The sequence below is a fragment of the Molothrus aeneus genome, chromosome 6 (assembly GCF_037042795.1).
Source record: "Molothrus aeneus isolate 106 chromosome 6, BPBGC_Maene_1.0, whole genome shotgun sequence".
In the NCBI taxonomy this organism is placed as follows: Eukaryota; Metazoa; Chordata; class Aves; order Passeriformes; family Icteridae; genus Molothrus; species Molothrus aeneus.
This window is the reverse complement of record NC_089651.1, coordinates 18,447,823-18,591,173: the sequence shown is the minus strand read 5'-3', so window position 1 is coordinate 18,591,173 and position 143,351 is coordinate 18,447,823. Positions and strand designations below refer to the sequence as shown.

The window sequence follows — 143,351 nt, the reverse complement described above, 5'->3', positions numbered from 1 at the left end:
GCCGCGGCTCCTCGCCCGCCGCACCCGCCCGGGCTCCGCGCCCCCCGCGGACCCCCGGCACGGCCGCTCGCCGCCACCGCGTCCCTCCCGCCCGCGCTCCCTCAGGCCCGGGAGCAGTCACCGCCCGCCCGTAACTCACGACGCGGCAGGGGCCGTTGGAGGAGGCGGCCGCGGGGCGAGAGAGGCGCTGGGCCGGCGCTGGCGCAGCCCCGCAGGCAGGGAAGAGCCCCGGGAAGGGAACGGAAGAAGCGCCGGAGCCCCGCGGCCCCGCCACATGCCACGGCCGGGCCCCGCCCCGCCCGCACCCCATTGGCCCGGCTCCCCGGGCCCCGCCCCTCCCGCGCGGGCCCCGCCCCCCGGCGGTGGCCCCGGAAAGGCCCCGGGAAGGGCCCGGGGCAGGGGGCGGGCGCTGTCCGCGGAAATGACGGGACCGGCGGTGCTGCGTGTGAACCACCCGCGGCTTAACGCTGAAGGGGGGTCTGTGCCGTTCTGTCAACGCACAGCGGCGAGGAGCTGTGCTCACACCAAGCTGTTTTCCGCACCCTGCGCTCCGGCGTCGACGGCCGCCGGTGGTGGCGCAGCAGCGGGAGCGGCCCTGGCAAAGCTCCCGTTGATCCGACCCGTTTTGCGCGTTCCCGATGCCGGGCTGGACCCGGCTCTGAGCAGCCTGGTCTAGTGGGAGGTGTCCCTGCCCGTGGCAGCGGGGCTGGAGCGGGATGAGCTTTAAAGCCCCTTCCACCCCAAACCATTCTATGGTTCATTTTCACCACCCAGCAGGAAAAATAAAAATAAGTGTACTGCCTAAAAGCGTCTTGCTATCCCGGAGTATGAGAAACACACATTCCACCGCAATCCAGACATACCTATTCTCATGTAACCCCTACACTGTGCAAGGCTTTGCTTTACTGGACATGCCAGTCCCCTAGCCTCAGCATTGCTTAAACAGAGATTGCTGCTGAAATAAATAGTATATCAAAGACCAGAAGTCAGCTCTTCAACGATCGTTTTGTTGTTTTTAGTGTTGGTTTTAGTTTTGTTGTTGTTAGTTTTTATGGCAAAAGTTTGCACATCAGCAGCCCCCAGCTGCTTGGGGCAAACCCTACCAGCAACAGAGCTTTGAATCTTTTATAGACCGTGTACTGCTCATGTATATACAGACACATTCATGATATAAATATCCGAGCTGCACTCTGAAGTGTGGAGCTGGCTCCACGAGATGGCATCAGGTGCAGGACTTCAGGAAACCATAGGTGCCCATTTCTGAGCAAGCTGAATTCAGCTCCTTTGGGTTATTTCCAGATTGCCCAGAGAGGCGTTAGACACTGGAAGAAATTCTTTGCTGTGGGGGTGGTGGATCAGTTCTCCCAGAGAAGCTGTGGATGCCCCATCCCTGTCAGTGTTCAAGGCTGGGCTGGATGGAGCCCTGAGCAACTTGGTCTAGTGGAAAGTGTTCCTGTCCATGGCATGGGAGTGGGAACTGGGTGATCTCTTTAAGATCTCTTCCAACTGAAAAAGGAGCCATCAAAAAAACCATACAGAAACCAGCCTTGTGCACACACAGACACAGTCCAGACTCTGAGATGCTTCACACAGTAACTGTACCATTAGACAGGTGAGGAAGGAATCCTTGTTCCTTCAAGTCATGTGTGGATTTGTCTGCTACTGCTAATCTGGCGGTAGATGAAAGTGATGCCAGAATCATTCACACGTCCCAGTGTAATTTTAGAACACAAAAATTTGCTTTTTAAAATGAGCAGCGAGGAGGAGGAGGCGGAGGAGCTGAAACCTTGGTCCATCAGTTAATTTAAAATAGACAAAATGCAAAGCTGGCATTAAGTAGTCCATTTAAAGCATGTCTCTCTGTATACATTGTATAGATATATCATTCCATCATTCCTGTAGGATACCAGCATTTACTGAAATATTCCCTCCCCTCCTTTCCAGAGGAGGAGGAAGGGAGAAGGAAGCTGTGCAATGGAAGAGAATTAGAAGAGACAGTTGAAGGGGGGAGGGGGACTGTCTGCTGTAGAACAGATTATCTGGCAGGACCATGCACAGTGGTGGGGGAAATATTGTGAAGCTGTTGTGCAAAGCACAAGGATATGTGGCCCTTAGGGTTGGTGTAGTGGAAAACAAGCACATTTCTGGGAAAAGCAGTCCCAGGAGAAAAAAAAAATGCCCATAGAGAAGTCCAGATGTGCAATGGGAAAGTATAGGCACTGAAAAAAAGCTGTGATCATGCAGCCAAAGGGAATGGGATGTCATGAACCTGCCCTCACTCGCCTGTCTCCCTGCAATGCATGGAGAAAGTCAGCTGGGCTGTTTCCTTTGAGACAGCCAGAGAACGATCTTGAAGTGTTTAGACATCTTTGCAACTTTACATGCTCGTGTGAAAAGCCAGGGTGCTAAGACATGCTTGCAAGAGCAGGTTTTCATAGAATATAAATGAGCTTTCAGCTGGTTTGCATTTATTCCAGATTGTCAGGAGAGTAGAGATTATGGGATATAACAAAATGCTATCAAAGGGTTTTGGGCAGGAAAGGAGATTTTAGAATATTAGTTTAAACACAAATGGCTTCAGTATAGTCCAGCTATGTCCCAGACATTAACCCATTCAGGGACTTTGCACTGGCTGAGCTGGAGACCTAAAGGCAGATCTGTGTTTGAGAAATAACACTTTTCTGTTTTAAGAACAGATGGTGATTTGAATAGGGAATATTTGCTCTTCTGGACTATTCAAATAAACATAGCCAGTTAATGCAAACTGAGGAATAGTCATACATCTCCTGTTATGTCTAATAACATGTGGAACTACATTAAAACATATAAGAGATTGAAACTCCCTGCCCTGCATTGTAATGGCCCATTTTGCCCAGTGCCAAGAGAGGTTCCCAGCCTGCTTGGGAAAGCTGTCCCCCCAGGGAAGCATCATCTTTCCAGCTCTGTGTGTGGTACATACAAGCTGCTATAACAGTTTTAACTTGGTGTGGGCCAGATTCACCTCTGGTATAAACTCCAGCCTTAATTAAGCCAAGAACCTATTTAGCCTGCTATTATTTTTTCTGATAACCATCTTCTGATGGAGGACATGCCTGTGCCAACTCCCAGGCTGCGATTAGGGAAGAATCTGGCTAGAACCGTAGACAATATGTTTGCATAGTACTAAATACCATTTAATATGATCTATAAATATTTACACTCGGAGGAAGAGATTTGCTCTTTGCATAGTTTGCATGTTGGCATCTGCCAGACTGAATAAATTACTAATGAAAATCATATTGTGAAAAAAAATTTCCATGATGATTCTTTGGAGCTTTTATTTTTAAAGACAGTGGTGTGATAAGGAAATACATTCCTTGGGAATTACATTCTCTGCAAAATACCAGTGCTGGAATAGGCACTATTGCTCTGTGCAACTGAGGCAGCACAGGCTGCAGGAGCACTGGTTTCCCTAGGCTGACAGAAGAGACATTTTAGCTGAGGAAGAGAGTCCTTGTTCTCCAGCAGCCAAATGTACAATAGCTTGCTTTGGTATAACAATCTTGAAGAAACCTGGATTTCTTTCTGATGCTACATCTTTCCCAGACCTGAATTCAGTTCCACAAAATCATGAGTCTGGCCAACTCTTCTAATTTTTAAGCCTTTTCTAGAGCATTCTAGCTTCCTCAAGCAAGATACTGCATACAAATCTTGACTATCATTCTAAATTGGTTTTGGTGTATGTGAGAAAACATATGGAAATGTGAAATAAGTGCCCTTAGAAGTGATAATGTGGATAAACTTATCTAAATTTCACTGAGATTAACTCCTCATATTTGAGCTGAGGGGTTCCCATCCACTGAAAGCAGTCACTTAAAAATTTCATCATTAAATCCCAAAACTTCTTTTTAAACTTACTTTAAAGCCAAGACTCTCATGTAATTTGATTTTAACAATATACACCAAATTAAAGAATTGGTCACAAGCAGAGACCATCTAGTTGACTGGATTTGTAATTACTGTAAAGCATTAAATGCATGCAAAAAGCTACAAATTATCTTCTCTATGCACCCACAGAACATTATAACATTACTTGGGACCCATCAGGGTGCTCCTGTTTATGTTCAAACTCCTAGAGCTGTGCCACTGGCATCACATTACTGCAGCTTTGCCATGAAAAATGCATTTCCCACTCTGCCAGAAATCCTTCCTCTCGGAAGCCATGAGAATCTCTGAAGCACGAGTTAAATATACATTAGCTTCTCACAGAAGCAGCCTGAAAGATATTTCTAGCAGTGCATTGTCAGATGTGCATTGTACCTGACATCATGGGGCAATGTGTTGCAATGTCCTGCACTCATCTGTCTTTTACTTAGCTGTCTTTCTGTCTCTTCCATCTTTTAACTAAGTCTGGCTGAAAATGGAGAGAACCTGGCACCAAAGAGAGCCACAAATTGCACAAGAGGTAGAGCAGAAAGGGGGTATCAGAAAACTTAAAATTGCTTTGGGGTCATGGCACAAGGCAGAAAGCAGCTCTTGAGAAGTTTTTAACCACAGCCCCACTGTTGTTTTGCCCTGCCAGCATGCTGCAGCCAGGAAAATCTCTTGGCCAAGCACAAATGCACACTTCCTCTGTGGAAGATGCTCTGAAGTCTGGATGGGAGTCCTGTGGAAGCTCACCTCTAGGCTGCACTTGGCAGCTGTGGCCAGGTACAGACTTCTGCCATCCTATACCTATAGATCCTGTATATACCTATACATCCTGTAGGGTTATATAATAAAACAGAACTGGAGCTTGCCAGACAAATTCATTCCAATTCCCAAGTGTCCAAATCCACTTTTGTGGGATTGTTGTGGAAATTGTTGTTGGCTGTCCTAGCGTTTGGATTTCTCCTGATGCAGAGATTCCAACATCACCACAAGGGGGAGAATGTGGTGTTTTCTGCTTCTGGTTTGTAATGCTCATTTGAGAGAGATGTGGGACTTGTCTCATGCTTATTGTACAGACACACGCAAGAGCTGGTCCTCACAAGCAAAACACCATTCTGAAAGGGGGCAGACCGGCTTTGCTTCACTAATGGGGGTGGAAAACACTTCCATAAGTGAATTGATGGATATTCCCTAAGGAAAAGTGAAACGTGCTGTCGCTGGTCAGTACAACCGGTCTTGTCCATACCAACATTCTATGTACACCCTTCCTGGCTTAGGTGTGACCATACAGGGAAGTAGAAGGGCTGGGAGGACAGATCAGAATGGCCACTCCAGGGATACAGCTGAATTCTCATGAGAGCTGCTGTTGACCTGGTTTCTGCTCCGCTCTGTTCAGCTCATCCATAAGGATTTCTGACTCACGCTAGAATGCTTTGCACTGGCTGCTTCCCTTTTTTGCAGAACAGCCCAAGCTGGTGGAAAGAATGTATTTGGGAACAAGAGGTAACCCCTTCAGAAAGTAATGCTGGAAAAGCAACATAAGCAAGAATCCATACAGTGGGAAAAGTGGGGGTTTGGCTGGAGTGGCAGAGAACAGGAACCACCATTATGAAAAGACAAAAAAAATTAATAATGAAAGTAGTTACCAAATCTTTGCCTAGAGCTATGCCACGGGGATTTTTAGCTTGAGGGATTAGGAGTGCATAAAAATAATAATCTGGAACTTAAGCCTATATACTTTATGCTGAAAGCAGGGGTTTTCTTGCTTGAAAAGATCATCAATAATAAGGAGTCAAGCTCAAATGCTAATTTCCCAATCGAATAGGTGGCAGACTGCACCACACCTGACTTTGAGTCCAACATATTCAAGTCAAACACAGGACTTTCTGCTTCAGTCCTCCTCCTCCTCCCTCCCTTCTCCCAACACAAACCAGGATCTTGATCTGATGCCAAGAACATCTGAAGATTATATACAGATGAATCCAGAACTGGATGAATACTCTGAAAATGTTGCTGTTGATGTTTGTTTGCTTTATTTTCAGCCTGTTTGTTTAAAAGCTGTGGATATGCCAATGAATTTTCCATCATTTTCTCTCTACTTGCCACCTTAACAGCAGCCTCCACTGAGCCACCTTAGACAGGCACAGAAAGAAAAGGCTGTAGCTATTTGCATAACCCAAAGAAACAAAGATCATCAAAGCAATGCCTTACAGTGCTACTGTCAGCCTTGTGTCTGGTGGCATTTCTGCAAGTCACCTTTCCATTTCTGACCACCATCTTTCCACTCCAGGGTTTATAGCTGCAATATAAAAACATGAGGTGATCAGGAGCTTGCACAAATTAACTCAGTGTGGAGCAGATGTGGTTTTGGTTTGTTGTGCTACAAAAGAAAAAAGCTGGTTATTTTAAGATAAAGCCTTTTGACTGGATTCAGACAAATTCTGAGGCATCCCTGCATAGGAAGAGGCACTGTATTACTACCAAGCTATCACAGTCTCTATCTGTAGATTTTGCTAAAAAAAGAAAAACTTAGCCCAAACAAGCCACACAACAGTCTAAATAGTGAAATACTGATGGAAGAATGGGGTAGCTGCTCTAATGATACAGCACATGCATGAACATCCACATTTTTTACACAGGGGTCCATGGAGTGTCCACAGGGGCTGGAGAACAGCAAAGCATGATGCCAGTCTCCTCCTGAGATCAGGTACAGAGAGGGCAAGAGAGGGCAGTCAACCATTAGCATACTTTCTAGTGCTTATTTTCCAAAATAATCATCTCCTTAGTGAGCTGAGACCTGACCACCAATGGTGCCATATGAAGGTGACCCTTTCTAGAGCCTGCAAAGAAGCAGAAAAGGGTTAAAGTATCTTCTGCTCACTGCTTTTTCTGCTTGATTAACCTATTGCCATCCTGTCAGACAAAATGAATGTCTTTGATAAAGGCCCACCCTCGTGCCACTTTGGTGACAGGCCATCTCCTCCTGCTGCACCAGATCTCCTGCACATCTCAACAGAGCAGCCGATAAAAAGTACTTGGAGGCTGTCCAAAGGAGCCAGTGTGGTGTGGGAGCAAGCTGGCAGGGGAGCCTTGCCCAGTGCCCCACCAACTGTTGCACATTTCTGAGGCAAGATGGGATGTGTTGTGCCTGTCTCACCACTGCTCTGCAGCATTGTTCCGAGACAATCTGAGTTTCAGATTGCAACTTGTGCTGCTTGCAAGGTTCCCCATGCTGCTGGGGACACAGAAAATGGGCCTCCATTGCTACCCACACTCCCAAAGAGCACTTCACACAAACAGTGCAGAAGAAGAGATTGTCACCAGCTACTGCTTCTGTTACCTTTCCTTCAGTTTGGAATGTCCTTCCCCTTTGCTCCATAGTGATATCTTCAGAACTAGCAAAGTGCTTTTCAATGAACTTCCAAGTGCTTGATCTTACAGCTGCCTCTCTCTCTCTCTGCCTCTCTAAAACTGACAGAAAGTGTGCACTGCCTCCATCCATACAACTAGGTCATTTAACTCTGAAACCAAGTGGTAAGCACTTAAAAATGTCAGTTATTTAAGAGGTGGCACCCATTTTCTTACCCTGAAACCACACACCTAGATAATGGTAGAAGAAGTAGAAAAGTTTCCAAAGTACATCCATGTCCCTAAATCATCAGTGGACAGATATATGTCTTCTTTGGCCTCACATCTTTTACTTCCATTAAGATGACAGACTTGATGTGAATGCAGAATGTGGTACTGCCTAACACAGCAGCCAACTACAAGTATGCGAAAATGTCTGTATTAATGGGGCAAGATATTTGCTGCCCTTTATAAGCATAAGTGTTGCTTTCTAAATGGTACTAAAATGTGTGTTCTTGTACTAAAAACACTCACATTCACTATACCAGAGATCACCATCTGTCAGCATTCATGTTCAGGTCTTCAGAGAATCACCCTGAAAACAGAAAACAACCACTTGGCAAACATTGACTCATGCCAGCCCTTAGAGATCTGCTTGTCCGCGGGGCAAATAATTGCCTCTGTCTTGTGTATATGCAGAAACTCAGTCCTCAGAGATCTTGCCCTAGTCATCTCTTTTTCATGTGGCCATCCTGTCTCTGAGGTCTTTCTGTTCATAACCAAGTGCCCTTGCAATGGCTAATCCTGTTGCTTCTTGGACATAAATGTAGAGCTAAGACCCTCCAGACAGAACAGCATGGAAGGGAGGTGGGTTATGGTAAATGTAGATCCATGGTCTCCAAACATTTTTGATCTTGCATACCACTATCAGTAAAAAAGTTTTGAATAGTTGTGTGCACCCCATGGTGTGCACACACCCCACTTTGGAGACCACTGATCTAGTCAACAGCTAAACTTTCCTGCTTCTTGCTCCTGGCTGACCCCTTTTGTGATCTCTATTTCCCAAATCAGGAGTATGGAAACTCCTTTGGTCCAGGTTTGCTCTCCAGCAATGCAAATTGGCTCAAAGGGTACTTGCTAAATGAGAGATGGAACCCACTACAAAGAGAAGGGTGTTCTATTGTGGAAGGGAAGGGAAAAAGAGAGTTTAAGCAGGAACTCTTGAATAGCTCCCTGAGAAGCAGTCTTGCACCAAACTCCACCAGGTCTCATTGCAATGGGTGCATAGTGGTACTCAGAATAAATCTGTAAGAAGAAAGAGGATAGAGAGGGAAGAAAAGGATACAAATAATAGAAATAATCACACTGTCACCATCTGACCATAATCACACCATCCGACAGCTGTGCCTAAGGGCAGTACAATGCTTCCAGGTGGTTTAATTCTGCACAACTCCTTGCAGGCTCCAGAGAAATATCTTCTACCACCAGTCATATGGCATGGGCTGGATTACTTGGCCATAGGCACATTCAGTCTGAGTACTCTTTAGTATAGTAATGCGGAAGGACAAACTCCAAGTAGGGGTTTCATCCTAAGCTGACAAGAGAGGTGATGTGGAGGACAGAAAAGTGTAAGACTGCATCTTGGATAGGGACATGGTGAAGGTGATGAAACACAAGCTGAACACAGATATACGGTGCCTTGCAAAAAACTTAGCAAAACCAGCTAATACACCTTTAGGATGAGTTAACAGGAGGTCTCTGTTGGTGCAGGGGAAAACTCTGTTTTGTTGGGTACTAAGAATTAGTTTTGGGCTGGCAAAAGCCATGCAGAATTGATCACTCTTGAGGGATCACTTCTTGAGGGAAGGGGAGACACAACACAAAGTTGACAATTTGAGGAAAAAATTAGTGCTAAGTTACTGATCTCTGTGTTTCCCCAGCTCCTTTCTCTGTGGATAATAACCCAGTTCAGCAGCTGCTAGATCCTTCGGGACAGAAACCTTAGCCAGACATTTCATGCCAAGGGAAAAAGAACAGCAGGTGAGAAGAGAGCAGGTGGCTTGGGAGCTTGTCTCAAAGATCTGTGTACCCTGGAGAGCTGTTTATAGGAGGAACACAGGAAAAGGAACCTGGAAATTATTCAGGGCTGGCAACTGGCAATCAGATGTAAAGTCATGAGTCATATCTCTGTGTTAGGCACCTCCTTGGTCTCATCAAAAGTGAGAAAGAAAAGACTCAAGATCCCTGATACTGCAAAAGCATAGGAAAAAAAGCATAATCACATCAGAAAAGAAAAGCCCTTGAGCAAACAAATATAGGCCTTTTTTTGTCCATCAGCATGAAGCAATGGCCACATGCCACTCCTCTGCTCGTTTGGTCCTCAGAAAGAACCCAACTAGAGGAAGTTTCTTCACTCCAGGAAAAATGTTCACATTTGTTGGCATAGAAAACAATGCAAACAAACCCCTGACACTGCAGAAGGTTTTTAGTTCCCCTTTATCTGAGGCTGCAGCATGCTATTTGAATTAATAAGGCAATGGGTGCAGTCCTTCTAAATCCTGAGTGGTTGCACAACTCATTGAGCAACATAACACAGTGAAAAAATCTGCCATTGCTGGCCCCTGAGCTCAGTCAGTGAGCTCTGTGGCCCTCCATTTGTTAATGGCTGCACACAGCCACTGGTTTTCCTTACATCCTAAAGCCACACCAAACCTTCAGCAGTCCAAGCAAGTTAGGCAATATTTTGGGTAGCTCACACGGTTACCCAAAAGGCCACAAAAAACTTCCCAAGTTTTTAGCAGATCACAAACCACTTTTAGTAGTTTCTAACTTACCTATAGTAACATATTAACTCTGGTTGATTAGCTTAGAGAGCAGAAGGGGAAGTGAAAACTGGAGTTCCTGCAAAAGAGGGCCAGCACCCTTGAAAGAAATAACCACATTTCAGGGATCATATTCATGGATTGCAAACATAGCTTGCAGCCTTTCCTTTGAAAGGGCTAGAGACTCTAAAAGATCCAGGGAAGACACATGCCTCCAGAAAGGAGGATGACCTGATGCAAAAAACAGGATTATTCAACATCCTTCCTGACTTCTGCTAGCTTGAGGTTGACTGCTTGCTAGGTGCCAGGAGACATTACTCATCACAAGAGAATTTGCTAATGAAAAAGGTTGTTAATTTGCCGTATTTTTTGCAGATGTGCTTTCACATTGGTTTCATTTTGCCAAGGATTTGAGTTGTCAAGCTGCTTTTTTCCTTTTGGTTCATGTTAAGTTTCATTTGAGCTGGTTGTCACTGCATGCACTGAGGGTCCTTGTCTGGGTGTGAAGGTGCATGGATGCCATCAGTCTGTCCCTCTGGACACTCTGCTAATGTTGCTTCTCCCGAATTTCCATTTTGCCTGCGTGCATTGCTGCAGGCTGCATAGCCAGCACCGACAAACACGTTCACAGCTCCTTTATTCCCAGCCCAGGATGTGCTGCAATCCTAAAGCTGGTGGTAGAGCCCAAAGGTCTTGGAATAATGGGCTCCCAGCATGGTACTGAGGAGCCAAGAGCAGCAACACTGACTGTACAGGTGTGTCAGAGGGGTGCTGAGTGGTGGCTGGTTGGACCAGATCCTGCCAGTAAGATGCAGGAAGGCAGAGCAGAGTTACACTGGTGGTGGTTCAAGGGTTTGTTCAGGACAGGAGGGAATAGGAGAATCCTAGTCTGGACCTGTGTGTGAGAAGATGGGCTGACTTTTTGAAGGGAACAGAGCAATGCTATTTTATCCACACTGAGAACCTGTATTACTGCACCACTACCTCTGCCAGCCCTGCAACACATCTGGGCAATGTGAATAGAAAACAGAGTGAGCTAATCAGGGATCATTTCATCCAATAGGATATCATAGATCTTAGTCTAAATGCTCTTGCTGTGGTAATTTATATATGTCTGCTAATCCACGCACATTGTGCACTCTGGCAAAGCAGCCACAGAACTGACCCAGAAGAGGTTTCCATTTCAATCACCTTTTTTTTAATCCTTGACTATATATTTGCTGCTCTGGCTCCCCCTTGACGTGAAGTTTAAAGTCATACTCTACAGAGTTGCTAAGGCCCATGGGACAGAACTCTTGTGTTCTCTGTTGCTGAGTTCTGATGAGCTGAGACTGTAAGGAGCCAGGATCTCATCAGTGCTGCTGCTGAGGAAGAGGAGATGCCAAGCCTATAATCTGTCATGAGGCAGAAGGGAGCCACACAAGATGCCTGTTGCTCCAGGAGTCACCAGAACCAGCCTTCCTACCTAGCTTTTTATCTGTCTCATCACAGCACCGTCAGGATAAATACACACCTCAGGAGAAAACCATTTGTTGCTTTATTGAACTGCCTCTAGGGACTGATGTTGCTTTTGCCTTCTCACACATCTCTGCATTATTAATCAAGATCACCCACATCAGAGCAGTCAGGAGCCCTTAGGAGGAGGAAATGCAGGAGAGGAACCTTTGAAAATTAACTCAGATTATCTGCAGCATTGTCAGCTGAGACTATTTTGCAGTCATGAAATAGGGCTTTCAGATGTTGTATTTCCAGTTTCATAATAGTGACTTAGATACCTGAGCTTTCACCCACTAGCAATAAGACAGATTTATAATTCTTAGGATCAGAGAAAAAAGCCTAAGAACAAGTATACCTTGTAGCCTACAGTAACCAGCAGATGCTGTATTTTTAGGAAAAAACAAACCCATAGTATTTCAAGATGCTTAATGTTGAACTAGTGCATGTTATGCTTATGGCCACTCTCTCCATCCCCCAGCTTTACTCTTCCTTGAGGAGTCTGAACCTTAAAGCCACTTCTTGAATCTCCAGCCAGATTCTCACTGAGCAGGTAAAACACCTCCTCCCAACCTATTTGTTCCATTATCACTGCCAAAGGGCAGCAGCCGTGCCTCACCACCCAGTGACAGCTGAGCTCAGCCTTTTATCATTCTGTCTATATCCAACAACTTGCAATGGTTGAGTAGAGCAGAGTGAATTGATATGCAATTAACCCCTCTTGGTTAGCCACAACTTATATTAGAAAATATTGGCACTCCTTGGCAATTCCTGAACTCACAGCGACATAACAGGGCTGAAAACCCCAAATTCAACCGGGATTTACAAATTTTACTCTGTCTTTGCAGCTTGTGTCCTGGGTGGGTGTTCCTGGGGTGTAGGTTGTGAGGTGTCATTTTGCTGAGGGGATCTAATCCTTTTCTGAAGGCTGTCAGGAGGAGTGACCATTTTACCATGGAAAGCTAGGCTGAATGGATAGCTCTCCCTCTTCCCCACAGGTTTTGCTTCTGACCCAATGGAAGGCAGTACATATTACATCAAAATCTGGTGCTTCTTTTGCAGCTGTTTCTCCCTGACTCTGGCAGTCTTCATGCACGGCCATGCATTTCAGATGTGCAGTGCAGCATGTCTGTGTGCCCTAGAGGTGCTGGCTCCTGCCAATACCATTCCATACGGGCTTATTCAAGTGTAAGAGAGTCCCAGATTTCACCCCTAGCCAATGAGCATTTTTGTTTCCAAGTGAACTTTTCAAATATTTCTTTTGATTCAGGGATGACAGATGGTCTGCTCCCATGTTCTGACTCCCCAGACATCTAAGGAAACAGTAGCAGGTAGATGAGGTTCAGAATTTACCCTTGCAAACCATCTGAGTCAGCATCAATGCAAAAAACCCACATCCCCAATCAGCTAGGAAGGTCCTCCCTCAGGGCTGCCAAAGGAAAACAGAATGGCTTGAAGGTCTCCAACAGCACTGTCAAACTTCAGGGCAAGGACACAGAGCAGTGGACATCCTGACTTCACCCCTTGCCTGCCAACCTCATCCTTCTCTGCTATTCGCAGCAGACATAGATTTAGCATCAGCTGGCAGAAAAAAAGTGTGCAGACTATACAAGGTCAGAGATTCCTGTATTTCCCATGATCTCAAACTGCAGAGTTTTCTTAGGCTTCATCATTTGCTACTGGAACCACTGCCTTCAGTACCATGTAATAGCTATTGCCACTCCTTAAGCTGGAAGTTTTCATTAATGGCAATAGCTACAACAACACGCAACTTCCTGGGCATCTTGGGTTGCAGCATTAGCTGCTCAGGTTATGAAGGACAACTGACTGCTGGAAAACTGCCTAAACAGAGAGGCACCTCACAGGGGAATCATGCAGAGTAACGTGCATGTTTTTTTCACTGCAGAGTGTTCTGTGTTCACACATGAGATCTGGGTGGAAATAAAACAACCTTGGCCTCCCGACCTGCATCATATTCTCTTTTTGTAACTACTACACTCAATGACAAAATGTCCTCTCTCCCCTTTAAATCTGATCACTTGCTAGGATCAGAAATAATTAATACTATGTCAAATGATGTTTATATAGATTAAAAATCCCCTTGCAAATTCACTTCTTACACCTGAGTTTGCAGGGCAGGGGTCCATTTGTGTCAGTCTGAGACTGATTCATTGCTGCAGGACCCCACTGCTGGAATTGCAAGCCCTGTACCAAAGGAATCAGACCTCTCCCTTTCCACTGCACACCAGTGTGGATTCGTACAGCTCCACGTACCAGGCAGCTACAAACAAAGCCCAGGGTGTGCTGCAGGTAGGAAGAGCTCAGCTGCCACCATCAGGACTGCTGGGGCAGGATAAGCGAGGGCAGGATCTGCTCAGCCCTCAATCCAAGCTAGGGGCCTGGAAATCTCTCGTCAGGAACACACAACAAAGGAAATAAATAAGTCTGCACGATAATCAAGACTGTTAGATGGAAATGAGAGGCAAGAGGGGGAAAGATGCCAAGCTGTACGTAAGAGTGGTGGCTTGCAAACTGCTGTGAAAGAAGAGGAGTCCAGGAGGATGCGCTAAGTTTTGCTTTCCCGGGGGGGTACTTTATCCCACAAAACCCTGTAAAGACAGCGAGGACTTGGCTGCTAACCGAAAAGGAAGGATAAGGCAGGAGAGGGCGCCACTGGTTTGCTGGCATCTCCCACGTCAGCTGGCAGGCTTTGCTGTTCCCTGCTGACACAGATGCAATCCAAAGCTGACTGAACTGCTTCCACCAAGTGCGGCGAACTCGAGATGAAGTGGACGGCAGAGAGACCTGAGCGAGACGTGCTGAAACTTCTTCTCTTCTGGGAGGGGCGAGCGGCGCTGTAACATCCGCCGTGGGGTGTTATCCCAAGGACATATTTCTCCTCACGCACACCCCAATCCCGAGCTGGCTTCAACCCAGAGCCATCCCATAAAACAGGCTCATGGTCGATGCAGCACGGAGCAGCTGCGGCTCTGAGGCTCTTGGGCGTGGGGGTCACGCCACACTGAGGAGCACTGTCCCCTCTGCATCCCGTGTCGCCACCTTCCTTCCTCCGGCCCATGGCTGCAGGAAGCGAGGCACAGCCTGGGCACGAAGGGAGCGAGGAGGCAGCATGGTGGGCAGATCCATACGGGCTGCGAGTCCCTTTGTGCTGCCACTTCCCACTCACAGTGCGACAGCTCGGCTCAAAGTTCCGCCAGGCTGATGCTGCTGGCAGGGAGGAGGAGGGAAGAACAGTGCGAGGGATGTGCAGTTCATCCTCCCGTCCTGCAGGACGGGTCTGTGCCCAGCAGGGCAGCCTTCCCTCCGGGCACGGGAGGAGCAGCAGGGCTGGCGCTGGGGAGGGAGGAGAGCGCTCATTTGCAAACGGGGGGTGGGACTGCAGGACTGCTTCTCCCTAAGCGGGGCGCACCAAAGAGCTCACATGCCGCACCACACACTGGCTGCACTCAGGAGCTGTTGAACAGCAGCAAACACGAACATTGGGAGCAAGAACTAGAGCGACCTGGACTGGGAGGGCACTGCCAATAGTCCCCGAGTCTCCTTGCAAAGCGTCAGGGCCGTTTGGCAGAGCCTGCGCTGGCACAGTGGCAGAGGCACCGCTGGAGGGTAGGGCTGCAAGGGTGGCGTGAGGGGAGGGAAGGAAGGAATGGAGCTTGGAGCTGCATGGTGGCTGGGGCCGAGCATGGAACAAAGCCCAGCAGACAGCCAAGCTAAAGGAGTAAAAGAGCAAATTCTCCTCGAGGGATTTTCCTGCTCACCAATGCAAGGCAGGAGGCCTCTGGATCAGGCAGAGCTCTGGAGAGGAGTGAAGGTTCCAGCTACTGCAGGAGGCTTTGAGGGAGAGAAGAGAGGGGCTTTTCTTCTATGGAACTGTGCCGCCACCTGACCACTTCTCCTCACCCACTGCAGCCTACTGGTTGTCCTCACCATCTGCAGGGCACCCAGGAGCCCTCCTCAAAGAACTGCTTCTTTGGCTCACTCTCAATACCAGCCTGACCCTTTAAGAGCAATGATGTTGTTTCCTCTGATAGTAGAAAATTATTTCAGGTGAGAAAAAGCCCAGTATGACTACAACATGAATGTTTCAGAAAGGAGAGCCAGCCCTGGTGTTTTTTCCCCTTGTAAAGAAATGCAGCAGCATCTCCCAGCTCCTCTCTGCTGTCTCCCCTCAAAACCTGCAGGTGCTGTGCTATTTTCAATCTGCATTGCTTTCCCTGCTGCTTGGTACCACCTCACCTCTTTCCCTTCCACCAACAATTCTTTCAAAGTGAGAGCATCCAGGCAGCACCTGGCTGTGTCCCAACCTGCACACACACTGCCAGATCAGCAGCACAACAGTGGGGTAGGAGATCCAGCAGTGTAGGAGTTAAGCTGTTCTGTTCTGGCTATCCGGGTCTCTCCCTCCCATCTTTTCCCATGAAATAATCAGCGGGTTTTAGCCTTGCAGGCATGCAGAGAAGATCCAGCTGCTCTTGTGCAAGCAGGAGTATCCTCTAAGCTGCTGGGGACTGGCTGTCTGAAGGAATAATATCCAGGGACACATTCAGAGTTGAAGAGTAGAAATGAAAGAATAAGCAATGGGAGAGAGAGCAGAGAGGTGCAGCTTATTCCAGTGACCTTTAACAGTGAGGCCAAGGTCTCAGTGTTTGTATATCCCAGTATTTTAGGGACAGGATGGATTGTTTTCCTGAGGCCCTGATTTTTTATTTTTTTTTTTAAAGCAAACATGTAAAGTGAGACAATAAAGAAATACTCATTTTTGTGGAGGAGATAAGAACACAGCTGAATGTCACTCCCTGTCTCAAACTAAATCTCCCTGGCTCAGGAGATGGGTGGCACACAAGAACATGGGCTGAAAAAGTGCATTTTTCAGCATCAGGTCATAGCAAGCAATGAGATGCAGTGGGACTTCTTCTGCCTAGCTGGCCTGACAACCAGCCAGGCTGGGATAAGGCAAGAGAGGCCATGGTTTCACAGTGCTGTAGCTGTCTTCTGTCTGAAAGAGTCGAGTAGTTGCAATAATAGAGAGATGCATCTGCCTGGGTACCTCCATCCCTTTCCCTCTACACCATCAAGTTACTAAAATTAATTCATTCAAAGGCAGAGAGAAGACAGCCTGCTACCTCTCCACTGCATCTTTGCTGACATGTCAGAGCACACAGAGTTTGCAGCCTTCAGCCATTCTGTGCCCACTGAAATAATGAAATCAGTAGTTCAGATGGCATGGAAGAAATTAGAAAAGAAAACTAACTTCTGCCTCCTCTCATCAAAAAGCTCAGAAAACTCAAACAAAGGCAAGAGACAACAGATTCATAATGTTCAGGGGGAATAGGAGCTTTTCCCATGATGTGTAGTGACACTACAGAACTGCCCACAGCAGAATGTGTTGGATTTTGGACAGGACAGGATGGACAGATTCAGGGCAGACAAAGGCACCATAAAATACAGAAACCATGCACTGGTGGAGGCTGTGAAAATCCTCACACTCTGGGCTTGATCTGTTCTTGGGCTCTTCATGTGTCTGCAATTGCCCACTGCCAGGAGGCTCTCACTGTACCCAAGACTCACAACTTTTACAACTGCTCATTTGGAGCACAGACACAGAATTAGCAAGGTTGGAGAAGACATCTAAGACTTTAAAGTCCAACTATTCACCCAGTACCTGCCATGTTCTCCACTAAACCATATCCCCAGTTGCCTTTTGAACACTTCCAGGGATAATGATTCCAAGTCTTCCCTTCTTTCAACACCTGACCATCCTGTCAGTAAAGAGATTTTTCCTAATACCTAATTTAAACCTCCCCTGCATGACTTGAGGCCATTTCCTCTCGTCCTGTCACTGGTTACCAGGAAGAAGAGACTGAGCAGCAGCTCCCTACAACCTCCTTTCAGGTAGCTGTAGAGTGACAGCTATAGAACTTAATTGATCCAACCAAGCCCCACACACAGCCTCTGCCCAGGAGCCCATTCACATTCATCCTTGGCCCTTCAGTCTTATCCTCATGTACATTGTGGGAGTAGGCAGAAGGCTGTAAAGCAACCAGTGAGTGTCAAACTCACACCATAAAGAGCAAAGCCAGGGTAGCTTATGAGGGTAACAGGCCCCTGAGGGGGAGGAGAGCCCTGCAGCTGAAACTACAGCAAGATTTGTCTGTCAGTCAGAAATGAGACACTATGGCAGAAGGACTGGGCACTGGGAGCCCACACTGCTTCTGTATTGGTAAGGGACACTTCACAAGGGCTGGATTGCTTTACTTAGGCAGTTTCATCCTCCTGCCTGGCTGGATAACCTTTCTCCTGTAGGGATGGTGTTTACCAGAAGCTAAAAACTGCTGTTTTGAGTTGAGGAGTCAGCTGCATCTACAGATACTGTTTTGTTAGAAGGTGCCTGCATGGTTTTAGACTGATCTCAGAGCCTCCAACCCTGCTAAAAGTACCTGCTGCACTCAAGTAGGCTGCTGGAAATGCCAAGGGGGTTGGAACTGATTGCTCTAGCTTCACTAGGGCATCCTTGAACTGACAGCCTCAGACCTCTGTCAGCTGCTACAGCCGCAGCCCCCAAATGAAATGACCAAGTGACCAAGGCACATGGAGCCCCAGGCACAGCAAGAGTGGTGGGAGATCCCCCATGGCTCTGGATGGCTTGTGACCTCTTTTCAGAGTCTGTTCTCCCAGCTCTTAGTTGAAAATACAAATTGATTAAGTGTTGACAAAAGAAAATATGGTTGTGGGTTTTTTTCTCATCAGTCCCCTTCAAATGAATCCTCTTGACATTTGTTATGTTACAGTGGTATTAACTCACCCATTTCTGCATCACTTCAGAGGAAAAGCCTGGTGGCACTTGGCTTTATTTGCAATGAAAAAAGACCAAGCTGAGGAAAAAATACTTCATTGCTCATTCCCAAAAATATAAAGGACAAGATTTCGGGCCTCTTTTTTTTTGACTGATTTAAGCCTTCCCCATCATCCAAAAGAGCACATCCCCTTTTCCCATAGGGAGCTGACCTCTCAGGAGGAGGATAGAGTTGTTCACACAGCTGTTGCCTTTTGTTACCAGTCCTGTGTGGCTCAAATACATCTGTTTAATCAGCATTTGCTCCAGAATTTGGGCCTACCAATTCCCCAGAGGCTAAAATATGGATTATCTAAGGCAGGGAAAGAAGTGAGACTTGTGGGGTTTTTTACTGGAGGACTGGGAAATTGGCTGTTTGCAAAACTCAATCATATCAGCATGACACATGAAAATTTTGTAAAAACTATTGGCCACATGACAGTTTGAACCCCATATCCTCCTTGGAGGCTGGTGACTGAGCTGGAGAGGAATCAACAAAATCAAGAGTCCATTGACTGACATCACCATTAATTCAACTGCTCTCTGAGATAAGGAAAGGGTATTGTCTTGGCCTTAGCCAGGAGAGAATTATGAATGTTTACAAATGCATCTCTCCATGGCTGTCACCACCTCTCAGCGAAAAGAATAGCAGAAATAGAAAATATCCTTCAAACAATGGCAGTGAAGTGATTTTTTAAAAAAAAAATCTTAGCAGTGCTGATTGTGGTGTCCTGCCAGCATTCCTTTGGAATTTGTTTAATAAAGGCTTTTAAAAGGCTGGGCTGGGAGCATACACAGCTCTGGGCAGATTAACCCACCCCAAAATGGAGGCTGCCTGGCTGCAAAATGCCACTTGCTGCAAGACTTCCACAGACCAGGCTCTGCTCCCTACCAACAATTCCTGGAGTCTCAGGACCTACAGAATCCTGGGTCATGGCACAGACCTTTGGTTTGCTCTGTTTTCTTAAAGGAAAAAGAAGACACTGCATAGGGGACTGAGTGAAAGGCTTGAGCATGTGGAGAAGGTGATCAGTGATCTCTTTCTCTCTGGGGTGATAAATTCCTAGCCACTTGATGGTTTCAGATTTGCTGACATCAGACTGTTAGATTATTGGTAATTTGAGAGGCTGGGAGAGGCAATTTATAATGTTTGCACCATGCACAGTAAAATCATTTATACCTCTAATTATCATCATAGTAAAAGAAAATATTAGCAATAAAACTTCACTCAGGACTTCAGCACCACAGTGAGGGGGGTTTGCATGACATTCCTTTAAAAATTTTGACTTATCACTCTCTCCTTTCCCCTTTTTTCACTCTCCAACAAAATAAAAATCTCCCTGAGAAGTTTGCAGCATGGAACATGTGACAAAGATGAGCAGTCTGAGCTCTCTGAAAAGCAATGATACAACCACACACACAGAGTTGCAGCACCTTTCTGCAACCAGTTATCATTAAGCTATGAGGAGCATCTCACATGGCAGTTTGTGAGAATTCCCTTAGAAAGTTAAATGGTGCATACTTTACTCATAATTGGATGCAAATTAAGATACCACTCATGGGAGGGCTGAAATGCTGGAAGGGCAGATTGCATGCAGTAAACCTCAGGATTTGAATAATTTTGGAATATGCCGTTCCTTTTTACAGTTTGTTTCTGTCCTTTGCCACCCCAGCAAAGTGAATAAATCAGTCTCTTCCCCCTTCCTGGAAAGTAAAAGGGAAAGAGTCAACAACTGGTGATGAAGAGCATTTGAGTCATTCACAATCTGGTGATTGGAGCTGTTCAGTCCAAAATCTGAAATGCAGGGATGGCAGCAGCTCCATAGGGCTTGGAACAGGGACAGCCTGAGACCTTGTGTCTTACAGGCAGGCAGCCTTGCCATATCCTCAGTGGCTGAAGAAAAGCTCAAGATCTGCCCTTGAACTCAGCTGGGAAGAGGGAGCCACTATTGGGAAATACCTTTCTTGTGCTTGATGTGGGGTTGGGCTCTGAGGAGAATATGCCCAACCTCCCTTGTGCCCCGAGGAACAAAATGTCTTACTTAGAAGCCATGAGTGATCAAAAGCACCTGGAAGAGATTTCCCTGGGTTTTTCCTTTTCAATAAGTGGACCACAAGAAAAGGTTTTGTGCCTTTCTTTGCCCAGCCTTGTGGATGCAGACTGGCAGATTCCTTCCTAGCTCCCCCATACACAGAAATGCTTTTAGAGGGTGAGAAAATGCAGCAGCTTTCTTTATCCTAAGGGAGCCCTGGCATAAACAAGAGATGAGATTCAGGCTTGTCCCAGCTTTCATGGAGTAGCCATTGGCCAAGGATGTGTTGCTGAGGAGAGACCTCTGAACTGCTCCAGAAGGAACAGTGGGGTTCCTTACTTGGCTCCACTCTCACAGAAAAGGTTGAATTCTGCAGGCACTTCCATAATGAAGATGGGTAATACTAAGGTGGAGGCCTCACTCAGAGCTTCTAGCTGGTCTCTAACTAGTGACCATTTCTTTTCATGCCTTTCACACCCCTCAAAGTGCTCAAATCCACAGCCATCACATCTTCCTGCCCTGATCCTGTGGCTGGGCTGTCAGCTTGCATGTGTATCCAACCCAGCATGATCAGTCCTGCCATCACTGCCACTCTGCTGTCATTCTCCAGCACATGATCACTGGATTATTTCAGAGGTGGTGGGAAAAACTGACCCCAAAACCTGGCAACCACAGTGCTACTCAGACAGAGAGGCCAGGGCAAGACCATGGTCACCTTAGCAGGACAACATGGGCTAAGACTGGTCTGGAGGGGGTTAATAAGGATATCCCATCTCTGTAGGGTAACTTCCCCTCTTATGGATGACATCCCATTGTTCTTTGGGATGGAAAACGGACTCTGGGTCAGAGGAAAGGAAGCCAGGGAAGGAGGAGGTTGGTGTAGCCATAGAGGTGCGTGGAAGAAGCTCCTCAGAGAGATGGGAGAGTCTCACAGCCTTCAATATCAGGCTTCCCTCAAGCAGAGCTATCTCTTTAGCAGTAAAAGAGAATTAGCAATAACTGGTATTTTTGCTGGAAGGCAAAACAATCCCTCTAAGCAAACAATGACAGGTCACACTGGCTTATGCAGCCTGGAAATAAATGTAAAAGAGAGGTGCAAAACTGATAGCTCTGCAAAATAAGGAAGCTCCTCCTTATTGCCTTGGATAAATACTATCTTTTGGGGAAGTTTTCTGCTGTGTTTCACTGCAACAGCTGCCTCTCTTGTGGCTTCTTTTTATTAACAGGCCCAGGGGATTATAAAGCTGGAAGGGAGCAGGGAAAATCCTCCCCACAGCACATGCACAAAGAGCTTGCAGGGAGACCAGGACCAGTTTCTGAATGCTAACCATTTGGAATCACTAGGAAGATGCTTTTCTCCTGGCCTGCTGGAAGAACCTGTTCTCCTGGGTGCCTCAGCCCCTTGGGGCATCCTCGTGGCTGGAAAAAGGTTGTAGGCAGAGGACAGTATTTCCTCCCCTGCTACCTCTTAATTTAGGGAAACTTGACTAAAAATCTAAATGTAACAAAGCAGCTCCAAGAGTAGATAAACCTTCCTTGCTTCATGAGCAGCATATAAACACACTGGTGTCACACACCAGCTCTCTGTGACTGAGGTACCTTGTTCCTCACTGCAAGGCAGAAGCTGTCCCCTCACAGGCAGAGCAATTTTTCAGAAGAGGCTTCATAAAGGGCCTCACCTCCCCCAGAAAGGCAGTGCTATCAGGACAGCACCCTCTTGGATTAGGAGTGAGAGGAGAGGCACACCTTCCACCTTCACCTTGCATGTGGAAGCTCAGCTCCTCCCTGTGCATCACCTCAGCAGGGTCTGAGAGGGTCCCTGCCACCTCAGGAAGGACAGACTGAATGGCAAAGAGCAAAACTCACTGTCTGTTTCCCAAGCTCAGGCAAGACACAGAAGCATGACTCCACTTGTATGGCCAGACACCTTGTGTTAGAGAGCCCACAGAGGGGAAATGGGGACACAGGAACCAGGGGTCAGACACATCCTGCAGGGAGCCTGCCTTGGTTTCCCTCCAGGTGTAGGGCATGCAGAGGGAGATGTGCTTGTCACATTGCTTCTCTGGAACAACTGTCTGTGCAGCTCTGAGCATTTCCAAGGGAAAGGACAGAAAATTGGTGTCTGGGTACAGACATTCAGGCACAAGCTGACAAAAGGGGTGATACCACTAACACCAAATGGCACATATTGAAGATGTTGGAGACATTTGTTCTAACTCCCTCCTCCTTTCAGTCAGCTTTCTATAACAAGTGCAGCAGCCATAGATACCTCCTTTGTAATAGCCTCCAGGGCACCACAAGCTCTCATCTTTTACCCACACTACCTTTGTAACTTGCCTTTCTTCTGCCAGTAGAAGTAATCACAGCCTTCCTTTTGACATGGAGAAGGTCTCAGAGGTAGGATAATTTTTCAAATGTATGTTTTTCCCCTTTTTCTCTCCAGATTTCCAAACATTCAGTACTGAGCCTTGGAGCCTTTACCTAGTACAGCCATCAAATCCTCACTGTAATCTGTTTTGCTAACCAAACAAGTGAATACAATTTTGCTGAGTAAATTGATTAAATTCCAGTATCTCTACAAATATATGGGGTCAGGATTACTTGTGGCCTGTCACAAAACAGACAGCTACTCATTGGCCAGATGCTATAATCCCATATTATACCATGATAAAAACAGGAGGTTATTCACTAGGTAGCATTGGTCAGATTCAGCTGATTCTTGCAGAGGAAGAATTATAAACTTTAGGCATTTCAAATTGCAATATTCTTTTAGCTTGGTTTAACCAACAAGCAGATTATTTCCCCCCCCTTTTTTAGCACAGCATATAAACCAAAACATGAGTTAATGTTAGGGTCTAGATCTGGGCCAATTGTTAACACTACTGCTAAGAAAACTTCATGCAGAAAATGATCTGCACAGCAACTACAAAAATCACAATGCAATTCAAAAAGCAGAAGCAGGTGATTTTGCTTAGGTCTGGGTTATTTCTGTAGCTTTTAACTCTTCCTTATTGCTAAAGACTGTCAATATTTAATTCAAAGTTTTTAACTGAAAGAACAAAATATAGAGGGGCTGGTAAAGACCAGGTTCTGCACAAAGTTCATAAACTTGAGAGTACAGGTGAGTACATGAAATCACACTGTGATGATGATAGAAAGAAACCCTAATTTCCTAATAATAGTCTTACTAGCATTGAAATAGCAAACTTAGAGAAAAGAAGAAAGAAATGTCTCTTGGGCATTGATTTACCTCATCTTGTTGGAAGCATCCCAGGTGAAGAAGATCAGCACAGTAGGTGGGGTCTGGCTGGAGTTTAATAAAGGCTGCTTGAGGGCCAACAGGTGTTTCCTTTTCTAAATCCCATTGAGGAGGTACCTGGCTCTCTTCTCTGAGGAGACACTGGTTATCTGAGCTGATTGACCTTTGCAGTTCAGATTCTAGGAAGCACTGCAGACAAGAAGGGGCAGAAAAAAGAAAAGCAGAAGGCATGTACTCTGCTGAATGCATTTGGGTGTTATTTTGAGAAATGCTTATTCAGCTCTGTTGGCATGGAACTGGATGGGCAGCAGGGTCTCAAGACAAGACCCCATCGGCACAACTTTAAAACCCACAACGTATTAGTGATATTCTGCCAGGATTTTTTTTGTTAGAAAACATGTATTAGTATGTATTTGTTGTTTTGATTTGCTTGATTTTCCCTAAAATAATTATTATTGTCATCATACTGGTTGAAAAACTTTGCCACAGATAGAAGTTTTGAGAAATGGTAACAAAACTGAAGTAAATTACAGTATATCTGTAATGAGCAACTGTAACTGTAGCATTTTGCAAGCAGTGATGGCTATATTATGAGAGGAACTATCATGATACTGAGTTTATATGCATTTATTTTTAAATGATTATTTGAATACCTGCCAGGTTTGTGGCCATCATTAGGTTTTGGGATGAATGGCTGCAGCAGGTGAATGAGTGGAGGCTGGGGGTGTGAGGTGGAATGTGCAGATGCCCTGGCTGTGTGCAGCAGTGTCCTGCCCGCTGCTGGAGCCAGCAGCCAGCTCAGCACAGCAAACAGCTCAGCTGCACAGCAAACAGGACGAGGTGGGAGCTGCAGATGGTCCTGTCACCCTGTGATGGGTACAGAAGGTAGGAGACATTGCTGCCCTAGGGACACTGAGTGATGAGATGTCCCTTTTCTGTCACAGTGCAGAGCTGCACTGTGCCTCACCTGGGCCAAGGAGCCCCAGGTCCAGCCAGGAACTCCCATGGTCACAACATGATCCCAGAGGATGAAGTGCCAACCAGTGCCTGTGATGGGGGAGAAGGAAGTCTGCAAGGCAATTTATAGATGAGTAAGAGCCCTGCCTATATCTTCCCATGGAGCAAAGGCAGACGAGGTTTTGTGTGAACTTGTCTCCTCTGCAGGGCCAGGAAGTCAGTAGTTCATTTTTCTCTCTCAGCTCCTTTTTTATATGTATGTATTTGTTTGAGAATTAAAAGCAGGAGAAACCACAGTGCATTTTCTGCTGCCAATGAGCCAGTGACTTACCTGTAATTAAAGAGGAGGTAAGCTCATTTATTTGTTGATTCAGGTTGGGCAGGGAGGAGTACATTGACTCTTCCTTGCCCAAAGTAGAACTGGGTAAACTTCATTCACTCCTGCGGATAGAAAAATCACTCTTATATCTTCACTTAAACTGTAAAAACACAACCAGTCCCACAAAACAGATAACATCTAGAAAAGCTCTAAGTAGATAAATTCTACTCTTTGCAGCATTAAGTCGCAATGTGTTGTTTCTCCCACCCTCAGCAGGGGGGGAAGTCTGCTCTACAAATCAAAATTCTTACAGGCTTAATCCTTAATACCACAAGGCAGTCTCCATCACGTGAATCTTTGGTCCAAGGAATATGCAGTACTGCAGATAAAGACAGAGAGATCCTATTAAAAGTTAAATCCCCTACTGTTCCCTGCTGTGCTCTGGGTAGAGGACATGCAAAGTGGCAGCAGTGTAAGTGGACAAGGCTGAGGCAGAATCTGGGGTCTTGAGGGTTCATTTAAGATAGGGTTAGCAAGCAGCCTTTGGGACTCAGAAGCTCCTTTTTTCTCTTATAAGCTGTCAGTGTAACACATCAATCCATGATTCTTCCCCCTGGAGAGCCTGACTGTAAGAGGTCCTGGAAAGTACAGTCAGGAGGCTCAGGTCACATCACTGCAAGCTACCCATTTCACTGGAAATATGTCCACTACTGGAAAAGGTTGGAGAAGGCTGGTGTTGACCAGTTCTGTTAATTTTGGTTTAGAGAGAAAAAAAAAAGCTTGTATATAAATGCTACTGCTCTATCTCTCCCATTCCTGCTCATGCTTCCAGCTTTGCATGGAGCACACCTTTCTCCTCAATCCCCACACATTCCTGTAAGGAAGGGCACACTGCAGGACCCAACCAAAGAACATGCAGCAGGTGGGTGTGACAGATGGGGGACAGCAAGGGAACAGTGAGATAATTAGGATTAGAACCATAAACAGCAGCGGTGGCAGACACTATGAGAGACACTTGAAAATTAAAATTGGATGTTTGCTTATGAAGAGTTCATTGCTTCCTGCCTGTTTTCACCAAAAAAACCAAGTTGCTTTGACATCACAGTTAGTTGCTATGGAAATGCTGATGCTACCAAAGATAGGACTGCACTGGAGGGCTATAAAAAGTCCTGGAGACCCAGCTGAGTCTGTACATATTTAGGAAAAGCCAACACAGCATTTATTTTTGGCAGTGGCACAACAGCCCATTCATGTGACAGAATGTGACACCAGAAGTGGATAAGGGGACATAACAATACAACAGAGTGCCATGATGCTGAGGTGAGGAGGGAGGGGTCAGAGTTAGGCCTATGGGAAAAGTAGAGTACTTAAATCAGTACCACCCTGGCAGTAAAGAATAAAGCTTCCCCAAAAAATACAAAGTAAATTTTAGAAAGAGGAACTGCTAGAAATGGAACTTCTCTGTTCCCACAAAGTTGTCATAGGCTTTAACAACCTTGTGAGAGATATCTCCCAGTAATTTTAAATCTCAGTAAACACAGAATCATAGAATCATGTAGGTTGGAAAAGACTCTTGAGATCATTAAGTTCAAAACTAATGCTGCCAAACCCACCACTAAACCATGTCCCTAAGTGCCACAAGTACATGTCTTTTAAATACCACCAGGAATGATGACTCCACAACTTCCCTTGGCAACCTATTCCAGTGCTTGATAACCCTTCCAGTGAAGTATTTTTTCCTAATATCCAATCTAAACCACTCCTGGTGCAGCTTGAGGCTGGTTTTACATTGTGTTATCACTTGTTACCAGGGGGAAGAGATTGGCCCCTACCCAGATACACTCTCCTTTCAGGCAGTTTTAGAGAGTGATGAGCTCCCCCCCTCAGCCTCCTTTTCTTCAGGCTAAAGAACTTCAGCTCCCTCAGCTGCTCCTTATAAGATTTGACTTTGCTAACAAATACTATAACTGTTGTTTACAGCTGGGATGTCAGGAGGTCATCATCATCATCTTCATGAATACTTTTAGACCTGGTTAAAAAAATATTTCCCTTTTCAACCCTCCTTTTTCTAACTCAACTTTTTTTTTTTTTAAACAATAGCTGAGCTTTTCTGCCTCTCAGTTGTTGAAAAAGGAGGAATGATATCCTGAGCAAAATTTATCTGACATTGTTGTCATCTTTCTGGAGGAGATGGATACAGAAGCATTTACCCTATGAGAGAAGGACTTCACCACAAACCAGCTGCTCACCAAGTTTGCTAGGACACTGAGTTACATCACAAGCAGAATGGACAGGTCCACGAGAGACATTACTGTGCCCAGGAGTCTCTCCCTGTCTGCCACACTGCTGAGGTCTGTCTGTGGATGACAGCTGGGAGCATGCAGGAAGTCTCTGGGGCACTGCTCTGGCAGGGCAGGTGGGCTGTAGAGTAGATCAGCTGTACAGCTGATCTGTACAGCTGATCTATCTGTACAATGTCATAATTGTGGCTTTCAGGGTAAAACATTTTTCAGAAGAGCTTTGACTCCTGGGCAAATGCTCCTTTAACCACATGGAAGCTTCATTTGGCTCCTATCTGTATTCCTGTTCCAGAAACCAAATGGAAGATTTGCCTCCACAAAGCCTAATGCCAGCAGCATTTTCATCCTCCATTAAATACCCCCAGGCTATGGATATCAGCCAGTAGTAGCCAGTGCTCCTTCCCCTCCCAGCACAGCTCTAACACTTCAGCAGCCACAGAGTCTTTACTCATGTTGTGCTGTTCAAAAAGCAGGACAGCACTTCCTTCAGACACCACTCTGTCCAGCACTGAATGAAAAGGGGCATAAGAACAGAAAACACTCCTTGGGCTTGCAAGGACTGTTCCCCAGTTTCACAGGCAAATCCATCACACCCATCCATACTCCTTTTAGGCTTCCTTAATCTAGGCAAAACCAGGGAGAAATGCTATGCTCACAAATGATGTTTCTGTAGTCCATAAATCCACATTGTCTGATATGAGTGAATAGTTATGATAGGGATGCTGCAGAAAGGCTCCTCTGGTCTTCCCTCTGCTTTGTTTGATGCCACAGCAATTTAGCAAGGGCAGAAATTACTCTCCGCCCCTGCAAGCACAAGAGAGACCTGAACACTTGTATAGAAATGGAGAGTCTGGGCGAGGGGGGGGGGGGGGAGAGAGGCAAGAAAAAAACAAGCTAGATTAAAACCCAGTTTCTTCATTTAAGAAATTGTTGCATCAGTCTAAGATGAAACCTTGTAGAAACAGAAGTCAGAGAACACAAATTGCTCCAGTGCATGTCTTTGCTGGAAATGTTTTAGGACATGTGCTCTCACTTCTCAGGGAAAGACAAATACTGCCTTTGTTGTAGACTCTGGAAAGAAAAGCAAAGGCTTTTATTCTAAAGCTGCCCAGCAGCTGAGACATCCCTGAAACAGCTAAAAGCCTTCTAACTTCTTGCCTAAATTTAGACATACTCCTATATATCCCAAATAAATGTGTTAGATTTTGTGCCAAGACGTGTCATTATTTTCTCTCTTCTCCATTAATGCATACATAGATGCAGGATTTACAGACAGGAATCATCTCTCCTCCTCCATTCCTGATTACCTGGCTGAACAGCCAGAGCCTTTCTGATTTATTCATGTAAGATAGGATCTTCACTCCTTGATCATCTCAGTAACCTTTTCTTGTGCATACTCATTACAGCCTGAATTAATCCTTCTTAGAAGGGATAGTGGAGTGGGGGGGGGGAGCTGTGCCTCCACAGAACTCTGTATCTTTCTTTGCTTCCTGCACCCTTAGAAATAACTGCCCAGTGATCAAGAATCACTCTCCTCACCCTATTCTAAGGACTGGAATGTTTCCAAGCCAGTCACGCCACTTCCTACTGAGGCAGGTAAAGATTCCTGGTTGGGCAAAAGGCAAATGCTGCTGGCAATCATTAGCCACAGATGTGCTGTCATGATGATTTGGGTGGCATGGATAGACCTTACTTTATTGTTTCTGTTTCAGAATTGCAGTAGATCATTCAGAATGAAAAATGGGAGGGTCCTGATTTAAGCAGGAACCTGTATCACTGAAGCAGAGAGAGAAATAGGTCTGAAATGAAGCTGTGAGTTGCTGTGGTTTTTTTCTCCTCCACCTTCTTTCCTTCCCCTGTCCTGTTGACCTATGAATTACAGAATCACAGTATATGCAGAGTTGGAAGGGACCCACAAGGATCACCAAGTCCAGCTCCTGTCCCTGCACAGCACCACCCCCAGGAGTCACAGCATGTGCCCAAGAGCATTGTCCAAAAGTTTCTTGAGCTCTGTCAGGTGCTGTGACTGCTTCCCTGGGGAGCATGTTCCAGTGCCCAAACACCCACTGGGTGAAGAACCTTTTTCTAATATCTAAACCAAACCTCCCCTGACACTTCAGGCCATTCCCTTTGGTCCTGCCACTGTCACCACATAAAGTCACACCATACAAGTCCATTTTTTCCTTGGTCCCATTTGCTGTCAAGCCTGCTTGCCTTTTAGGTGATGCATAAGTCAGGTAACAGCATTGCAATTTCTAAAGTATGCTTGTTTAAACAGGAGCAGTAGGAACTGTCAGCTCAAGAGCAGCTCAGCCAAGTGTGTAGCACCTAATCTACCCTTGATCTGGCTGGCCATAGTCTCCTCATCACCAGGCCAGGCCCAGAGGCTCCAGGGAAAGCTGCAGGACCCCCTGCCTGCTGTTAGCAGACAATTCATCTTCCTAACACTGTCCTGAGCAACTCCGCCCATCCTGGCAGAACCAAACCACATGCTCGTGTTTGCTTAGTCCACACAAAGAAATCCCTAAAACACCCAGCAAAGAAAACATGGGCTCCCCTTTGGGGGAAAACTCCCTGCAGAAGCAGCACACAGGGGACTGCTCTCTCCTGCAGTGGCAGCCCTTTCGTGTCCCCACGCTCCTGGGCACGGAGGGCAGGAGGAAGGGTGTGTTGGAGATACAACCAGATGCTGTTTCCAGCAGAGGAAGGGCTTGCAACTCCACCCATGCCTCTCTCGTGCCAGAGTTTTTTCTGCAACAAAGCACTAAACAAGATGCTTCTTGTGTCCAGTGTGGATTCCTACTCTCCAAATCTCTCTCAACTCCGCCTTGTAGCTCCTTCTGCCTTTAGATGGAGAAGTGACCCACACCTGGTGCTGCTAGTTGAAAGGATCTCCAAGCTTTGGCCAAAAAGAAGCAGACCTTTTTGTCTCAGAGGCATACAGAGATACACAGAGCAGGCAGGGGAAGACACTGTTCAGCAGGCTTAAGGCTCACTGATCTGAGATAGGCCTAAAGGATCCTAATTTAGGGATGTACAATAATTTTCTTCCACCAATCTTCACAGAAATCCAAACACACACACACACACACACACCATTTACATGATCAAATATTTATCTTTTAATATTTACTACTGGTACCTCATAATTAAGTTTTACCAGCAGTAGGGAAGTGTGCCTCACACCCTGGCTCCCCTGAGAACCAGAAAGCTTGTTAACTTCATCCTGTTAACTTCCACTCTGCTGTTCACAAGGTATAAAGATATAACCAAAAATAATTCAGCTTCACAAGTTCAAGAACCTTTAATTCAGCTCCTTGGATGTGAAGCTTTCTTTTTCTGCAGCTTGGTGTGTCACAGCATAACAACATAAAGCTTTAGAAAGGTAAAGTCCTAGACAGGAAATATGACATCATGCAACTGCTCAGCAGCCCAGTGTGCCAAGCAGAGCACATAAAAATGCAGAGAATTTCACCAGAAAGAGCCAAGTGAGTCCTGACAGGCTCTTTTAAAGTCATTAGCACTGTATTTCATGGTGCACAGACCCCAGTACTGTGATGTTGAAATGTCACAAGTGATGTTTGCTTAACAGACAAAACTGATCTCAGATGAACCTTTAACTAAAAGTAGAAATCACATACAAAATAAACTAACAAAAACTTCCACCAATTTTGTACTTAAAACTTGAAATGTGTTCTGTACCTCCCCAGTCTTCCCTTGCCAGCAACCAGGTTTTACCAGATTTTCAATCCCACGCTGTCCTGTCAGCATGCAAAACTTCTCCCCTCAAATCAGATTCCCCACCCACCCCTTAAGTGTATAATACAATACTTGAGGTTCTTGGGACAAGCACTTGCCATTGTGCTCATGTGTCATTGGTTTTTGTCATTGTGCCAGGTCATATGAGAACAAAGCAATTTTAAGTACAGTGGGTGCAATTGTTACAAAAATAGTTGAATGGGCTATTATAGGCACAGTGCTTTCTTTTAAAATACATGCATTCTTGAGATATATTGTAGGATGTTTCTAAATTTGAGGTGATTTTCCCAGTCTGAATACGTGGGAATATGTTGCGTGGGTTTTAAAGAAAATAAACTGATAATGCTTTGCAGCCTACCTCCTGATGTCTCATAGACAACAGATTAAAAACTACTGTTCTATATCAAACCATACCACTTTTTAGAACCCATTTGAAATTTCCTTTCTTACTTAAAAACCTGTAAAGATAGCAACCTGTAAAAGACAAAATATCATAAGCCGTCAGGTTGCTCAAAAATCATGGTAAGTATGGCACTTTCTGGAATTTCAGTCAATCTTACTAATCTGCTGTTATGTAACTTTTTTTAGATAAATCCATACTAGCAACAGATTGTTCAGCTTTGGAGCTAACAAGGAAATAATTCAGTGAATAATTTCCAACCTCTGAATCTGATCTTAATTTCCTTGTCCTGGGCATGCATTCACATTGTGTAGAGTTCATTTTTTCACCTTTTTTTATGACTCTGAGCAAGATGCAAGGGGCCACATGAGCAAGCTGATATCCATATGTCTGTTGACAGTATCTGTCATTCCCAATAGTGGATGTGACTGCCAGGGATAGGCTGGGCACATATGTTGTCTCAGGAAGATAGGCTTTTACACACCCACTCCTGGCTGACCTGCTGATATCTGTCTCAACATCTTCTACATCTCCTCCATCAGTCAAGTGTCGTCCACCCCAGTCCCATCCCATGGTCTCTCACAAGGTACAACCACAGGGGTTGTCACACCCTCACAAAATTCTGTCTTTCTCCCTGAAATTGAAAGTCGTTCACTGAGCAATCTCAGTCCTTTCTCCTAACAATCTCTGCTCTTCTGGCCTGGTCCATGCTTGACACTTGTCTTGCATTTGTGTTGTGCCTTCATTGATCCATGTACAAAACAGAACTTCTCTGCCTCTTTCTTTTGGATATAGTAATTGCCCTTCTGCTGTTCAGTCCAGTAATTTCTCATCACATGACCAGAGCAATCAGGGCTATCACAGGATATTTTGGCTGCCAGTTTAGTGTTGTGCTCTTCCCTGACAATTCAGCACAGGAACAATCTCTGAACATAAATGGGGAAAGCAGGGTCAGTGCTCCTTGGCCTTCCTTGAGGGTTTGTGCATCTGCCTAGGGGTGAAGCTTTGTCTCCTGTAGCACACCTGAAGCCTTTTTTTTCTACCTGTTTCACACTGGAGACCCCTATGGCCAGGGGAACAGAGATACAGTGGCCTTATCATGGGTGTGAAATGTCTGATGCAGATAATGTGATTGTGTATTGACAGATGGAGCATGAACTGTCACATATAGTTAGGTGACTCACATCACCACACTAGATGACTTGCATCTTAATTTTCTAACCTTTTCCCTTTCTCAGGGCATGCTCTGCCAGCTTAGGCACAGTTCTTCCCAACAGCAGTTCATTGCAGCTTTCTTTGTAACCTTTCCATTTTGACATACACCTCACACTGACCATGACATTGCCAGTAATGGCATGTTTGAGACTTCTAATTGAAAAATCTTTTTTCAGTTTGATGCACTGTGTTACAATCCAAAGAATATCTTTCATGATGTAGGAATCTCTTTCCTTGCTCGCTATGCACAGTTTTCCTGTGTTTTGTAAATGTTTTAACAGTGACCTGGGTCTGTTACAAGTTCTACATATTTCTTGCATCATTTGCACTGATTGCCACACCACTGATATTGTTTTCTGCTTCTCATATTTCTGCCCTCCATCAAGTTTCATTCTGTTAACTTTTTCCTAATGCAGACAGTTATGAGCAGCAAGTGATCTTTTCAGCACCTTTATCTTTAGGAAAGACAGAGCATCCAGCATCTATTCAGTCAGTAAACTTTTTAATATCCCTTAATGATAGAAATAACCTCTTAGTCCTGAACAACTCACTGTATTGTTTTCCCTTTGCTGTCACCTTGAGTCCTTCCACGGTAAATGACTTTTTTTTTTCTTTTGGCAAGAATACTTTAGCACTTCCAGACTTTTCACAAAATGTCCTGCCTTGCTCCCACACTCCATCACACAGTGTGACAGTCTCATGTCACACATCTGGGTCTGCAGTGTTGAGCAGTCTTTCCTGCTCCTCCAGATCATTGTCCCAGAAACATTTAATTTCCATTTTCCACAACCACACATCATTTGTGTGTCCCATGATTCTCAAGGCTGCTCAAGCTTGAGAGTATCTTTCAATATTACCTGTCTTTCCAGGTCTCTCTCATTTTGTACTGCTGTTTTCTTGATGAGCAAGACAGGTTTCACGATAGATCCTTCATGACAAATGAAACAATGAATAGAATAAGATTTTTTTTTAAATATCTGCTCTTTCCTCAATGTATACTGTCACCACACTCTGTCCCTGTGCTCTTTTGTTTGACATTTAGCAGCCTGGTGTGCTGAAAGACACACTTGAAGCCTACCCATATGCCACAGCTGGATCTCTGCAGAACTTGTCATCAAACATGTACATCTCATTAAGTTTCAGGTTTCAGTGCAAACACACTGTTTCACTGGATTATCTGAAATCTGCTCGCTTTCAGAAGCTTTTGGCTTGATTGGATTGGTAACTTCAGGTGGAAGTAATGAAAAATTTGAAAGTTTTGCTTGGATTCGCCCCAATTTGACCCCAAAAAGCTCAATTCTAAGATGAATCTTAAAGAATTTAGGATAAAGCACAGTCATCTGGACTCATGTGACATTAGAGATTTCCAGTAATGGAATAATACTTGAGGCTTCATCATGTATATGGCACTGTAATTCTGCTCTCCTCATGTAGCTGCAGATTGCTTTACAACCAAATATAAACATATACATTTTCCAGCAGTACTCGATAATGAAATTCTGAACTGATAGCTCACACTTGAAGAAACTGTTATTATCAAATGACTGCAATTCTACCTTTTCAGATTGACTATTGGGACTGGCCCTTGCAATATTGTGCTCAGCCAGTTCATCTTGTTGATATAAATCTGATTTCACTCAGTGATGCATCTATTGACTCTGCACCCCTAATACACAAGAGAGAAGAAAAAAAATCTTCCAGCTTTGCGACTTTTCCCTACCTTTGCTGTATCAAAAAAGTCTGTGTGTCAGAGTGTTCCATGAATAAACCTTCACTCAGTGCCATCCTGTATCTGTTTAAAGTCAATATCTACATGCTCATGGCTAAGGGTTCCAGGAAGAGGTGCTGCCATTCTGAACACAGTTTGCAACATCAAAAGATTTCTGCATGGTTGAAAATTTTCTCTGCTCCAGGAATTTCATTGTAACACAAGTGTGGATCTGTCAAACCAGCTCTGCCTCTCCTTTAGCATATCAGTGTCCAAACACCAATCTTGGTAAAACACAAGCCAGTCTCAACAAAGCTCAGAGCTGAAGAACTAGCCTTCCTCCCCACATCCTGGCCTGCAGCCATGCTAGTGCTGCCTGTGTTCTGGTAACACACAATTCTGTGTCCTCAGGAGGGGCAGCAGGGGTGCTTACTCACACAAAACTCAACTGCTGGGGGGCCACAGGGGTTTTGTGGAAACAGGGGTTTTTAGGCTCAGCCTATGTTTCCATTCCCTGTGAAATTCACTCTCCGTGTAATTTCCATTTCACTCTACAATACCAACGACACCAAGTTAAACAATAATGAGGGCAATCTTTTAGTCATGCTGAACTGGATGAACTGTGGAGTTACTAGAGATCTCATGCCACCCTTACCAATGGAGAGGATTGTCCTTGGGCTATGATCAGTCCCCCCACAGATGTTGACTTCTGTTTCCTATGGTCTCTCCTGCTCTGGTATCTTCATTTCCCCATTTACAAATCTGTGTGTAACACTGAGGGTCCAAGGAACACCAGTGCCAGGGCATTAGTAAATCTGTGAGTAGGAGGAAGGGGGGGCAGAGCACTTCCAATTTCCAGAGTGCTTCCAGATCAGTCTGTGGCAAGTAAGATGTACGTTTAACACTGCTTATATATGCACACATATGTATGTGGGCAATCCTGGATGCACAGACAGGCTGGGAATGAGAGACTGCAAAGCAGCACTCTGGAAAGGGCCCTGGGGGGGTCCTGGTCTGTGGGAAGTTGGATCTGAGCCAGCAGGGCCCTGGCAGCCAGGAGGGCCAGGCCTGTCCTGGGGGCATCAGGCACAGCATCCCCAGCCAGAAAGGGAGGGGATTGTCCCCTCTGCTCTGCACTGGGGCAGCCTCACCTCGAGTGCTGGGGGCAGTTTTGGGTGCCACAATATAAAAATGACATGAAGCTGTTAGAGAGGGTCCAAAGGAGGGCCTTGAGGATGGTGAAGGGCCTTGAGGGGAAGCTGTGTGAGGAGCAGCTGAGGTCACTTGGTCTGTCCAGCATGGAGGAGACTGAGGGGAAATTTCATTGCAGTTACAGCTTCTTCCTGAGAGGAAGAGGAGGGGCAGACACTGATCTCTTCTCTCTGGTAACAGTGACAGGACTCAAGGAAATGACCTGAAGTTGCATCAGGGGATGTTTAGGTTGGATATTTGGAAAAGGTTTTTCACCTGGAAGTGGCTGGGCACTGGAACAGGCTCTCCAGGGAAGTGGCCACAGCACCAAACCTGACAGAGCTCATGAAGTGTCTGGACAATGCTCTCAAGGCCCATGATGGGATTCTTTGGGTGTCCCATGCAGGGCCAGGAGCTGGACTTGATGATCCTTGGGGTCCCTTCCAACTTGATATATTCTGTGATTCTGTGATGTATATGCACATACATGAGTGCAAGGTCCATATCCTCTCATTTATGTAGCTACTCTCATCTTCAGACTATCTCACAGTAATAAAAACATCCTTCTGAGTTAGGATAAAGGGGCATCTTCCCTTTCTAATATGCTACATAACATAGAGATATGAACTTTATCTACAAGAATAAGTCTCCCCAGCCTAATTTGTAAGTACTGAATGAAACTGAACAATTAAAACCACTGTAGAAATTTTATAGAGGCAAATTTATGGACTCAGGTGAGCAAAATTGATTAATTCTTCCTGGGGCAGCCTACTATACCACCATGCTTAGGTTTCTGCTAGCCCTGCTGCAGCAGGAGCACACCTTGCAGCACAGTTAGCAGAATGGGAGAAGTTGCCAGGTGCTGCAGTTCATGGACTCGTGTCTCAGTTCAAAGTCCCCTTTACCCATAGCTAAAGCTGAAATGTTTGTCTGTGAACAAGGGTCAGATATACACTCCCTTGCCTGCATTTTGGACAGTCCCATCCAGCAGCCACACATTCAGAGTTAATGCTCTCTGAATGCTGTGTGGGCAAACATGGGTCAGGGCCTCATGTGGGATATCCATGATGATTAGATTCTGGAGCTATGCTAGAAGCAGGGTGTTTCTGGACACCAGATTGGACTGTGATCCATGAGGACCCCCCATGGCTATCCTTCAGGGCAGGGGATTTTCACCAGGCAGCATTATGAAGGTCTCTGGCTTCAGAAAACTAGACAGCTGGACTTCTGCACTGACCAGCTCTGTAAAGTTATATTGCACTCCACTGCCATGGTTTCCTTACCTCTAAAGGTAAGTGCCTCTCATGATATGTGCTGCCAGGCAGACAAATACACAAATACACTCCTCATTCACAGCTCAATGCAAAAAGCCAGCAGCATTCTGGTTGTTGCATCCACATGAAGACATTAACAAAAGCAACAGAGCAGCAGCCCCACCTTCCTCCTCTCCCTTCCTCCCATCTAACTGTGCTCAGTAATAAAATTTACAGCCTTAGTATTTGGAAAGGCCCCAAATGCCTTTCCCTTGGATATCACGTGCAAACTGAATTAGGTCTTAGTTTAAGAATGTTGTTAAAAAATTTAACAGCTCTGCAGAAACAAGTGCAAATCACTCAGTTTTCTACGTTCTTTCCCCAGTCATTGGGACAGCCATAAAAGTGCAATGAAGAACCAAATCTGCTGTAGTCCCTCTGGATGGAATTCAAATTTTGGAGACAACATTTCAAAAATGTAAAGGCTTCATTACCAAGGAAGACTCAACAAGCAGGGATGAGCAACAACAAGATCCCCATAGCTAATGATAAGGTTTGTGTTACTGGTGGAAATCATTGGTGTAAAATGGAGCCCAAAGCCCACATTAATTTTTGCACAGCCTGCACCTGACAGCAATAAGGGATCAAACTATGGCAATCTGCTTTTTCACCTTGGCTTCCTACTTGTCTGCTAGAAATTCTCTGTGGCCAACAAGAGCTATGATTCAGGTTGTCCCCTGTTCCCTGAGAACGTTTTTTTGGAAGCATTTTGGGCTAGGGAAAATGAGTCCGTGATTCTTCTGTCACCCTGTTAATGATGAGAAGTGACAGAGCCAATCCATGGATTCAGATTCTAAGGTTTTCAAGGCAAGGTTTTAAGGCTTGAGTGGAAATCTGAGCATGCCTTAAAGTGCCATGGAAACTCAACAATTTGTCAGCTGAGGAAGGATCACTGCTACTGTGTGGAGGCTGAGCTCATGCCTGATGACATTTATGCTGCCTGTCCATGGGTAGCTCACTTCCCAGAGACCCAGCCCTCTACAAATGCTTGAAGGTACAGGGATGGGCTGAGTTTCAATGAGTGCTGAAGTAAGCACACACTTCCCAGCCCACCCCAAGGGTCACTGAACTTTCTGAGGTTTGGCACAAACCGTCACATTCCCGCAGGTAAGGGGAATTTACATTATCAACTTCATCTTATCAACTTCTTAATGAGGAAAAGCTCTTTGCAAAGGGTGTTATAATATGAGATTAATATTTCTGTCTGAGGGCCCTGAAAAAGGGAGTGAGTCACACATCCTTTTTCTATCATGCTTTGCAAGATGATGCAATATGACTTCAAGCATCACAAAATAATACTCTTCTTTCTCCTCTTAAAGAAAAATGTTTATTTTTCTTTCATAAAGAAGACTGAAGCTTTGGGTCATGGCAAGTTGAGCTCCTTGTGAAAAGCAAGAGGCCAGCATGGCTGTTTTTCAAAGGATAAAACTAAACCCAGTGTTAAATAAAGTTTATTGCTAGTCTTAAAATTAAAACCATGTTAGTCAATGCTCTGATCTTGTCAATTAATAGACTATTTTCCTACAATGGTTCTCCAGGTTAGATTGATTCTGTAATTGAAAATAAAATGATGCAGAGAAAAGTCAATAACTCATCTACAAGGTCTGGTACTATCACCACCCTGTGTCAGCCAACACCCTTTTGGTTTCACAGTTCAGTTAAAACTGGGATCCTATTGGCAGAGCTTGTGTTGTCTAGGAGTGTTCTAGGAACAGGGCTGTGTGGTTATAGTTCTGATACTGTGCAAGGGAAGAAGAAGGCTGGAATATGCCCCTGGGCCAAATTCACTTCAGTCATTTTCCCCACAGGCACAGCAGATTTCCCTCGTGCCAAGTGAGACCCCACTGTACACATGCTAGTACTTGGGAAGATTTTGAACTTGTGCACACCTGTGAAATAAACTCCAAAGGACTACAATACAATCAAGATATGTCATAAAAATCCTAAGTAGAGTTTAGAATTGCTGATGTTCAGAGATTCTTAAAAGAATAATGCTTTTCCAATTTAAATATTAAAATAAAAACTCAGACCTTGTTACCCACACAGGGCCAAGTGGTGAGGAGGTGACTTTGTTACATGAAAAGCACAGTGCAGGGTGCTGTGTGCACCCACAGTCATACTGCAAAATAGGGGGTTCCAGGTGCAGCATGTGCTAGATGTGAAAATGGACAAAAACACCCTACCTGCACCTTTAAAGGGAGTGAGGGGTTATTGCTTAGGTCAGATATTGTGGGTAAGTCTGCACAAAAATGATACCTCATAATGTGTACACTGGCATGATGGACTTCAGCAACTTCCAAATGTTTATACTGAGATCTTTATGCAGTACCATTCCTGTTTCTTGTCAGGAAATAGCTCATGTCAAAATCCAAAAGTATTATGATTAATACCCTATCTACAATTTTGCAAGGAAAATGTTATATCATTTGCCTTTGAAGTGTTAATTACTTTAGCACCTAAGAAAATATGATTCTAGGGAAAACACACTGCTGATCTGATCCAGAATTTGCTCTGCTATCCTCTCTTGGTGGAGACAGGTATCTAGGCAATTCTATTCTTCAGCCAAAAGTTAAAAGATCCAACTCAAGACTTCCAGCAAAAAGCTTTGTGTCCTCTATTAGATGGGAAAGGTGGAGCTAGGCAATAACAGTGATCCTTTCTGATTTAAGTTTGTAACTGTGCCTTTCTGCAGTAGCCCCATGGGAACAATCACACAGATCTCTGAAAGCAGCAGAGCTTATAAAAGAAGTAGTGGGAAGGCAGGATGATCCTCATGGCAGAGCTGACAGTGGTGGCGGCTGTTGCTTAGGAATGCACAGAAGCAGCAGAATTACAGAGTCTGGGAGTGCTTTCAAGAAAGCAATGGCTGAGGCCCTGCCACAGAGACTTAAAAAGCTGAATCCTTAGGGAAGAGGAAAGCAAACTGCTAGCATACCCTAAATAAACCCTTTTATAAGTGGTTTTGGTTTTGAGGGGGTTTTTTGTTTTGGTTTTTTTTTGTTGTTTGTTTGGGGTTTTTTTGGTTTTTTGTTTTTGGGGGGTTTGTTTGTTTGTTTGTTTTGTTTGTTTTGGTCTTTGCTTTTGTTTTTGGGGGTGTTTTGGTTTTGTTTGCTCTCTTTTTTTTGGGGGGGGGGTTGGGGTTTTGGGGTTTTTTTTGTCATTTAAAAAGTAAATCGCCTGAGTTTTGAGTTTTGGAGCAGGTGTTGTTCGTGCAATCAGGGAGCTGCTCCATCGGCAGCTCAGCCCGAGCACTACAGTGCAGCAACAACAGAGGAGTTGAGGAGAAAATAGCGGGGAGGAGGCACAGTCTGATTGCACAGAGATTAACTCCTTCCCTCCACTTCCAATCTCTCCGCAAAATTCTGCCGGAGGGAGAAGAGAAAACTCCATTTCTGTCGCTTCCCCTCTTGTAAATGGCCAGAAGCACGCTGTGCTGTGACTGATATAGGACCTTCTGCGGAGGGACCTGCTGGTCCCGTCCTCACCTCCTGACATCCTGCAATGAAACCGGTCACTTGCAGCGGAGATGAGCATGCAGTGCTCGGAAACACCAGCCGGGTTTTCCTTTCAGCTCTCATCTGATACTGCTCGGCCCCCTTAATTCTTTGGGTTAGTTCCCGTTTTCATTATCTCTGCCTTTGTCTTGCTGATGGTGGCTGCATCTCGGTCCAGCTGAACCCGGGCTGTGCAGAGCATGATGCCATCCCAGCCACAAAGGTTTTGAAGTTGTTTCTTTCAAAAGCGAACAGGAAAGTATTTCTCATTCTAAGGAACAAGCTCGGGAAGTGAAAAGCGGATCAGGTGATTCTGCCGTTTAACTCTTTTCTAGGTGGACGAAGAAATATTAATGTAAATTAAACACCAGTGTTCACACATGCATCCCCACCCCAAGCCCACGCTTCTTGTTTGCCCTTCCTAAGCACTTTGCTCCAAAGGTTTTTGTTTAGCCGGGATGTTCGGGAATGGCAGCATTTCATACCAATAGCTGCATACTGATACAATCAGAGCAGAGACAAAGGAACTGCCTCTTACCCGTTCACTACAGTCTTCACGGATTAAAACAAAAACTCAAACCAAGAACCATCCAAGACACCCAGAACAGGAACAAACCCTCAGCTAACCGGTCATTTCCACAGCTCTGAATTCTCGGCCTCACTTTCTCCTGTCATTCTCCGTGCTGTGTTTTGTAAGAGCAAGTTTGCAAGAACAAAGCACTGCAGAGAAGCAGATAATGTGCACATACAGTGCCTTCTACTTGGCACCCAAAACACAAGTTTTTCTCCAGGCTGTACTGGGATAATAGTAATGTACAGAGGTTATCCAACCCATGATACCAAAAGCAACTTGAACGTGCTAAAACAACTTCCTAGAGTAAGAAGGAAAGTAAAAAGAAAATAAAAATTACACATTTTGCTTAACAGCTGCAGCAATAACATCAAACCCATCAGCAAGTATGAGATTTAATAGCCAGGGCGTTGTCTCTTTCAATAAGCAGTATGAATATGTATCAATTGGCAGGCTCGGGACAGAATTCCTTGAGCTGGGGCAGCAGGGGTCTAAAACAGAGGAAGGTCAGCACTTGAGCCTTCTCCAGTTGCTTCAGTTCATCTCGAGTGTAGCAATTCCTTACACTGTACAGGTCAGATTTGGTACAGGTCCTGTGGGACCCAGGGTTTTTGCAGGGCTGTAGATTATGCATTCCTGCTAATGATTTGGTGGGATTGCCACTGCTGTGTTCCCCACAGAATGCTTCTGCATCGTACCATTGAGTATAATCTGACTGCACAAGGCACAATTAAAAGATGGTATGAACCTTGACTACTGCACATTCAGCTTCAGCTATAAACGTGTGCATGTGTGCAGGTGTGGGCTGATTCCTGAAATAAATGGAAAGTGAGAAAGTGCAAATATTTAATCACCATTTCTTGCCAATCCTGCCCCTCTGTAGGAAAAGTGATGCAGAACTCGGACCGCACATTTTTACTTCTTCCATATGAAAATAACAGGTCTCAGTGTAACACAAGAGAAAGCTGAGAAGGCTACAGGAAAACAGTAGAATTAGCAGGTAGATCTTGCAAGAAAGTGAGACCTTTTCTATCCTGTCTCTGTAATCTAGCTGGAGCATCTGCTATCCAAGTTGACATCAGCAGTCTGGCTAAAGAGAAATGCCTCCTGTCCCTTTACAGCTCCTGATGTGTTGCATCAAATGCCGTCAGTTCAAATTAAGCACTGCTGTTTTCTCCCTGTGCCCTGCCTGCTGCCTGACTTGTTGCACTTCTGCATGCAGCTGCAGTGGATGCACCCTGGCAGAGGCTGGTAACTGCCCTGCTCCCTCGATAGTTTGAGGAAGCAGCATGGCCAATTTGGCAAATCACCATAGTAAGGATCAGACTGCACATCTCTGAAACTGGTCCTTTCCCTCCCTTTTAACTCCAACGTTTTGCTTAGACAGAAAGATTGCAGTCTAGCAGCCATTCAGAACAGGAGCCTTGTGCAGCCCCTAGAAAAGAGATTTCCAGGCTCAGCTAAGTACATGGTCTCAAATGAAATGGAACAGCAATGAAAATAAGTGCAGTGCACCCAGCTTCTGCTGTACTGTATATTTAATAGTGTTCCATATCCAGATGCTTCTACTTTCTCCAAAGACCAGTTTTCTACTGATGTGAAACATCAACAGGGACCATTCAAAAAGTACAAATAGATACAATACTGAAGCAAGGATTTTTGGAGGAGATAAAAAAATCTCAAACTGTGAAGATGTAAAATTATATTCTTCTGAAAACTGGAATATACAAAACCCATATAATTTTTTTGGACCTTGTGGCTTGTCCTCCCCATTCGTAGCTTAAATATCTTTTTGGATCTGAGACTGCCATGAGACACCAGCTGGCAACTCAGCCAGACAGAGCCACTCACTCAATCCCCCACAGTGGGATGGGGCAGAGAATCAGAAGGGTAAAAGTGAGAAAATTTGTGGGTTGGGATAAAGACACTTTAATAGGGAAAGCAAAAGCCACATGCATACAAGCAAAATAAAAGGAGTAATTAAATCACTTCCCATGGGCAGGTGTTCAGCCTTTCCCAGGAAAATAGGGTTCCATCATGTGTAATGGTGACTTGGGAAGGCAAACATCATCCAGCCCTTCCTTGTTCTTCCCCCAGCTTTATGTGCTGAGCACAATGCTGTATGTTCTGGAACATCCCTTTGGTCAGCTGGGGTCAGCTGCCCTGGCTGTGTGCCTTCCCGACTCCTTGTGCACCCCCAGCCTCCTCGCTGCTGGAGTGGTATGAGAAGCAGGAAAGGCCTTGACTCTGTGTAAGAACAGCTCAGTGATAACTGAAACATCTCTGAATTTCCAGAGCTGTTTCCAGAACAAATCCAAAACACAGGCTATTGAGAAAAAAATAGCCCACCACCTATTGAGAAAAAAATTAACTCTACCCCAAGAAAATCAGCACAAAGACCAAACACTCTTCATTTCCTCTCATCTCTTAAATGACATCACTGGACTGTTGAGCAAAAGAGAGTAGACCACAGCAAACACAAATTTTCCCTCATAACACACTGAAGAACAGCTTTGACACCATGCCAGACTCTTAAAGGCTACCAAATTAATGTTCTGTTTGACCTCCACAAACTAGCCCTGGGATTCCAGGCTTTTAGAAGCCTTGTGCACAAGGCTTCACACTGTCTACTTCAGGAAGATAAGTGTGGGTCAGAAAAAAAATTTGCTTTGCTGTGGGTTGGAAAAACACTTTTATCTCCCCTGATTTTAGAGATCTTCCTTTTTCAGATGCTACAATAACATTTTAGGGCTTCATCTGTTGGACGAAATGATTTGCACAGTCCAAGCTTTCTTCCTATGCTCATCCTGGAGACGTTGCTTTTTCAGACATCCTGCCTAATGTAGCCATTGACTCCAGCTGCCATTATGCCCCTAGGTCCATGGGGGATGGGAATGTCTTCTCTACACCCATCTCACTGGAGCAATTCCTTGCCAGGGCATATTTTTGATTTGTGAAGACACACACTTCACTGCAGAGTTGTCCTTTGTTGAGCAATAAAGGAGGCTGCCTTCTCTTGCTAGTACAAAACAAGTATCTCACAATTTATTCACAAAGCCTGCCCAAAAGAAAAACAACAGACAGAAAAAGTACAGCTTTAGGTCCCTTAAAGTGTCCTGAGAACTATATACACTCTCCATTTGATTAGACTGTAGTGTGATATACTGGGAAGCACCACTGGAGCCATAATGAACCCACAGGACATCCTGACAAGTTCCCAGACTAAACATGAAACCACAGTCTCTTGACTGTTTAATTTGTGTTTCTTTTTCCCTTGAATTACTTATCTGATTCCCAGTGCATTAATTTATCTTGTCCACAGACCTGAAAATCTTCTAAATACTGTGAATACTGTGTTCTCTGCCTGCTCCCTCTCAGGAAGAGCATTGCCTTACTATTGAAGACTTCAAGAAGGTATCTAGCCAGGTGGAGAAGTGCAACTGGCACTTGCTGGGACTTGCACATACAACCACACCCTTTCAAACCCTTTGGAAGGACTGTCTCAGAGCAGGTTTTCCCACTGACAGACTTCCACTGATCTTCCACCTGTTGACCTCTGGAATGAAAATTAAGAAGGAATGTGTCTCAGTAGACCACGCAAATGTCAGGACAAATCCTGCTCCTGATACTGCTGAGAAAATCCTCTACTTCTCTTTTCTTTCAACCCTTCTTTCCAAATTGAAGAAACACTTCTCATTTGACATGTCTATTAAATTCAGAGACACCCTGCTGCATAAGAAAGGCTGATGCAATGAAGGATTCTGCAGTCTCTTTCCAGCACCTCATGGTGCTAAAACAAATACCAGACATTCACCATGGAACATCAAACAGGTAAGCACAACCCAACTCAAACTGGTCATGCCATAGGGAAAACCTCACTTAGAGCAACATGGAGATTGAAAACTGGTGGGCTTCCAATGGCATCATGGCATGGAGTCTTAAAAGAGCTAGCCCAGATCCTGAAAACCCTAAAGCATATGCAGCAGAAAGATTCATACAGGCTAATTTACACCTGCTACTCTGCAGTAAGTTTGGATATCTCCATAGAGTTCCTGAAGACAAGCACAGAGAGGAAGAATGTCAAAAATTTAACATACATTACAGCGTTCACTATAAGGACAACTAACAATGATCCCTCTGTGATCATACAGCAGAATAAATTGATTGGAAAGAGCAGTCAAGAAGTATTTGTTAAAGCCAAGAATCTACTGAACTTCATTCTTCCTTCCGATTTTTGCACAGTTTTGGCACTTTTATTTAGCAAGTGTTGCAGTGCCTCTCACTGAACAAGAATTAGGTGTTAGAATAAGCTTCTGCCAATAATGCTGACTAAACACTTGTGATGCCGAGCAGACGGAGAAATGCAGCTGAGTGGCATCCACATGCATTTTATTAATTTCTCCTTTTTTCTTTTACCATATTCCTAACCCAAGTCTCCACTATTGAAATAAAGATTGCGGAATCTCAACCAAGTCCTCCCCCATATAGGGTCAATATCCAATTGCCTCTGTAATATGGTCTACTGCTTTATCAGTCCAGTCTTACATGTGTCATAACAATGCTTTCATCATTTTCTTTGTGAGATAATTCATCAGTTTTCTAGACAACATGACAATAGTACATAGGTCTGAAAATTAGGCAAGAGAAGCTGTATTCCAATTCCTCTGTAAGACATCTGGTAAACAAACCTGGCTCCACAACTTCTCTCTTCACGTATTTCAACTACCACTAGATAGTTACCAAACCTCTGTAGCACACCCAAGTTCTTCTTTCTTCAGTCTTTTTTTTCCCCTCATTGTCTTGTTTGAATGTAGATGCAATGCCTGGTTAGAAGCAGTAGCTGAGTATGGTCACTAGGTAATTTTTAGTCTTGTTCCACACACACTGAAGTTACCAAACATTTCATTTAAATCCAGATGTTCGCAGTTCTTTATTTAAAGTTGCTAAGGTAGGTTTGGCACATTTTTCTAACCACTTCAAATTGCTCTGTTTTCTCTTAGTTTCCTGTGGAGATCTTTCTCATTCAATAAAACCCCTTCCTCTGGCAGAATAAAGTATGTTGGATCAGACATTCATTTTTTTAATGTCTGGCACTTGTCCTTGTTAGAACAGAAATCAAACAAATCCATATAGAGGATTCCTAATTGTGTGATAAATGGTCCTTGTTTAACCCAAGGTTGTATGTATGAGCAGAGGCTTCTACAGAGCTGAAGTTGCAACATGCTTTAGTTTGCCAGTAGTCACACATTTGCTGGAAGTCTTCAGTGACATCTACACGAAGGCCCAAATCCTAAGAGGGTTGCTTAAGCAACCAAGTGGAAATTAGGAATCCCGTTACTCATGGCTTTGCAATGAAATAACTCATTCAAAGTCATGACCAGGATGTGCATTCAGCAACTCTGAAACACAGCCATGTTCAGGAACTTCAGGCCAAACTCTATTATAAAACAGGGTGAAACCTGATGAATATAACTGCCTTGAAGGTCTCCTACAGACCACTGGGAGCTTGCCACACCTGTGCAGCAATAATCAAAAGTAGATCCATCCTTGTCAAGATTTGAAGTGGAACTGTCATATATGAAACTTGAAGTTAGTTGACAATTATTTCTGTAGGCAAGCAGTAGTGTGTTAAAATTTCATAATATAGGGACTGGAATCAACATAATAGGAAGAAGGTAGCAACTAATAAGAAAATTCAGCAGAGAATTTTGAGGGGATATCTTTTCTCATATCTTATTTATAACTGAAAGAAATGCACCAGGACAGGCTGGGGGGAACCCCCTCTGTGGAGAAGGACCTGGGGGTCCTGGTGGACAACAAGCTGTCCATGCCCATCAGCACCCTTGTGGCCAAGAAGGCCAACGGGATCCTGGGGTGCATTTGGAGCAGCACTACCAGTAGGGAATTACCCTGGTGAGGCACATCTGGAGTGCTGTGTCCAGTTCTGGGCTCCTCAGGACAAGAGAGACTTGGAGCTCCTGGAACAAGTCCAGTGGAGGGCAACAAAGAGAGTTAAGAGACTGGAGCATCTCACAAGGAAATGCTGAGGGACCTGGGCCTTCAGCCTCAAGAAGAGAAGACTGAGAGGAGACCTCATCAATGTTAATAAGCACCTCAAGTGAGGGTGCCAAGAGGAGGGAGCCAAGCAATAGAACTTGAGGCAGTGGGCAGAAAGTGATGCACAGGAAATTTATCTGAACACAAGGAGGAACTTCTTTACTGCGGGGTGATCACACGCTGGACTGGCCAGCGAGAGTGTGGAGTGTTCCTCACTGGAGATATTCAGGACCTATCTGGACACAATCCTGTGCCATGTGCTCTGGGATGGCCCTGCTTAAGCAGGGAAGTTGGATCAGATCACTGTGGTCTTTTCCAACCTGACCCATTCTGTGAAATGGCCCCAAACAGACAAATATGGTCATAGACTTATGACATTTTGGATTTAAAGAAATTGAGATTCAGTGCTAAAGCATGAATCTGTAACACAAAATGCTTTTTAGGTAGAATTAAGTACAATATTTTTGCTAAATCAGGAAGCTAAGTGCCTGACTGTTGACTTTGAAATGTTTCCATCACCTTTTAAGAAAGAAAATGTAGTATCTTAGTGATTCCCCCTACTCCTGAAATACTTTTCTTCTTCTTTAAATGGGCTATCACTGCTAAATGCTCAGAGATGTACAAGGAATGCACAAAGCAAGAAATGGTGTAATGCAAGCACATGTTTTGTTCTCCCTTTAAAACATACTACTACTAAAGATAGAAAACACATATCTTAGTTTAGCTCCAGACCATTCAGAGATGGGTGAAAAATTCATTCAGAAATTCAGGAATAAGTTCATGTACAAGAGGGGAGAACAAAATGCAGCCGCTGAAGGGAATAAAAAAAGGGAGGGGGACCTTAGATATGAAACATAATATTCCTCAGGCTATTATGTTACCCACTTGTGTTAACATCCAATATTTCTTCTTTTAAATTGCAAATTGTATGCCCTGTATTTTAAGGCACCAAATTATACTGCCATATTGAGGATTACTTAAACAATCCCAGTAAGTAGGTCAGTCAGTAATTTACTCTTGGTTTATTAGAGGGTGCTAAAAGAGCAACACCGTTATTTGTTAAATGAACAGCTGGACCCAAATTGTTGGGGGAGAAAAAGTCATTAGTTGAGGAAGTGTTTTGTTAAGATTTCTAGCATAATGAAAAGTATGGCAAAACCTTTGCTTACCACAAAAAATTTGTGTAGGGAGCAAACACAATTAGAGCAACCTCCTTTGCACAGCAGGTTGGATTAAGCATCAGGAGGAACAAAGCAAAGAAGAGCTCCGATGACCCAGGGGACCAAGATGGGAGATGCATTTGGTCTGGTGCAGCCTCATTAGACCAGGTTTTTCCACAACCACAGTGGAAAGACTCCAGAAGCTGCTACTGAGTGAAAAAAGGAGAAAAGGATCTCAGTCAAATTTCTTTAGAATCACAAGCAAGAATTATTCAGTTATGATTTTGACATACACAAAGGCAAAAAATTATTAAATTGTGCTTATGAAACTAGAACAGCCTTCTGGCACCAAATCTCAGATATTTACTTGGTAACTAATCTCCAATTTCCCAGTGTTCCCACTGGAAATTCTCTCCAGTACTGTAATGCATCAAATGAATTCTAAAGAGAAGGTATTGATTTTGATGTGATGTGTGGCTGTAGGTAAATATATAAGGCTAGAATAAAGCTATTAAAAGCCACTAGCTGAATGGCATAGAAGGGGTGAAAAGAGCAAAAATTTGGTCTTAAGGCTGATAGAACAAGGCCTTGACACCCATTCTTCCTTCTGAAAGCAGCATCAGCAACTCCTCCATGTGAATACTGTGTGGTGAGGGATTTTCATGGTTTTGGATAGAGATAGTGATGATGTCCTGCCTGCGCATTATCATCCTCACCACCACCCAGAATGGGCAATTGTGTGCACTAATAGGTAGCATTCATTACAGAGGTAAATGGTAATTTTTTTGGCTCAGTTATTTTACATCAGTATAACTGTGCCTGGGCTGTGGTGATAAACCAAAAGTTTTGCTGATGTTGGCGTCAAGAGCTTCCTTGAATGCAGCTCTCAATTACAGTTTGTCTTTTCCTTTGCTTAGAAACCTTGCTCCATAAAAACAAGTTTTATTCATGAACCTAGCTCTAGCTGGCCTTCCTCAGAGCAAGAGACTGATTTCAAAAGTTCAGCTCCCTTTCCCTCCCTCACAAAGAAATTTCTTTTCATAACCTCTGAAGCAAAAACATAATTAAATTTCCAAATCACTGCTACAGGATTTTATGGGAGGCTTAACTTTCCAGAAGAGTGCAATAAATCAGAAAGGCTTTATTAAGAGCTAATTTAAAATATCCTGGTAATTTTTTTGCCCTTACAGAAACATAGAGATCAAGTAAGATTATTACATGGTTCTGCTATAGAAAAGAAGTCATTTGGGGCAGTGAGCAAGAAATGGGTAGTCAGAAGGTCAGTAGTGGGACAATCCCTGGCCTCTATTTAGTTCTCAGTTTTCTAAGTTCATAGCCTGTGGAGGGTGACAGGATCTTCCTATTAAATACTGGAGAATGTTAAGCAGTTACAGAATACAATTTTTGAGCTTATTACAAGAACCAGCTTTCCACAGAAGTCCCAGCCTCCACTGTTCAGAGCACTAGGAAACTTTGGACAAATGCATACACACAGGCATCTGCATTTTTAAGGGCTCAGGAAAACAAGTATAGACACAAAATATGAACTGAAAGTCAATAAATTAGGGTACCAGCCTGATGGGGGAAAAACATTTCATCAGAAATTCATTATGAAGGAAAACCCTAGATTCTTCTCTGGCACCTGTCTTGTGACTGAAGAGTTCATTAGCCCAGATACCTCAGACAGTCTTGTAAGGAGCAGTATCAGTTCCTCTTCTCCAGGTAACCAGGAATCAATCCATTTAGGACATCATGCATCACATTTCATCTGGCAATCCAGAAGCCAGCAAAAATTGCACAGCAAAAGAGTTGTTTCCTGAAGAAAACACTCTGTCTGCTCATTGACTCTTGAAGCTCATGGCTAATCCTGAGGCACAAGCAGTGTGAAGAGCACACAGTTCATGTGGAATCCTTCAGGTGGCACAAGCATGGACTGCTGTTTTCTCCAAATTCCAAACCTACATTCATTCCTGACAGCTGTGGTGACCTCATGTGTGTCCAGCCCTGTGTCCTGTCAGCAGGATAATGCACAGCTGACTAAACAAACCCAAACAAGAAATTCAACACCTTGCAGATGGCATGGTCTGCATGGTCTCACTGTTACCTTGAAATGGCTGTAGCACTGAGGAGAGGCTGACAGAAAAACTGACAACTCTCAATTCACTTTGAGATGAGGAGGATGACAGAGTCAAAACAGGTAAGCCAAGCTTACTAGTGTCTTTTGCCATTAGAGAACATGTGTGTCCCTGCCACAATGTCTAAGCATGTCAGTATTTCCAGAGTCAATGAAATCAGAGAGAGATGACCCAAAAGGATCAAATGTTGACCACAGGAAGCCACAAAACTAATGCAGTCACCCAAGTTTGTACAGGGTACACAAACTATCCAGGCTCCAGAGAGTCAGGGGTCAGGCATCATGAGTGATGAATCACCTTTTTCACAATTCTCTCCTAAAATAGGAGGACTAAGAGTAGACTCATAAATAAGACTGCAAAGAGCAGGAGAGCAAACAAGGATCCAGTAATCCCTTGTCTGAAAGCAAGCTTTACTCTGTGCTGCCCTGGCCCCCACAAAAATGGCCTTGTCAATCTGTCCTGTCTATACCTACCATCTCACCACAAGAGGTTACAGAGGGACAGTGCATTAACAGACTTTCTCAGCAAAATTCCACTTCAGAAAATATTTTACTTCAAAAGAAACTGAAAATTCACATAAAAATTAGATCATCTGGCCCATGAGATATGAAAAAACTTTCCACAACAAGAAACAGACAGATGAACAGCTAGACTAAGGCAGCAGGATTTTGCAAAATGCCTGCTCTGTAGTGTCTGGCTGATATAATGAATCAATAGATTACTGGCTTATGACCTATGGAGTTTCCATTCCCTTGCAGAGCAGAGAGGAATATGGGCTAGGACAATATGCTCTAGCAGAACAACTCAGTAGTACAGCACTTAGGCATTAGCTACAAAATGCTGATGAAAAATACACCAAAAGTAGATCTCCTCCTGGAAATTCCACTTACTAGTATTTTAACTAAACACATTTTTATGCCTCGAGTAAACAAACATATGAGGAAAAAATTAACAACTAAGAGAGGTTTGGAATTTTTTTTTCATTTTTAAAGTAACAAATAGCTAGCTTCTACACTGATGACTTTTCACTTATGAGGGGCCATTTGGTTTTAAAAGCTTAACAGAGACTGTAACTAGACCACTGCTGCTTGTCAGATTTGTAATCTAAAATTCCATCCCCATCACAAAGCAATTCGAAGAAGACTGCAAAAGAAGTGTTTGCATTTCTGTTTGAATGCAGAAGGTATGGCCTCAAATGCACACCCAGAGATGCAGCAGGCTCACGAGGGGTGCCCAATGGCAAAGCTGAGGAGCATGGCCAGAGCAGCTCTGACACCATGCCTGGGGGAGGGGGCTTCGCAGGGAGGTGGCCTCTTTGGGGCAAGGATGATGAGACTGGCCAACCCTGTCCTGCAAGCTCTGCCTGCTACACCTAATGGATGGATACTGGATGAAAAGAATAAAAGCCTAGAGAACAGGCTAATGGTTATTATGGGGTGTAATTGGACTGGCAGACTGGGGATCACACACAGACTGTAGCCTCACAAAGAAGCTGAGGCAGAGTAGGATCTTGAAAGCTAGAATCCTGGAGTTTATTTCCATATTAAAAAAAACCAAAAAACAAAAACCAAAACAAAACAAAAAAAAACACACAAAAAACCAAAATACATAATTGAAAGCATTTATCTGTTCTGTGTATCTATACTTTCAGGACAAAAAAGGATAGCAGAAACCAAAAGCATACCTATATCAGATGTTAGGTGTTACTATGAAAACGTTAAAAGTAAATTTATATTATTTAACCATAATGAAAAGACCAAGACCTGTGAGGGAGCTATAATAAAGAACAAGTTCTGATTTCAGTCATGGAGTCCTTTAAAGAGATTGTTCTTACATACCAGGTCTAAGGCTTTCTTGAGGAGAGGAACACAGTACCAAAAGCAAAGTTGGACAGGGAAAATGAAGGTTATTCTTCTGTACTTCTCAGTTTCAGCACAGAAGCTGTTTCAAAGCAAAGAATAAAGTCGCTGTATTTCTTGAGGCAGCTGAGGAAAACCTTCAGGGTTTGCTGTGAAGGTGCAGTAATCTCTGCATTCAGCACAACACTGCACATGCAGCAACCTCTTTGGCAGCTGGGCCTTACACACTGTGCCCTTTATGCACAAGAACACAAGGCAGTCCTTAATGCCTGATCTCAAGCTTGGAATTCTGTCCATAAGACAGAGTCTATAAGACTACTTAGACATTTAATAAGACATTGCTCTTACCGTTAAGGTTCCTCAGTGAAACCAGGGCCTTCCCACTGATGTCAGCTTTCCCTGAAAAATCACTGCATCCTGTAGCCACCTAGACAGCTGTTCCCTGCCATCCCTCTGAATGTCACCTACAGATTTGAACCTAGCAGCCTTTTCTTGGGGCTAACCATTTATTAGCTGCCAGCAAGTAGCTATTTTTCCAGAGTAGTGGGGATGTGAAGAAGCTGTATTGATAAACTGGGCTCTGAGGCCCTGAGAGAGCAGCCTCTCTCTGCTCATGGCAGGAGAGGCAGATATGACCTCTCATGTTGGCAGGCATCTACTGGGGAACCAGCTTTCTGACATGATGGCACATCATGTTCCTCTTTGTGTGAAGAAAAAAAAAAAAAACACTGACTAGAAAAGCCAGAGCTCCTTAAAAGGGTGTTCCCATCAATATTCAGAAAAATCAAGAAAAATTTCCCCTCTCATCAGATGTTCTCTTGCATTCAGATAATGGGAATGACAAAGGACGGCAAAGCAGGAGAAGCAAAACTGATTTGCTTTATGTAGATATGTGCAAGCATCTACTCTGATCACTCCATCCATGTTCTCACTAACTCTGAACAGGGATACTCCTTGTTTCTCCTGGTGTGTCACTGGCCAAGTTTCCCTGTTTGTCTCCACCTCTCCTCAGAGGCATTTTGGAATTCTTCAAAGAGGTGAATGGGTTTGGCATTTAAGTGACTGGCCTTCAGCTACAGACTCAGACCCTGAATCACAAGAGCCAGACCTCCCCCAGTCTTGGAGCTCAGGCTGCTTATTTGTCACCACTCCATTAAAACAGTATTTGCACACTGGGCCCTCCATGCTCCTGCTAGTGAAACTGTACCCTCCTAGAAAGCTGATCCAGGTCTTCAAAACCCACAGGAATTTCAAGAAAGCCAAAATTGTCAATCAGCCTTCATCTTGCAAGACCTAGCACTGCACCGCCATGACCATGGTTACTTCTGGCAGAAGGCTGAGAAGGAATGTCAGAAAGTTACAGCAAATCAAAAAGAACTTTTTTTTTCTAGCTCATCTAGAAAGCTGGATACAAATTAATTCTTCCTCTAAATAAATAGAAAGGAGGAGAATGTGAAAGGCTGAATTTCAGGAGGATCTTTTACTTCACTACAATGTAATTTTTAAACACTCTTAAGTCACATAGCAAATCTTTGAGGTAGACTTCATTAACTTACTGATAGGGTATAAAAAAGATTAGAAGGACAAATAACAGAGGGAGACAGGAGATTAGTGAAATGTTTCACATGCAAAACTAGAACTGCATTGAGGAATCTGTCATCCTAGCCTTTCCCTATCCTCTAATGGCACCATTTCCAGTGAAGGAGTTTGTGTTTTCATTATGCTCCCTCTGTAAACTACTAGTGAAGTGTTACAACTAACAAGAAAAGCAGACAGACAGCTTCTGAGACTGACCAAGGGGAAGGTGCTGTCTGCAGAAAAAGTCAGAATAGGCAGGCATGTTTAGAACACATTACATCCCCCTAGCCTTCTGTCATTTAAAAGTATCAGACCACTCACCAACCTCAGAGCTTGCAATCCTGCCTCTTGCATCTACCACTTTATGGTTCCCACAGATGCCAAAGTCATCAGGATGGAGTCTGTAAAGGAGAAAAAAAAAAAACCAAAACCAAAAAACAACCAAACCAAACCCTGTCAAGCAAAAAAAACCCCTTGTTGCCAAGGCAAAGCCCAGTCCAGATGTGTTGGCAATTTCTCACTTGCCTGTATGAAAAAAGGAGTACAGATTAAATTTCCATCTCTTGCCTTCCACTCTGCCTCCAGGAATAACACAGTCTTTCCATACCTTAGAATAGAGGCATCAAGCCTCCTCCATGAACATCCATGGCAGTAACCAATTTTTTTTTCCATGCTTCAGTCCTAGACAAAGCTGAGAGGAGAGTGAAAAGGCTTTTTACAATAATATATTTCAATGTGCTTTACAGCCACAAGGAAGCAGGTCAATTATGATAGTTCCTGAAGTGATAATACCTGAGGCAGATTTACTGCATTGCTCTTTGGAGTCCAGCAAGACTTTCTATCATATTTAGGGAAGACACCTTATCAAAGCTGTAATTCCATTGCACTGAGATACATATACCTATCACAAGCACACTGAGGGAAAGCCTCAAAAGTAAGCAGAGACAAATGATCTATTTTTCTTTCACTTTGAGTAAACAAATTATTTATCACAGAGACTTTAGCAGAACTCACCATTACATGAACAAAGTAGGCAACTGGGCATTATGACCAAAAATTTGAAAAGCAGAGACAGAGTGTCCACTTTGTGACATTTTACAGTGATCTCTGATTGCCAAAAGAGCAGAGCAACAATCTCTCTCAATCAGCCTAAGCTTGGCACCTTAAATGGATAATGATTTTGAAAAACCAAAGGGAAAGTCACTGAAATTCCACCTCTACAGACTGAAATTTGCATTGGACCTTCATGAACCTCTCCTGAGGCTGATCAAGTAGTTTTAGGGCCAATGTCATGTAAAATGGTGTGACACTCCCATCTGCAGAACTGTAAGGGTGATACAGCAAAGCAGATATGATGCGCTCTAGAGTTGAATCACCAGAAGAACACCAAGACTCCTGTATGTCTTTCAACATCAAATAAAACCAAAGTGGTTTTTCTCACATAACTGATAGCTGGTACTGTATCCAAATGTCTAACAAAAATTGGCTGGCTTTGAAAGAGATTTTTTTCTGGCTTCCTTCCAAACTGCTCTCAAAACTACCTCCATAAGATACAAGTCTCCAATGTAATAGACATGCAAGAAAAAAAGATGCTCAGTAGTTGCATATATTAAATCCTGAGACATTTTCCATTGTTGCAGGTGTTGATAGTTCATCTGGTCCAAATTTACCTCAGCTCAGATTTTTTATTCTTTTCCAAAATACATAAATGAAGGAAAAAAGGACAGAATTTCTTTTAAACTCCTCATCCTTCCCTCCCCTAAATTAACCTCTTGCCTTCTTCCAAAATGTGTCATCAAATGGTAGAAGACATTGTTCCCCTTTCTGAGCAAGTAGTGAACAAGTAAACTCCATCTTGCTTGATGGAAATGCTGCAGAGATGCACTCATTTTTTGCCACTTGACAGAAATTCTCTAATTTTTTCCTTTTTTTTTTTTCCAAGGAGAGGAAAAATTCTCGTGCCAGCCCTGGGATATGAAGCCAAAACTATAAGAAAACAAATTATCCATGCTACTGCACCATTGCTGGGTAAGGCAGCCTCTCTGGAAACAATAGCTGGGGCTTGAGGTATCCACAGGGAAAAGAGAACATTGTGCTTGATTTACTGCCCTTCTCATGGGATTTACTCTTGGCAAAGTGCCTGTGTGGTTTATGTCAGAAGAGATACATGATTTGCATGTGCATCCAGTGCTCACTGTGAGGTAACTCTTTCGTGCTGATGTAGCATAAAAGGACTGAGCATCCAATGAATTAAAAACAAAACAAAACAAAACAAAACAAAAAAACCCCAACCAAACAAAACCCAACCAAAAACACACCTGAGAACCATCAGAACCATCCTCCATCAGGAAAAGCCAAAGGCCTGACAGGCTCTGGTAAGAGAGGGAGAAAGATGAATACCCACATATCTCTCCAACAAACCCAAAAGCAGTGATAAGAAGAAATGACTGTTAGATTTTGTAATTAGATAATGGCAGAACAGTGTGAGTGTATGAAAATCTGCAACAAGAACATGAAACAGGCACATTTCTGGATCATTTTTGCCCTTTTTCTACTGTTTGGATCATCTTAGAAACAGACACTACTTTTTTCAGGTGTGTATTAGTGCAAGTAATGTAGATAAATATAGATGGACAAATACCACTTTGATCAGCACACTCAGGTGGAATCAGATCAGTATCCATCAGAAATATTCCATGATCCTGTACATTTAAGAACAAACCAAACAAAAAAAAAAAACCTCAAAACCAAAACAACTCCATCCAAGAAAAGAAAAGCACTCACCCAAACTTTTTACAAGAACAAAGCTTGCAAGGTGAAATTTGTGGTTTTGCTCTATCACTTGACACACAGATTCCTGCTGCTGTTCACATGACTGGAGACTGCTCAGTGACAGAACTGCACATACCATCTCTTTGGATTCAGCAATCTCTAATGGATGAATGAAATTCCTTCCTACCTTCCAACAGGTGTGGTCCAGGCAGCCCAAAGAGTCTGCAGAGCAGAACCTGGTTCACTGCTATTTACCATGAGAGACAGTAAGCAGTCCATTGTTTCTTCTGGTGGCCACTCAGGGTTAGGTCAGCTGTAACAACTACCTCTGCTTTGTCTCTATTTTAGAGGGCTTGGGGAACTGAGAGCACCAGGCATCTTGCTGTTGTTTGGGGAACAAGTTTTCTCAGAACTTGCAGAATAACCAGGATCTGTATCCTGTATCATAACCCCTTGGGACTCTGTAGTCTTGCACTGATTTGCCTGTCTGTGCAGGGAGGAAAAGGCTGATTGTAAAAAAAAAAATACAGAATTAACAACCTTTCTTGTTGGTCTGACAAAAGAAAATGAAAAACTCAAGCCAATATAATGAATTTCTGAGCAACAATGGAGCTTTGGAAAGGCAGTAACAATTCCTCCCTCCAAAGCATGAAAATCACAGAGATCAATACAGCTTAAGGGAGACACTTGCCAAGCTCTCAAAGTTTTTGCATAGCAGCCTTCATTCAAACTGTATCCAAAGTGAGCAAGCAAATCAAAGACACATAGTGACAAGGAAAAGCAACCCCAAACAACCTAAATAGAGTTTGGGAAAAAAAAAAAAAGGGATGGATTCAGGTAGAATTCAAAAGGAAGTGGAGAATGCTTTTACAACTGCCCTGGAAGTTACAAATCATGGGCTGGCTGTGGTCCAGCTGTCACCTGCTGTATGTACAGCTCCTATGAAGTTAAAGGTGAGCCAGGAGAGTAAAGCTTCCAGAGATGTGCTACTATAAAACCACAAGTAATTTTAAAAGCATCCAGAAGTGACCATCTCATTCCAGGAAAAAAAAAACAAAAACAACCAAACCAAACCAAAAAAAAAACCAAAAACAAACAAACAAAAAAAACCCACACACACAAAAAAAAAACAAAAACAAAAAATCCCACCCCAAAACAAAACAAAAAACCCCACGACAAACAAACAGACCCAAAACAAAAATAAAACAAAAGGAAAAAAACTAAACAAAAAAACAACAAAATGAAAACCAAACCAAAACAAAAAACTACATCTTTATTTGAAATACTTTTTTGATACCTTTCTGTACATTTGTATAATAGCTAAATTTATGGGTCCCTGATGTGATTGGGCTTTGTCCATGACACTGTAAGAGCAATAAGAGGCTTACTGAAATTAGTAAATTCATAATGAATTGGAAGAGCTTTGCCTCAAGGCTGTGAACAATACCTGGAGCCTGTTTTTCTTCAAGTTCCAACCTTTGTTTTCTGTACAAATACCACCTTCCTTCTATTGGTACCTCTTACACAGAGACAGGTCAGACAGACACTGGTGAAGGGAAGCAGGAACAAAGCAGTATTTGCTCAATAGCAAATCAGCATTCCTTTCTGAGAACAATAACTGCAGCATTCTTCCAAGGACTGGTGAAATCCAACTATCAACAAACAAAACAAATCCCAGAGAAGAGAGGAAAGAGAGGAAACCAGAAGGTTTTCACTGGGTTCTAACTGGCATCCAAACATTTGCTGGGAGTTCTCTCAAGAAATTCTGCATCTTTAGCAAATGTAATGTGCATAGTTATTTGCAAATGAATTCTGACTGTTCCTTCCTGCCATGCAATTCTTCATAATTTATTCTCATCTCCCTTTTCCTCTTCCTCTACAACTTGAATTACATTTTGGAAATGCATCCCTTGTTTGAGAAACAGGATTTAATATCACCCTAATCAGCTCCAATTTTTAGGGGAGAAGGAAAAAGAAATTGAAATTATTATTGTTTCATTTGCTTGCATATGTTCATATGTCAGAAGGGTATGATAAATCTAGGATCCATATTCAGAAAAATTTTATTTTCACCATTTTTATGGAAGAAAGGAAGGTTTTCTCCCTGTACATGAAGAATCTCCTCCCTGTACACAAAGACTTTTGGTTTCCAGGCACCTTTTGTAGCCCTCTGTGTCCATTGCCTTCTTTCTAAACAGCAAAATCTAGTTGTTATTATTAGAGATAGCAGTTACAGCTAAACTCCTCAACCTTCTCCCAGCTTTTTGTGCTGGACACAGCCCAATGTGCACAGAAGCTGTGACTACAACATTGAGTGACAGAGGTTCCTGTACCTGAAAATAATGACATCATTTATATTTGATGGTGGGGGGGAAACAAAACCCAAAACAGGACTTAGGTAAACTTCTACAGATACTGATTAGCTGATTTCAAAAATAAAGAAAAGGGATGATATTGATATGCAGTAGTGGAGAAAATCTGCCTTTAATCATGGGCAGGAATCTGAGCTTTTATAGTCAGCATTTCTTCACCGTGCCCCTGTATTGGAGTCACAGAAGATATCCCTATAAGCATCAAGAAATTCAAACCTACACATTTATTTTAGAAATAAAAATCTGCAGACCCTAAGTGAATACAAGGATGTAATTCAGCCTAGGATTTCTGCAGCTGTTAATAAATCACTCAAGCTGCACTCTGGCAGCTTATGACATCAGCAGATCCCCTCAAGTGAATTACAGCCATTAATTTACACAGAGAAGGCCATCTATCATCTATTATTGACCATCTGCTACTAAGAAAACGTACATTTTTGATAAATTAATAAGACTTTGACAGGAAACATCTTTTATTTTCTTCCTGAGTATAGTCACTTGTGATATCCAGCTTTGGGTTTGTGACTGTCAGTCAAAACCAACTTGTGACATCAGCCAGAGGTGGTCACACCTTGATGGCCTGGGCCCACCTGCAGCACCTCAGGTAAGGCACAGTGGCTGGTGCTTAATATCCTGCTCCTGCACAGAGGGCAGGGGCCAATCCTCTCACAGCTACCACAGCAAGGTATTTACTCACCCAGTACACAAAGGAAACAAATTCTCAGTGTGACCATGCCAACAGAAGAGTGTTGTTTGCAATGTGAAACCTGTGACCTCTTTGCACATCATTTCTTCCCAGTAGTGAAAGTGATGGCTACAGAGCAACTCCTTGCCCTGCACAGAATATATAAAAACCACCATAAATGAAAGATCAGGCTCATTAAATCTGATTACATCCTTTGGCTCCTTCCTTGTAACACTCTCTGCTTCTGCATACTTCACCTCTACTTGGTGATACTGGGCTCCTAAGACTGTCAGAACTCATGGTAAGGATTTGGGCACAGTATTTCCAGTTTAGAATTCCAACACAAGTTTTACATAAGACATAGCACAAGTCAGAGTGTGCTTTAAAACTTTTATGGCATGAGGGTGCCTCAGAGCCTGGCAGGCGTGCTAAAGAGCCAGAACATACATGACAACTCAGCTTTGACACTGGCACAGGAACACCCCCAGATGTCTGTGTCACAGCTGCTGATGCTGGGTCTCTATAAAAGCACTGCAGAATAAAAGTCAGAAATAAAACCCCAACGCCTGCATGGCAGAGTAGAACTGTCAAGCAGGTGATGGACTTTTCAATTGTGGTTGTATGTTTGCAGTTCTCTAAATTACCCACTGCCACAGCTGGTAAATCAGGTTTGCAAATAAAGTCAGAATGGCCTCACAGGCACAGAACACCATTTGCTCAGCTAGAGCTGTATCTTCTTCAGCTTAAGCTGGATTTGGCTTCATGTCAATGGCAAGGTTTTGTTGCAGGGGTGATTTGGAAGAGGGAGGCTCAGGGCTGCATTCTGACCCTGCAGCCATGGGCAGATGTCTGGGCCCACACAAAGCCCCAGAGATCACAGTGTAGCAGCAGCAGCCTCTACACACAACTCAAGTCTAAAGTTCACCTTTTCCTTCTTAAAAGATATGTCTTGTACAAAACCATTCATCACATTAATATTTTACTAACTACAAATTTCCAGTAAAAACTGGATGACCAAAAATGTTTATGATATTAGGGCTGTGCTGTCATAACATATATGGGATGCTGAAAATGTAAAAACTACTCCCAAAGTGGGAACACCTAGAAAATCTGCAAAAAACCCAGATTTTTTTATAACTAACAATTTAGGAAGACTATTTTGGAAATTTAAAACTACTGATTCTTGCCAATGCACACTGAAACCTCTGCAGGTCTTGATACATGCTGAAAATCTTTTGGTTTAATAATACCCGAAAAAAAAATCTCCAGAAGTCACAAAATCAACACTGAGCTCTTGAGTAACATGTGACTGAAATTTTTACACCTTTAATGAATGAATCCATCATTCCCATCCTTTGATAACTAAGTAGAAACAACAGAGGTTTATTACCTGAGATTTTTTCATGTTCTGGTGAGGGTCTAGGCTGATGTGGTAACATTAACTTAGAAAGCAAAACTAATGTTGAAACTAACCTAAACAGTTTCTAAACTGAAGTCTGAACATACTATACAAAATGTAATAAATTACTCAAATTAGATTTAATGGGAGATAGTTGCCATGTATCTGCTGGTTTCCAAAAGAAAAACCAAAACAAAACACCCAAACAACACAAAAAAAAAACCAAAACACAAAAACCCCCAAACAAACAAAACCCAACAACAACAAAAAACCAAAAGGCACATTTAACATAGTAAACTTATTCTTGAAGCGTCCTATCATAATTTGACCATGGTTTGGTCACACAGTTTTCTTATTTAAAGACAGTATTTTGTTCTATTGAATCAAAGGCCTACAATGCAAAAACACTACAATGCAGAAGAAATAACAAACTGTAATTGAATTGGAAATAGTGATTTTTTTTTTGTTAAACTTTTGTCATTGTTACCAGAAGAAAAAAGTCTCAGGTAAAATAATTCTGGGGGGAAAAATAATTGCCCTTTCAGATGTAGCCAGAGCTTTGTCACCAGATCACCTGCTGGAAAGGATGTAAATAGGGTTTTTTTTGTGTGCTGCTTTCAACCACACTAAGGATTCACCAGCCATTGCCAGAGCTATGGAAAACTCGTGGTGCCATGAGGACTGAAGCCAGTGTCTTCCAATCTAGCAATATCCAATCTTCCAAGAGGACTGTAGCCATTCCCATGAACCTACAGAGCAAGCTGGTGCACTACAAAGCAATATACACACGTTATTACTAATATTATCACAGTGCTACTGCTTGCAGTGCTGTTGACAGCCCATTCTGGTTTGAATTAAAGATTTTAGACATTTAGAATTCACCTGTAAAAGTCTATGTTAACCTGGTTTAACAACTGGGCAGGCAAAATCTCAACTTCAGAGGCAATTTCTTGTTATCAAATTAGAGTAAAATCAATTTGCCTAGCAATTTGGCTTGTTGAGACGCATGGCATTTCCAAATATCATCTCACTGGTGTTATTAAAGCAAAATTAAACAAAGTCACATGCAAAATTACGTTCAATTCAAAACCTTTAGCATCCTACTATGCATAAAGCTGAGAATTTGGTATTCTGGGTGAGTAGCTGTTGACAGGATAGGTGTTACATAGAAAAGCTTTCCTCTTCCACAGACGTTTCTGGTTGCCTTAGAACGAGTGCAAACAATATAATAGCTTTGAGAAACTTATAAAAATAAAGCTGCTATTCGAGAATACTTTGTACTGCCACCAGCTTATTGTACAACAAAGTACAGAATATGCAGCATGAAACATCATGCACATCACAGAATTCCTGAAGGTCCAGCAGGAAAACGCTGGCCTCCGAGCTTTCCAAGCCCCGCCACTGTAGTACGGCTCTACAGCTACTGCACTAACAAGCTTTTTTTCCCCACAAGCGTGCGTAATTCTGCCCGTTCCTGCCCTCGGGCGCTATCGCAGCCGTCACTCCCCGCCCCGCTATCGCGACAGGGCGCGACACTGGCGCCGCCGCCTTTGTTCGGGCGCGGGGGCAGGGCCAGGCCCCGCCGCCGGGGGGCGCTCCCGCCGCCACCGCTCCGTGCGGGCCGCGGCCACCGCCCGCTGCCGGCCCCGCCGCCGCTGCCTTCAGCGCTGCCCCGCGGAGGGGAGGGGAGGGGAGGGAGGTGCCGTCCCAGCCCCTCCAGCCCACGGGGGCCATTTTTAAATGCCTCTGTCAGGCAGCGGTGCGGGGGGAAGCAGGTGCCGGAAGAGCTGAGTTTGCGGTCCCACTCCCCTCTCAGGCGGGGCACGGCGAACTGTCGCCTCTCAGACCCCCCAAGGCCAGCACGGCAAGGGACCCGTGAGGCGCCACAAGGAAACACATCCCGGCTCCATCCCGGTGCGCGCCCCGCGGCGGGGAGTCCCCCGCGTTTAAAGGGCAGCACCGCGCGGAGGGATCCCGGAGCGGCACTTCTTCCCGCACACACGGCCGTGCGGGGCGGCCCGGGCCTCGTTCCCCCTCCCTCGGCGGGATCCCTCCGCCGCGCCGGGAGGTCATGGGCCCCGCGGCCGCCGCCGTCCCCGCTCCGCGGCCGGACGCGCTGCCCCGACTGCCCCCGCGCCGCCCGCGGTGAAGCGGTGGCGGGGAGCGGCGCGGCTGGGGGCGGGCTGTTTTTTTCTGCGAGAGGTGTATCCTTCCGCGGCGGCGGGAGTGCGCGGCGGCGGGTGTCCGCGGTGTCCCTCCGCCGCCGGGAGCGCAGGGGCACTCGGCGTCTCCCCGGACGGGGCGAGGAGGTCGCGAGCTCCGCCGGGAGGAACAAGAAGAAACTTCGGGACGCGGCGGCCAGCGCGGCGCTCGCCTGGCTCGGCAGGGCGGCGGAACGAGGGCTCCCCGCAGGGAAAGAGGAGAAGGACGAGGAAGCGGCGGCCGGCCCGCGCCGCCACCCCGCGGGGTCTCTGCGGGGGAGCCCGGGGGACTCTTTCTCGCGGGGCGCGGCGGAGGGATCTCCAGGCGGCTCTCCCCGCCGCCTCCCCCCTGCGCCGCTCGCCCCTCGGTGCCGCCATCTTGGATTTTAATCCGCCATTTTTTTTCCTCCCCCCACTTGGAATTATTTTTTATCACTATCGCCGCTTTTTTTTTTCTCTCCCCTTCCTTAGTTTTTCTCCCCGCTCCGCCCCTCCCTGGCTCGGTCTTCACTTTCCCCCCTTCAGCTTCCTCCCTTCCCCCTCCCCCCCCCTCCTCCCGCACCCTTGCCTTTGATGATTCATTTTCCCCCGGTGGTAGCGGGGGCAGCGCCGGCGGCGGGGGACCCCAGTGCGGGGCGGTGAGTTTGGGTCTCTGGGGAGGGTCTGTGTGTGCTCTGTGGGGCAGGGGAGACGCCGGGGCTGTGAGAGGGCTGCGCCCCTGAGCGCGGGGGGGCCGTGAGGAACCGCGCCCGGGGTCCGGCAGCGTGCGGGGCCGCCGCGGGCAGGGCGGGGGCGGCTGTCGGGGCGCTGACGGCGGCGGGCGCAGCGGGGACCCACGGGCGGAGGGGCGGCCGCGGGCGGGGCCGGGCCCCGGGGCCGGGGGCGGTGGGGGCCGCGCGGGGCCGGGGCGTGCGGCGGCGCCGGCGCGCGGAGAACGCCAGGGGGCAGCAGCGGGCGCGGGGGCGGCGCCGCCCGGGCCGGACCCGGTCCCGCTCCCCTTTCCGCCGGGCCGGCCCTACGCTCCGGGCCGGGAGTTTCTGCCAGTTCCAGTCCTTCTGCCTCTGGGTTGATGGCTTTAGTGACCCTCTCGATCTTGTCTCGGTTTGATGGAACCGCCGGACTAGTTGCCTTGGGGGTTTTATGGTATGTTTTTCTGGTTGGGGTTGTTTTTTGTGTTTTTTTTTATCGGAGGATACATGCCATTAGGGAAGGCGTAAAAGGCACGTATTTGCCCAATATCTGTATCTGAAACTTTAAAGGGAAGTTACCTTTAAGACGTTACTCTCGGAGTCGCGAAAACCGGTGAGAGGGAGAGTGCGTGGTGTTTTGCCAGGGTGTGTCACAGGCAGTGTGAGAACCTGAAGTGTAGAACTTTGTGGAGTTTTCTGGTGCGTTAAATTCAGTGCAGAGCAACGTGTCTCAGGACAAGACGACAGTCTTAAGTTGTGCCGAGGGAGGTTTAGCTTGGACATCGAGAATTTCTTCACAGAAGGGGTGATTAGACATTGGAATGGGCTGCTCAGCGAGGTGGTGGAGTCACCGTCCCCGGAGGTGTTTAAGGAAAGACTGGACGTGGCAATTAGTGCCATGGTCTAGTTGAAAGGGTGGTGTTCAGTCACAGATTGGACTCGATGATCTCAGAGGTCTTTCCCAACCTAATTGATTCTGTGATATGAGACGGCAATATGATTAGTGTTTAATAGTGTAACTATAAATACATACTGGCAAGTTTTTATCAATGAGATTAAAATGTATTGTAGGATAAGTTCTCATGGAGCTATGCCTTGTTTCCATAATCTGACCACTATAACTAGGGATGCAGCTGCTTCAATTTTCATTAACACTGAACTGTTCAGTTCTTTGCTTTCTTCCTTTCAAGTAACAATATGGGAGGAAATCAAGACTTACTTGGTTGAAAAGTTGGATGTTATTGTTTCTTTATCAGGCTGTTTTCTTATTAGGACCAGCTAGACACAGACATCTCTGCTTTATACCCACTGGAGCTCACAAACTGGAAATTCAGACTTCGTTAAAGCAATTGCTTAATGTATTGCATTTAAATGAATGAGTGGGATGATGTATCCTTGTATACTCAGTAACAGGACTGATTAGGCTCTTGAATGCTTTTTTTGCTCTGTTAGCACTGTCCTATTCCAGGACTACACTTCCCAGTATGCTCTTCCCTGGAAACAGCACATGCTTTAAGGCAACAGACTGTTGCCCAAGTCAGCATGGTAAGTGTCAGGTGTGATACTCTTGTGCCAAAGCAGAGCTATGGTTTGAGGATGCAAAGAAGTCCCAGCTGAAGTTCTCCTGACCACTTCCCTGACCTTGTGTGTTCCCCCTGCCCCATAACATCCACTCTTGGTTCAAGCCCGCCAGGTTCAGATTTGTCTGGTGACACCCCTGATTCAGTGACCAAATCTTTCATGTCTCTTGGCTCTGCGTTTGTTTCGCTGGCACTGAGGGGGGATGGCATGGAAGAGGGTACAAGCAGCTGGGGGAGCAGCAGTGCTCCTTTTGGAGTTACACTGGTTTGAAGTCTTCATTGAACTGTTTGACCCAGCCATGGTGGGGCTGCCCCAAACCGAACCTGAACCTGTGTAAGTCATACAGCTGCACACACAGAGAGCTAATTTGGGTCATGGAGAAGTCCACGGAGCACTGGCGTTGGTGAAAGTGTTTGTGTGAATTGGCAAGTGGGAGGAAGGAGGTTCTCCCTCTCCTGGAAGCAGCCGAGCTTTTGTATTGTCTCTGTGACTTCTGCACGCTGGAGTTGTTGCAGTGACTTGAGGGAATCACACAGGCTTTGGGGTGCTGTGCTCAGCCCCACCCTGAGAGAGCACCCAGTGGGGGACATGGCAGGGCAGAGGAGGAGCTGCTCAAGTGTAATTTGCTCTTTGACACTCATTTAGTGCTGGTACTGGATTGCTTCTGTGCCTGTGCTGTGCTTGGATTAGTATCCAAACTGATACACAAAAATCGTGTGGCTGCGCAAGAAAAAAAGGGGAATGAATGCCAAATAGCCAAGCTATTGGTGGGAGACTGGAGCCTGGGTTTGGGTCAGTTTTGGATCCAGGTGTGCTCTCCCAAACCTGCATCCTGGGGCTGTAGTTCTGCAACAGTCTGGACTGACCTTAGTCAGTTTTGACACAGTCTTACAGCCTCCCCATGCCATTATTGATCCATGTCCAGTTCTGCACTGAGCTTATTCTCAGCACTAATTAGCTGAAAAGAACCAATCAAAAACATTTTCTGGGGGTCTGGTTTACTGAACCTTCAGATTCACTACTCTCAAGTCTCTTCAACAAGACTTGAGACTGTTCTGAATAGCTCCTTAAAGCTGTGCAGGTTTTCCTTCAGCTTTGATTTTGATCAGTCATTTTTATTCTGGTGATCCCATAGGAAAACTAGTTGCACAGTTTTGCTCTGCTTCCCAAATTCCAAGGTCTGTTTACTTTTCGTAGGGTTACCAATAATGAAGCCTTTGCTTTTCTCTTGATACCTCTGATTTGTCTAGAAGAGCTGAGGCTGGGTTTTTTGTTTGGTTTGGTTTTGGGTTTTTTTTGTTTGGTTGGTTGGTTGGTTGATTTTTTTTTGTTTGGTTTTGTTTTGTTTGGGTTTTTTTGTTTTGGTTTGGTTTTTTTTTGTTGTTTGTTTGTGTGTATGTCCTATATTTGCTTTAGGTCACTGTCTTGTTAAGGAAAACTTTGTTGCAGCTATTGTTAATTAAAAAAAAAAAGACAAGCAAGCCAAACTGTAGGTGTTTGAGTTCTTAAAAATAATTTTTTTTAAAAATCCATAAGCTATATTTTAAAGAAGGTCTGTTGTCTGTCTGTACTAATTGTGTTAGTGCTTCAGTTTTCATTTTTAAGAGTACTGTTGCAATGAAATGCCAGATACCTCAGTGAGAAGTACCAAATGCAATTGAGCTATATTGTGGCATTTGAGGAAATGTGCCTATCAAACTAGCATAATACAATTGCTAAAGGCAGTGTGATTTAAAGAGTAGTGGTGTTATTAATAAAGGGTTAAAGCAGCATTGTGGTCATTTATATTGAAATGCAAAAGGTCCCTTGGAAGCTCTAATTGTGCCGGTAAACTTCACGGTTGTAGTAAACCTGAAGTCCTAAGTGGTCCAGGTGTGGTGCTAGATTTTGATGGCAGAGCTCTGTAGCGAGAGTTTCGAAGTATGTGGTGGTGTAAGTATATTTGAGTGTTTTCTTGAATGGGAAGATAGTGTTCATCTCTGCCTTTTCTCCCTCAATTCCTAAAGGACTTGTCAGTATGAATCTGATGTAGAAAGCAGTGAGAATAAATCACGTCAGAAGATATAAGTACCACACGGTGGTGGTTAGTGGTGCATCTCTTCCTTCCTTTCAGGTTTTCTCTTGGCATTAGCAGCTGAGATATTCACGGGGAAAGGAATCCTTGCTGTTGTTTTTGGCTTTTGGTATCATGTCTGGAAAGCTGATTTTGGGTACTGGGAGAAGGAATCGCAGAGTCACAGAATGGGTCAGGCTGGAAGGGACCTCAATGGGTCCTCTGGCCCAACCTTCCTGCTCAGGCTGGGCCATCCCAGAGCACATGGCACAGAGCTGTGTCCAGATAGATCCTGAATATCTCCAGTGAGGGAGACTCCACACCCTCTCTGGGCAGCCTGTTCCAGTGCTTGTTCACCTGCACAGTAAAGATGTTCTTCCTCGTATTCAGGTGGAACTTCTGTGCACCTCTTTCTGCCCACTGCCTCTTGTCCTATTGAATAGTGGCTGAAGAAGCACACTTGCAGTCTTCAAGTTTGTCATTTGGCTGATATCAGAAAATAGAGGGAGCAGGAGATTGAGACAGAGGTTTTCTTGCTCATTAGGCTGATGAGCCCAAAGAAATAATGATTTTTTACCAGAATTTTGCTATGCATCACTAAATGGCCTGATTTTGTTTGAGGAGGACTTATGTTGCTGTCTATATCAATCTCTTTTGGAGCAGAACAAAGTGTTTTTCCTAATGTTTAGTACAGTTTGAGTATCATTCTGTGGCCACGTTGCTGCTTATCTTTGCAGTGGTCCCTTCCTTGTCATTGCTGTTCCTGGTTAAGCAGAAGTGAGTTAGCACAGACAGTACTCACCCTGCCCAAAGGGCCCTTGTGAGAGGTGTGTTTCCTTCTCTGTGCAGAGAACGCCTTTCCTTCAGCCCACTGTGGCTGCTGGACCTGGTGATTGTCAGAAAGTAGCACAGTAAGCATTTCCCCCAGACTGCTGGATACAATACAGCGTTCACCTACACTCTGACTTCATGGGAGTTTCATTCACCTGTCCTGCTTTTGGGCTGTAGCAAGCACAGCGTGGAGTTCAGTCCTGGTGTACAAAGATACCAAGACTGAATTTCATGCAGGTCTTTAATGTAGTTTCTGTTCTAATGCTTTTCATTACCACTGTTACAAAAACATGGCAGAATGGGGGTTAATTAGAGTATATAGACCTGTAAAATTAATAGATGGCAGTGTAAGAAAAGAGAAGTTTGAGAGTTTACATCAGAGTCAGCCAGTGGCAGATCTTCACAGAGTTGCTTTTCTGATAGGTGGGATGCTTAACAAGGAAGTTTAAGGGGGTTGTTTGGTTGGTTTTGAAGTTTTGGTGGTTTGTTTTTTTTTTCAGATGTATGTTATGATAAACTTACATGTGTATGTTATCAGCAAGCTCTGTGAAATAAAAAAAAGCCTATCCAAGGGTGTTTTGGTGGTACTTTGTAAAAGAGCTAGGTCTACCTATAGTTGAATGAATAGAATTCATCTTGAGGTTAAAGAAAATCCCTTCTATTACTGGGAGCAAGAAAATTCTTTGTCCACTGAAACTATTTCAATTCTTTTTCTTGATATTGATGCAGTAACTGAGCCAGGTTTTGCTCAGTGTGATTCTGTTACACTTTGTTGATAGTCTTTACTGCCCTTCTTTATCAATTTGTAAAAGGTTCTAAAACCTGTCCATTCCTGGGTGATGTGTTCTGGTAAGATGCTTGAGCCAATGCTTCTGTAAATATACAACACGCTTGTCTTTACTGTGTTTCCTTAATTGCCTCAGTCTTCTGCTTCTTTGTAAATAACTTAATTACAAATCATCTGGCCATAAACATTTCTTTAGGTAGCTGGATCACACAGGTGTCTAACACAAATCTAGTCGTTTACTGCTCTTACCTGATAAAAAGCAGAAGTTCCACAAAAGACAGTATTTCTAACATCTCTTAGTTTGTTGTTCCATTTCTTCCATCAGATTGAAATGTGTGTTGCAATGGCCTGTTACCAGCTGTGAGCGGAGCATTGCTTTTTTTATATAATTGCAGTAAAATGAAAAGGCACAATTTATTTCTTTGTGAGGAAGCAGTAGGGAGAAGGGTGAATTAAAATCAAGAGAATGAATTACTAATGTGTAAGTGCAATTGTAAAATAATTTTGTAAATCGGATCTTTTCCTGCAAGTTATACAGAGTGAGACACAACTGTGTACAAAAACATTATTAGCTTTCTTATAATTATTTATGCAAAAGACATTGAGACTACGGGCAAAAACTAGCATTTGCTTTGCTAGACATTTATGTACTGTAAAATTGCAACTCTGTTTCTGACCTCGCTTAGTATTGGCATGTTGAACCAGGTGTGTTGTGACTGGTTTGTTTTGTCAAAATGGAATAGTAAGAATAGTAGCCTGGGTTCTCTAGGTCATCATTGAGGGTTTCTTGGGCTCTGATTTTTGAATAAAGATCTAACATTTTTCCCTTAACCCCATTCCAAAAATGTCCATTTTCTGCTTGGGTTTTTTCCTTTTTTCTTCTAAACTGTGCTCATCTTTAGTTCTTGGAGGATGCATGTGAAATGGTCTTTGCTGTAGAGTTCCCAGTAGGTTATTAGTTTTATCTATTAGGAGATAGAATCGTTATTGGGTGTGTATTTGAAAATGCTCTGGGTCTGGAGTCACATAGCTGTGGACATGTTAACCCACATGTACGTAAGCTTGTACAGGTATCTCTGTGGGTATAGTCCAGCTCTTAAAGATGAGCTGCCCTTAGCAATTTATCAGCTCCAGAATTCCGTCCTTGCTGCCAGATGCCATTGTAAGTTGTAGGACAGTACTTCACCTGTTCACAGTTCTGTGTACTGGTGCTAATGAATGGCTTTTCTTTCTTCCTGATGCAAATGCAGATGGCCATCTTTCCTCCCACCTTTCCCCACCATTTCTTTGGGGGTTGGGGGTGAGGATGTGTTTCAGTTTTCTTTTACTACAATTATTATTGCTGGGGTATTATTACTATTTTTTTTAATGCTGTATCTTGAAAAAAGTTTCCCAGTAAGTTCTAATCATGTTTGTTTTATTTCCAGTAGGAATTGGAACTGAATTTATTCATCCACTTCTCCAAGCCTTTTGAAAAGTGACTAAATGCAACTGAGTCAGATTGTCTGTGGGTATGAAGTGGCTGGGAGAATCCAAGAACATGGTAGTGAATGGCCGGAGAAGTGGAAGCAAGTCGTCTAATGACCACACACAGACCAAATTGCAGCATGCAGGAAAGGAGAATCCAAAGACAGGCAAAAATGGAGTTGAGAGAAGATCAAGCAGATGTATGTATATGTTTCTGCTGCTTAGTGCTATGATTCACTTCCTAGTTTGCCAGCCAGGCTGCTGTCTTACCTAATTCATGAGGGAGGTCTGCAGTCAGCATGGAGCTAACATAGAAATATTAGTTATGTATGTATTTTCTGGATGCGTTAAGTCCCTTCAGGAGTGTAGATTTCTTCAGATCGCTTTAAAAGTCAAGTAAGAATAACTGGGTGTAAATTAATTTTCAACTGTTATAACTATAAAATGCATGATTGGCACTAAGTGACAACTAGTATGATTTGAAGTGGATAACATCATTTGAAGTACTTGCCCAATTTTCAGTGAATACCCTTGTAGAAGTAAACCCCATTTTTTAATCAAGTCACATCAATAGCCGTTCTGCAGTCATGCTCCTTAAAACCTTAAAAAAGGTTTTAAGGAATATGGATTCTTATTTTTGCTATTGGTCTGGGATGAAGGATTAAATGCAAATTAGTCCTTTATTCAGATGTCCTTTACAGTCCTTTATTCTGCTTCTCCAGGTACTTCATCATCTTCCTCAACTGTTCTGTATTTTTTGCCTCCAGCCTGTGTGTCTGTCTGTCCCCAAATGTAGCTGGGCTCTATAATATCCCTTAAGTGATATCTAATTTGTGCTCTCTTATTTGCAGGTAGCAGTGCTTCAGGATTTGAGGGACAAAGTCGTTATGTGCCTTCCTCTGGAATGTCTGCCAAGGAACTCTGTGAAAATGATGACCTAGCAACTAGTTTGGTTCTTGATCCCTATTTAGGTTTTCAGACACACAAAATGAATACTAGGTAACTTGTCTTTATTTTTCTAGAAGAGAATTCATCTTCTTAGTTGATGTAAATCAGCAAAACCGTGGAATTTTGTGCGTGTTTTAAGAAAGTGAAAGAATGTAAATTTGCGAGTAGCTTCTGCCTTTAAAATGGTGTTGCATGTGGGTCTGGAACTCAGCACTACAAATGCAGTGTCTCACAGTGCTCCATCATAGGGCTTTCCATTAGTCTCATGTATTTGTGCAGTAGAACAGGCTGATAATAGGCACCGTTTTCTAACTTAAACAGTTAACCAATTGTAAGTTTGAAACCAGTAGTCATTTGAAATTATTCAACGGCAGAAGCCAGTGTTTGGTAACTTTTGTGTTTATTCCATCTGCTGGATGCTTTATTTTTCCTTCCTTACTCTTAAACAACGGAAGAAAGATGTAGCTCCTGAGCAGTTCAGTGTTGGTGCTACTCGATCTGAAGTTCTGGCAGACCCCTGCTGAAGGAATTGCTACTCAGATGTGTCTGTATGGAGGAGATCAATGAGTGTGCCAGCTGGAAACTTGCTTACCAGAGTTGCACTTACTTTTGCACTGTTACACATCCGTCTGAATGCTTTGATTTTGCATTCTGTGTGGTCTCAGGGTTTAGCTGTTTGTGCTTCTCCCTCTGCTGCAGATGTATCACTGATGATAACTCTGTTCTGTAGATCTTTCTTAAGCTTGTCTGCATGCAAGATTTGTATTAATAGCTCAATGGAGAAACTGTATATAAACTTTAAGTTTCTAAGGACAGGAATTGTATTGCTTGCTACTGTGCAATAATAAGAGCTGGAGTTTCCTGGCAGCACATCATGGGAAACAGACTCTCAGCCCTTCAAACTGTTGCTGTGACTATTTTTGAAGGACAGTATACCTATGAAGCACAGTCACATGCACACAGTATCAGTTAAGCAAATTGCATGTATGCAATGAACTGATTGATTCAAAAATGACTGCTAGATGAATTGCTGTTGTCACAAGACATAAATAGTTGTTGGTATAGCCTGAAAGCATCAGCTACACATGAAATTGAAACAGTGTGGTTCTAATAACAGTAAAGACTTACCCCTAAGAGATCTTTCCTTTTTTGCTGGAGAGTGCAACATCCACCTTTAAGAAGGATATTGGAGTTTTAACTCTTCCCTCCCTGCTGTTGGTTACAGTAGCACAGTCCAGGCAGATATTCTTACAGTTCAGTTTGAAGTGTCTTTGTATTTTCATCAGTTAATCAAGCTAAGAATATATGCTGAAAGGATTTTTTTGTTCTCTTGCATGAATGATAGTCTGCAAGTTTTGCACAGGATGTTAGTTCTTATGCTTTTTGCTGTGGAAATGATGTAGTCATTGTTTAATAGTTGGAAAAGCTACTTTCATGGATGTTGTTTTATGTTGGTAGGTTGTCAACTAAAATACTTATTTAATTACTATTTTGAATCAAAAAGCTACACAAAGACCATCGTGTATTTCTTCCTTTCTCAGACTTGGAGAACATTACAGGCAGACTTCAAGGACAGTAGTTAATAATCTTGGAGCACTATGGGAAGTACTTAGGTGAGGCTTACAACTCCTACCAGATGCACACCTTCTGCCTCTATCATATTGTCCTATTGAGAAAGTTTCTGATGTTTTAGTAATTAAAGTCCAGGCATCAGCATAGTTCTTGTTTATCTTTTTGGTGCAGTGATGACACATGCTTGTTACTGTGGCTTGATGCTTAGATTATCTTTTTCCATCTAGTAAACTGTAGACTTTCTAGAGCTCCATACTGTTGTTTTAATGGCTTTGAGGGAAGGAGAGGGGAAAGCAGGTGTGAAAAAACTACTGCTTCCAAAATGCTAGGTGCTAGTACCCAAATATTATAAGGTAGTAGAATTGAAGATTTGCAGCTTATGTTTGGGCATCTTCTGCTTCAGTGCCACAGAGTCATATCAGTTACACAGTTTGTGTGTGGAGGTATGCTGAAAATACAACAGCCAGTTATGGTGGCAAGCAAAGATTTCCTGTTCCCTTGTTCTGATTTGTTTGAAGATGCCCTGTGAAAGTGTCTGTGCCACTGTTCTGCTGTGCTGTGTTGGAAACATGTAAGAGGTTTGTATTTTTGCAGCCCACTGTAGGTTGATGATCACTTACTGAAGTTCTTCCCCTTACCTTGGAAGCCAGGTCTGTACTTTTGTATGCATGAGTGTCTTTTCTGTGAGCACTTTTTCTACTTAATTCTTCCAGTTGAAGAGTTTGTAAATTTGATTTGTCCGGAGTATATTGATTGAAGAAAAAAAACCATAAAAAAAGGAAAGTATATAGGTTGATGTTGAAATGTCCTTTTTTTCCATCCTCTTTATATTGAGTTAATGATCTTATGGTAGCATGATGACAAGAACATGACTGTTACTTTACTTGCTGGGTTTTTTTGTTTTGGTTTGGAGGTATTTTCTGAGTGTATAAAAATAAAGTCCTGCAGTTTGTGAATGCCCACCATCTTGGAAACAGGGTTGTTGGCTCTGTAAACTGTCAAGTCAGGAATGTCTGAAAGAAGTGAAGACTGTTTCTTAAAAGCTCACAACTGAATCCCCTAATGTGATTGTCCAGTGTTCCTCTGAAATGTTTTCTTGTCACTTGGGATTTGTAGGACAGTATAACATGTAGCTCTGGAAGTGTCCTCAGTGGCTTTACCCAAAAGTATTTTTTTTCATTCTCTTGGATTTCCCAGAGAAAGCAGGATGTTTTCAGAGTTTCCAACCCTTTTTACAGTCTCAATTGTCATTCTTTCATCAATTTTGTAGCTCTTATCTCAACAGAATAGCAGCTTAGCAGTTAATAAAAGAAACCCCATGTCTTAGAAAGTATGTTCTTGTCAAGTATCACTGTTCTAAGAGGTTTTGTTGCTTCTTGTAGAAATCCTGTTATATCAGCCTTTGTTTGTTCTGGTAAAAAACAAAACTCATTTTGCAAGCTACACTTCCTGGGTTGAAAGTTTACAAACACTAGAGATTAAAACTGACACTTGTAAAATGCCAAGTGAGTTCTTGCCAGTCTTACCATTTCTTATTTTTGGGTGCTTTTCCCTAGGCTGAGCACTGAATCTTGAAGTCACATGCCTTATTGGCTAATCTGCGCTTTATCCTATCTCACATACCAAGGTGTTACTGTTTAAAGCTTAAGCCAGACTCCCAGTCGTGTTGCTGCTGTTACCAGGCAGTGTTGTCTCCTGGTTCCCTAAAGCACCAGCATCATGCTAGGGGATACTGAGAGCACTTCCAATGTGTCTCCAGATCTGCAAATTGTTTAGGAAGTCAGATATGTTGTGGTCTGTTTGCTGCTCTTAGTGAAGTTACAAGCAGGTGTGTGATGTGGGTGGTTTTGTCTGATTACATGGGACTAAAGGACCAAGCCTTCAGAATTTCTGTGTTTTCCATTGGAAACGTTAAGTGCTTGGGGATGATGTACAGGAAGCTGCTTCTCTCAACACTGCCTCAAGAGCAGTCACTGACTTAGGTGACCAAACTTGACAGGGTACATCACTCTTCATCCCTTAGAGTCACCACTAGGCAGTGAGACAAAAAGCACAAAGCAGTTCCATTGCATTTATGAGCGTGTGCTCAATCTTCCCTGCGTTCTTTAGCTCATTTCAATAGAATAATTGAAGAGTTCAGTATTCATCTTGAGTAAGGTCTGGAGGCTGAAAAAGTGATGTGGGTTCTGCTGAATAAGGTTATGTGGCCATACAGTTCAGCTTCAGGGTTGTAGTGCTATGGAGATACTGGATTAGAGGTACACAACTCTTTTGTGGTGGTAACCTGGTTCAAAGTGAAGCTTTTACATTCTTCAGACCTCAGTGTCTGGGTGCTTTACAACACTGTTTTTGACTTTTGCATAAAATCTGATTTTTCCATTTTTTCTAGATTATTTTCACTGACAGCTTAATTCAGTAAAGTCCTTTACCTTGCTCCTGATTGTCTTCCTTCATTGTATATAAATCACACAGTGATTACATTGGAACCAACTGTTTTGATGTTCCCGAATGTTTTGAATTTTTAAAAAAAATCACAGCCAAAAAAACCACCCTAAACAACCATGCCTTGCCTTTCAAACCAACACCCACCCACCTTACTTTTATAGTTTTTTTTATTTGTACTTTTAGCTTCAACAAAAAGTGTTACATTTTCAAAACATGGAATGGCTTGCATCCAGTGGTCATGTTAACTGCTAAATTAAATTTACCATGTGGAGTGTCAGAACAGGATTAGAGGACAGTGCTAGGTTGTTGGTTCGGGGGGTTTCTTGTCTTCCCCATATTTATTTTTTAAAAGTACTTCTTTGCTAAATTGTGAGAATTTTATTTCTGTTCTCAGCTATATTGGAGTTTTGACCACACTGGTGTGTATTTAGTGTCAGTTCAAGAAATTTAAGTAATGTGGATTACTTTCTTCATTAAAAGTGCTGTTTTGAAATTTGGCCTTTAAAGAACATTAGTTTTTTTCTGTGCGAAAACACTGGCAATAAATGCTGAACAAGTTGATGATAACTTGTATAATGAGCTCTGAGGAAAAAATACTCACACTACAGGGTTGGGCAGGGAGGAAGCCAAAATCTATGTTAATTAAGTAAGTTGTTTATGCTTATTTTAAATAGATGATTTTCAATTCTTGTTCTGCTATCTTGAATGCTTAACAGGCTTGCAGTTTCAGCTTTTGTGCTCAATCTCTGGTACTACTGTCCACTCTGGTGGACATAAACTTGCTGTTTTCCAGAGTTGCTTAAATAGAAATACCATCCAGACAAGGTGCCTGTTGTTAAAAGGCTAATGGGTTGATATGGTTTTGATAAATTCACTCTTCTTGATGTTCCCTAGTCAGAAGTTAAGAAAGAAGGTTTGGAAGTAAAACTCTTTAACATGCACTGATATGCTGTTTGGAGTTCCATACTGGATCTCTTGCAGGATCCATTTATCCTTTTTGTTCAAACTCACTGCTCTCAGTGACTGAGACTGAGCAAGGTACTGTGCTTCTGAACTTACCAGAAACTCTCCTTTAACTTCCTTTATAGGCAAGCATCTCACTGACCTTTGGCTTTATACCTTGGAGTTCCAAGAGTCTTTAAGTACTCCTGAGGTAAGAGAAACTTGAGAGAGAAAGAGCTTTGCTTCCCCAAGCCATTTTCCTACGTCTTCCTTGTTGAGACCATGTCAGTTTGCCCTTAATTGGGACGAGATCATCTTCTATCTGATTTTGAAACTGCAGTAGCCACAGCTTTATCAGATCTTGTTGACTAGGGAAAAAAAAGTATTTTCTAGAGAAGTGTGAGAAGTTTCTGTTCTCCAGGTTGTCAGGAAGAAGGGCTGATACTATTTCTTTAAAGATCGTGTCGTAGCTGAGGTTTTCATTCTTTGCTCACTTCTAACACCTGACTGTCTTGCAGCAGGCTTCATGTCCCGTGAGACCTGACTTGTGAAGCTGCTCGTAGGGTGGCTCAAGGAGTCTGTATCTGTGAGCAGATTCAAACAGCAATGTGTCTTATTCACTTTCCATGTTGGAATTTAATAAGGGTACTGTTCAGAGGAGGAAACCACGAGTCTGGATAAACAATTCTGATTTTAATTGCCTTTTTTTTTCCAGAGACTGGGTTGGCTGGTTTGTTCTGCTGGTTTCCTTGTGCTCTTTCTCTCTTCTTTGAACTAGTCACTTGTTTTACTGATACTTAAAAGTCAGTTTCTTTGGCTCATTTTATATGTATACATTTAGCTGTGGGGCGTTATCAGGCTCTCTTCATGGGGGAGCTCAAACAGTGTAGAGATTCTTCCAGCAGATGTGTAGGTTTTTGGGTTTTTTTAATGTCATGAGTAAATGTGGAAGCCCTGTAACACCAAATGGTAGTATACAAGGTTGCTTCTCAAAATCAATTGGCATTTTGGCTGCAAAAAGCTAATGAATAAACCAATTAATTATACTCCTGGGAGAAATGAAGTATCTATCAGCCGACCCAAATTCTTAAGGAATATTGGACTTCTAGGGTTTCTTGGTTTCTTCAGTGTCTCAAACGAGAAGGTACCTTTTAAAGTATATATGGAGATACACCTGTGAAAGACTAAAGCTTTTCACGAGGAGTCTGGACTGTAGTATTCTGAATCTGCTTACAAACTTCATGTGCTCTCAGTGCAACTTAGATGTGCTGTTGAACTGTGAAGAGCCCTCCAGCTCAGGCTCAGGGTGCGCAGTGTCATTCTGTTTCATCTGATTGGGAACCCTTGGAGTGAAATGTTAAACATAATGTTGGTTTCCAGCATCTTTCCATGCACTTGTGGATACTTCTTGCTTGTTTGGATTCCGGTTTATTTTTTCTCATTATCTCTGTCTTGTCACTGTGTAAGAACAACTTCTTGACAGAGGCACTGCAGAGAATCCTTGGTATTAATTTTCGAGCCCCTGGGTGCAGAGAATCATGTTCTTTGAAAAACCCAGTTCCTGTTTGAAATGTCTGCCATGCAGTCCAGCATTCATCTGACCATGTCTTGTCTTGGGGGTTCTACAATGCCTTCATCCCTTTCTTGTTTCCAGCCATCTTTTTGGCCTTTGAAGGTCTTGGGCATACACTGACTATTTTACCTTGCAGGAATGGCATTACAAAAGTTTCTGCTAATGGCTTAAATTAATTCCACCAGCAGTGTGGTGCTTGAGACAAGGATCCATAGGGACACCTGCTGAATGTGACCCATGGAGGTGCGCCAGTGACCTTCAGGGGCTGGGGCCAAGTCCCAAGCTACCTAAGGTAGCTGGGCAGGTAGACATCGAGTCAGCCTCTGAGAATAATGTGTTGTGAAACACCTAAAATATGAGCACTTGGGGCTGTAAGATTTGCTTTGAATTGCTAGAAAATAGAGGGTGTTGATTCTTTTTATCTAGGTCTTGAGAGACACTTGTTAAGCTTAGCATCTGCTCTCCTTTTTTATCTGTATTTCTTTCTCACTCTGGTGGTTCAGTTGGGATCCTGCTTTCTTAACTAGCCTAGACCAAGCTTCTCGGTGATGAATAAGTATGATGATGTCTATCAGCACATACATTGCTGTCTCAGGTGCTAATGCAATTTTGAATGAGATGGCTTTTCCACCCATCTTTGCTCCTGCAGGTCGCGTCGCTAAAAAATTGTGTATTTCAGCATGTGAAATACAGTGTAACAGAGAGGGCAGTTATTCATGTAGCCCAGCAAGAACAGACATAGCTGAAGACCAATTCTAACTGGAAATCCTGTAGGTTTTTCTTTGTGTAATATTTGCAGATAGAGGTGTAAGCAGCCATATTACTGTTACATGTTTGTGCAGAGTGGTGAGCTCTCTACTTCTGGTGTAAGTGCATTTGGCTCCTTGCTGGGAAAGTTGTTTCTGGTTGAAATTGAAAGTGAGTGCAGGTCCTGTTCTGAAGCTAGTCAGTTCAGTTCAGGCTACGTTATTTTAAATTCTATTCATGCATGAGGAAGCTCTGTGAGTTATGACTATCAAATTTGGGCAAAGTCTTTCTGGTTTTGGGAGAGCAGAGATACTTGTATGTGTGACTGGCAAGTTGAGGAAGACTTTGGTGTGCTGCAGAACAAAAATAATGATTGTGTCATCTCTAGTTTTAGGGGAGTTTTCTTGCATGATAAGGTCTCATCAGCTTGTTAGGTAGTTAGCTTTTTGGGATGACAATACAAGCATATTCTTTATTAAAGAACTTGATTTGAAACTTCGTGGCATGGTATGTTCTACAGTTGTAAGCAGGCATCTGTTTCTTGACTGGTTCCTGCTGTCTTGTTCAATGTCATATCCCAGCCAGAAGAGAACTGAACCTGATGTCCGCTCGGAACTGCTTACTCACCATGTCCTCTGAAAGCCCACAGGTTTATATTGACAAATTTTGCTGGATTCAAAAAGGTCTAAAAGGGTGCTTAGTTGTTATGTCACAAGGAAGTGTTTCAGATGGAGATTTGAGATATTTATAAAAGCAGTAGCATGGAACGCTGAAAACCTGCTGAAACTGATTCTGCCCTTAGGAGATCTGTCTTCATTGTATCACGTGCATAAATACAGCATCTTCCTTCTAAGGAAGGAAAGTGAATTCTCATGGTTGTTACTTTGTTCTGATTAGACTCTTAGCATTTTAGTGAAACAAAGTGAAACAAAAGAAGGAGGTAACACTTTTTTGTTTCCTTTATACAAGTTGCGTGGAAGAGGAAAATCTTCTGTAGTCATATGAAAATAAGTTACTTGTAACATTCAGCGTTCTAAGGTGACAGTAAGCCAGTTCATATGGCAATTGAAAAAACAGGGTATCAGTGAGCAAGTTGATTGAGGTTTCCTTCCATCAACTTCAAGAATTCTTTTCCCCCTTGTTTACTTTTGTAATGAAATACAGATTTCATTTGGTAAGTAAGAGGAAATAAAATCAGCATAGTAATGCACTTCCAGCAACAAGTAACAGGACTTACTCTTACATGTTTGCTCAAAACTCTTAGTTTGTTTAGCACTTCTGTCATATGCTCTGTAAGCAGAACATTCCAGTTGTAAAAAGAGCTGCAGAAAACTGTTTCTCATGATCCTGGTAAATTTTTATCTTTATGAAGAGTCCCCTGGGGTGTGGCATGTATTTAAGAATACCCACACCCCACCTCTGCCCTAAAGCAGAGCATATATGGGTATGTGCTCAGTCAAAGGCAATTTATAGGGATTTGGCAAAATATCTAAGTGCTGCTTTCTCTTGGTGGTTTTGCAGCTCACAAATGGAGCTTCCACTTCTGGCAGTCATGCAGGTTTTTTTCTGTTACTTTTCCCACTGAAGATACGAAGGGTAGCTTTTCTTAAATCTCAAGCTTTGGGAAGAAGGCAGAATTCTCTGCTAATGTACAGGTGTTTGTTTTGATATTTACATGCCCAAGATTTCCTGTTTGGGGGGAAAAATGTATGATTGCACTGAATTTTGGAACCTTAATCTTCCACAGATGTAGCATCTGCCATGTGTTAGTATTTCTAGATACTTCTTGTGTTGTCATTAAGAGCTGTATTTTTTATGAATGCACATGTTAAGTTTGCAGTCCACATAAACCCATGTAGTGAATTCATCAGTATAAAAAGGCTTTGGGTTTGGCAATGGTTGGTCAGTGTCTTTATACAAGGAGTTAAATATTTATATGTGTAGCAAAAGAGCTGTGTACTGTAACTGAGAAAGAATTGAGAATGACTGATGGTGGACTGGCATAGCTTTATTTTTTTCTTTCAGATTTCGACCTATTAAAGGAAGGCAAGAAGAACTCAAAGAGGTGATTGAACGTTTTAAGAAAGATGAGCACTTAGAAAAAGCCTTCAAGTCCTTGACGTCAGGTGACTGGGCCCGGCACTATTTTCTTAACAAGAACAAAATGCAGGAAAGGTTGTTCAAGGAACATGTAGGTGTATTTGTAATTAATGTGCTTTTTCAGATGGTTGAAAGGCAAAGCAAAAGTAAAAATTTCTTAAGAATACTATTAGCAATAGTAAAGCAATCAAGTGCTCTGTTATGTTGTTTTACTGTTTTTTTAAGAGAAACTTCCTTTGATTTTTAAAGCCTAACTAGACACACCCTTCTTTTTTTTTCCCTTGTCAACTTGCATTGCTTCTTATTAAACAGAGTTTAGAAAGGAAGGATTTTTTCCCCCTTCATTATTTGTTTGTATTGTGGTTTGTTTGGGGTTTTTGTTTTTTGGGGGGTTTTTGGGGTTTGTTTTAGGGTTTTTTACTTACAACTGGGTGACAAAGGAAGATAAAGGAAAAGGGAGTAGCCTTGTTAAATCAAGGGGGCTATACCCATAAGGGTTGTTCCTTCTCCACTTCCCATGCCCCAAATCCATTTTGTATGTGCATAACAGTTTTTGATTCTCAAAGTTTAAAGGAAAAAATATCATAGTACTGCTTACTTAACAAAAAAAGATGCTTCTTCAAGAATGAGTCTGTTGTTTCAAGGTTCAACCAAAAAGAATGTGGCCTACTTTAAAATGCACCAAATCTAGTAATGCAAGAAAGATTTAGCAGAAAAAGTTCTGCTTTGTTAGAGTGGTTTTTAGAGTAACACAGTCACACCTCAACTTAAAAAAAATTCATCAGTCTCTGAATTCACCATCCAGGTTTGTTGTGGAAGTAATATCATTTTTCAGAACTTCAAATAATAAAATGGATTTCCAGAGATTATTAGGTCTCAGTCGTTCTTAAAGATATGAACAGATTTCTTGAATGCAGCTATTCAGTGATTTTAAGAAAAAAATTATTGATTTTCATTAGTTGGACCAATTTTGGTCCAGGTATCTTTAATTTTCTTAAACTTTTCGGATAATCTCAATACCTGTGTGAGGATTACTGCAAGTCACTGTGAAGAAATAAGACCAACATAATATGTACGGCTTAAATGTATAGAAACATTATAAAACATAGAAATGCATTTCAGCAGACAGCATCCTGCTCCAGTATCCATTTTGTGTGTGTTTTTGTACAGTTCACTTTCATTATTTATATAAGGAGTTCCTCACTGCTTTCATTTTTCGGGTAACAGACAAGTACTGGGTTTTTTCATTGCAGGTGTTTATTTATTTACGAATGTTTGCAACTGACAGTGGGTTTGAGATACTGCCTTGTAATCGGTATTCTTCTGAGCAAAATGGAGCCAAAATCGTTGCAACAAAAGAATGGTAAGAAATCCAGTTTACTGTTGTGTTCTGTTTCTGTCAATTATTTGAAAGAATCTATAAAAATATATTTTCAAGTGTCATTTAAAATTAAAACTGCAACCAGTGAAATAGATAGTTTTGTATTGTTACTTGAAAAGTGAATTTTCTCTCTGTTTTTGCTAAGTACTTAATACAGGATCTATGCCTCTGGAAGGTAGGTAGTCCTTTGTATGTTTGGGTTTATGCATATAATGTTCATTATACTTTTTTTTTAAATCTTGTTTTCAGTCAGATAGTTGTTTTTCTCTTTTCCAGAGTTGTTAGACTTCCATGAGAAATATGACATTATGGCAGATTTGTGACACAGCAAATAATTGTGTGGGAAATTAGTTTTTTGCCATTTTTAAACAAATGTTGTTTGCATATTTTGATTGTGCAAGATAGATCTCTCCTGGAAGCACAGGGCTGGAATCTTAGTGTGCCCCATCTCACTTTGGCACATCTGAGTTTCATTATAAGCATGTGTGTGGCAGCACCTGCAGATTCTGGCTCAATTCAGATTTTAAATGTAGACACCAGTTGTATGAGCTTTGCTTTGTGGCAGTACCCATTCATAGCAGCGCACCTGAGGTGAGGAAATGAGGTTATGTTCACACTGGGATTGAGCGGCTGGACACCCTGCTGGTGGCAACACAACCTCCACGTGTTGTAGAACCTTTAAATACGCTAAGGACTCCAGCTCTTCATGACCATAGCTGAGGGTTCCACGATCATGATACAACCCAAAAAATACTGATTGGGTTTTGGGGTTTTTTGGGTTTGTTTGTATGTTTGTTTGGGTTTTCTTGTTGTTGTTGATGATGTTGTTTGAGTTCATCCCTTGGCTGATTCTTTGCAGTAGAAGCTTTGCATGTAGGTGTGTTAAAAATAGATTAACTTTTCATGCTCAAAATCTAGAGTAGCCTGAGAAGTGAGCAAGACAGGAGGGCTGCATCTTAACCCTGCTGATATCTGGAAACCTGTCAAGAATCAAAACTAGAGATTAGAGTTCTCAGCACTCTCTGTCAAAGGAGAAATTTGGACTTAAAAGGCTTTGCTTTTAGTTTGTGTCCTTCATATACCTTTAGTATCTCCATGGTCATCTCTGTCAGAGTAATGTGGAATGGCCACTCTAAGCAGTGGAAACAATGCCCACACAAGAAAATGGAAACTCTGTGCTCCCACCAGACTGAGCATTCAGTGCCTCTGCACTGCTCTAGTCATGATGGCACATGGGCTGTCTGCACACAAAGGCTTCATGGTTTTTTTGATTTTTGTAGGTGTCATTCCCCCTCCTCACTCTATTTCAAGGGCCAACTTCATGCTGAAGAACTACTCATGAGTGAGGAAAACATCTTGCTAGAATTTCTGCCTTTGTTAGAGTCACTACTGGGCCTCATTTAAAAAGCCATGGAGCTCTAAGCATTTTCATTATGCTGGGTTTTCCTGGTCACAGGAAGAAGTTTAGGAAACACAAGCAAGAGCAGCTTGAGGAAGTCAAAATTTCTCAAGTGGTGATGGGGAGGGAGCGTACACAAATGAAAAGATCTTGCTTTTGGTTTTAACAATTGCAGAAGCTGAAGTAATCAACTCTTGCAAGCAGCCTCAGGAAATTGTAGAAACAATGGTCGTAATTGTTTCTGACGTCAGATTTGATGTAATTGATTCTATAACAACTTTTCTTTCCATGAAATTGTTTTGTAATTTTGGCACATGTAGTCTTATTACTGCTACTCTTTTTACATTAAAGGAAACGAAATGACAAAATAGAATTACTTGTGGGCTGTATTGCTGAACTATCAGAAATGGAAGAAAACATGCTGCTGAGACATGGGGAAAATGACTTCAGTGTCATGTATTCCACACGAAAAAACTGCGCACAACTATGGCTTGGTCCTGCTGCATTTATCAATCATGGTGAGTAGTAAGTATAGGAAGCTTGTTGAAGAGCATAAGAAATTCAGAAGTGTTGTATATGAGCCAAACAGCAGAAGAACTTGGAGAAAAATGTCCGAATCTGGCGTACTATATTAATGTAGGACAGAATCATACTGGGATTTTCCCAGCCAGAGCTGATCAGTTGTGAAACTCAGAGAAGGCTCTAGGAAGCAATGCTGTCTTCCTTGAAAGAGACTTTGGAACTAGCAGCTAAATTAGTGGAGCATATTGTGGGTTACCTTGAATTCTTTGTGAACTCAGTCAGCAGTAACATCTTTATTAGGTGAACTTCTTATGGCTTTTTAACCTTTTGCAGAAACTTAGCTGATTGTGTTGCATTTGTGTACCAAAGGAAGAGCAGGTAGGAATTAAGATGAAACTGTTTACCCTAAAGAGGAGGGAAACGGGACATTTGTGATGGCATAGGGAAGAGCTCAGAAATGCAGCTATACAAAAGCAGGAATCTTTTGATGTATGGCTTTGTGCAGTACTAACTTAACTCCCAGTATTTAGTTGAGATTCTGCAGTTTTTGAAGTCAAAGTGAATCCTTACTTTAGATATCTACAACTATTCATGTTTCAGGTCTTATCCACAGTTAATTGACTTTATCTTTTGGACCTTTTTCAGATTGCAGACCTAACTGTAAGGTAAGCAAGAAATTATAAATAAATAAAGTACCCTACTTTTTATTTCTTTGTCCTTCCAACTTTTCTTCCCCAACTGTTTTAGTTTTATTTCTTACTCAGATACTGTGCAGCCTTAATGATTAGCCTTTTTTTTCCCTTCCTGTCATCTGCTTCTCCAGTTCGTATCAACAGGCAGAGATACAGCATGTGTGAAAGCTCTAAGAGATATTGAACCTGGAGAAGAAATCTCTTGTTACTACGGAGATGGGTTTTTTGGAGAAAACAATGAATACTGCGAATGTTACACCTGTGAAAGGTATGCATTGATGTAAATGGCTTTCAAATAGAACTGGGCATATTCATGATCTATTTTGTGAAACTGAACGTCCTTTATTATGAATACTCAGATTTTTGGACACAAAATAATTGCTTCCTACCTGTTTGCTATAATGATTTTTCTGTGTTACAGAATGGTGATGATTCCTGAGAACTGTGTTCTCTCAATCTGTTGATTCTCTGTTCTGGAGATTAGCTCAAACTGAGGCAGAACAAAACAGGGGTGTAGATTCTCAAAAATACTTGTACTGAATAAAGTAGAATGGGAAAGAAAAGCAGTTACAGCTTCTGCAAGACCATTGTGAACTGATCCCCAACTTTTGCTCTTCTTTGCACTTGATAAAGCAAATTCCATTAATGTTTTGTTTGCAGACCTGAAGTTCTCTTCTGCTGAGAATGGGCAGAGTTGTTTTTCGCCCAGTGTTGTTAGAACTTGGGGGTTTGTGTATTTGTAAATGTCTACTGGTTTGGACAGTATTTGCTTCTCTTTGTTCATCATTCAATATTTGTTTTTCACACGTGCTGTCCCAACCTGGTTTCTTCACATCAGTTGAAAGAATTCCATAGTTGGTTTTTGCCATGTTGAAACTTCTGCTCACTGTGAGTAGGGAGGATCAGCATCATCTGAGAGAGCTTCACTCAGTTCCGAGGGGACCTGCACAGAACTCACTGTTCTGTTTGATCCAACTGTAGGAAGAAAAACCCTATAAAGGACAAATTATTGCTCATATTGAGAAATAGCCTAGTGCACCTGCATACAAATAGTTTAATAATCCTACTTTCATTTTTATTGGCTACTTTGGTCACTAACAAATCTTGAAATTAAAGAGAAAACGCTCTGGCATGGGCCTCCAAGCTCACGCGATGTTATGTCATTCCAAGTGAAGGTTGCAGTCGAGAGCTGCTAGTAGAAAGCTACTTCAGTCCTGGAGATTGTAAAGTGTTGAATAAATAGGCACCAGAATTGTTCTTCCCTTGAGACATGGAGTGATGTGGGGTTTTTCTCAAGTGCTTTTGATCATTGATTTCACTGTAATATGAGCATACTTTATTTTTCAGGACAAACTAGTTTTATGTGTCTGAACATTTTCATTAACTTGTTGTTTTTGTATTTTAAGTACATGAAAATGTTATTTTTTAAAGCTAATGTTTGGGTAATTCTAACTTTAGGAATCTGCTTTTCAGTTACAAAGCTGTAGCAGAGGCAGTCAAATATATAAGATTTTATTCTGTGGGGAGTTAGTAAGGACTCATTTTTTGCTTGTTTTCAAGATTGATGAGGCAAGAGTCACTTTGTATACCACAAAAAATTAATATTTAAGTGTCTTCATTTTAACTATGCTGTAAAGAGTGTTAATTTGCAATGTTAAAATGGTGGGTTCTAAGGATCTGTGGGTATGTTTGGAGCAGTAGGAGATTTGGCACAGTAAAATTTCTTTCAAGCCTCCACAAGTCATCACCAGGAAGATTTGCATCTCTCTGCATATGTCCATGTACTCTTCCTAGGTGATCAATCCTGCTGTTCTTGCTGGCTAGCTGAGACATTTAGGCACCCAAGATGACAGGTAGAAGACAAAACAGCCCACAAAATGCTAACCAGTTCTGTGGCTATTGCTATCATTGATCCAGACACACTTGGGATCCAAACTACTGTATATGAAACCAAGCTCTAAGTTTACATGAAGATTTATTAATACCTTGTGTCCTCTTTTTATTTGTAGACGTGGAACTGGTGCTTTTAAATCAAGAGTGGGATTGCCAGCACCTACTCCTGTGATTAACAGTAAATACGGACTGAGAGAAACAGACAAACGATTGAACAGACTTAAAAAGTTGGGTGACAGCAGCAAGAATTCAGACAGCCAGTCTGTCAGCTCTAACACTGATGCAGATACCACTCAGGAAAAAGGTAATGCAAGTAAGTAAGGGGAAGAGCTTGGAGTCTCTAAAGGCTTCACAAAAACACGGAAAACTTCCACAGTGATGGAATTCCTCTCTTAGTGTTGAGATGCTTCTCACATACTGGTCACTAAAACTAATTTATTCAAGAATCTGAAGGCAATTTAAACAGTAAATTCATGGGTTTCCACAAGTGTTTGAAGAACAATAGGTGGTATGTTCTTTTGTTTTATTTTTTTTAATATCAAAAGGAAATATTTATAAACACATCAGTTAAAGTCCTGCCAATAATTTCTGTATTTCAAAATACAGTAAACTACCGCAGGCAGTAGTATGGTTTAGGAAAGAAAACTTACATAGTTTGAATTCTTAGGAAAAGAATTTTTAAATAAATACTCTTCGTAGCTATTGCTAAACAAATAGTTGTTTCCTTTAGACATCTGTTAAATTGAGCAGCTCTTCCCTTTCCACATCCAGAATTGATAGTCCAGGCACCTCTTGTGCAGTGAAAGTGCACAGTTAGTAATTTCAGAAGAAATTGGAAAGGATTTTTGTTTGTAATCTTCCTGCAAGACTTGTCTCCATGGAGTAGGGAGTATGATTTATTTGGTTTCCCCACCTCCACCAATAATTTAAACTTTGATTTAACTGGCAAACAGGTTTGGAGCTATGTAAAATACTGCAGTTCCGTCTCCTGTTTGCTGCTGTGACATTAAAAAAATGAAACACAGAAACAGAACATAAAACCCAACCAACCAATGGAAAAAAACCCTAAAAAATGTCCCCAAATCTTTTTAAGATCTCTGATTACCAGTATTTAGAGTTGCACCTCTGTTGAGCAGACAGAACTTCTTTGCTTGCCACAGTATGCTGTAGTTTCACCTGAAATTGAAACCATTACATTAGATAAAAGTATTTGGGGTTTTTTCCTCCTTTTCCATGAAAAAAATCCTGGAGATTATATTAGATCATGCTGACCATCAGATTTTATTGGAATAGTACTCAGCAAAAGCTGTGGATAATGTCAAATAGGTTTTTTTTAATTGGTAGAAGAAGAAATTCAGTAAAAACACAGCTTGGTATACTGGGGGTAGAGAAGGGGAAGTGTATATGGAAATGCTGATGTACTTGTGGCCTGTTTAGCAATTCCTTTCATGTGTTGAGTTGCAAGTTAAGCAGTCTCATCCCTGACTACATACTGTATCCTGTCTCATGGATTATTTTGAGGTTCCCCAAATAAATGAAATAACTGCAGTATTTGGGAGTGGGAAATTCAGGATACAGTAATGTCATAACAAAACTTTTTTTTTCTTTTTCAGCTAACAGAAAATCTTCAATTGGCGTAAAAAAGAACAGCAAAAATAGAACATTAACCAGACAGTCTATATCAAGAATTCCAGCATCATCAAACTCTACCTCATCTAAACTAACTCATATAAATAATTCCAGGGTACCAAAGAGACTGAAAAAGCCTGCAAAGCCTTTACTTTCAAAGATAAAGTTGAGAAATCAGTGCAAAAGGCCAGAGCAAAAGAATGCTTCTCGAAAGCTTGAAATGGGAAATTTAGTTCTCAAAGAGCCTAAAGTAGTTTTGTATAAAAACTTGCCCATTAAAAAGGATAAAGAATTGGAGGGACCAGTCAAAGTTGCAGTCTCTAGCGGATGCTTAACGAGGCATGCAGCGAGAGAACATAAACTGAATTCTGTGAAAGGTGCTTATGAGCAGGGTGATGTTGCACCCTGCACGTACATCACGAGGAGGTCGATGAGAACAAGGATGAGTTTGAAGGAGACCTCTGACACAAAGCTTGAACCAAATACATTGGATAGCTATAAGAGTAACTTGACTGGAACACAATCAGACATTGCAGAGCAACAGTCTCGTGCGTTAAACGACAACGATGTGGCTCATGGACCATCACATAAAGGAGAGGGTCGGTGCCAGAAAAGTGATGCAGGCACATCTAAAAAGAAATCTCGACAAGGAAAGCTTGTGAAACCATCTTCAAAAACAGAGGAAACTGATACTATGCACAACACACCTATGAAGGATGAAGTACCAGATTTGATTAGTTCTCATTCAGATCTTGAAGAGAGGAATAACGTGGTGGACACACCTGTTGGGTTTAAAGACTGTATCCCTGGATCTGGTGGCTGCTCTGTAACAACTGACAATTTTAAAGCAAAAGACAGCTTTAGAACTGCAAAAAGTAAAAAGAAAAGACGAATCACAAGGTATGATGCACAACTTATCCTTGAAAATAGCTCTGGGATCCCTAAACTGACTCTTCGTAGGCGCCATGATAGCAGCAGCAAGGCAAATGATCAAGAGTGTGATGGAATGAATTCTTCAAAAATAAGCATAAAATTAAGTAAAGACCATGAAAAAGATAATAATTTATATGTAGCAAAGCTAAATAATGGGTTTAACTCAGGATCAGGCAATAGTTCAACAAAATTAAAAATACAGCTAAAACGAGAGGATGAAAACAGAGGCACATACCCAGAGGACCTTCATGAAAATGGTGTGTGTTGTAGTGAAACTCTCTCCCTTTTGGAGTCAAGAATGGAAGTAGATGATTATGGTCACTATGAAGAGGAAACAGCAGATGAATCTTCATCAGAAGAGGACGATGAAGAGGAAGATGACTATGATGATGAATTTGATGACTTTATTCCTCTTCCTCCAGCGAAGAGATTAAGGCTTATTGTTGGCAAGGATTCAATAGATATTGATATTTCTTCCAGGAGGAGAGAAGATCAGTCTTTAAGGCTCAATGCATAAGCTTATAGGTCTTAAACTGACCTGGATGTCATTTCTAAAAAAAATTTTAAAATAATAAAAAAAAAATAATAATAGAAAACCCAACAAAAATTCCATTTGATTATTCCTCAACTAAAGAACTTTCTGAAAAACTTAGTGGCAGCACTTCTTTATTCACCTATCAACGTAATATTGTAGAAAGTGTACAGCATACTGACTCTTCTTAAGTCTGATTTGTGCAGATTTTTATTGTACTTTTTAATAGCCTTCTTATGTGCAATTCCAAGTTAGAGGTAATGCTCTGTTGTAAAATAAAGGCTCAAGCAAAGTTACGAAATTGCATCAGATCTTTCCATGCAGGACAATGAGAATACAGTGTGGCTACAGAATTATTTTTGATCAGTAGGAGCGTTAGTTTGCTCTTACAATATTTGACTAAACAATTTACAAAATCATAGTAGCAGCATATTAAGGTTTTCTAGTATATGTTAACATCACCAGCAATGATCTACAGCTTTCCAATTTATTTGCTAGATGGTTTTCCCCCCTTGGAGTTTGTCAGTTTTAACACTGTATGCTGTCCCAGACGTACTGTTTGTGGCCTTTGTTATAGTAGCAAACCGTTGGTTGGAAGTCAAATTGATTTCTTTAAAAAAAGAGAAAAAAAATATGAAAAGGTGTTGACAATTTGCTGACTTTTTAGTACATTATATGTACAAGGGTAGCAGTATGCAGAATAAAGTTTGGATATGGTGTATTTATTGCTTGTTACGTAAATTAAACACCTTGTATTTAACACTTTTCAATACTTTTAGATAAAATTGTTCTTTGCAAGAATGATTGGTGCTTATTTTTTCAAGAATTTGCTGTGAAATAATGTGATTACGACGGGCAACATTTATCCAATGAACTGCAGCTATCCTAAATTGGTTCTTCATATTTTTCTGTTGCACTTGTAAAATGCTACAAGGAATTTAAAGAAAAATCTATTCACTTTAACTTATGATAGTTTTATCAAATTAAAAACAACTAAGTCACAGCTTTTGTTCTGTGGTAACCTAAGAATTGTTTGTCTTTTAAGAACCAGTTGTAAAAGAATGAAAAAATATGTATATGTTGTAAATATTTGTGTGTTGTGAGAAATTTTGTCATAAGAAATTGAGATAACTTGCCAGAAAGGTTTTTAAGTTTAGAAATACATCCATGCCAATAAAATAGGAAACTGTAAACCTAGTTTTAAACTCTGCATCAGTTGGAGTTCTTCGCTCATACATAATTCACTTAATACTTCAGAGTCTGCTTTATAACAATGAAGAGCATCAGGGCGATCTTTGGCTCTTTGGTTTTTAATAAAAGAATGTTAGGAAACTTCTGGGCACAATGGATCGTTTGTATGTATGAATCAGCTTTCTAAGCCATTTTTTTCAAACAGGTCTGAAACATCAGTGTTGACATAACTGTGTATTGCTTTGGTCTGTAGTATTTCTATTTCTTCTCAACTGTGGATTAAGGTTTCAAGTTTTTGTGTGTAGAAACACAAGTTTCATGCTAAAATGGGTGCTGTTGGGTCAGCTGAATCCACTGTTGGCTGCTCAGGATGTCAAGTCCAACTCTCTCTGCCCTAAAGACCAAGAGCTTGATTTACACGGCCACTGTGTTACCCAGTAGTGAAAGCATTAGTAGAGAGAATTAAGTGTGGAATTGAAACTAATACTTGTAACTTTGTCAGTCTTTGGGAAAGGCCTTGTGTCATGCCAGGGTGTGTATGTTTTTAGAACGTGGGTGGATCCCTCTGTGCAGTCCATGGCTCATATTGTCACACCTCGGCCTTCGGTTCAGGGAAGACTACCCAGACCCTTTAGACAGTATGCTCACAGCTGTGGTGACTTGTCTTGTGGGGTCTTTAATTCTACTGTCATAAAATGGGTTAAAGGAGAGAGAGATGGGTTATTAAGGGCTTGCCTTCAAGTCAGAAGTGTCCAGGAAGCAGCTGATAAAAAATTACACTGTAAATAATACAGTGTAATTTTTTCTTGCTTCTAGAATTCACAGGCATTGTGACTGGATGCTGTGCTCTACAAGCATTTCTGGCTGTATGAGCAAAAGCTGAACATAGTCTCTGCATACTTTTACCTGCAGCCCTTCTGTGCCCTGCTGCTCCGGCTTGCAGAGTCATACTCAGTGCTCCTCTGGCAGCCTCAGCGGGTGTAGGGGTGGGGGCTTGGTTTGCAGAAATGTCATTCACCTGGACGTGTGAGGGAAAGGGGGTCCATGCAGCAACTAAACAGTGCCCACCCTTGTAGTTATTTATGATCAGTGTGCTTGAGAGCGAGGTTAGGGCTTGCTAAACCAGCATCAACCAATGAGAGCAGATGATGAAACAGAAGAAATTGTAAGTGAATCCTGCCCTTAGAGGAAGAAGCTGTTTTCCTGGAGTGGATGATCCTCCTAACTCGTAGTTCAGCCAGCCCCTTAATGAGAGCTGCTTTCCTTTTCCTTTAGTGTGAAAGTGAGTACAAGTAACTCCGAGCATAAGGATCTCTGGATTGGTCATGTTCACTGAACAACCTTCCTGTCTTAGAGAATCTGGAACAAAAGTTCCTAGTTATTTCCATGGTCCTGCTGTACAGATATTTGTGTTACAGATACCTTGAAAACAATTAAATGTATCCCCCGAGTGGGGCAGGTGGGCAGGGCTTCCACAACTCCCGTTGTGCCCCCTTCCCCTGATGCTGCAAGTGGGCATTTTTTTCTTTATTCATCTATAGGTGAATTGGTAGATCTCAGTGTTTCCATAACCTTAGTAGGAGGGGAAGGTGTATGTCTGTCACCTGTATGAAAACCTGACAACCTGGCCATGTTTCTTGTCCAGATTGCAAAGCACTGTGGAGCTTATAGTGGTTTGACTGTCAGGGATCCTGTTTAGCCTTGTCGTCTCATTGCCCAGGATACTGGTAAGAAAAGATGCCACAGCTGAGTACGTTTGGGGTGACCACAGCACCTTTTAGCAGATTGAGGAACTGGAGAAGTGTATTGTAGATGGGCTTTGGCAGCTCGTTGTGTGTTATGTGTAACGGGTTGTTCAGCTATAAAAGAAACATCCCAACCACTCTGAAAATGGCAGGCTGGCTGGCTGCAGATTTGGGAGCATCCTGTCATGTGCAGTTATGCTGCCAGCCCCTTACATAGCCAAAGTATGTTCATGTCTCCTTTTGGCTGGGGTTTTTTTCTGGTTTCTTGTGCATTTTGCCTAGTACTGCCAGTTTACCTTCTTTAAAATCAGCTCAGAAGCAGAACGTTTTTGCTGCCCATATTTGTATAGTTGATTGCCCTGTTTAGAATGAAAGGTTGGAGGCTTGGGAGCTGCGCAGAATGAGACCTACTGAAAGTCAGCTAAATTTGCATTGTATCTTCCAGTATCATGCCTATTCCTAAGTCCCCCTCCCCTGTGAGTATTCTCTTGTTTGGGTTGGGTCTAAAGTAAACCTATGGCCTCTACTGTACTATCATAAGATCCCTTCTGGAGTGCTGTGTCTGGGTCTGGAGTGCTCAGCACAGGAAACAGACAGGTCCAGAGGAGGGGCACAGAGATGGTCAGAGGGCTGGAGCACCCTATGCTCCATGAGGCTGGAGACTGAGAGAGACTATGAGGACAGGCTGAGAGAGCTGGGGTGGTTCAGCTTGGAGAAAGGCCAGAGACTTTAGAGCACCTTCCAGCACTGAAAGGGGGCCTGCAGGAAGGTTTGACAGGGACTTTTCCCAAGTGATAGCATAAGGGGCAATGGCTGTAAACTGCAAGACAGGAGGTTTAGGTTAGATGTTAGGAAGAAATTCTTTACTGTGAGGATTGTGAGACACTGGATCAGGCTGCCTAGAGAAGTTGTGGATGCCCCATCCCTGTCAGTATACTCGTGTTCATTCATCCTGCCCCTTTGGCAGGATACTCACACCCTGTTTCTTTCCAAGAGAATTCTTACCTTGCTACAGAAATATTTTTCAAAATGCTTCTCTTTTCCTCCTTGGAGTTTGCAAAGAAACCCTGAGGTGAATAAAACTCAAGACAATACTGTCTATAATTCCATAGCCAACTTGCAAAAACATTTCAAGTGGTAAAAAGATAAAACTTAACTGATCAACAGCAGTGTAAAATCTTTGCAACTGACTTTGAAATACAGTTTTTTACAAAATAATAACCTCTCATTTTTGAACAAACTAACAAATAAAACCATGAGGCTGACTATGCTAAAGCTCCCCTAAAACTCAGTGTAAAGAAGCAGGCATTTTCAGAAGTTCAAATCTGACTATATGGAATTTAATCCATCTTTAGAAAAAAGTCTCAAAATAATTTTAAAAGAAGCAAATAAGAAATTCAAATCCTGCTTTTATATCCCCCAAGGAAGCCAGCTGGCTCGTCCCACCTGAGTATTGGTTTAGGATAGCAGTATTTTGCAGCTGGAAATTGCTCTGTAAAATGCTTGTTGCATTTTACTGGTTCATCGTCTACACCTGCACTACTTATGGGTTTACCTGTTGCAGACCAGACTCCAGAAGGCATGCCAGTAATACTCAGCAAAATTTTCCTGTCTGAGGTGACACCGTGTTTCTCCCTGGACTCCACTGTGCTGGCATCTGCCAGCTGCAGCTATGTGTGCACAGTTACAGCAGAGGTGTGACTCGGAGCCGCTGTCTGGGGTCAGGGCAAACCTGCAAAAGTTGCTCGCTATAGTCCACCTGTTCCTTCATAAAAGAACTCTACAGCGGGATATTGGGAGTAATGCTGGTTTGTACCAAGAGGAAAGATCTCCAAAAGCCAAAACACTTAATGCAGCTTTGCTCCAACGACGGGTTCTCCTGCCCTTTCTCTCCTTCACTGTTCTGGACAAGCTCTTTTATCCATGACTGTTACTATTCCCAGCACAAGGTGGCACTAATATTCCAAGAGAGGGACTTCCCAGCCATGCAGCCCTGCTCCCGGTTAAGAGAGCAATGTGTATTAGTTTCAAGTTGTTTGGCCATTTATTGTTTTCTATGTGAGGTATCCCGGAGTGCATCTGAGCATTACATGGGGGAAGAAGACAACCAGCCATGCTCAGCAAGGACAGTTTGGGAATAACTTGGTGCTGAATGCTGCTGTGCTCTTACCGGTTTGAATCCTTTTGCATTCCACCAGGAGTTTACCCCCTCGGCACTTTCCAGCCTTCTCCATGCCTGTCTCTCGAGTTTCCTCTGTTTCCGATGGTCAGAGCAACTCCTGCCAAGAGCAGGCAGGCTGCCCGCATGTGCTGCTGTGCCCTGCATCCTGCTGGGAGCCACTTACCACTGTGTTAAAGCTCCTTGTGCAAGGGGCACTACAAGTAAAGGGGCAGTGGGGCATGAGGGGAAAGGAGTGGAAAAAAGCAAGCAGTGTATCATCCTCCTCTTGTCCCCTGAGTCTATAGGAATTCTTTCTTGGTTGAGATCCAGTATTAACACTTGCCTCAGGAATGCCGTAAGGGCTCTTGAGGGGGAAGGGTTGTTGGCTGGTCTTGCAGCTCTCAAAATCAAGTGAGAGCAAGTTGGCTGCTGCCTGTCCTGTTGCTATGCAGTACTTTTAAATTAGTATTTGCTATGGGGTTGTACCTCCATGCTATGTGCTCGTAGCTGTAGGAAGATCCTGGCCATCTAAGGCAGCATCTCTTTCTGGAATACTGAACTCTCTCATGTTTGGTTTTCTTGCTATTCTCCCCCACACAGTGAGATATTTATTATCTGAGCAGACCTGGTAGAATAATTTCTGTGAAGTCTTAACAAAAATGATGGATGAATACAAAAAAATGAAAGATGTAGCTGAACACTACCTGATCTTCCTTCAACCTAGTCTATGTGGCCGTTTTCCTTTGTTCTGCAGCCCTGCCTTGCTGCTCTCAGAGAAACCATGGGGTTTAGTCTACAGACTCTTACTTTTGCCCATGCCTTTTGTTAGATCAAGAATTACCCAGAACAATGCAGCAACAGTCTACCACATATCCCAATGGTCTTGAAGGGGATCAGAGTTATAGTTAGCAGTTAGTTCCTTAAGGGAACAGAGCAGTGACACGTCTTGAAATAGCATTGATCTCCTAAATGCTGATTAAAGTGCAGAGAAAAGACATTCTGAAGAGGTCTAAGAATTCCCTGACTGACTGGAACATCCAGTCAGGGGTGACAATGGTCAGGGATACAGGAAATCTTGGTTGGCTATTATAAGTTGCTTGTGTGCCTTTGAACTGGGTTCCAGAATCCAAATTTTACTTGTTTAGTAAAAGCAGAACAATATCTGAAAGTCTGGCTTAGGTTGGGTGCTCTAGAAGTCAAATTGATTCACAGAAAGGAAGGTGAGAAGATAGGAGGCTCTACCAAATCTATAACATCTATCAAAACAGTATATTAAATGCTTTTAATCAGTGACTGAGTAGTAATATTTATCAGTGGGTAAGGGGCCCTGAGAACTGAGCTTTTCCACAGCTTACTGGGAAATGCCCCTGCCACAGCTAGCAGGCTGGGGAGACAAAAGGGGATTTGCCCCCTCACTGCAGCCCTTCCAGTCTGCACACGTGATCTGTGGTCGAGGTGAGTTGGTGACAAGCACAGTGCTGTGCACTATAGAGTCTGAGCCATCCCATGCTGCAGAGTAGCAGTCTCTGGAGGAAAGGAGCAGTTTGTTTGAGTGCCTGGGAATCAAGACTTCTTGGCTGCATTGCTCAGGGAAGATTGCAATGGGTATTCTTTTGTGTAGTCCTGAACTTTTCCACCTTATATTTATTACTTCTGTTCTTGTGCTTCCTTCAGACTCGCCTTACTAGACTTGCCTTACACATCACCAAAGCATTTGAAGGCTCCTCATCTGTGATCTGTCTGCAAAACAGAGATGATCTTGCCCATCACCTAATAAAGCCTTTAAGTCCAATAAAGCTATAAGCTCCTCAGGACAAGGACTTTTCCTAGTTAGGCAAATTTTGATATGTAGTATAAGCCTTGAATTAGGTACCTGTATCTCACATAGTTAGAACAGTAAAATTATTAGAACACCTCTTTTTTTCTTTTAGATTGTAGAAGATATAGGGCAACAGTGACTTTCCTACATTCCTTTTTATCTTTTGGAAAAGCTTTTACCTTTGCCCTAACCTACCATATCTGTACAAGTGAGACTTGCACCTCTTTTATGTTGCCAAGCAGATGGAGCTGCAGCCAGTAAGAATCCATTTAGACTAAATAAATGTTGCAAATCCATTATGGTTCTCTTGTTGGCACCTGTAGACACAAAAAAATTATGTGCCCCTTACAGGGTCTGACTTATGGCAGGGCTTCCCAGTGCTTGGCAGGCAGGAGTGCTGCTGCACTTGACTTCAAAATGGTGTAAGAAGGAGGAGTCTTGGCTGTGGAAAGCAGCTGTAAAGCCAGGAGGAATGGCTACGTGTCTTGTGACCTTTGCTGATTGCATGATTGCCTGACGTGGTATCATATGATAACTCTCAGAGACCATTAAGAATCAAGCAAGGCTTTCTCACCAGGATGAAAGGTTCCACAAAGCTGTCACAGCACGTGCAAGTATACAAGGTGGATGACTTTGGTCAAACTCCAGGGATTCAGAAAGTGTTCTTTTGTTTCCTTTTCTTACACTCTGTCACTGCTTTCTGTTTACAGGCAAGCCTGTCCCCCTCTCTGTAAAATGGAAATAATTCTTTTCTCATTTTGAATTGTGTGCATTTAAATCATCACTTTTCCACACCATTACTCATATCTCAGTGTCAGCCAGTATGGTATATACTCATGAGCTGTTAAGCTCAGCAGAGCCTTTCACCTCTCTAGGGCTGGTTCATGTGGGTATTTACTGGCTGCAGTAACATGCCATTTTTCACCAGCTGGTTCTAATCTTATTGCAAGATCTTCTCAGCTAGCTTCACTGCAAAGATTTTAACTGGACTTTGGAATCCTAAAGCAGCAAAGATTAAGTAAGTGGTGAATATTTCTCACCATGAGAGTATGTTTCAAGGTCATTCTTCCATTTCCTCACTCACAAACTCTAAAATTTATTTCTCTGGCTAGAAATTGTCAATCCTTACCAGCACTAAAGACTGGAACTGGTGATTTCTGTCCAGTTCCCAACAAAGAGGAAATTGTACTCCAGCATTCACTCTGAAAAGTGCTTGCAAGCACTGTTTCCTGGATCCTTGCCTGTTGTGCCACTGGACCACTCCAGTGGTTTGAGAGTGGAGCATGGTCTGGGTGGTGCTTGGAAGCAGCACCAAGCAGGGAGAAGACAGTGTTGCTGCTGTCTGCACAGGCTGGAGCAGTGCTTGGCTGTGCAGGAGCCTGGAGGTCACAGCTGACTTCACCAGCTCAGGCTCCCGTAGCCAGGACACAGACTGTCTGGAAGGGCAGCACGGGGGTCTTGCACCTTGCCCTCTCCAACTTGAGCCTGTCTGCCTGTAAACTCTGGGGTGCATTGTTTGCTTGAGAACTGGTTTGGGTTGTGATTTTTTTTCGGTCAAGTTTTCCCCAGGAGAGGGAGCAGTCCACACAAATGATGTCAAAGGGAATGAATCTACTTATTCCAGCTCCAGCTTAACCGTGTTTGCGGTATTGCTGTCAATACCTTCTTTCCTCATGCTCCTCACTATCAACTTTTTTTGTTTCACCTTCTGACTCCTCTGGTAACCTTGCAAGAGCTCCGGCAGTGTTTTGAGATCCCTTGGAGGCTGGCATTCAGGGCAGGAATTGCACCTCTTTGCTCTGTAGCCCCTCTTCCCACCACGGTACGCCCTAGGCTGCTCCCAGTGCCTGGTCCCACAGCCCACATCTGCCTAACCGGGCCCTGAGTCAGAGTCACTTAATTCCCAGCACAGAGTCCCACTTGCCTCTGTCCCAAGCCACAGGGCAGTGGCTCGGCAGCAGCTCCTCTGGTCACTATGGTGACAGTGGTCAGGCAAAGGAGGACATTGGTTAATTCAGGAATTCAGGGCTGCTTTGCTGACAATAAAATCTCCTTTTTATTCTAGCAATAGTAACTTCCAGGGCTTGCTGCTGCTTAGATATCCATTTGGAGGTTGACTGCTTTCCTAGCAGATGATTATATTTCCAGTAACATATGCAGAGAAAAACAGAGGAAAGTTGGGGGTTGTGGAGTTCAAAACCACTGCTGCCAAAGTTCCTGTCTTCATGGTGTCTTTTGTTGTGTCAGGAAAAGTTCCAAAGCCCAGTAGCCTGGTTACCACTTAAGGAATGGATTGTGGTTTCTTGTTGACTTACTTCACTATTTATTCCTTCCTTTTCTTCTTTCTTTTTTAAATAACGAAGGTGGGGGATGTAACACAGCTAACTTTGTGATACTCAAGCCTCTGCTGCATTGTATCCCAGTGCACCTGATATAAAACCACCTACTGATGCATGCTGTGATTCTTAGCACTGCTGTAAGCTGAACCACTCTGGGAAAATTTCCAAGGAATAATGGGTGGAATTCTCAAGGACAAGATGAGGAGGACAGCACAAGGTATCTGTTCAACAGCATTCCTGGGAAACTAGTGTGCCAGGGAGGCTGTCACAGAAGTGACTGGCATGAATAATAGTATTACTCTTTATTTTGGTGTTCCACTGGAAAGATTGAAGAGGTTTTGTGTATGGACGACCCTCAAATCAAGGGCAAAACTTGAGTAGGGGATTTTGAAGCAAAGACTTGAAGTTATAAAGCTGTTAGGGGAATAAACTGTTTTCACTGGATGAGATCTGCAGCTGCCAGCTTAGAGATGGTCATCTTTGGTAAAGACATTCCCTGGGATAGATGCAGTCTTTTAAGAGCACATAGCTGCAACAATTGCATCTCTGCAGTGAGCTATCTGAATGTCTGATACAAAGACTACAGACACATGCTGTGATTTTTAATGCTACTGTCAGCTGAACCACTGGGAAATTTTCCAGGGAGCATCGGGCAGAATTCTGAAGGACAGATTGAGGACAGCGCAAGGTATCAGTGCTAGCAGCACTCCTAGGAGACTGCTGTTCTAGAGCCATAGCCTGAAACAGGGTAAACTTTTAAGATTTAGCCTCTTTTAAGTTGGTACAAGCAGCCATGCTGAAGCACCTGCAAAAAGCTTGTGTTGTGAGCAGCCCCCTCTACTCCCATTTAACAGTATGTAGGCCATGCTTATGTGCCCTTTTCTGTACATGAGCACAGCGGGATTTGAGATGTGAAGCTGTGTGTGTCCTTTCTTTGGGTGGAGGGGTATATTACACCTGAGCAGTGCTGAACTTCATGAGGCACTGGGTGGAGTATGACAGTTTGCTCTGTCTCTGTTGGTGAGTGTTATCAGAACCATCAGATCATGTAGTTCATGTTGATTTTGCAGCCTGGAGGGTGACACTACACAGCAGTCAGGGTAAACATTTCACACAGCAGCCAAAGTTCACTCTTGCAGGTCTGAGTTGTCATCTCTGTTTCCAGGTTGCATTGACAAAACGGAATAAAAAAGGCAGGAGGTAAGTGGAAGTGGGTAAGGCAGTTTAACTCATATCATTGATGTGTCCATTCAAAGGGCAACATCAGTCAGCTGAGCATGAGTAAATTCCCATTTATGAAGGCCTGACCTTAGACTCCGGACCTCCACAGCTGAAGAATCACTATAGGGCCATAGACTTACATTTTTATTGAAAAAAGCATGATATGAATGTCAATATAAATACCATCTCCACCTCATCCTTGTAATGTGCTCTGAGATAACAGCATGTATTATTTCATTTTGCCATCTCAGCATAGACCTGTTGGCTGGTACCACCCAAGGGACAAGACTCTTAAAACAGTTTATAATCTCAGTTTCATAATCTTTTTGTTCAGAAGACATCCCTAGGCAAGGAATTCCTGCTTCCTGTTAAGGCTGGGTGTGCAGCAGATTTTGTCTGTTGATGTTGGCCAGTTTCTTTAGGCTTCATTTTAGTGTCTTTTTAGCTCTTTGCTTCCATGCTTCATTACTTCAATTGTGTGTCTTAAGTTTTAAAGTTATTTTCAGATGTTTCTTCCACTTGCTGGCATTGCAGTGCCTGGATATGTCTGTATGCAAAAGCACAACAGTGATGCTTAAACTGTGACAGTCATGTGTAGTGGGTCTCCCAGGATTTTCATTGTGTGCCTTTTTGCTTGAGTCTGGGTATTTATTTAAACATGGAGAAAAACTACCAAACAGGATAGGTTCTTGCAAGAAGCCAAGTTCAGCTGAAGTTTTGGATGTGGCCTTAGATAAGTTCTGACAACTGCTGGGCTCTCTCCCTTTTACTCGCATACAAATCTATGTAGGGAAGCAGTTCCTGTTTAAAGGGTTGTGATTTTGTCAGTTTGTGTAGGAGTCTGGTTAAAGGGCACATTCCCAAGTGCTATTAAGAAGAAAGAAGAAGGAAGAAGAGGACATTTGTTTAGATAGCTCTTCTCTACTGCCCATCGTCTCCAGATGAAAGATGTTTTCAATTCTATTGTGGGATAGAGAAAGCAGCCCAAGTTCACAGAGCCCAAGGGTGGCATTTTTCAATAATACCAGCTGCTTCACAAGCCAGTGGCTGATTTGACCCTCCATGGTAGTGGCACCAGGCCAACACTGTATGCTCCAGCAAATCATTCCCTCAGGCTCTGTAAATCCTGTGCTATTGTCCTGCTTCTGGGGCACTGAGAGGACACCCTATGTCACTCATGCACTGAGAGCAAACTATGCAGCAAGGGTGGTGACAGTGCTTTAAGCTGCTGCACTCAGCATGCAGGGATAGAGCTGAATCCCTAATTTTGGAATATGAATAGCCAGACCACTGCCAGTGAGTGAGCATTGCTTGTCTGCTTTGGCATTTGCAGAAGTGCACGTGCCACGCTACCTGCTGAACATGAGGCTCTGGAAAATAGAGGCCTCCTGAGCTGTGAATCAGAAACAGAGCAGCTGACACCATGGACTGCCCTTATTCCCAGCTGGAAGTACTATTTGCTGCAGTTCAAACTGACACAGCCTCCCAGCCCTTCCTGCTCTGTCTCTCCTCTGCTCTTACAGTCAGCATGTACAAACCTTTTTGTTACAAACTGAGATGCTGTGTGAGAACACAATGTCTTCACCCAGAGCAGAAAGGCAAAGTCTCTTTGCAAAGACTTCCACTTATGAGGGACAGCAGAAACATTGGTCCAGTAGCCATGTTTGAAAGCTGTTGTTTCTCCTATTTCTATCAGTGTCCTGCCTTTCAGCTGCACTGGAAAGGGATAAAGACTGTATGAGTTAGCAAGAGACAACAGAGAAGGTGAGTGGCATTTTCATGAAAGATGGTAACAGGAGAAAGGGGGAAAAGGTAGAAAGAATGGAACAAGCACAGAGGTAAGAGTGACCTTGGCAGGAGAGAATAACAGACAGTGATGGCTCAGGAGAAGGAAGGGCAACAGACAGTGGAAAGGGGAGACCTTGGAAAGATTAACGAGACTCAACTGTGCTGAGCCAGAAGGACCTTGCACTGAGATTTCCAGACAACTGTGCAACCATCTTCTCATGCAGTGAAAGACATAAACAATCACACCATGTGGTAGAAAGCAGAAATACAAGAGTAAGGGATTTTTCTGTTTCCTCTCCCAATCTGGTGAAAAATTTTGCCCTTTCTCCACAGCTGGGTTTTCTTCTAGAAGCCATTTCCTCAGAAGATGATGAATTTTGCAGTTCCCCAGAGTCTGGACTTTAACTATACATACAGTATAATGCCTTTGTTTGAAGTAGTGTCGTGCACAAACAGAAATCTGAGATTTTATGAGTGGTAGACTGATAATGATTTAAAGGAAATTCCTCTCTCTGTACAAGTTAAGACATGTCAAATTAACTCCTCCTCTAACATTTGTGGCACCTTCCATGCAAACTAGTCTGAGCAGGTAACATTTTTCATCTTCTTTGAAGTTCTAGTCAGTGGCAGACCCACTGAGACACTGAGTGAAATTTGTCCTATCAACTCCACCACACACTTGGCAGGTTCAACAAAGCCTGTAGTGTGGATGTCTGTGCACTGTTGAGTTTACAAAACCTTGAAGCTGCCCTAATTTTGCTGATGTAACTCTCTCTTGAGCCCCAGAAGTGGTATGCAAGAGCTCAGGTGGCTGTTTCTTACCTTTATCCTCAAGTTCATTCCAGTGTACATGGAGGACAGGCTCTACTTTTCCTTTAGCAATCTAGGTAGGGCCCCATTACTCAGCTTTGCTTCAGGGAAAAGTTGAGGATGGATTCTCTTGCCTACGGGAGTACAAAGCGAACAGGAAGCACCTGACTGGGCTCTGCCCATCCTGTTGCAGTTCAGCGCTTCTCTAGATGTGTCCTTGGCATATGGATTTCTCCCTTTGCTCAGGATTTGTGCGTGACACTGGGTCCCAGAGGAGTAGCTGCAGCACAACAGCGGTGTTCTCTGTGCAGGGCATGCTCTGTACAGTCTGTCTCTGGGTACAGCATTTGGGAGACCTGGCCAAGGCAGCTTGCCTGGCACACTACAGTCCTGGATGTTCCAGCTGGGAGTGCCACCCACCTGTCAGCAGTGCTGGGGCTGCAGCTTCGGTACCCAGGCCTGCAGCTCTGTCTGTCTCTAACTGCCATCCTGGGGGATCCCCAGCCCGATGGCTTTGGCAGAGCCCCTTTCCTGCTGAGCCCCAGGCAGCAGCAGCTTTCTCAGGTGTGCTTTCACGATACTCAAATGGAGGCATCCTATCCAACAAGCCTTTCCAACTGCCCTACATGCCTGGGGAGAATTGAGCTGCCCTCTGCTAGTGCTATAGGTCAACAGTGACAACAAATGGGTTGAACATTGGAGGAATCTCTCCTTTGAAAATCAAGATTATTGGATTTTAGTAGATTGCCAGCATAGAGAAAATTAGAGTTAAGTGAATTTATTTCTTCCTTCCTCTCATATTTATATATTAAATTAATATTTTATATTCAGCAAGTCAGTTAACTGTGCCTGCAACTGTGTATGAAACACCAAAATTTGCGTTAATTCTTCTTGCAGAAGATTCTGCACATCCTGCCTGTGTACAAGATATGTATCTACAGCTTACTTAGGAGACTTTAATTTGCACAGGGTGACTAAAAGGTATTTGGGAATAGCTGATTCAGTTGTCCCTGGTCGTATGTTCCTAACTCAAATCTCATGAATGGGGGCAGATGGTGGTATAGAACCTCAAGTATTTGATTTGGTTGATGGCATCTTGTTTCAAGTAATGCAAGTGAACCTGGAGACAAGAAAGGAGATGTTATTGATGGGTGTTTTTCCAGAGGTTTGCACTGCTAAGTTGGCAACTAGCCCTGCCTTCATTTCCCCTCAAATTGACTCCTCTACCCATTTTGTCAATTTAAATGCCAGCTACAGTGATTTACATTCTTCCTTTCTAGAAGTGAAGTTTTTTAACCAATTATGAATGAGCAAAATATGTTTCTTGACAGTCATTTTATCTGTCCAGAAATGAAAATAATTAATCCAATGGACGGAGGTATTTCACAGTTAAATAGTTCAGAAAGTGCTTTTAGGATGTGTTAAAGAAGGCTCCATACTGTATCTCCCTTCCCACAACAGCCCTAGACACTGGAGAGCAAGTCCTTGATATGCTGGGCTGGTGATTAGTGTGGTAGGGACAAAGGTCTTTTACCAAGCACTGGTTTGCAGAGGTGGGAAGTTTTAAAGATATAGGAAATCAGAGAAGTGCTCATCAGAAAATTTAACTCATAGTGTCTGCAAGGTGTTTCAGTGTTGGATAAGTAGGGGAAGATGGAGACAGCATAGGAAAGATTATTACAAAAGCAGACATGGTCTTTAAAACTATGATAGCTTTTCTTGCCTGAAACAGGCAGATGAGCAACTTCTTTTTCTGGCTGTTGGAAGCTGTTGAATTGATGGGCTGCAAGCAATTTGGCCCCACAGCTATGGAGGGGATCACTCTCTAAAATGATCCAGCCTGCCTTCCAAGGTTGTATCCAGACCCACAGCATGTTTAGAAAGACACTGGTATGTTGCTGATTTGTGGAATTTTTGTTTCCCATGGTGATTTTGCCTCACAAAGGGGAGCTGGGGCTAACACTGGAGCTGGAGGGAAATTTCTGATTTGTGTGGGGCTTGGAGGGGAGAAGAGGGAGCCCACTGTTACTGTCTCAGAGGGGCAGTGGGCTACTTCTATGAGAAGTGCAGGCATTTCCTAGAGAAGGATCTCTGAAGTACCTGCTGACTGAAACATTCCAGGCATTCCTGCACTGTGCTGCTAAGCTCCCACAGCAGCAGCTCAGGCTGCTCAGGCTGCAGCAGCCTGGCCTCGGCAAGCGTGTCCTGCTCAGGGACTGACATACAACTCTCATTAGTAAATTTGCTGTGTGAAGTAGCACTGTAGGCTGTGAATTTACAGCTGCAAGAGAAGATGGATGTGATTTTAGAGTGCTGCTGTTGTGAACAGATCTGCCAGGAGCAGGTGAAGGGCTTGCAGTGGGCTACCAACTACGGCATTTTCTCCAAAGATTCCCTGGGTGCTTTGTGCACAGGCTGGAAACTGTACTTCTCTGTAGCCCTTACCCCTCCTGTAGCTGCTCTTTCAAGTTGTGTTTGCATCTACTGTAAGGGGCAGAAACTCACACCATCTCAGTGTCAACAAGCTTGTAAATCATCTACTTAATAGTCACAGGTGAGATAACATATTAAATACTAAAGGCACTAAAAAATCTTTCCCACCTCATTCACCCTCCCCTCCAAGTACTGAATCTTGTCCAAAGCTGCACAAACAGGATTCTAAGATAAAGACCTTGGGTAAGAATTACTAAAACAAACAGAGCGTGGCACGGTTTGTTAAGGGACTGGCTTCTCAAGGCCAAAGGGTGGATGTGGAAGAGCACACCACACACCTCACAGAGAGGAAAACTAAGAACATTTTAAAAGTACATCTTGGAACAAAGCCCTCCTCAGAAATCTGTAATATTTTAAATAAGTTGATATAGCATGGGAGGAGAATCATACAAGTACAATGCAAAACATATTCTCTGTGATTTCAGTAACTAGCAGCACAAAAGCTTTCTAAGAAGTAGAGGGATTCTACTTTGCTTAGCGTGATGCAGTGGAGTTATTCAGTTAATGAAGTTCTAGCAAGGAAACTACATGCTCCAAGCTACATTTCTGTGTTTCCTTGAAGTATGCTTTGAAAGAATTTACCATTCAGCTGCAAACTACCTGATTCTGAACATAAATAAAAGAGCAGGAATTTCCCAGCTTACTTATTCCCTGTCCTGCCATGTGCAGGAAACCTCTCCATAGCAGGACAGCTCCTGGGGGCATGTTAGATCAGTCACCATGCTGTGCCTGCCTATTGATGGCTGGCTCAGTGTCAGGGTTTCTTTCCTATTTTTGTTGTTGCACTGATAAAATCCACTGCTAGAGCATTATCTGCTATTGACAGGGGATACATTCTGATCTAAAGACAAAAAACTTCATGTCTGTGATCTTGCTAGCCCGTCACCAGCACCTGGGGGAGATATTTGAAGGTGGAATATGATGAGCCACAGGACTACAGTTTTAAGTGAGTAACACCTCAAAACTTGTTCCTTTTGCAGGTTGACTTTTTCCCCCAGAAGAATATGTGGTCTATAACTTTAGTCAGTGCCTAGGGGTAATCTCTACATCCCCTTGACTCAAGGCCTGTTTAACTTTCCTATGCTGCTGCAGAGCTATTGTTAGTTTGCAGATAAGGAAGTGTTATCATTTTAGCACAGTCTAAGAGAAAAGGATAGGAGGGAGCAATTAGATTCTCTCCTGTGTTACTCTCTATCTGGTGGCAGGATTGTCCTTCACACTGATCTCTCAAATGTGGTAATAATAACAGTAAAGTTTTATTTTTACTGGTTATCAGCCAAAAGCAACAACTAGGCTAAACCAGAAAATACCATCCTTTCTGCCTTTGCAGCATGTGTGCTCAATCTCTGTGCTGATGCTGATACTTCTCTAGCTCTTTTCTGAAGAAACAAGGAGACACAGACACCTTCATCCCTCCCCAAACAACCTGGTCTACCTAATCCTGGCCATCATCTGAAAACAGGCCCTCTGCCCTCTTCCCAGCAGGCCAACATACATTCCCACCCTCCCAGTGCAAATCTGCAACAGCTCCCTTCTGTCCTAGCTTGTTTCTGACATTAAGACATAGTAGACTTTTCACAGCTAAGTGTTGCTGCCTCTAGCAGTTGCTACCTCTTCTTCATCTGTATTTGCATGACAGTCTTCTGTTGTTTTCAGGGGGCTGTATCACAAACAAATTGCCAAGTTTGGAACCAAGGAAGACAAATGATGTGTCTCACCAAAAAGCCCCTGTAAGGGCCAGAACTGGGAAAACACATGGACTGATCCTTGTGCGAGCACTTTGCATCTCTCTGGAGCGCAAATGCTCTTTAAGGACAAAACAGAGACTGTCTCACCCAAGGTGTTGAGGAGTATACAGAATTTAGGTGGCTCTAATCTCATATATTTCTCCTTTAAAAGAAAGAAACCTTGCTGCAAAGGTTACAAACCAAAAGAAAGTCTGGCCCTCCTGCTGGAACAAAAGAGCATTCTCCTGGCATGCTTAGCTTTCCCTTCATTTGTGTGAACAGTGAGAATATAATCAGGAGGGTAAATCCTGTTCAAAAAGAATTCAGAGTCACTTTCCATGGTGTACATCATCATTCTAGATATCTGCAAAGTAGAGGTGTACACCAACCTAGCCAGTCTGGGTTCTTATAATAGCCAAAGGAAAGAAACTAGCAGTTGTTTGAAGAATTTTCAGGTTAAGTGAACCTTGTCCTTGGTGCTGTTGACTGCCCACAGGAGTTTGGGCTGAGCCGAAACACAGGTGAAATCCCACCCTTGGTGTAATAAAATCCTAGAGGAGATCCTAAGACCTAAGTCATTCTGCACTGTGAAAGGAAGATGTAGATCACAATAAAAGTCTAAATGAAATACCTATTAAGAAAAAAAATCCTTTTCAGGTTGTGACTCTACCAACTTTGCACAAAGATGGATGGTTTTTCAATAGGGAAAAATGGGTGTAACATGGGTGAAGCCTGTAGGCTTCAGTGTGGGAGACTAAACATTGCAGGCAGGAAATCATCCATTTCAGGGCTGGCTTGCTGGACTCTGTAGCCTTACAAAACTGAAGCTCCTGTGGGGCTTGCCAGTAGGTGCAAATGATGGAAATTGAATTTTCTAGGAAGGCAGGTGATGGCTGCAGAGCACTTCTATTTTTGTTTTTTGAGGTCACCCTATTTGTTTTGAAGTCATTCTAATCCAGGACAGAAAGGGACCAGGAGCTGTTTTTTTTGGCTACAAACTCAGTTTGAACTTTAACTGAGCAGTGTCTTACTGTGGCATGCAGCCATGCAGCCACGAGGAATGATTTTGAAGGGCAGCAAGAGGCAGCATCCCTCAGGCTGCACTGACAGACTGGTCATGCACAAGTGCCAGAATGTCCTGACCCAACCTGGTGCCATCACTGCTGGACCTCTGCCTCGCACCTCCTTGGGATAACAGGACTGCTGGGGCTGTGCCAGGGAACAGCAATGGCCAGGAAGGTAAGGGGACACTGGTGTCCTTCTAAAGACAAATATAGGATGTCCCAAACCAAACAGGTTAATAACAGGGAAGAGGTGGCCTGGTTCTGCTCTTGTGTTGACACACTATGTGGCTGTGGGTTTGTCGTCATGTTCTCAACAATGAACCTCCAGGAGGAGGGGAATTGTCCTCTTGTACAATTTTCTAGTCACAAGACAAGAAGATAGCTGCACAGTTCAAATATTCTGCATGGGGAGTATCTTACTGACATCCTGCACACCCTGTCACTGAGCTAAGCAACTTATCCATCCCTGAATCAAGCCCTTCTTAGCAATAGCCTTGGCAGCCATAGCCTTGGCATGCACACGTGAAAGAAGGAAACCTCTTACAAAGGTTTAAATAGGCTTTTTCATTATTCCACAAAGAAAAAAAACCTTATCCACTGGCTCTTCATTTAGCATAAATGCAGGTTTCAAAGAGCCTTGCAAAACAATGTGTGGCAAAATCTATGTGTAGGAATAAGAAAAGAAATTTAGGACTTATGTTTGGAAGAGCTTATTCTTCTTTGAATGCTCTGTAAACAGTCCTAAAACCTCTGAGTGACAGGAATCCTACAGATATTGTGCTTGGAGTCAAAATTAAGTAGGACTTTTTCCTGTTCTTGTGCAAACCTGGAATTATAAAAATTTTTGCTTGAAATGGTTGATGATCTAGAATTATTTCTCATAGCAGAGCCAATTGCTGAGATAGAGTATTTTGATACTTTGCATGCCCAGAAAGCACGCTACTCTTATATGCTATTGTTGCGAAGCTGGGAGAAAATCCTCTACATAAAGTAATGGCTGTGTCACTGGTACAAAATTGCCCGCTTGAACCCAGCACTAGAGAAGGGGAGGGAGGGAGGAAATGACACAACAATCAATCACACCTTCCTTACAATACTTTCTTCGCTCTCATGTGGTGCTGAGAAATGCAAAGCAGCTCAGGAGATCTTTTGTTTTTCTCAGCAGAAAAGGTGCACATGGGGTCCAGAGCAGCACTTCCTGAAGTTAGTTCCTAAATTAGTTGTTTCAGCGTTTGCCTAATGTAGCTGTGATTCTATTGGGTACCATGCAGCTTTGGTTCTCCAAGCTGCTGCTGAATCTGCTGCTGGCATTTCTCCAAATGGCAGCACAAGCTTTCCCAGGCCGCTGGGGCACAGATCCCACAGTGATATGCGGAGGAATGAGTGCTGTGGTCCCTCTCATCCTCCTGCCCAGATGCAGCAGTGAATCACTCCGTGCATCATCAGATGTCTGGCTGTGAGGCATGGCATGTTTTGATGAGCTGTATAGCTGAGATTCCTGATGTCCTACTGGAATTCACGACAGAGAGGTCCCATATGCTGCCGCTGGATGTCCTTTGCTCTTCCAAGGCGGTGGATTTGCCAGGCCCAGAAGTTTGAAGAGAAGCTCAGGCAGACATCCACCTGGCCAAATCCTGTCCCAAAAAGGAAGCTCATTTTGAAGAGGACTGGCAAACTGAATTCCTGTGACTGATATAGGGGAAAAAATATGGCTACAACAAGCTGGGAACCACCATGTTTGTTTCAGCTGCAGAGGCTGGATTGCAGTAGCAAAAATGACCCTTAACATCTCACTAGTTTGTTAACCAGTGGACAAAGGAACCAATTGTGCAATTCGTGCACAGATATTGTGCAGAGCAATCTCTCAACTACATTTGTAAGGAAGGGGTTTGAAATTGCACAACGTGCTGAGGAATGATACATGTAGGCATTTTGTCTTACAGATATTGGCAATTAGAAGGAATGGAGGGATAACTGAATTTACTTTGTTCTTCATTCCATGGAGTATAGGGAGGCTCAACCACAGCAGATACTGCAGGCCAAAAGTATTCAGTTCGGCATGCATGGGATGTGTCCATGGCAAGGAGAGTCTGCACAGAGTTCAAGGGACAATTTTCTGCTCAGTGCTATGGTGTTGTGGAAAGCATATCACAGTAAAGATGTCACCTAGAGAATGTTTTGTTGGGCTAGTTAGATATTAGAAAAAAGTTCTTCACTGAAGGGGTGCTTAAGCACTGGAACAGGCTTCCCAGAGAAGTGGCCATGGCACCAAGCCTGTCGCTATTCAAGAAGCATTTGGGCAACACGCTTAGATTGTTCAGCCTTTTTTAAGGTTGCTCTGCATGCAGTCAGAAGTTGGATTTTATGATTCTCATGGGTCCCTTCCAGCTCAGCATATTCTATTATTTTAATTAGCCTGAATTCAGTGCCTAGTTAGGTATTATTTACTTCCAAATGTTATAATTTACATCGTGTCTTGTGTGGTGCAATGCTCTAAGCATTGATTCCAACAGAGTTGTTAAAAATATTATTAAGAAAACAGTGTTAGTCTGAAAGCCAAGATAATGCATAGAATTATTTTCTGTGCCTTTAAATAATAGAAACAATGAGCTATTCTAAGAAATAGAAGTAGGCCAGGTTGAGCTGTTTTTATGTAAATGTACTTATCTGAAATTGCTCAGAAGAGGATCTTCATTTTTGTGTTATAAACCATTTTCTTAGCAACTTATTTAGTCAATACTGCAACTACAGAGCTACTCTTAAAAAGCGTATCTACAACACATGAAGATTTAGAGCACCTGGCTTACGTTATTCATAGTCCACTGATACAGACTGGTTTGAATGGAATATACATGCTTTTTTCTCTAACTGCTGCCTAAGGACTTGCCCAGACAGCAGTGCCCAAGAGACTGGGGAAACTCATTCTCGTTTAGATCTCTAACTGTGAAACGTATCCAGAAGGATCAGTGCTTGTCCTACTCAGAACAGTTGGGATTCAAGGCTAAGCAAGGGAAACCACTGTATTGCAATGGAAGAGCAGATTGCCTGTGTAGATGTGGCTCTTGTTAGAGTACCTCTTGTTAAAGCAAAAACCAGCTGGATGCTGCACTCCTTTTCCCTTCCAACTGCTTGGAGCTTGGAGCTTCCTCCAACTGATGAGAGATTCCTATTTTCTAAAGTATTGAAGACAGTTTTTCATTTTGATGTTCAATGTTTTCTTAACTTCACATTCCTTTTTCTGCTTGTGCATTTGGTTTCGTGTAGCAAAATATATAAGCAGGAATCTATAAGCAGGAAAAGGTACCTGCATATAGTCCCTTCCTGCTTTTACTGCCCCGTAAAGAATAACTTGTGTCTCACTCTCCTCTTCCCAGATGTTACATCTCTCTGGAGTGTAAATAACTGAATAACTTAGTACTTAAACATGATGTTATACCTTTGATTTTAGCACATCAAAACTAGCTTCTGATAGAGAGTGTCAGTATCAAAAGTGAAGGCAAATGCTCTGTTCTTGTGAATTCAAACTGAAGTGATCACTTTGATGTCGATCTCAAATGAGCACAGAGGGAGCAGTCCCCTCTGAAGTGGTTCAGTCAGCACCTGTAACCTCTTCAACTGCAGCCCTATCTCTCATGGGAATCAATATTTGAACCAATATTGACTTAGGACTCAGGCATGATTTATATGGCAGTCTTGGTATTGCAACAACTGCTGTGTTACTCAATCAGATTCCCAGATGACTGGTTAATACATAACAAACTGGATTTGTAAATTCAGTCGGCACATGTTATCATCAGAATGGAAAGGGGAAATTAATTCTGTCATGTTGCATTTAATTAATAAATCTGTTAAATACCTGTAACTGAGTACTATGTGCTCTGCTTAAAGAGGCAGTGGGTTTCATTCTATTTCCAGAGGGTTTCTAACCTAGATTAATTTCTTGGTGACCAGTCCTTTATAGTTATCATGAGTAATTGTTATAATGAGTGTTTCAAAATGGAAGCAAATTAGGATTAAATTAGTTACTTAAAAAATTTTACATTAAAAAGCTCTGTAGTGTACAGCACTATTCTGGTAATAATTAACAGTCAGCTTAATTCTGGGGTCAAAAACCAGTCTACAGCTGTTATGTTTAGGTAGTTTAGGTGTATCACAATATCACTCTGGCTGTCTATAAAGTTACCCTCACCTCCCAGGCATTATCAGTGACTGTTTCTGAAGGAAGGCCATTCATCTGAATGATTTTGAGTGTTTCACACAAAAATCCACTCCACTCATTTTATGCCAATATAGCAATCAAATATTATTGAAAGTCTAAAGACCTGTACAATAACAAGATATTGTTAGTCAAAGATACTAGGTCAGAGGACTGACTTAAAAAATGTTATTTGCTCTTTTGAGAGAATTTAAACATATATATATATATATATATATATATATATATAAAATAGATGAGCACAGAAAACTTAGAATTATGTGTTTCCTCCTATAAATAGCAATATGATTTAAATCCCATCACATAGGCTAAGAAATTGTCAGTGTCTATGTAAAACAGACAAGACCTGTAGTTTTCTAGGTCTCAGGCTATCACTGTGTGTGCATGTGTGTGAGGAAGAACACAGCCAGCCCCTGAAATGCTCAAACCTCTTTGTTTTGGTGACCCTTCTGTGTTTACTCTGTCTGCCCTCCACGTGTGTGCTCCAAGTCCAGTGACCTAGTCTTTGGCAGTCAGTTCACCATGAATAATCACACTGTGTCTATTCCGAATAATTTTCTAACTCAATGACCTTTCTTTAACCTCAGACTGCTAATTGTTATCACTGGCAAGGAACAAATGGGTTTGAGTGAGGTGAATAGGTGAAGCTCTTGCCTAGAACATATGTCTTGCCCCAGGCAGAGTTCCACTGCTACCACTGCTGCAGGCCTGGCTCCCCAAAGATTCCAAAACTTCCCTCTGCCACCTCCTTATGCTGACTGTTAGAGGTTTAATGGCCCATGAGGAAATAACCAGCTAGAAACCATTCTTTGTCTTAAATGGGAAACTGCCAGGATGCCATAAAAGCAATGCCAATTGCTTAAGTATAATCAGTACCTGAGTCAAAACTATGGTGTCTGGAAACCATATCTGGAATGCACCTTTTTACATCCTAACATAGGGGGAAACTGCACCTTGCTTGAATAACCAGCAGTACTGGAGTTGCAAGTTCCATCACAAATCAGTTATTTCAGCTTGCTATTAGTCCATTGCTATGCATGCTTAGCATAGTGAATTGTTGCATAACAAGTAAAAACAGAGTGGAAAAAAAGGTATTTTAGAAGTCCAAATCATTCTAAGACTAGTCAGTGACCTACCTCATTATTTGGATCAATAATAAATTTTGAAATGTTTTAGAAATGTATGCACATTTCTATTTTACTACTGGCTGTTTTTCAAGCAACATATTGATGTGGGTGTGTTCTGGAATCTTTTTATTGTGTTGTACTTAAATATAGACCATTTACTATCATGGTAATGGCAGCTACATGAACATGAGAAGGAAGTCTTCTAGTTGGCTTGCTCCTGCCTAGTCTGTCCCAGTGTCCAGTCAATGCTTTTGGGTCCTTCACACAGACTCTGAGCATTTTACACAAGCAGTGACAGTGCCTGGTGCCTTGTTATAGTGCACTACCTGCTCTGTCCTACATGATTCTCTGCAGCCTTTTATTAGTGGCCATAACTACATCTACAGTAGTTATTTCTGTGGCTTTTTTCTCCCTCCCTAGTCACCACATCATACCCTCCTGAGTCCGCTTCCTGTCAGGGGAGCACGCCCCACCTTGTGCAGACAATTTGTCCATGTTGCACAGGCAGAACTAGAGGTGGGTCTGGAATGTTATTCCTTGTTTGGCTCCCAGCTATACACTTCCACACGGGAATTCATAATGCAGAAAACTATTAGTCTAATGCCTGGCCACAGCAGACATATTGGAAAAGATACAATTTAGCATAGTTTAGAATTTTCTCAGTGTTTTCCAGTAATTTTTAACCCTAGGAAGAGTTGCAAAAATGTGTTATCAAAGAAAAGAAACTGTATTCAGTTTCTTTTTCCACTGAAATTTATCCCAGTGAGGCTACAAAGGATGTGCAAGGAAGGTACAGATGGCAAGTGGCAGGTCTGTTCTTGGACAAGGTAGCAGTAGGGTTCCAGCACAAGCTGGGGCAGGAAGGGGAAGCAAAGCGCCTGTTCCTCTGCAGCTCATGTGACTCTGTCACAAAAGGCCAGTGCTGGCAACCCTCACACAGGACATTCTTCAGCAAGCAAAGTTAGCAAGCAACAACCACCTGATGGGTGAGGACCCCCTGCCCCCACCAGTGCCTTCCACACATTCCTCCAGCCTGCAGAACCAAGCACAGCCCTGACCTGACAAGCTGCTTCTCGCTCACAACTAATAAAACCACAGAAGATTAAGAGGGTAGAGAGAGCCAATTCCGTGCAGGTAGAGAACTGGTTACTATAGCAACTCTTCTTCTTTGAGCATAGGCTGGGAGGGACTCCCTCGCAAGGGGATTTCTGTGCAGTCCCCAGGCTGGGGAGGGAGGCTGCTACAAGAATCCCGTTTGACAGAGGTTTCGTGGCTGCACTCTTGAACTCTGTCGGGATTGTGGGGGGTGGTGCTGGGATAGGGCCGTAGAAGAGTTTGACTCTTGTCCAAAAGTAAAGCAGATGTTGGAGAGCCTGTATTTAAAAGTGATACTCACGTCATGGTGTATTGTTCTGTGGGTTGCAGCTACATCTGAAGCTGGTGTTGCACCACAGTACATGTCACAACCAGGAGTGTCGAGGCTACAGTTGTTAAAAGACATAAGAGAATATTTAGCTTATTACTACTGGATTTTTAAATCTGAGATCCTAAGAAAGTTTCCCAGATATATTTCTTCAATAAGCCCAAATTAGTGCAGAGTAAGAAATTAAGCATCTTGTAATATAATAAAGGCTTGGTCAATTTGACTCTGGGAAAAGTCATTCTCTGGGACTAGGGCCAGGTAATGTTATCTTAGTGTACTGCTTGGAGTACCTGGCACTGTACAAGCTCTAGGTCTCTGTGGTTACCTTAGACCAACACAGCAAATGAATGAGCATATTATCCTTTCCTAGGGCTGCTTTCTGGTGGAACACACCCCTTGCATTCACAGGAGACACAAACACCAAGCAGTGCCTAGGGTAAATCCCTCCCCTCTACCCTCCTTAACCCTGTATGCTCTGGCAGGTATACTTCAAGGGCCAAAGTTGCACCTCGGTTTCTTGCTAGTATTTTGTGATGGAAACTAAAAAACACAGCAGGAAAATGAAACAACCTATGATTGTCTCAAATTTAGTCCTGAAGTTCTCTGTCTCACAGCGTCAAAGCACAGAAGATGCATATTCTTTTGGGAAGGGACAAGCAAAGGGGGCTTTAAGTGAAATATTATGCTCCCCTATTCTCCCTAGATTGCTTATTTTCTGCTTTTCCATGCACTATTTTTGCTGGAGACACAGATCTAGGAGAATGTTGTCCGCCATGATCCCACCACCCTTCCTATCACTGAGGAAGAGGAAAGGGGCACAGGTGTGCAGCCTCTGTCTTGCAGCTGCATCTTGTCTAGGTGTCTAACACAACTGCAAACCTGCAAACCTTCCGAACCCCTGTCTTTCAAAGTAGCATTTTTTTGGCTGTTGATACAGGGAATAAGAAACAGCAGCCCTCATTTTTATTTAAAATTCAGCAAGTGTTTTACCAGATGTAGAACCAAGGAATTGAAAAACAAAAGCAGGCTCCCTGCTCCAAGTGCAACCCGAATGCAGGACTAGTCTAGGAGTACTCTGCTATGGCAAAATGCTCCCCTCTGAGCAGTGCACTGAGGAGGTAAGCCAAGAGGCAGAGGGATTCAAGGACAGCCCCAAACTCTCACCCAGACTGGAACAACTGCACAGTTGCCATGTCTAAGTCTTGGCCTCAGCCTAGCTTCAAAAACTCACTATCAACCTGCTACTGGTCCATAAAGAATCAACAATTATCAACAACTACCATTATGATGCCTGCAAGCTTTCCAGCTGAAAGAAGTATCTGCACTCTCTCATTCTCTCCATGCCATGTGGCAGATCTGGCCTTAGATGGCATTTGATCTTGCCAGTAAATTCTGCTGCTGCTTGCAATAAAAGAGAGAGACTTGTGACAGAAAGTTGAGTGCTTTATGAGTGAGAATTGTAGACTTAGCTTTTTTGTGAGCAATAAGAAATATCTGCTGTAACAATGCAATTGATGTGAATAAAATCACATAAAATTGCATCAATCCAACAGCAGTTCCCTTTGCTGCAGGTATATAAGTTTTACAGAAAAAATGGGAAAAAATATTCCAATAAGCTTTACTGAATTACAAATTAATAAATTAACAAAAGGCTCGTATTATTTTGTTATAGACAAGAGACATGATTGACTATTTCCTGATTGAATATATGATTAAGGCCACACTCACAGGCAATGAAAAATAGAAATTTCCTTCAAGACTTGCAGAAGTGTCTCCTTTACTTCAAAGGACGTAGTGGATTCACTTACAATTATATTCTGTTCAGCCATTGAACTAACAGATTACTTGCTCATGGTATGGAGTTGAAGGCAAAGTAAATTACAGAGAAAGAAAATGTGTTTTACTGTCTGAGAGGAAGGAGATTTCTGTGATGAGCAGTTTTGTCTCCCTCCATGCTGACAGCAGAGGTCATACAAAGTCTCAAGGCTCTGCTCACACAAGAAGTGGGAGCTTAGTCCAGCTTGTGCCTTGCTTACAGCAGAATTAGTCATTATGTGTTTGTCTGCAGCCTAACCTTCCTTATCTCAGTTACTTCCTTCATAGGCTTTAAAGCCAGGTTATCCAGGGGATACAGGCAGCTGAGGAATTATTCTCTTAATAGGTCTCATTTATTAAATGCTACATCAAATTAACCTATGAGATTGAGGTAGAAGTTGAACATAAATACAGAACACACATCTGCTACAAAAGTGTGCTAATGCAGCTTGGTTGCTATGGTGTAAAATGCAACATAAGGATCATGAAGACACAGTTTGCCTTTTCCCATTACTGAAGAAGATGGCTGGGTGATTGACTAATCCATGGGATAGGATATTGCATTGGTCCTAACAACAATGTGCTTCTAAATGGAAACAGACATCAGTTGCTCTGAGAATGTAGGTAATCAGGCTTCACAAACCCAAGTTCAGTACTTTAGTCAGTCAGTCAGTCTTGGAGCTTCTGAGCCACTAATTCAGTACTTAATTCTCTTCTTTAAGGTTTTTGGGGTTTTTTTTCTGATGTCTTTTAGGTTTCAATACATTCTGAAGTTAGCAGAAGCCTTAATTTTGTTAAATTCGATTACAAGTATTACCTAAGTGTAACTGATTCCTCCTCAGGAGAAGAAAAATATTGCACATATAAGTAGAAGAAATGGTTTTGTTTTCTTTTTTTCCTGTTTTATTTGAATGTGGACTTAAGACAAGCACATCTCAGTAGGTCTCTAAGAAGAATACCTCACTCTGTTGATCTGTCTAACGCATACTGCATGAAGAAGAGCAATATAAATTTCTGGTGCATTGCCCCTCCTGAATGCTTTGAGCCAAACTGGGGAAGTTCTTGGATAACAGCAGAAAATTTTCTTGGATAAGAGCAGATTTCTTTTCCTAACTTTCCACATACTCTGCTGAGTTTTGAATCATGATTTCAGACCATGGACTTCATATCTCTGGCACTGCTGCCTAGGATTTCAGTCAGAACAAGTTTGTGCCACAGCTGCCACATTGCTTCCTGTCCACTCCAACCAACCACACTTGAAATGCACAATGCAGGGTACCCGGCTAAAAGAACTCCTACCCACAATGTAAACATGAGCATAATCGTAAGCAATAACCAGTATTTACTTTTAGACATAATGAAATAAAAATAATTTTGGCAAGTAACATATCTATTTGCTTTCATATCAACTAAACCAGCAGTCCCTTATGATTATTCACCTTATGCATATCACAGGTTCTCTTAGGAGTATCTTGTTCTTGCCTTTATTGTGCTGTCCACTCTTGTGGCTCCCCAGGAGAGAGACTGTGTTTGTTGGAAAACACAGTCAACTGTTTTCAAGTGAGTTACACCCTTTTTGCAAAATCAACAATGAATGGCTGTGAGTTGCTCACTGCTAAGAAAGCATGAAACCAATAAAAGGTGTCATGAGCAGAGCAAAAGTCTAAAGGGAGCACGCATGTGGCCTTCACATGGATCCAGGGTCCTTATCAAAAGGGAAGTCATTAAAGGACTGAAACCCAAGCTAAACTTACACTAAGAAAGGGTGTGTTGTGATAAAAAGGTTATAAAAAAATAGTTCATTATTTTCCTATCTCCTTTTAAATTCTCTGATATATTGGAAGAGATTATTGGAGGTTTTGAACCAAAGCTTTTGGACAACTGTCAGTGAAATGGCAGTAGCAACAAGATGGAGTTTTCTTGTCTAATAAAAGTGGGTAGATTTCTCTATATCCAGGAAAAACAAATGTTTCTTTTCTCTGATTTTACTGCCTTTTCTGATAGTAATCTAGAAAAAAAAAAATCAGTCAAATAACTCTAATTAGGAAAAAACCCCCAAGTCCTGTTACTCATGCCACCATGACAAACCAGTGTGAAGCTCGAGCACTTGGAAACAGAAGGGCCTGTGTGTAAGGCAATTTTTTTTTTGCTATTTTCACCACTTCTTCCCACATGTTTTTTTTCTGTTTAGCTATTCAACATCAGTAATGTTGACAGGTACTTGAACAGGGTCCTGAAAAAGAAAGGACTCCTCTGCAGTCCTGAATTGTCATCTCCAGCAGTAACTGCATGTCTCCTCTCCAGCATCCTAATCTGTGCCTGAGTTAAAGGATTTTATTTCATAAATGAAGAGCTGAGGTATAAAGACAAAAGAAATCTCTGTCTCTTCTGTCCCACCTTGGCATCCCTAACTCAGACATCACTCTTCCTCTTAACTAGGGTCTGGTATGCCTCAGTCAAAACAGCTTTGGTTGTGCTGAAGCTGCTTTGCCAGCACAAAGCCTGTTCCAAAGCCAGTTCTGGAGGTTTCCTACCATTTCCTAGAAGATCCATAGGCTCCTTGGGGGTCTTCCAGCACTAGAGTGCTGAAGTGAAGCATGCAACAAAATGAGAGAGTAGCCCGTTCAGTGAAATAGACTGGGGAAGGGTGAGGGAAGGAGCCTATCAGGAGCTCCCTCACAACCCAGCAATCCCCAGTTTTAACAATGATCACCACAATAATGGCAACTTTTATTACGAAAGGCCGCAAGTCTCTCGTATACAGAAAAAGACCATCAAGGATGAACAGCCAAAGGAGAAAAAAAAATAAATCAGGGAAGTGCAGAGGTAGTTCAAGGCTTGAAGGGATTTATTGCTTTACTGCTCATTTATGACGAGGTGATATAAGATATTAGGCGACAATCCCAGCCTCTCCGCTGGAGGGGCGGGACAGCCGCGGTTCCTCCGGCAGGCTGTGACATCACCGCTCCCACACTCGGCTGCTGCGGGGGAAGGACCGTAAGGCAGGTGCTGGCGTTTCCCAAACAGGAAACCGTATTTCCAATGCCAAAACGATAAGAAACTCAGCTCGGAAACACTGCGTGTAGACATTATTCTTGCTCCCGTAGCTTTACCCTTCTGTTCAGGCGCGATCCTCTCCCGTTCCACGAGAGATCAGTTTACCACGAGGGTATGAGCCGGCCCTCACACAGTAACTAAGTAACTCGGTAACTTTCAGTAAGGAGCGGACTTTAAATAAGCGTATTGTTGGTTGCCGCGACCGACTTCGCACCGTGCGGAGATTTCCCACATATTTTGGTGTCACGTCACGGAGCGAATAACACCGGCGCGTTGCGCAGCCCTAAGCAAGGCCAGCCCTGCCTGAGGGGGTGCTAGCTCCATCCAGCACCGCATCACCGCGGACCCAGTGGTAGCAGCTCCACGGCACAGAGTATCGTGAGGTGTCCCCTCTCTCCCTCTCTCGTTCCTTCCCTTTCTCCCTCCCTCCTTTTTATCGTTCCTTCCCTCTCTCCCTCTCACCTTCCCTCAGCGCTGCCCTCAGGCTCAGCCCCCGCCCGGCGGGCGAACGCCTCGTGCTCCCCTCGCGTGCGCGCACCAATCACAGATGCCCGGAGGGGCCGCGAGCCGGGTGCGCGCGCCCGCCCTCTCCCTTTCCTACCCACCCCCGCTCCAAGGGCGGAACCGAGAGCCGGCTCCAGCCAATCACAGGCAAACGGTCGTGAAGCGTGAGGAGCGAGCGGGCCCGCGTGCCGAGACGCCGTATAAAAGGGGGGCCGGGCGCGAGCGCGGGGCTCACTCGCCGCCGGCGCTGACGGCGGAGAGACGCACGCGAGCTGCCGCCCCCGCCCGCCGCCCTAACGGCCGCCGCGCCCCCCCCACGCCGCGCCATGAAAACCAAGTTCTGTAACGGCGACGCCGACCCGTCCCCGCTCGGGCTCCTCCTTGGCCGCGGGTCCGCCGCGACCGGGCAGCCGCCCTCGCCGCTGGCTCACCCCGACCCCGAGGGGAAGGACCCCACCGTGGCGGGCAGAGGCGTTGGTGTCGCGACCCCGCCCCCGGCGCTGCCTCCGCCGCTCGAGGAGGAGTCGCCGCCGCTCGACCCCCGGACGCGGCGCCGGGCGTATCTGTGGTGCAAGGAGTTCCTGCCGGGGGCCTGGCGGGGGCTGCAGGAGGAGCAGCTGCGCATCAGCCCCATCAGGTCAGCGTGGAGGGGAAGGTGGCCCACCCAGGGGGCGGGGACGGGGCGCGCCGCGGGTCCGAGCCGACACCGGTGGGGGAGGCGAAGGGGGCTCCGTCTTTAATTTCGTTTTATTATTTTAAATCCCTCCTGGATTCGGTTTAGTGGGCGGCGGGAGCGGGTCGGTGGGTGCGGGGGCGGTGCGGGGGTCCCGGGGGCGGTGCGGGCTGCGCTGCCGCGCCCCCGGCCCGGAGCGGGCGGCGGTGCGGGGAGGCGGCGGCTGCTGCTGCTGCTGCTGCTGCATGGCCACGGCCCCGTCTCGGCCCCGCGCCGGGGGAGGGGCCCCGCGCCCGGCCGGGAGAGGGATGGAGCCGGCAGGGACCGCTGCACCGAGCTCCTGCCGGGGAAAAGGGCCTGATGGGCTGGCCCTGGCTGCTCCGCACTGAGAAGTCATCAGGTAAACGCGGTGTACCGGCGATGTGAGTCATCTTCTACAGCACACAGTAACGAGTGCTTGTGACTCAGCACGTTGGCAGCAGAAATATGTAAATTGGGGACGTTCTGGAATCCATATGATGTAATGTGTTGGAGATCTTTGCCTTCTTTGCAGAATTAAATAGCATCTTTATTTTGCTCTAACTAAACCAATGTTACTTCAGAGTTTCCCCTTTAAGCACTGCTTGTCTCACATCCTCCAGACTGATCATTCTATCTGATCCATCATAGAGTCGAGGACAATTTCAAAGGATACTGTTATCAGTTTGCTTTCTCTATCTCTCAGCTTTTGTCCTACACAAATCATGCACACATGTACCCTAGGTACCTAAGGGAGCATACACAGTTGACAAAGCTCTGATGTGTAAGTGTGGTTAGAACACATCCTGCTCATTTCTAAATTTATTTTAAAAGCCTTATTGAAAAAATTAGACACTCACTGAGACCCAGTGCAGGTAGTGTTGTTTTTCTAGATTGTTTCTCCTCACTTGACATGATCATAAGGAGTTAATGAAGGGAGAGAACTTTTTACAAAACAAATACAATTCCTAAACAATAGACTAGTCTGATATGTCTAGTTTGAGTTGCTTAATTAAATTTTCATCTGTATTCATGTGTGTTGCTGACTTTGGTTCTTACTTTCTAAAGCCTTACATTTTAGCAATTATCTTTGTATTTCTTGGAAACTTCTCATGTGAGGCAACACTTCAGAATGGCTTGGGGGTTTCCACATTTGGCAGAATAGCAGATGAGCTGAAACTTAAGAACATATAAAGCCATGCTAATTGGTAGTTGGGATTTTTTTGGCAAAAGTCTTCTCATCACTTTCATTTCTGGAAGATGCATCATATTGGTTTGCTGATTGTGGTTTCACTCAGTGTGCATTCTCCAGTGTGTCCATTAATATTGCAAAATCATGTTCTTGTACAGCTGTCAGTTAAGTAGCTGTATCAGTATGAGTGAGATGTGCCCTTTTGACCTTTAAACAAGCTGTTGAGTCGACTGACCTTTCAGAAGAACAGTGCCTTTTATTATGCTCCTGTATGGATTTCCTTGATAACTTTTCCAGGTAACCTTTGAAGTCTTAAATGCTATAGTGAACTTAAACTACAGTGAAACTTCTGTTAAATGGAGTTCAGCATCACTACAGCACTCCACTTTAGCTTGTCTGGTATAAAAAAAGAATTTCTGGGCTTTCACATGCTGTGCAAGCTGAGCATTTAAGTCATGTAACTATACAAATTCTTGAGCTTTAGTCCAGTATTTCTTGTAAAGTATTGTTCAGTGTGCTTAGTTCTTCTATTTAATTATTTATATTTTCACCAAAGTTTCTGTCAGAGGCTTAGAAAAGGCAGCAAATGCTTTTTGGTTGTTTTTCCCCACAAAAACCTGTCTAACAGAGTTCAGATAAAGCCAGAAGTGTAGTTAGTATAACTAACCAATTTTTGGATTGTCTTTGAGTAGCTGACTCTGCTCTTCCTTTGATATCCTTCCCATCTGTCTCTTGGGTTTTTTTCCAACCTGTTCACCTTCATGGTTCAAAGTTACTTCATATCTTGTCTCTAAACATCCTTTTTTGGGTGCCTGCCAAGCCACCTGGTTCTTTTCTGTCTCCTTTCTTAAGCATATTGTGCAGCTGCTGTTTTACCCTGGTTTTTTGAGATTTCTTTTTTTCTTCTCCGTTGTTGACTTTGGATATGTAGGCCAGCCCCGGTCTCCTTCTTGGAGCCTTTTTTTCCAGAAAGTTTTTTCGGCTTCCCCACTGTGTTGAAAGAGAGCCCAGAAGAATATTTGAAAAAGCATAGAAAGGAATGTCAGGTTAGAACTGAGAACTGCATTTTAGAGAACTACATTTTGGATCTGCTGTGGATTCTTGTAATCCAAGGTCACTGCAAGGTATTGTATGATATAGGCAAAATCACTTGCAGAAGGAAAATTTGAAAATTTCATTCATGAACATAAAGATAATGAAAAAATTGCAGAAAGGCAAAGCAGTAAAGAAAATGTGGGTTGAGTGGATGGATATTCTTAAGAGCCACAAGAACCTCAAGAAACTTAGCATCTCATCAAGATAGACACAAATTAGGGAAATCTGTGCTTCAGTCATTCAGATGATACAGAGGCATGCTGGGTTTTTTACATAATTACTCTTTAACAACAGTATTTTTACAGGAAGAAGTCACAGCATTTATTTTGTTTTCCACAACTTTATAGATCTAGATAGATACTAGATCAGAGAAACTGAGTGTGATTTTAGATTTGACAAATTCATGAGCAGCTTATTTCAAATAAAGAACTGCTTTAACTGTAAAATTCAAAATTGAAAATGCATCCCTAAGAAAGACAGCAGAAGTGAGACTTCCATCAGCAATGCTGTAGCACAGGTATTCAGGTTAAAACTTTATAGCTGAATTTTGTAGCTGCCAATCCCAGTGATAGCAACTCTTAATTCAAATTTGGAGTTTTATAGTCACTGCATGATTTTAAACTTTTTTTGCCATTGCTTTGCTTGTGCAGCCAAGTCTATCTGACAAGACTCCAGCATCACTGAAAATAATTTACTTAGCTCTACATAGTTGTTTGTTGCATTTTACATCCATTTGTTAATAGCTTGAGCTGTAATTTGGATCAATAGCTCTGGGTGGTGAACTGTACACCAAAAAGCACGAAGCTGCCATTTCTTTATCAAAGCCTCATATGAGTTATTGGTACTGTTGGAAAACTTTCTTGTTAGAGTAGACCAATTAATCACACCAAAAGGATGTTTACTGCACCTGTAATCTGTTGAAAACAAAAGGTGTGCTTTTCCAAGTTAGCTAATCAATGTATTTCTGGGTCTCCAGAGGTGGCCTCAGCAACATGCTGTTTCAGTGCTCGCTACCTGACACCATTGAGACAGTTGCAGATGAGCCACGGACAGTTCTCCTGCGTTTGTACGGTGCAATCCTGCAGATGGTGAGTACATACAGGGCTTTGGGAGTGGGAGGGTTTCTGTAGCTTCACTCTCATGTTTGGAATCCTTAATTTGTGACACTATGCAGCTTTCTCCTTTAGGGAGTGTTTCTGTGGTGGGGGCTAGATTGCAAGTTGAAAGCAGTTTTTTTTATGGTTTGTTATTGTCTAGAACTTACACTCCTTTCTACACAGATCCCGACTGGCGTGAATTAGCTGAAGGCTCATTTGCTGTTTGTTTGGGCACTAATGTTTTGTTTATGGTCTTAAGTTTGGACTGTGGTGTTTCAGAAAAATTTGCTTCTGTACAGAATGTAGGACTTTGACATAACTAGCTAGATTGCAAGAGACTAAACTGCTTAATTTTAATCTTGATAGCACTTACGAATCTTGGAGATTAGTTGAAGGTTTTGTCAAGCTTATACACTGCTCAAGCATTTTATTAGATATTATGTGGGTACTTGTGCTGCTAGAAAATTTGATCTGTAGTTTTAGACTAAGAATGAAGCGTGAACATCAATACTGTACAGTCATCTCATTCCAAAACATGCTTTCCTGAATGTGTGAAATGCCTTATAGCTGGCACAGAAACTTAACCAGATGTTTTGTTGAACTCTTTTAAGGTTACTTTTATTTGGTTAGTTAAATGTAAATAGTATTGAAATTTGTCACACCTTAAGTGAAGTGGTTGGCAAATCTGTTTCAAATAGTAACATTTAAAAGCAAGACTATTTTGTAGTCTTCTAAAGGTCTCTTCTAAAGCTGACAGACTGTTACTCTATCACTGTACAGCAGATCTTCTCTTATCCATCTCTGCTATGTACTTGATTATATTGTAAATAAGCGATCATAACGTAAGTGTTTAACCTTATGAAAAATTGCAGCTTCATAACATCTGTATGTTGGCATTTGTTCCTGTTTGACTTAGAGGATCTGGTTTTATTATCCATTAATTTTATATTTTCCAGTACTCAGTCACTTGCTTTGAACAACTGATCCAATATCTGCAGAAGATTTTCTGTTCCTGAGATTTCAGCCCATTCTTCCTGCTTCTGCTGTCTTGACCCAAACTTACTGTTAAAAGTCTCATTAGATACTGTTGCTTTATTGACTTTGAAGTGCTCCTTTATAATATTATGTGAGTTGTTAACTTTCCCGTGGTAACAAACTTTACCAGAAATATGTAAGGTGTCCCAGTGGTTTGGAATAGCATGAATTGCTTGGCTACAGCACCATATGTGTGTTGGGAAAGTTAAACAAGAAAAGTGTGTAGAAGTTCAGTAATTTAAGCTTAAGTAGTTTTTAGTTTCACTCTCACTAAAAGCAGAGTGAAAAAAAGGGGGATGTGACACTTTGTTTCCAAAATGACTCCTAGAATTGATGCTTAGTTGGGGTTATTTTTAAGAATTATTACTGGTTTCAATGTAATGCTGAGTTAATATGTAGAAAGCTTGAGTAGGAACATGGGCTGTAAAACTATTGTAGTGGTAGAACTTCTGTTTTCCAAGAGCTGTAAAGAAATATGGCCTTTCCCTTATTTTTCAAAGTAAAAATAAAATGGACTCTAGAATTTGGCTGCCCTCTTCTTCCCTCAGGGTATTTTTAAACTTGCCTCTTCTCTGCCCCTATCCACTGAAGAAATCAAAATAAATTTTTGGGCTCTAAAATCAGAACTAATTTGGTTTGAAAATTGAAAGTGTGTTCATAACTTTCTAACCTTTCTGCTCTTGGTGTTGAAGGATCTTTTGAGATGTCTAACTTCCTTTATTTCCATAGTGGCAGTGAAATGACTGCTCTTGTTGGTGCAGTTCACTAATGGTTAAGTAAGCAGAGAAAGTCCCAAGGTAAAACTTTGATTGCATTGAGGTTCACAATTTTTGTCAACAAACATTTGTCTCTTCCAGCCCCTATACCTTAAATGCAAGTTAAAATATAAGCAAACTGTTTTATTGGGTATTTTGAAAACCTCACATAGGATTTCTGAGTTTCTGGGTGGCATAAGCAGAATGTTATGACAAGCCTGTTAAGTGGGAGTAATTTGATATTTTTAGTAAAGTTGTTTAAGTTAAAAACCTTGTAGGAATTAAGGAACACTGCTTAAGTAAGTTCAGTTTTGAGACCTTATGCTAAAATCACAACTTAATTCTCAATGACTTTATTGTAACTGCCACTGGGTATTAGTAGTTACCACTTGTTTGTTTGAGCCTTTGTAGCATGTTTTAACTCTTGTCCATTTTACTTTCTGTTGAAATTGGAGCACAAACCAGTGATATCAGTTCTTTATCCCTTTACTGTAAATACTGTGTATCTATAGCAACCTGCACCAAATCATTGGATGTACAGAAGACAAGTTTAACTTAAAATTTTGAATACAAGTGAAAAATGGATCTCTCATTACTAACTTAAGAAGGAATGATACTGGCACCATAATTCTTTGAGCCACCTTTTAAAGGAACCTTTTTTGCAGTTTGAAAATAGCTCCAGTTTGCTTATTATGACTCTTGGAAGACACAAATGTCAGTACATGAAACTCATCCAATATAAACCATGGCAGCTGGCTAAAGCTGCCACACAGGGAAGGCTTTGTGCCTTCCTCTGTCATAGCTGATATGTTTAAGCCAATTTTTTGTGTGCATGACTGTTTTGGGGGGAGCTGGGTGGAGATGAACTGTGCTGGCTCGGCCATTATTATGAATGGTCGCACTGGCATGGATGTTTATAAATCAAGGACTTCTCTTGAGTATATCCTTGAGCAGAACTTTTTTTTTTAAGACAAGTATTGTACTTGTGACAGGTTAAAGTACTAACCACATTAAAACTCCAATGTTTGAGGCACAATGCAGATATGTCCTACACTGAAAAAAGGGAAATGTCTCACTCTGCTTCACTTACTCTTGCTCCAGCTTAGTTGCTAAATTTAAAGGGGAGCATTGAAAGTAAAACTTGTGGCAAAATATCTTTAACTGTTGGTTGTATTAGTGTAAACAACTGAAACTAAAGGTTATCCAACAACATGCCATTTAATGTCCAGATTTTAAAATTGGATTTCATATTCATATCACTATAGTGTTTCTACTTAAATTCAAAATAGCATCTTGAGAATGCTAATAGCATTTCAACATAAGGTGGCATCAACACAAAATAAGTTCAAATCAAGGTGAAATTTAAGTTCACCTATCAAAAGGTAACTTGGATTGATTCCCGTTCTTTTACACATGTTAAAAGAACCTTGAACTCTGACTCACTGGGATTCTGTTACCTTTACAAGAGCCAAAAACAAAATCTTGCATACAAATGAGGAAAAACAAACCAGGATACCTAATGTTCCTTTCTGGTCTCTCAATTTCTATGTGAGCAGATGCAAAATGATTATAAATGGGTGCCACAGTTCTGTGGTAAATCTTTTTCCATACCTGCCTTGCTGCCTTTTATTTTGTCTAACTAAATAAAATGCAGACTGCTGTGTAACTGTAATGATCAACGTCTTCTGTGGTTGTTGGTGTCCATGTCTGTTTGTAGCATGGAGTAACTACAAATCCCTGGCACTGGCAGACGGCTTGAAAGAAACCAAGCACCTCTTACGGGGTTATATTTGTGTTGGGTGGCATTAAGGGTGTTCTGGGGTAATGTACCACTTTAGTTGTATATGCATGTGTTCTCTGCTGCAGGCTTGCCCATGCGATCGTGCCTAGAGCACTCTGGTTTCCAGGTGACAGACACGATTCACGGTATAGTATGAGATCTCTGAAGTGGAGCATTCTCTACAGCTTTCATTTTCTTTAGTACTGGATTTCATTGTTTAAAAGTAAGCCTTAAGTAGCACCAGCTACTGTCTGTGCATCTGAATGTTTACAGCAATAACAGAATATCAAAAAACTGTCCCTTCCTTTTCTCTGCTCCCTCATAACAGAATGGTAACTTGAAATGGAGAGGATTGGAGTTGTGGCTTTTGTAGAGCTTGAATTGGGAATTCTTCACATGCTAGATTTTTAGGACTTCAGCAAATTAGTGTTGGTTCCTTCAGGTCTGACAGGGATAAGTGATCAATGGCAGATCCTTAGAAGCAGAAATGGTTATTGCTAAACTGAAAGCTGGTTTTGTTCCATACACTGAAGTTCTAGACATCTTCTAGAAAAGTTTCCCCTGCTCAGGTTACCTCTAACCTCTGAGGAAATTCATTGTGATGTTGTGATTTAAGATTTGAATTCCTAGGGATTTATCTGATTCAAAGTATTGCAGAATTTTGAAGTATTGAAAACTAAAGCTGAGTAAGCTCAGGAAAATTGAGTTATATTTTATTCAAATTTGTGAACAGAACTCAAAGTTATGTATAAAAAAAAGATAAAAGTTCCTTCTCTGTACAGAATTCTCTGGTCAAGCATCATTTGGGTTTTTTGGTAAGAGACTTGATCTTTCAGTGACAGAAGAAATTGGGGGCATTAGGAAGAAAATGTTGAACTCAGTTTTCTGTATCAAATTGCCAGACGTATAAACACTGGCCATCTGAGCAAAGATCAATGTGTACTGTTTCCCATTCAATGTACATGGTCACAAATTAGACTCTAAACAACTTCTATTGAATATAGTTATCCTCCCTTACTAAAACTGTAGTGAACTTTCTCAGGGCTTTGAGAATAAGTCTTCCCACAATAAAAGCTCTGAACAAATATTTGAAAAAATCTTGAAGCTGTAGAAGACATGTCTTCTACAGCTTTTCTAGTTGATTTCCATGTAGAGAGAGCAAATTAAAAAGCTCTAGCAGTTAATCAGCGATTCTCTTTTTGAGGTAATTAAAATCACCTCATTTTTGTTGATGTAAATAGCTCCCAGAATTGGACATTAGTTGTGGTGGGCTATTAAGAGTTATGGAAAAAGTGAAATTGATGGATTTTGCCAAGAACAAGTGAGCTGAATAGGCTGATCAAATTATGAGATGCCTTATTTTAAACCACTCTTCTTAGAGGTGAGTGCAGAATCAGGAAATAATCAAATTCTACTACTTCAATCTGTTAAACTCTTAAACTTCTGGTACATAATATTGCATCCTGCAAACTTTGTTCTCCTTGCCCATGTAGAGTGAAGAATTTCCTAATCCTAGGCTGAGTACATGGCCGCTTGTGAAGTCTGATCCTCTCCAAGCTCCCATTCATATTTGCAAGTTATTTACATATTTGTATTCATTTTCTTCTTTCTTCATGGAATCTAATGCTTCATGCTGAGGGAACAGAAAAGAGGAAAGGGATGTTGCAGAAGTCTCCTCTTGTGATGACTGCAGTAAAGCCCTAACTGTCCCTTTCTAATGGCAGAATGCCAGATGCCATTAGGCTGTCTCCAACACTGATTTGAGGCGGACTTTTGGAACTGGCTAGCTCTTTATACAGTATGACCTCTGGAAAGCAGATGCCAGTTCAGGTTTTAGGGAAAAGACTAATGTGCTTACCTTCTGATTGAACTGAACCATTCTGAGAGCACCATTTATCAGGAAAGACTCCTGAATGGTGAGTAACTTTCTGACTGTTCCAGAAAAATCTGAGTGGTATTGATGTAGACCATGCTTGTTCAGAGAAGCCCTTTGTAAATGATTTTAATGCTATTGAGTAGTTACACATTTAGCTGTAGCGAATATGTTTGGACTTCATTAATTTCCTTGAAAGCAATATAAAGTAATAGTAGTTTCCATATTGTCTTGTTTTAAACGTACATAGTAGTGTTATGGGAAGTACTTGCTGAAAGACCATGGATTGTTGTTAACTACCCTTCTTCTATAGCTTCTGAAATACTGTAACTGCAGAGCTTGTTGTATTGTACTTAAGGCAGCTGGTGTTGCTTAACTGTATTCCATTAAGTTCATATTTCCACCCTTGTTTTGGACATGTTAGAGCTTTGGAACAGGAAGGTGTGCACATGGTTCTGTGAATGCAATGTTTGTGTTCAGAAGGTGGAGATGCAGGCTGCCTTTATGGGCCTCTAAAGCTAGTCTGGTTTAAACAGTCAATGGTGGAATTGCAACATAAATAGCAGCCACAAACTGTCACTAATTCTAAGCAGATATTTGCTTTCTCTTCTCCTTACCTTCAAGCCCTTTAAAGGACAAGGGTTTTAATACATCTTATATTTGTAAATGTGCAGCTCTATTAAAAGCATGTGCCATTGAGGGTTCAGTTGCTGAGGGTATGGTTTAATATTCTGAAACTGCTTTATAATGACTCTTAACAACCCTAGCACAATACGTAATGCATGGAACTTGTTAAACTTTTGCTACTATACTGTGGTTCCTACTGAGAGACCTTTAGCTTACATGGGCAATTCATTCCAAGAACAGTCTTGGATTTGCACAGGCAGTGGTACACTGGACATACAGCCAAGACAGCACACTTTAAATAAGAAAATTCTAGCCACAAGACATTTGGAAAATAAGGTAATAAGCAAAAAAAAGTGCTTTGCAACCTTCATAACATGACTCTTCCAATAGTCCTTGTAAAGCTTTTATGTAATCTCTGTAATGCATCTCAAGTGCTTTGGCTGGAAGAATCTCATCCCAGATGTCATGCAGAGGGACTTAATTTTCTCTTAATTAAAAACATTCCTCTGAGCTTAATGGTGCATTGAAATCTTGTTTTGAAAGACTGGGGAGCAATAAAAATAAGTGAAAATCAGGTATTTACACGAGTGGCTTGGTATCAGTGGCACATCCTTTTGAAAGATTTTGGAATTGTTGAAAGTGTGGTGGTCAGAGGTCAGATGGATACTAGTGCTGTAGCTGTCACAGGTCTGAGACAGTGTTTTAGTTAACTGTAGCTGGTACTTCTACTCCCTTTGTTCTGATGGCTGCAGGTTAATAACTTGAAATTTCATCTTCTCATTGTGTTTGCTTTTTCTCATTCATAGAGGTCCTGTAATAAGGGGGAGTCTGTACAGTCTCAGAAGGAAAATGACTTGCAAGTGAGTAAATAAATTTGCTTATTTCACAGAATTTTGTAGATTATAGGGAAATGTGGTGATCCTGCTTGTTTTAAACCAGTAGTTATTCCACCTGGACTGTGTCTAGAAAATGTAAAAATTAATGAAGAAAAGAAATTTATTTGCTCACAGAAGCAACATTATGTGAGTGTCTGGACAGAGTTTGGAAAGGTTCAAGCATTCCAGATTATGAAGCATCCCCCAATTCTACCCTAAACCTAAATGGTTTCTTATAATTTTGAATATTGGTATCATTACTGCTATTTCTAGTATTAGACTCTTCTTAAGTAGATGAGCATCAGTTCTCTGCTTTACCTAATCCCTAATTTTTTAATACATTGATGAACTTCTCTGAGGAAAGTACATGGAGCTGGAGAGAACTTTTCTTGGACATGAAGTGTTCCTGATTAGCACTGTGCTTGGATCATCTCTGCTCTGCAAACTTTCAAGTTCTGGCATTTGGAATAATTTCTTCTCCTGCAGCATAATGTTTAGCTGAGTGTATCTTTTCCTAAAGTCATCTGAACAGGATTTGGTGATTTAGATTTCCACCCTGGCAGTGTTTTTTCAGAAAGGGGTAACATTGCAGCATGCTAGCCAGATGCCTTGGTTGTTATGTACTGTTTTCAGCTCATAATGATTTTGGCAGTGACTAGGGAAAAGTACATTTTACTCAATTGCTAAGTGCTGCTTTTCTCCCCTTGTATTTTTGCCTTCTGGGAATACCATCTGAAACGTTTTCAAGCATTTGTTTGGTTTTGGTTTTTTTTTCCTAGTGAGTTGAAACTGGTTTTAAATTTTTTGTTGTTGAATGACTGCTTTTGAAGTTTTGCTGAGCTTTGTTTAGCTTACTGGAACAGCTTCAATCAGTTGAACCAAGATTGAACTGAAAAATGTACTGGTTTGATACCTCAGTTTCTTTCAAAGATGAAAAATGGAGATGGCTTGATTTCTCCTCTACCACAATCATGTAGAAAAAGAGTTAAAGTTCTAAAAAAACTCCAAAAGTCCAAACAAGCCCCACCCTGGTGACAGAAGTTCATAGAAGTTTTGCAGTACAGGAAACAAGGTTTTGAATTTCAGAACTTCATTTGTGGTATTTGTTGCTTGAGAATACTGATTCTCTGCTGATAGGTTTTCTGCTATTAATCTCATGGTGCTGAAATTTCACTGTTGAATCAGTGTTCTCAAGAATTACTGTCAGGATGGATTTGTTAATTCTCATGTGTGTTGGTTATGGGAGGAGATGATATTCTTTAGAGACAATAAAATTCTCTGGGTTCACTAACAAAGTCATTGTAGCTTCTGAGCTGCCTGGTGTGTGACAACTGTGTGTGTGTATTCATTGGATAGTCTTCTGTCGGCTCTTAAGGCCTTTTAACAGGAATTTATTTGTTTTACTTTGGTTTTGCTATAATTTGCAGTAATTTTCCTTAGATTATGACTGCTTTATGTATTTACAGTTAAATCTTTGTTAAGGCAGAAAAAAAGCTGAAGCTTCAGTTCCAACTGAAGTGTATAAAGGCTCCTTGTATGGGAGTTGCATCCTGGGAAAATCTTGTAAAAAATGTCTATCATTGCTAGGTTTGAAATAAAACATTGATCTCTTAAATATCCATTTAAAAGCATGAGTGGTCCAATCTTCTCTAGAAATCTAAATACAAGTGCTTATGGATGAATCTCTGAAACTGGTCAAAATTGAGAGCTTTAGATCTTAAAATGTTGTCTTGGCAGCATAAGTATATTGCAAAGTGTTTGAAAGCATTGAGGTACCTAATGTCCTTGGCTACAATGCTTGATCCTTTGAAGTCATCAGGTAAACATTAATCTGAAGAGTCAGATACCTAGGTTTGTTCAGTGTCCATATGAAGTATGCTATAGAATTTCTTTCATGTCCTTTAGTAGTTTATTTCCACACCTACCTGTGTTTGACAGTAGTATGGAGTGGAGACTTGGTAAAAGGTTCCTTGGGTATTATGAAGAAGAGGCCTTTGTTCCTGAAATTACATGGCTGGTATTGTTCCAAAACTCTTATTGGTCTTGTGTTCAAATAACCATTTGGTTTCAGTAGAGGAAAGTTCTTCTAGTGCTTGTCACTTCTGATGCATGAAGAGATGCCTTAATGAATAACAGGGGCTTTTTGTACTTTCTGTTATCCAAGAATAGTGAGTTGCTTTTCAGTAAGATATGGAAATAAGGAACTGATACCTTAATGGGAACAGACTTAAAAACTCCTGATGTTGTACCAGGCGTAGTCAAAGTCAGTGTTGGTTAATAATAGAGTGGACATTGAGTAGCTTGTAACTAATTTCCTTCTTGGTGCTTGGCATTAGATTTCAGAACTGAATGGAAAGAGTTCAGACCTGTGACGGTGTGGGCATGTGAAATGATTAAAAACATATTTTTGGTGTGTTAGTGGATAAAGCATTTGATGCTTTGAGGAACTGGGATGAAAAAATGGTGGAGAACATAGATGCAATAAATTCATATGCAAATTGTCTTAAAGTCTCAGTGCTGCAGAACACAGTTACATGAGTCTTTACTACACTTCAATATGAAACACTAGAATTTATTGAAGATCTCAGAATAATGTGTGGGACAATAATAAAAATAATTTATCAGTGGTGCTGCCAGGAGTGTACTCAAGAGTGGAACTTTAGTATAGAGTTATATACTGTCTGATATTGTGTTGACTGCAATAATGCACAAGGATCTGTGGTCAGAAATACCTGAGAGGTTTCTTAATGTTTTGCTCTTCATACTTACACTTTTAAGTGTTATGGGTCTGACTCTGAGATGAGCTGCTCAAAAGTAGGCAGATGCTTGGCAGATCTTTAGGGTTTGAGTAGAGCTGGATTCTGGTGAACATAATTGCTAGAAGTAGATATTTATAATGTGACCTCTGTGCTTACTTACAGATCATCTTACCCATCCAGAAAGCTACACTTCAGTGATTTTTAACCGTGTTTTTGAGACTAAATATTTCATATTTCTATTAACTTTTAAATTCATATTAAAAAGTTGTCTGGTTGTCATTGCTATGAACCAAGCCTATTGATGTATGAAAACCTTAGAGAAAAGTTACTGAAACTTGAGGTATGCTTGGTGGTAGAAAGGGAAGAACATTTATTCACACACACATATTCCTTAGCAAGAGCTTAAATTACTTCCTCACTTCAAAAAAAAACCAAACAACTTAGGATTTCCTTCCATTAAGCACATTCTAAGTCGATCTTCTAGATGAAAAGTGTTATTCAGTTCATTCACTTGTGTAGCTAAAATGTTCTTTTGAGAGGTAGTGTTCTGAAGAGTATTAAAATAGTTGATATAGGATAATATTTGTAGTTCCTGTGTTGTGTTTCAGTGGGATGAGCTCCTCCAGGAAATGAATTTGCAGAGTTCTCACAGGGTTAGAGAAGAGAGGGTGTTTTGGTTTTTGCAGTTTTCCTTTGACCTGGCCCACCAAAATTAAGTAATACAGGTTTTCTTCCCCAGCTTTAAACTTGAAAGCAAAAAACTTGTGTTGCTCCCATGTTGACTAAAAGTTATTAGTCAAGAAACTTTGATTAGTAGAATGTAGAGTCTTTTCAAAGCTAGCTCTAAAATTTCTCACTTGGTAACAGTTTAGCTGCTGCACACACCCATGTTAATTGCTGTGCCAGCACCAACTAATGCTTTGATTTCCTTGGTAGGGAGCAGAAGCCATGGTTCTGGAAAGTGTTATGTTTGCCATTCTTGCAGAGAGAGCGCTCGGCCCAAAGCTCTATGGAATCTTCCCACAAGGGCGACTGGAGGAATTCATTCCCGTAAGTCCTGCTCACAAGTAGTTAGTGGGCTGCTGGAAGCTGTTGTAATTGATCATGACAAGAAGGTCTCTGGACTGCCCAGAAAAGCAGGGATGTGGGAATGGAATACTTGGCTGCCTGTAGTAATTGCTGTCTGTAATTTGATACAGTTAGAGTGGGTGTTGGAGAGCCCCGTTGTAGCTCTTGCCACGGGGAGATGTCTAAAAACTCTTCAACTCTAGCAGAGGCAAATAAATGAAGATAAAAAGCCTATTAGATACCAAACATAGCATGGGGAAGCTGTGGAGTAACACTTCCCTTTAACGGTAACAAGAGCAGACGCTTTTGATGTTCTTAAATATTTATACTTTATCTGCTTTGAAGATATTCTTAGCGTGAGATGTGATACTCCCCAGGTCCTGAATCTAGAAGTGAATTGATTAAGTTGTTAGTAGGGCTGGCTAACAACTTTGCAAAGGCAGCAATTTTGTAAGTTCATCTGTGAGCAAAAAAGAGTATTGCTTGAGTACTACACTAGTATTTCACAGTAAACTGCATGGAACCTAATGCTAGTGTTTATAACTAGTCACAGTTCTGTAACTCATCAATTAATTGTATTGTAAGACTACTGTATTTTATTACAGAGCAGGAAACTGACCACTGAAGAACTAAGCTTACCTGACATATCTGCTGAAATAGCTGAGAAGATGGCCAGATTTCATGGCATGAAAATGCCATTTAATAAGGAACCTAAGTGGCTTTTTGGAACAATGGAAAAGTAAGTTATGCAATACTTTATGGGGGGAAAAAAGGTGATCCATTGTAATTTTGGTAAGCAGATCATTCTTCCTGAATGCCTGAGATCACAAGCTTTCACTGTACCCAGAAACTATCACATGAAGGACTTCAGTTACCTTGAAGAACAGTAATGTTTTCTTCAGTAACCCTTTCAAACTTCCTTGATTTTATTTTAAATGGTATTATAGTATGGGAAGAATAATATACTCATTGTTACAAATCCTTTATTATTGTGTCTTCTCTTACCAGGTATCTAAATCAAGTGCTGAGAATTAAATTCACCAGAGAATCCCAAACCAGAAAACTGAACAAACTTCTCAGTTACAATCTGCCCCAGGAAATGCAAAATCTAAGGTAGGCTTATTTTGTCTATTACTGTCTTCTAATCTCCTCAGTTTCTGGATGGATTTTTGTATACTTGTTCAGACATGTTATACAGTATAACACTTCATATTCATCTTACTTTGCAAGCTGGGGATTCTTTTTGGTTCTGTGACCAACCTGAGTCTCATACAAATACAAAATTCTGTGATGAAACTGATGCTGATCTGACATACTGATCATAAAGTCAGACTTTATTGTGCTGATGTTTTGTTCCTAATTAAGAAAATAGGCTGTTGCTGGGAGGGAATGGTGTTTCCAATTCTTACAACAAAATTACCTGGAAGTGGAACTGAACTTAGTTATTTGTTACTTAAAAGATGCTCTGTTGCTTTTTTCTAGAGCTATGCTTGAAGCTACTTCTTCACCAGTTGTATTTTGCCACAATGATTGTCAGGAGGGTAAGCTGCTAATATTTCAGTATTGCTCAGTGATGTACTGTTGAGCCTTTTCTGGTGACTTGTTTGCCTCTCTGAGAGGTAACCACGTTGTGGAGGTACTGCCCTGACTGGTGTGCTCCAGTACCAAAGCAAAGTATGGGCTTCTGCAGCCCTTCAGGCTTTTTTAGAGAACTCTGGTGTTGTGACTGGGTTAAGTCAAGAATGTACTCATGCTCTGCTAGTACAGGTCAGTTGATGATGGGAGCCTTGTGTGTTTTCTGTTTAGACCATACCTTGCTTTGCTGCAATATACATGATCAGAGTAGGGTATACTGGAGTCATTCTAAAAGAAAGATGCCCAAGAAGTACAGTGAGTGGTGAAATGGAGAGTAGGGCAGTTTGACATGGCGGTTTTTAATTTGTACTGATAAGAAACATTAGGAAAACCTTATCCACCTTTTTTTAGTGTTGTCTGGGAGTCATGGAAGGAATAACAATTTTCCTGAAAAAGATGAGGAGGAAGCAAGGCTGAAGGTGTGTTGGGTATGCTGTGCCACCTGAACAGTGGGTAAGCTGGGCTGAGCTGGAAGGATGCTCTAGTGGGACTGTGTGCAGGGCTGTTTTGTTGTCACTGGTCCCAGCTTTGGCTGAGGAACTGCCCTGCAGGGTGGACACAAGGATAGGCAGCACAAGGGGAAAAGGCCACTAACCTGAGATGTCAGTAGTGGTGGAGTTGGAGGTCTCCTTGCTGATGTGGCAAGGTGCACTACTGGAGGAGTCAGAGCATAATAGGACTGAGGCAAGCTGGGGAGCCTGAAGCTCCAAGGGGTTTGGGCGATGTGTGTGAAATATGTGAAATACTGTGCTGCTTTTTCTGTTGGTGCAAGAGTGTGGCATGGAGAACACATGGACCTGCAGAGTCAAACTCCTGCAGAACTTGACATTGCTCTATATTTGTTTACTATCTGCTACTTGACAGAGGCAGACTTGATGTCTTTTAGATGAATTATAGTAACTGTGTGACTTGAAAGACACATAAGCAATTGCCTAAACTTTCTGTATAGGTACTGGTTGTGCCACATATTAGAACAGCAGAGTGATCAAACTGCTGAAAAGCAATTTCTGTCCCAAGTGTTGTATGATCAGTGATAGTGCTATGCTGATTGGAGAGATGCTGTGAAATTTATAGATCTCAAGCTGTGCAAAGAAACAATGCAGGAAGGACTGCTAAGGCTGACAGGACCACCTGAGCCAGCTGCAAGCTGAACTGGGGAAAGAGGATCCTTGGGAGAACAAATCTGCCTCTCCCTGTACAGAAAAAACTTTCTTGCTTTCAGCTTTACAAGGTAAAGCTATGTATCTCAACTTCCAGACAGCTGGTGAACAGCCAGTGCAACTTGGCTTTAACTAAACCCAGCTGGCAACTCAGCCCCACAGAGCCACTCAGTCTTCCCAGTGAGATTGGGAAGAGAATTTGATGGGTAAAGTGAGAGCTCACAGGCTGAGATAAAAGCAGTTAATTAGGGAAAGCAAAAGCTGCTCACACAAGCAAAGTAAATAAAGAAATTAATTCACTGCTACCCACAGGCAGGCAGGTGTTCAGCCATCCCCAGGAGAGCAGGGCCCCATCACACACACCAGTGACTTGGGAAGACAAACACCATCACTCCAAACATCCCCTCTTCCTCCTTCTTCCCACTCTACATAGTGAGCATATCATATGGAATATTCTTTTGGTCAGCTGTTCAGCTGTATCTCCTCACAACTCTGCCTGCACCCTGGTCCCTTTTTGGGCTGGGCTGCAAAGCAGAAAAGACCTTGACTCTACAGAAGCACTTGCTCTGCAATAACAAAAACATCCCTGTGTTATCAACACCACAAATCCAAACACAGCCCTGTGCCAGCTACTGTGAAGAAAGTGAACTACCCCTGCCAAAACCAGCACACCTATAACTTTTCAGTGCAGATATAAGGGATAACTAGGATTAGCTGAACAATGTTCCTTGAGATACACAGTATTGCTTTTTTCTGATTTTCCTGCATTATTAAATATACAGTATTATCTTAATTTTCAGGTAATATCTTACTTCTGGAAGGCAGAGAAAGTTCAGAAAACCAAAAGCTGATGCTCATTGACTTTGAATACAGCAGCTATAATTACCGGTAAACACTTTATTTTCTCTTCAGCATGGGAGTGTGTTCCTTTCTGCATGCTGCAGGGAGGCCACGTGCTGCATTACTGATTGTTTGTCTATTTTAGTGAATTGTGTTCTGCTTTGGTAGTGGTGGTTAGCAAATATAACTAATCAAAACAGTTCTGATGCTGTTGAGTTTAGGCACACAGCAGAGGTAAAGTTGTTGTGGCTTCTTGATTGTTCAGATTAGAGGGTTTGTTATGCACAAATGGCTTCTTGCTTGCATGTCAAAATTTCTTTCTAGTGGGAAGCTGAAGAAAAGGGTAGATTTTGTGTGCATATGTATGTAGGGCAGCTTTGCTTTCATGTTTCTTATTTCTGTCCTTTCTAATGGCTTTTTCATCTATGCAGATAAGAATACAAGTTTTTCACTACATGGTTATGCAACATGCTTGTTTTTCTTCCCTCAGACATCTAGTTAAGTGTTTTTAAGGATGATCTAAGTGTATATAGTCACTGGGATTAAACACCACCATAGCATAATAAAACAGTGAATTCCAATAATGTAAAAGTGGAATATGTTGAAAACTTTGAATATGATCTCTTTGCCTTCAAGAATGCCAATGTTAGAGATGTCTGACTTCATACTGATATGTACTATGTACTCAAGTATTTTTACTGTGTCTATTGGTATAAAGTTTGGTAGCCAAGTCTAATATTTTCATGTAGCTGATAGCTTTCATTCTTAACTGCCCCTCTTTACTGTTTTATAATAACTTGCAAAAAGTTGTTTGCTGGATATCAATTCTCTAGCTCCAGGAAAACTGCAGTAAATTATGAGTACCCCAGTGCTTTTAAGCTTGATTTTTGGTTTGCTTAAAAAATACCCAGATTGCTAGTTTGCGAATATTGAGGTACTTTGTTTCTTTTTCAGAGGATTTGACATTGGAAATCACTTCTGTGAATGGATGTATGATTATTCATATGAGAAGTACCCATTCTTCAAAGCCAGTTTTCTTAAATATCCTTCAAAGAAACAGCAGGTAGACACAAAAGACATAGATAAATGCCAGTGTCCAGTCTTCATATCGTAACTCTTTTTCAGTTCCCTTTTAGACTTACTGTGTCCCAAGATATTTCCTCCATGACTTCAAGTATAATACTTTGTCTAATCCTGACTAGCTTTGCTTTAAAAATCATAGTAACTTAATAGCTATTCAGGACAGAATATTTACTATGTGTGGTGTACCCATCTACCACAAAAAGTCCAGTAGTTGTAGACTGCAACTGTAAAATTAGTTGGTGGTAGCAATATACTGCCTGTCCTAACAATATAACTTTTCTTAAACCAGACTTTCAAGCAATTGTTAGGGGCACCATTAATCTTAAAGCTAACTCTAACACTGGATGGTTGGAAAAAAGTAAATGCCAATTTATTAGAAGGTCTGCCTAGGCCTGAAAGAAACAAATATATCTTGAGATGAAAAGTTGTAACTCAGTTGTTTACTTGCCTTCCAGCTTCATTTCCTCTCCAGTTACCTGTCTGCATTCCATGATGGCTTTGAAAATCTGAGCGATGAAGAGAAGTCTGAACTAGAAGAAGTAGTGTTGGTAGAAGTTAACAGGTAACTTGCCTTGCACAACTGTATCTTGAGACTTCCACTGTGGTACCTATCCTTGTACATACCTCACTGGTGAGGAACTTGAGCCAAGAGAGATTGAAAGCTGTTTATATGTGCTAAAGAATGATCTGTCCACTGTAACACTAGATATGTGATATACACTAATAGTGAAGTGAACAGAACACTACTCAATGGGGCATTATTTTTGTAGTATCACAATTGAAGCAAGGTGTGAACATCCCCAAACTAGGGAATGATATTGTAAGAGGATATGGAAATAAGGTGTTGTGACTTAGCTAGGTATTTATTTCAATAACATAGCCTTGTAATTTCAGGTTTGCCCTTGCATCACACTTCTTCTGGGGTCTGTGGTCTATTATACAAGCAAAGATCTCATCCATTGAGTTTGGGTACCTGGTAAGTTCTATAATTGTAGTTTTACACTACTGAAAACAAATAATCTAAATAACCTGCAGTACATTATTGAAAATGCAATGGAATGGCCTCTCACAGCAACCAGTATCTTCTAAGTGGTGTAAAACTTTTAAAAATCCCTTTTGTTACTAGTTTGTGCTCTCTCCTTAAGAATGTATACAACATGTAAGATCATAAAAACTTCAGAAATTGTTCCCATGGTTATGTAGGAAGTGTATAGCCTTGTGTCCAGCAGCATTATTCTGCAATAAGACATCCCAGGCAAGAGAGAGGCCAACATGCAGTGAGAATTTCAAACTAAGTGCAAACTCAAAGTGCACATGCTGTCCCATGGTGATGTTCAGTGTGCAGCAATATCTGTGCCAGGTAGCAGCTTGTACTTGAGAAACTGATCAGTCCAGCTCTTGGTCTGTGCTCAGTGTACTGCAAAGTGATAGGACTGGCAGGTACATGGAATATCTTACTGGAAGTGTTGCAGGAGCCAGCCTTTTCAGTGAAGTCCTGGCCTTTTTAGTACCTGGGTTTTTTCTGACATTTTGGCAGCAGCTAATTGTGTTAGAGTTGAAACAAAACTGGAGGAAATTTTAAGAAACCAGAACACCTCTGGAGAGATTATCCTTCTGAATAAAGCTAATTAGTGCATTGAGATGATGGATTAGGAAAGTAACACAGTTAATACTTCATTGTTTCCCCATCCCAAAAAAGAAAACAGCTGTTTACTGTATAGAATACTGATTGTCCCTTATTTCTCCAGGAATATGCGTTATCCAGATTTGATGCCTACTTTGATCAGAAGAGGAAGCTGAAGGTGTGAATGTGGGAGGAGTGGCCTGTTGGTGACCGTATGAAGAGGGCAGCTGAACAGAACTTTCACTGTGCTTAGGCTACTGTATCTCTAATGAAGGTGTCACTGAATTCCAGTTCCTGGAAATGCAGGTGTACAGTACTGAGGACTATAAAAATTACTTGTTTACAGTTCCGTAAATAGTTGGAAAGAGACTGGGAGGCAAAAGTAAAATACAACCATGCAATATCTTTAAATCTTTTCAATCTTGGAGCTATTTTGTATTATGGGAGAAGCTTAAAATTAGGTGTCAATACCACATGCATCAGAGCAAACTTGCTGTGGGTACATTTTTGGGGGATGTTGGCATTCTGGTTTGTGTTGTAAGCAGAACAGCTGTAAAAGCTGATTTGTTGTAGACACTGCCTCTTAAGGAAAAGGAAACACGAAGGAGACAACTGCTAAACTGTGAAGTAGGCTTAAGAACTTACTGTGAGTTTAGGTTCACCATGCCCCAAGAACACTATCTTCAAAGCTGCTGATACCTTACACCACTTTAACCAGAAGCAACTAAACACATTGGAGCAGTGTGCTTTAAAGTGTGAGTGACACACAGATGAATGTTTCTCTTAGGCTGGTGTGCCCTGGAAGTGAAGTATGAATGGGCTTTGAACTGGACATTCTGAAGGAGCTTGTTTTGAACTGTTTGTTCCATGTCATTCAAGAACATGCATGGTTCTCTTAAAATGCTGTGTCCTGCACAGGGAGTTCTGTGGGCTGGCAGCACTGGGAAGAGTGCCTTGAATTGCTCTAGCAGCTCCCCAGATAACTGGACTGGATTGGCATTGATAGTACTGGTGATTGAGGCCCATCTCTCTTCTTGTGTTGCCACAGTATATGGCTGTAATAAATAGAGCCAAAGACTGTGGAGAGCACTTCAGGAAATTGCTGTTCTGCCCATCCAGTTCTTACGTGGCTTGAGAGGTGCTTTTCTTGCGCCTTCAATTCTCATCATGTTCCAGGAATCCAGTAAAGTGGAGCATCTTGTGGGGAACAATAACATGTATATTGAAACTTGAGTATAATCTGTGTACATGCCATCTAAAGACTTCTTTTGATTTTTTTGGGAGCTTGTTTATTTTGAATGTTATTTGTTTGTGCTTTCTAACACACTGTATTATAAACAAACTTTTAAGTTTACCCTTTCTGACTTGTATAGCAAATACTGTTTGAAGCGGCTGAAAAAATGTGCAGCATTTCATGTACTGTATAGCAGAACTTCTAAAAGCTGTCATGTTACTCTCTTGTACAGAGAATCATTTTCCATACATTCAGTTATTAATACTTTATAATAAATATAAAGCACTTAAAAACACTGTTGTTAATGTTCTTGAGTCTGTTACAGCTGCAGGATAAAGTAGATGCCATTTCTGGCCTTAATCTCTGTTGAGTCCCTGCAAAGGCAGACTGAGATACAGGCTTAGTGCTCTGGGATATATCTTCTACTTAAATGTGTCTTCAGCATTTATTGTATAATTGAATTCTATCAGAAAGAAAGATGTTTAAAGCAAGCAATTAAGGGCAGACTGGACATCAGTTTCTAAGTCTATAGCTTTAGAGGTGGGAAGA

At 42.5% G+C, this 143,351-nt stretch overlaps 3 protein-coding genes and 1 long non-coding RNA gene across 10 annotated transcripts in view; 2 read left to right on the top strand and 2 right to left on the bottom strand.

Annotated features, from left to right (window-relative positions):
• Positions 1-48,368, bottom strand: part of C6H11orf24 (chromosome 6 C11orf24 homolog) — a 68,844-nt gene extending 20,476 nt beyond the window's left edge. The window contains exons 1-3 of one of the 2 annotated variants that reach the window (XM_066551959.1): positions 48,172-48,368; positions 25,007-25,116; positions 23,710-23,907 (exon numbers count right to left, since the gene is read on the bottom strand). The gene's annotated coding sequence lies outside the window, so the exon portion shown is untranslated. Of the gene's footprint in view, positions 1-139; positions 228-23,709; positions 23,908-25,006; positions 25,117-48,171 lie in introns of those variants that run through there. The other variant, XM_066551960.1, reaches the window with a different exon arrangement.
• Positions 48,369-63,193: 14,825 nt separating this feature from the next.
• KMT5B (lysine methyltransferase 5B) lies at positions 63,194-91,211 on the top strand. Of its 3 annotated transcripts, none has more exons than XM_066551741.1 (10): positions 63,194-63,801; positions 70,535-70,771; positions 71,423-71,570; positions 80,824-80,989; positions 82,152-82,261; positions 84,030-84,196; positions 84,846-84,865; positions 85,024-85,160; positions 86,902-87,098; positions 88,399-91,211. In XM_066551741.1, exons 2-10 carry the CDS (start codon positions 70,618-70,620, stop codon positions 89,862-89,864), a joined length of 2,565 nt encoding a protein of 854 aa, XP_066407838.1. In that variant the 5' UTR covers positions 63,194-63,801; positions 70,535-70,617; the 3' UTR covers positions 89,865-91,211. The 3 variants fall into 3 exon arrangements, with proteins under 3 accessions (XP_066407838.1, XP_066407839.1, XP_066407840.1); XM_066551742.1 differs by having other exon boundaries at positions 63,195-63,801; positions 86,902-87,089; XM_066551743.1 differs by lacking the exons at positions 63,194-63,801; positions 70,535-70,771; positions 71,423-71,570 and adding an exon at positions 76,655-76,689.
• On the bottom strand, positions 84,836-120,427 carry LOC136557660 (uncharacterized). Of its 2 annotated transcripts, XR_010783785.1 has the most exons (5): positions 120,338-120,427; positions 114,977-115,061; positions 109,321-109,871; positions 87,891-87,961; positions 84,836-85,884 (listed from the first exon to the last, which is right to left on the bottom strand). It is a non-coding gene; the product is annotated as an uncharacterized lncRNA (long non-coding RNA). The 2 variants fall into 2 exon arrangements; XR_010783784.1 differs by lacking the exon at positions 84,836-85,884 and having other exon boundaries at positions 87,404-87,961.
• Positions 120,428-120,637: 210 nt separating this feature from the next.
• Positions 120,638-143,097, top strand: CHKA (choline kinase alpha). 3 transcript variants are annotated; one of them, XM_066552897.1, is made up of 12 exons: positions 120,638-121,016; positions 124,334-124,445; positions 131,331-131,384; positions 135,095-135,208; positions 135,832-135,965; positions 136,235-136,339; positions 136,709-136,767; positions 138,822-138,909; positions 139,816-139,924; positions 140,400-140,506; positions 140,839-140,920; positions 141,693-143,097. In XM_066552897.1, the coding sequence occupies exons 1-12, from the start codon at positions 120,706-120,708 to the stop codon at positions 141,750-141,752; spliced, it is 1,335 nt and encodes a 444-aa protein (XP_066408994.1). In that variant the 5' UTR covers positions 120,638-120,705; the 3' UTR covers positions 141,753-143,097. The 3 variants fall into 3 exon arrangements, with proteins under 3 accessions (XP_066408994.1, XP_066408996.1, XP_066408997.1); XM_066552900.1 differs by lacking the exon at positions 120,638-121,016 and adding an exon at positions 121,435-121,452; XM_066552899.1 differs by lacking the exon at positions 131,331-131,384.
• Positions 143,098-143,351: the final 254 nt, after the last annotated feature.

What these genes read in the sequence shown, in the direction of transcription:
- CHKA (XM_066552897.1), top strand. Translation starts at nt 120,706, where the DNA reads ATGAAAACCAAGTTCTGTAACGGCGACGCCGACCCGTCCCCGCTCGGG. An exon ending in GTGTTGGTAGAAGTTAACAG is followed by an intron (nt 140,507 to 140,838) that starts GTAACTTGCCTT and finishes TTGTAATTTCAG; the next exon opens with GTTTGCCCTTGCATCACACT. An exon ending in CCATTGAGTTTGGGTACCTG is followed by an intron (nt 140,921 to 141,692) that starts GTAAGTTCTATA and finishes TTATTTCTCCAG; the next exon opens with GAATATGCGTTATCCAGATT.
- KMT5B (XM_066551741.1), top strand. Translation starts at nt 70,618, where the DNA reads ATGAAGTGGCTGGGAGAATCCAAGAACATGGTAGTGAATGGCCGGAGA. An exon ending in TGCTGCATTTATCAATCATG is followed by an intron (nt 84,197 to 84,845) that starts GTGAGTAGTAAG and finishes GACCTTTTTCAG; the next exon opens with ATTGCAGACCTAACTGTAAG. An exon ending in TCAGGAAAAAGGTAATGCAA is followed by an intron (nt 87,099 to 88,398) that starts GTAAGTAAGGGG and finishes TTTCTTTTTCAG; the next exon opens with CTAACAGAAAATCTTCAATT.